At 38.1% G+C, this 144,179-nt stretch overlaps 4 protein-coding genes across 8 annotated transcripts in view; 3 read left to right on the top strand and 1 right to left on the bottom strand.

The window, feature by feature from the left end:
- Window positions 1-6,789, top strand: part of hmgn3 (high mobility group nucleosomal binding domain 3) — an 18,578-nt gene extending 11,789 nt beyond the window's left edge. Inside the window, exons 4-7 of one of the 2 annotated variants that reach the window (XM_015348733.2) lie at window positions 1,864-1,914; window positions 4,306-4,422; window positions 4,550-4,649; window positions 6,210-6,789. In XM_015348733.2, the coding sequence (XP_015204219.1) occupies window positions 1,864-1,914; window positions 4,306-4,422; window positions 4,550-4,649; window positions 6,210-6,223 (282 nt within the window). In that variant the 3' untranslated portion in view covers window positions 6,224-6,789. The remainder of the gene's footprint in view (window positions 1-1,863; window positions 1,915-4,305; window positions 4,423-4,549; window positions 4,650-6,209) is intronic. The other variant, XM_015348741.2, reaches the window with a different exon arrangement.
- A 19,391-nt stretch (window positions 6,790-26,180) lies between these two features.
- Window positions 26,181-102,262, top strand: phip (pleckstrin homology domain interacting protein). 2 transcript variants are annotated; one of them, XM_015348186.2, is made up of 40 exons: window positions 26,181-26,538; window positions 26,660-26,718; window positions 26,804-26,833; window positions 26,984-27,043; window positions 29,873-30,023; window positions 30,730-30,828; window positions 32,660-32,820; window positions 43,366-43,587; window positions 44,236-44,336; window positions 46,157-46,227; window positions 46,908-47,008; window positions 47,108-47,148; window positions 50,948-51,046; window positions 55,612-55,765; window positions 56,530-56,664; window positions 57,216-57,344; window positions 59,004-59,229; window positions 60,212-60,349; window positions 60,945-61,128; window positions 62,462-62,567; window positions 64,029-64,169; window positions 67,415-67,497; window positions 67,666-67,885; window positions 68,586-68,705; window positions 69,452-69,559; window positions 70,118-70,242; window positions 70,870-70,952; window positions 72,599-72,710; window positions 77,772-77,833; window positions 80,883-81,038; window positions 81,825-81,945; window positions 82,105-82,230; window positions 82,474-82,546; window positions 85,178-85,228; window positions 86,747-86,899; window positions 88,248-88,400; window positions 88,797-88,960; window positions 91,453-91,709; window positions 92,166-92,324; window positions 93,469-102,262. In XM_015348186.2, the coding sequence occupies exons 1-40, from the start codon at window positions 26,499-26,501 to the stop codon at window positions 94,188-94,190; spliced, it is 5,496 nt and encodes a 1,831-aa protein (XP_015203672.1). In that variant the 5' UTR covers window positions 26,181-26,498; the 3' UTR covers window positions 94,191-102,262. The 2 variants fall into 2 exon arrangements, with proteins under 2 accessions (XP_015203672.1, XP_015203678.1); XM_015348192.2 differs by lacking the exons at window positions 26,181-26,538; window positions 26,660-26,718; window positions 26,804-26,833; ... (2 more) ...; window positions 30,730-30,828; window positions 32,660-32,820 and adding an exon at window positions 35,145-35,193.
- A 2,409-nt stretch (window positions 102,263-104,671) lies between these two features.
- On the top strand, window positions 104,672-111,515 carry LOC107077341 (uncharacterized). 2 transcript variants are annotated; one of them, XM_015346804.2, is made up of 8 exons: window positions 104,672-104,967; window positions 105,312-105,472; window positions 105,782-105,871; window positions 106,095-106,186; window positions 107,518-107,678; window positions 108,860-108,976; window positions 109,193-109,261; window positions 110,578-111,515. In XM_015346804.2, the coding sequence occupies exons 2-8, from the start codon at window positions 105,348-105,350 to the stop codon at window positions 110,671-110,673; spliced, it is 750 nt and encodes a 249-aa protein (XP_015202290.2). In that variant the 5' UTR covers window positions 104,672-104,967; window positions 105,312-105,347; the 3' UTR covers window positions 110,674-111,515. The 2 variants fall into 2 exon arrangements, with proteins under 2 accessions (XP_015202290.2, XP_015202298.1); XM_015346812.2 differs by lacking the exon at window positions 109,193-109,261 and having other exon boundaries at window positions 104,675-104,967.
- On the bottom strand, window positions 110,973-115,653 carry irak1bp1 (interleukin-1 receptor-associated kinase 1 binding protein 1). Of its 2 annotated transcripts, XM_006625898.3 has the most exons (4): window positions 114,654-115,100; window positions 114,051-114,116; window positions 112,417-112,547; window positions 110,973-111,778 (listed from the first exon to the last, which is right to left on the bottom strand). In XM_006625898.3, the coding sequence occupies exons 1-4, from the start codon at window positions 114,960-114,962 to the stop codon at window positions 111,517-111,519; spliced, it is 768 nt and encodes a 255-aa protein (XP_006625961.2). In that variant the 5' UTR covers window positions 114,963-115,100; the 3' UTR covers window positions 110,973-111,516. The 2 variants fall into 2 exon arrangements, with proteins under 2 accessions (XP_006625961.2, XP_069034803.1); XM_069178702.1 differs by lacking the exons at window positions 110,973-111,778; window positions 112,417-112,547 and adding an exon at window positions 112,563-113,927 and having other exon boundaries at window positions 114,654-115,653.
- Between the last annotated feature and the right edge of the window lie 28,526 nt (window positions 115,654-144,179).

Genomic DNA, 144,179 nt, shown 5'->3' with positions numbered 1-144,179 from the left:
CCGTTATGTCAGTGTTAATTGAGTGCAATATAAATGGCAGAATCATTTTTAATACCCTGTGAATTTAAGGATTTCTGCAGAACCTAGGTTCAAGAGCTGCAAAAACCAAACTTTGAACTTTGTCATTTCTGAATAACCCAAACCAAGCTCTAATCTTTCTTACCCCACTAAGTAACGCAGTTGGACAGTATCAAGTAACACGTCTGGAAGGGCCTCAGCTGAGGAAATATATATATTCTTTTTAAAGCAGGGAAGGAGGGTTTGAAAAATTAAGTTATGCTTTTATAGTTACAAAAAACAGAGTAAGTTGTCTTCTATATTAGGAAACAATCAGAATTCATTATTCTCTGAAAATATATATATACTGGTGACTCACAATTTATGTAAGAATTAGGGATTTTAAGTTGCACGCGAAGCCAAATTCACGTATAGTCGATTTTCACCCAAATAACCCTTATAACCCCCCGACTAACTGCTTACAGTAGTACAAGATATTAAATAGAAGTATAAAAACAGAAAATAAAAGTGAATAAGATGACTGTATAGGCTCACTAACAAGCTCTTATGGGAGTGCTTGACGAATTTTTCAGAGAATTGAAAAAAATGTTTTTTTTCCGGAGCCGACACTTAAGTTTGGGAGCACATACGTTGGGGAGTCTGCTGTATGAAACTATACAGCTGTAGTAATATACCTGAAACTTTATTTGATAAGTGCATTTCTCTTTTCTGAAGAAGTCGTCTGAAACTTCTGAACACTTCTGAATTCACTCACACAGGTTTGCTGAGGTGAAGCTTTAATAAATACAGTAGCAGGGCCCTACACGCCATTAGATTTAAATAATGTATTTTTATTTAAAAAAAGATTTTTCAGGATTGTCTCTGAAGATGTTCTTTATAACATGGATGCTTTACTTGTAACCTGAATAAACAAGGGAGTTTGTTCCACTATCTGTAATTTGCCAGTTCTTCCAAGATCCTAACAATACACTTTGCACAGAAATAGTTTGGCATGCTGCTTGATGTTTTTAAAGATAACTGTTTTCAATTAACAAAAGAGTTAACTTGAATTACAATGTTTTTCTTGTACCTTAGAATATTGATTATGGCACTAAAGCTTTAGTTTTAAGACTTCATTTTTTATTTGGTCAGTAATGACTTATCCAGCAATTATAATTCAAATTCAACACTGATTGCTACTGAAAGTATGTTGATGGTTGTCTAAAGGCAAGCAGCTCACCTAGAAATAATACATTTTCAAAAGATTTATTTCTGTGGAGCTATTTTATACAGACTTTTAACGTAAATTTAACTTATCACGGTCCACAAAATTGTCATTTTAGCCATTTACATTTATCTTTAATTAGTAATAAAGGCAATCTTAGGTCCTGCTGTTCTTAAGTGTATTTCTCTTTAGATGATATTATTTACATGGTCAACTCCTAATGTCTCCTAATGTATCAATATCAACTGTCTGTTCTTGCTGCTCTTAGGTTAAGGAAACATGCTCACAGTGATTAATTCAGAACAGATTAAACTATTAAATATTGCAAATGAAAATAATAATTTTCCTTCCTGAACCAGCTATTTGATATTGTGAGAGCTTTTACAATTTAATAATAAAGGAATAAACGATAAGCATTTCTTTAAATATGATGCAAAAGGAATATTTTATTTATGCTCTTGAAGTACAGCAAAAGGCTAGTCTTAAAACTGTACTGATGGCAGTGTTTTGAAACAGCTTATCATGACAGGAACAAACCTTTAAGGCAACTCCTTGATGAGTGTGCATCCCACCTGGTGCCATTACCCTTTCAGTTAAGGTACTGTAACGTGTGCCCACAAATCTGTGCCGTTTTGTTACAGAAACCCACTCCACCCAAGCCTGAGCCCAAGCCGCGGAAGCCTGTTGTGAAGGTAAGATGACTGAGCTGGCCTGGGCCAGCACCCGTATACCTGTCGAATGTCAATAATGCCTTCACCTGTGCGCCACAGAAAACGCAATCATTTCACAAGGCCTGTAAGAGCAAAACCCTTTGTCCTTTCCTTACCCAGGAAATTAACTGTAGGAAATTAACGGTTTTGAGCCTGCTTCACCAATATGTACTGTAGTCTTCTGGAAGGTGTTATCTACTAATAATGAATGCTTACAAGAGAAAGTTTTTAAACTGGGAATTCATTTGGATACTTTCTTATTTTTAACATGTTTAACGGTTGCACCATTCATTGAACCTTAATCTCATTTCTCATTTCATCATCAATCATTTCTCTGTATGTTATTGTTGATGTGCCCTTATGTGCTTTGAATTGATTAAGTAGTCACATGTTGACCACTTAAAATGAATTTGCGGCTCTGTTTTCTAGGTTAAAATAAATTTTGCTTGTCTGATCTGTTGAGCCTCTGCTGTTAATCCCAATCAAGTTAAATTAATTTCATAAAAATCTAATTTTCCCCATTAACAGTCCCATTCTGGGCAATAGGCATCTAAGGCAGGACTGCACAACTCCATTCCTAGAGGGCCAGAAGGTTTCATGTTTTTTTTTACACCTTGGACTTTAATTACTCAGTTGGACTCATTATTTGCCTAATTGGACAAGATAAAGCTTTTCCTTGTTCTTGAGAAGCTGTAAATCCTAGCCTAGTGAAGATCAAAGTTGAGCACCCCTATTTTAAGGAGATGCATGAATTTGGATTAACAACTGAATAACAGATTTGAGTACAGATAAGGGGTGAATGTTACTCTTGAAGCTTTTTTTTTTAGCTTTGTAATTAACATGGGTCTGAAGTTTGACCACAGTTGTTCTTAATTGAAGCGATAATGTAGACCAGGGCTCTCGTCAGGACATTGTCTTTAAGGGCCTGGTGTCTTCATTTTGTCCTAATCTAAATATTCAGTTAACCTAAGTCTAATTTAGAAAATAATAAGAAGTGTTTTTTACTATCCAACTAAGTACGTGGTTGGAACAAAAAACAAAAGACATCCAGGCGCCACAGTAATTGAATTTGAGACCCCCCCCCCAAACTAGACTGTGGCATCGATTTTAAATTTGCAGATTATGCCAAATTATGAGGATTAGCGAACACGGTAGGAGCTGTAATAGAGGTTTGAAAAGATTTAAATGCAATTGAAGATTAGGCAAACACCTGGCAGGTTACTGTATATGTAATGTAACACTGCACCTGTCAACATGCACACAGCCAAAACAATAAGTATACAGTGAATATAAAATGGTAAACTGCGTTTCTTGCCTATAAAAAAGATTAAGGTGTTAGTTAAAACACATGATTTTCATCTTCTAGATAATGTGGAGAAGTAATTAAAAGACAATTTAGGCATAAATAATAACAAGCATATAATATAATTTAAGTCAAGTACTGACTTCTTAAAATCCCCGATTGACTTAATTCCCATACACTAAGAATTTATTTAGAGTAATGTCTAATCTTGGGTATTGCCATACTAATTTAATATTGCTGCTCTGGAATCGGTAAAGAGAAGAGTGACTAGGTAACATCTCAGACTCAAAGGAATGTCCCATATTGACAGACTAAAAACAACTGAATCTTTTTAGTCTTGAATGAAAAGACTGAGTCAAATATGCGAAATCTTCAAAGGTATTGATGAAGCCAAGCATATAAGCTTCTTCCAAATCAACAGTAAAACTTAAACCAGAGGGTGCAAGTTGAAACTACAGGGCAGCACATTTAAAAACAAGAAAAGTACACAGTTCTTTACACAAAGGGTTGTGGGAGTGTGGAACAAGCTATTCATCAATGTTGTCAAAAATGATACCATGTTTTTTTCTGGAAATGGCTGGATAATTTATTGGTGAAAAACCAAATGAGCTGAAATGAAATGAATATTCATTCATATATCTTTAAAGTTACATTTGAATTTAGCCTTTTTTCCTAAAAATGATCCATTTGTTTTTCACTAAAACATTGTTGGTCACAGGATCTTATTAAAGCTGAAAAAAGGTGTAGCATGATCCATCTTGATTTCAACCTTTACGACAACAAAAACTGAAATTTCACTAAGGGTGTGTAGACTTTTGAGACCTACTGTACTTGTTTTACTATATTTACTTTTAATTGAAGCCTGTTTCGCAGGCAGGGTGTGTGTTGGGGTATTTTCTCCATTTCAGAAACTTGGAGTCCGTGTGTCCCAAGTACAGCTCCTGCTCTGCCTGGGTGGTGTCGTGTGTCTGGATCAACTAACTCCTGGTGGACTGCAAAATGTACCTGAGGACTAGTTGGCAAGGGAGCCACGAGCTGCCTTTGCTTCTTGCTGTGCTCTGTCTTCGCAGAAGCAGGCCGGAGAAAAGGCCGCTGTGAAAGGCAAGAAAGGAGGGAAAGGGAAAAAAGACGAAAAGCTGGAGGAGGGCACCGCGCCTGCCGAGAACGGGGAGACCAAGATCGATGAGGTATGGTCTGCCTCTCCGGCCCGGACTTTCTCCCATTCCTGTTGCGCCTTTTTTTTTTACGGTTTTGATGCATGTGTTTTTAATGTTGTTGTTTTTTTGTTTTTTTTACTCCCTCCCACTACTACAGATCCGTATTTCTCGCTCGTCTGTTAGTGTGTCTGCCAATAGAAGTACTTCTCCCAGCTTGCTGTCCGTAAAAGGGCAAACTGGAACAGTCAAAGTAAAGGGTACGCAAGTGTATTCTGTGTGCGGTGGTTTGTTTTCCAGGCAGGAAAGTTGGGTAGTGTGCTGAGTAGTGAAGAGGAGCAGGTTAAATCAGTGGCTGAGGGGTTTTTGGTTTTCCTGAATTGTGTGCTGTGGTTGAGCTTAAGGTCTCACTCTGTGATTGCGTCTGTATTAGGTCTGGGAGTTTGACATTGTATTCCTTTTTCTGTATGTGTGGGTTGTAAAGGTGGGGTGGGAGAAATAACTTGCTCATATAACTCATTTTGGTCAATCTGTTTGATTTATTTTCAAAACAAAATGTTAAGATTCAAAATGTAAAGACTAATGGGCTCTTATCCAACTGCAACATGTTAAAATGTGTGCAGTCTCCAATGCACGGCTTATTAATATTTTGATTTTTAAAAAAGACTTGATAAGAAAATTAAATGAATACCTAGAACGATGCTAATGATGACAGATTTAATGAAAATGACATTTTCCGGTAGCTGATACATTCCTAATGAAATGTCACAAGGGGTGCTTTTGTTTGAGCCATTGGTTAAGGAAAATAGAATGACCTGTTGAGAGAAATAAGGATCTACTAACAAGGGATAGGGAGATATTTGTGCTCAAGCTTAGACAGCCCAATGTAAACCTTTGTATTGGAAAAACAACAAGTATATAATAACAAAAATGATAAATAGGAGCCATTAATCCTACCACAGCTTGACACTAAGAGACACTATGTTGATTATCGTAGCTATTATTGTATTTGGCACCTTTATCCAAAGCTGTTAAAACCCTGTTCTACTAATAATCTATAAAAACAAATGATTGCAAAATACAATGTATAATATGGTCTAAAAAGAAATCAGTATAATAATGTAAAACATATATTAAGCTGCCACGTGCGATTTCCAACATCGGCTCTTCTCAAAACTTGTGTTGCTGTTAGTACTAAAACTGCCAGGTCTAATTGTGAAACTTGCTGTAAACCAGAAGACCAGAGTTGTACATACAGCAACTGTTCAACGTGATGTTGCTTTATTCATCATTGGCAGCAATTCTGAAATGTGAAAACACATCATTTTTATGGGGATGGTTTCGCTGGTTACTTATATTAAAAGTCATTTCCATGTGAGAGGATGACAGAGTTGCTACAGTAGGTGCAGCACCAAAACGTTTCTGGGAGAATTTCAAAATGATCCAAGTGACCAAAAATGGACAATTCTGCTCATCAACACATGTGGCAGGAAAAGTGACCCTTTCCTCTTGTATGTTTCGATGATATTTATTCCAATTCAAATACAATCAATTGCAAAGGCGATTGATGAATTTCCTTTAAGGGCACGGCTAAAAAAGCTTCTAATTAGTTATGTGTTTTAATAAGGGAAAAGCTTAACACTGCTCATTGGAAAAGGCCCTTTTTTCACTTTTTTCTGCTAACTGAATTGCTCTTCTTTTCTTAGCTGCTGCTCAGTTAACATGGTGTGGAAGTTGCTGTGGTACAGTAGTTTAGTTCCATTCTGGTTTGGGCTACGCAGTAACCTGCCTGTTCTCTTTCCTCTTTTCTTTTCCTTTAGGAACAGAAAACTGACCCAGCAGCTGACAAGAAAGAATGAGTGAAGCATCTCACATGAACTTTTAGTTAATTTTATGCACCTCTTGTACTATTGGAAAGAAGAATATTTTTTATCAAGTATTTTGTAAATGCTAATTTTTTTAGACCTGTGGTAGTGGAATTAACCAAGATACACTGTTCATACTTCTTTTACCAAGAGCCCCACCCCCCACCACACAATTCAATAGAATCCCTTTTTAACTTCATTTCACTGGCCACACCGTCGTTTTTTATCACCTGAATTGCAATTATGAGACAAGTGTGATTGGATTAGCATTCAAATTGGATTAGCAGTCTATCGCTGTGTTTTTAGAACACTGTAGGGCTTGTAGTGACTTGTGTATGTTTCTGACAGGTTTTTTTATTCTTATTTTGTTTCTGCCAGTTTTGCATAGCAATAATCAGTGGTGCTTTGTACTAAGCGTTAATGTGGTTGGAAAAAAAAAAACGCGCTGATCTCCGTGATCAGCCCCCACCTGTTTGGGATGAATTCCATGGAACTATTTTAAAATAAAAAAGCCATGTCCTTTGTGGCGTGTGAATTTGTAGCGTCATGACTTTTTCATTTGAAAACCTCGGTGAAGAATTTTCACCATTTTATTTTATAATGGGTGATTATTAATATGATAAAATTCCCAAGGCCTGTGGGAGTATGGAGCAAGCTGTCCAGCGGTGTAGTTCAAGGCGATACTGTGGCTTCTTTCCAACTAAGACTGGACAAGATCCTTGTATCAATAAGCTACTGACTACCAACATGGGCTACATGGACTGGTTTGCCTCCTCTTTTGTATGACATGTTATCTTAAAATAAGTATGAAATATTTTGACCTCTTTAGACATCAGGAACTATATAGTATTCCAAAATAATCCCTAATGTTTGGGGGTAGTTACAACATCCATTTACACTTGTGGTTTTCATGTTGTTTTTTTGGGTTGCTTTTAATACATGCACACAAAAAAACGAAATGGACACTGGAGCTGAGGAGGATATGGGAAGCACAGTACTAATTGATATTTGGGATATACTATAGGATATATCCTGTGTTATATAGCATTCTTTCCTTTGACCCAGTTGTTCAGAAAGGAGTGTAATCCAGGGGTTTAACAGGTAGGAGTCATTTGGGTTACTGTACATGTACTGTACTTGTAATAATACTGCAGTATTGTTAATTTATATATTCTTTGCATGTTCAGTGTTTTTAAATTGTGTGTGTTGTACGTACTTTTGCATGTGTAAGCCATATATTTGTTTTGTAGCATAGGAGATTTGATACTGTTATCTACATAGTACAAAGTTACAGATACTCCTGAAGTGTTCTTTAAGAAGGGTGATGTGCTCTATTCTCTTACCTATTTCAATTTCATATGGAAGTAGGAAAAATTGCATTTCTGAGAATTTTTATGACTTAGAGCTACAAATGTCCATAAGTATTAACTGAATTCAACTAATATCAGGTATTTTCTCAATCGGTATAAGCACAACTGTTTTTCCCAAATGATACAGAAACTGCTTCCTTTCAAGATGCAATTTTCTAGCTAATAGTCACTGCATTGACTGCTTATTCACATGTTGTTCATTGCATTTGTCAGTCAAACAGTGGTTAACAAGGTGTCTCCTTAGTTTTAGTGTCTTGAGTCTTGTGTATTTGTTCTTGCTTTCAGGAACAAGTCTGCAGAATATTGTCAGAGTCATGACTTTTTTTTTCTTTCAGTGTCTTTGAAAGCTGTTATTCCTCCAGCCTGCATGATTAGTGAGAGTGTTTGATCTCTAAAGACATTGCAAAATAGAGGAATAGGTGGAAGTCAGATTATGATCCTCATGAAAGCGGAAGTGGGTTAAGGGAGTATATATTTCAAGTGAGCACAACTGTCTATTTTGCAGAGATAAGTTTTAGCATGTTTTTTTTCAACACATGTTTTTAAAAACTATTATCTGAGATTATCCAAATCTATGTACATTACTTCATAATTTTATTGGCAGACAAAAAGCACAAAATGACAAAGGCCAATGCTCAAACTCAAATGTACAGTACGCAGTGTTGGAATGCAATATCACCTGTCTCTAAAGAAGAATACTTTTGCTTCGTGTAGTTAGAAGCTGGTAGCTTCAGTCCGCGGAACCATCATGGGAAATGTTTTCAAGAAACTGAAGTCATGGGTGCATTAGACTTGCTAAAAAAACCTAGTCTTTTTCTACATTAATTGTCAGACCCAGTGGGAAAACTTCATGAGTTGCTCTGGCTCTTTTGTTTTGGAAAGAGACCCTTCAGAATTAAACAAAGTTGCTTTGATTCAGTGATAAGGAAAAAAAAATATTGAAAATAATACAGTTTTTAATACCCAGATCACATAATATAATCTGATTTCCCTTCTCTCATACAGCTGCAGAAAATTGCTTGTGGTATTGGTTTTAGAAGGAAAAATTAAAACGCATGTAGAAGTCAGTGCATGAATTTGAAATACATGGAATGCAAGTCCTCTGTATTCGCTTGGCCTTGGATTTCAAAGATAAGCAGATTAGCAGATGCTGCTTGACTGTAGCATAGATGAGCCTCACATTGACTGGAAAATTAATGCAGCAGTGTCAGAAGGGACATAATAGCTGAAGAAGCCATTTTATTTCTGCTCACACGCTTACATGAGCTCAGTAGAATATTAATAATGCATTATTAAAAGAATGATTCAATTAATGATATGTGTATGGGTGAAATGTGAAAAGAGAAACTTATCATTTTTGCCTGTGTTTTATGTTCCATAAAGAACAAACCTTGAATCATCTTGTATAGAATATACTGCAACACCAAAATATTAAAATTGAATTTCAGAGGTGTGTTTGTTTAGTGTCATCGGTGATCTCCAAAAGAACTGTGGTGTATCCACCAAGATTATTAACATCAACCAAATGAGCCAGGGTGGTCAAATTAGCTGTGGTGCTCCTCTGGAAGATGTGTGACTTCCAGTGTGTTGAATTTGAAATATTTTTCTGCGATCACTCTGCAGTAACAGAACATGCCAAACGCATAAGTGCTGTCTTGGCCCAGTAGCATAAAGTTGAGGACATTTTAAATTCATACATGCTGACTTGATCTGCTCCCGGTGAAATATACTACTTGGTGTCTTCTTGGAGTTTCCTATATAATTATCTCATTGCTGTAGAACTGCAGAAATAATGCAATAAGGATGGAAATGTTTTTTCCAGCTCGGGTTGTTCTGTGTTTTCTTCTTGCCTCTCGTATCACACCATCTTATTGGCTTTAACCATTGATTACCAATCTGTGGCAAAATCACAATTGGTCTTCAGGATGAACCGGAAATTTTCACAATGCTTTTTCCATCTGCCCCCCACGGACATGTGTCTCTCGATGCACTGGCATGAAATATTAATGTGGGGAAATATTAACATCCCTGAGGGCAACTTCCACCACCTTGAGAGACTGCTGTATTGTGTCAAGGCTCTGGTGACTTATCTCTGTTGCACTGTACTGAGTCACAGCTTTAATAAACCTTAGCAGTGTAGTGCAATAGCTTGTGGTTATATGATGAGAGTAAGCAGGTGTAAAGTGGTCGTGAGTGGGAAACATGTTGACTTAAATTAGGCTTAGGGTTTAATAAGGAAGCGGAAGTGGTCAATTCTGCAATTAATGGAATACATTCTATGAATAACTTGCTTATAGGGAGATTGGTTAGTTTAAAAAATCTAAAACTATTGCAGAATTAAATTTTTGGGGATGAAAGCAATGTAAAAAATCAAACAGTGCTGCACATATTTGTATATACCGAGCATATAGCAAACCTTTATCACCCTATTTACATATGCATCTTTTTAGAAATTAAGCATACAGATTTTGGATATTGCTTAAATGTTTTTGGAGTCATTTTAACTAACTTATCTTGAGCAATTGTGCTGCATTGACAGACAACAGCTGCATACACCCTGAATCGGCTCATTAGTGAGATTTAATGGGAATCAGATGATGTAACCTGTTAAATGTTGAGCCTGCTGAAATTCAGAGAAGGAAAACCCAGGAACCAATTTGCCCCTCTTATCACCAGAACATTCCCGTAATGCTATCCATATGCCAGGGGCCTGAAGCACAAAGCCAAAGCCACACTAGAGTAACTTAACAAGAAAACAATGAATGTCCTTGAGTGGCCCAGCCCAAGTCCTGACTTCACATTCTGTCATCAAATTTGTATTCAACTGAAGAGCCAAGTCCATCAACAGTCTGCAACATATACAACATTTTGCCAAAAACAGGTTAAATTACACCATCGTGCAAAGCTAAAACATGTATAAACAATGTTTATATAACATAACATTTTGATCATCATAGCTTTGAATAAAAAGGTTAATATGAAAGAAATCATGTACGTTTTAAGATATCTAAATGTGACTTGTTTGGAGTTCAAAACTTTTGCAAAGTGCTGTTATTCATAAGTTTCTTTTCATGCTCTGTGTTTAAAATATTTGGGTACTGTATGCAATTCAAGTTTTTTCTTTATAGTACGACATACGAGACCCTGTCCACACTGATCAAAACTATGGCAAAAATAATCTAAAACAAATGTTGCATGTAATGTGCCGTAGTTACGTGCTGCTTGGTTATCCAAAATTAGGGCTACAGGAAGACTATGTACGTTTACAGAGTTATAATTAGGACAGTGCATTTGCAATTGTATTTTAAACTTGAGCTGTCTCTCTGAACTTGGGTGATCACTGTACACTGTTATATAGTGTACACTTGAACAAAGTATTACTTCCTGCTAGTATGCCGGTTACTTGGGAACATAGACAAAGTAAAATAGTTCCTCAGCAATGTAATGTCCTTTGTATTGCTTTGAGTTTTGTAAGTACATTACATATGTGGCATCCAAATGATCTGCTCTACCCTGCCATGGACCTAATGCTGGTATATCCATGGCTTTTGCATTTAGTCCGTGCATAGTTTATATATTGATACAGAGACAAAGAGAGCAACCATTCCTAATTGGTCATCCACATGTGTCTTTAGCAGCTATACTACCAGTGACTTCAAGAATCAAGACAGGTTGATAAGCTGATTTTTTTCCTCCATTACATAATGTGGATAAGCAATGAAAAGGCATGAAATACTATATGATATATTGTGTAAGTGTAAATTCTAAGTGTTGAATTTCAGTCAAGGGCTGTGTTGTTCATATTACACAATGCTGTTGTAATATTTAGATTACTTTGTAAAACTTTGGGCACTATGTTAAAAAAATACATATTATTACTGGAATATTGATAATGGAATCTGTTCAAATAAGAGTGTCTGTTCAAGACAGTGCCCACCTAAAATATTGGAGTAGAAAAGTGAAAACCGTTTTTTTCTTTATAGTCTTAACCACTTGTATTTGTGATCATGAACCATGAATGGCTATTATATCCAGTAATGTACATGTTATTTTGGGGTAATTGAAAGCATACATTGAATATATGAGACCCAAAACAATTTGTGTTTAACTCGGTTATTTCAAGCGACCGTACATTTTACTTTACGTAACTTTCAGAGTGCAAAAGTCAGTTTTTTGGTTGCACATTGCTTTGAAGCTATGATTGCATGAAGTCTGTGATAATTTGACTTAAACAAACCCTTTCTCTGTGAGATAACTTTCTGCAGCCAATTTTTGAGTTCTTGTCTAATCTTGAATTGTTTTTGCTTTAAATCTTTTTTCCTCATGTAAAATGCATACTCAGTTGGATTCAATCTGGAGATTGACTTGGCCAGTTTAAGATTTTACACTTTTTGTTTTTCTGCTGAATTTATTAGTTGCATGTTTTGGGTCATTGTCATGATACATGGTGAAGCACTGCTCAGTAGGCATATTCTCCTACATAAGTAAACAAAACGTTTTGGTAAACATACTCTGCTGTGAATTACAGTACAGTATATCATCGATAAACACAAGTGAGCCATTACCAGACACAGTTATGACACAAACACCACCAAATTCACTATGCTTTAGAATTGGCATAGTAGCACAAAGGTGAACTGGGAGAGTTTTAGAACAATGGACACCTATAATTTAAGTGATGGGATGGTTACAGTCCACAGAAAAGAACTGCAGACACTCCAAACAATCTTATCTTCTGTGAAGCATTGCCTGGCCTGGGCACACATGGCTGTCTCTGGACTTACATGAAGTTCTGTACCCTATAGTCATGTCTTTATTTGCCAGTTAGTGCTATTCTATCATTAAAATGCCTGGATACACACTTAGTGATACACAGCACTGTTCCTGGCAAAAACAGCCACTGATTAATTCTCTTGAACATCTGTGGAAAGTAACTGTGAGTGAACCACACTGCCACAATATCGCTGTACGGCTACAATGGTAAGTACAGACCTGAGGAACAACTTTCTTTCCTCAGGTCAACACTGTGGAGCCATTACATCAAGTAATGGTTGACAAAGTCATGACTGAATTCTTTGTTGTAGGTTTCTTGTTGCTGTTGCTTTTTTCCATTCTTTACACTTCGATGACTAAACATAAACCATAACTATTCATTATTGTAAAAATGGATATTGGTCTTAAAAAAGCCCAAATCACAAATGCTTTCTAGAATGGGCATGTTTTCTTATATACGTTTTTCAAATTCAAGACGTTTGTAATGTTCATATTTAGTGTTTGATGGCTACAATTTCCAAACATAAGGCCATGAAGAACCAAAGGGGGTAAGGAAATATCTTCATTTTTATTAAAGAAGCATTATAATGACCAATTAAAAAGACTGTCAGTAAGACAAAGTAAACTTGCGCTTTTTAATGCAATAGGTTAAAATGAAGCTGGTGCCTGTTTTTCCATGGAGCACCAACTCTTGTGTTCCTGATGCCTAATCTCCCATCCCTTTTTGTCAGTCTTGTCATATGGAAAGCTCAGGATGGCAAGAGGCTTTGCATTAACCTACAAAGACCATTCACAGGGATTGTATGCGGCTATACAGAGAGCACATGCTTTGACAAAATACAAGTGCTGATGTCAGAAAGTGAGAGTTCAGCACTAGGATAGTGGTGTCACGAGGGCAGTGAAAGGCTGAATGAGTGACACAGCATGTCTAAGCCTTTATTCAGTCTCGCTGGTGCTGCTCAGGCTACAGTAGCTTGCCACTGCACAATTCACCCTTTTTAAAGCAACAACTGTGTACCACTTCCAGTTCAGGCAAAACCAAACCTACAACATCTGGTCTCTCACTTTGAATTGCCATTAACTAATTAATCATATACTATCTGCTGCCATTTACTGGTGTGGGACATCCTGTGTTGATTACCTGATCAATGTTTTGTCATCTGTGAGACACTAGAAGCAAACTTCTGAGACATCCAAACAGTCATGGGTTTTCCCGTCTTCAACAGTAAAATAATGATACAGCTCTGTATGTCTGAAACCAAATTAAAATTCCATTTCCATTTTCAGATTGCTCAAGCAATCCACAACAATTTTCTGGAAGGACCTCTTCCACTGTTTGTGCTACATTAGCATAGATCTAGCTCTTGTTTGACAAAGTCATGGAAAAAACTTCAAACTTGTTTAATGTTCAAATTCAATAAATACACGTTCAGATAATATGCTGGGCTATTGTTTTCTTTTGGAGAATTACAGAGGCAAAAAGGCTGGTGAATCTTAAATGTCCATTGTGCTGTGCAAGACTTTTCACATTCAATCTAATAGTGCCCTTTCTAAGGAATATGGCTATCTTTAGCTACAGCAACACCTTTAAATAAGATGTTTCATACTGTTTCCACCTTTGCTAAATTCAGTTTCTTACAGAGTATATTATGCATTTTAATGACTCTCACTGTTAGAATTTTACAGGGACAACATAACCAACACTTGCTATAATGAAGACGTTTTTAATAAACGTAGGTAAAGCATCTTTTAAAATTAGATTTTCTTTGTTCAATTATTGAATGGTTCATTGTTGTTTTTTTTCACCCATGACCTCCAGTTACAAACGCCTGCCCCCCCCCATTACAAGATGCCAAAGGCTTTAAAACAGTTTACCACTATAACCCTTTTGTGGTGGGTCAAAGGCCAAGCATACATGTATCTTCATCATGCAGCTCTCCGTGCTGTCACAGTTCTGCAACTAGACAAGGCTAATGTAGCCAAGATGAGGATGATCTGTCCCACTCAGACTCCCTGAACCCAGCGGGATGGAGACATTTCCAGTTACAGCTGGAGAATATCAAGCTATGTCTATACTATACAGTGGTGGTTCCCCGCCCTGGTCCTGGAGGAACACTGTGTTTGCTAGTTTTCATTAGAACCGAGCTCTAAATTTCCAGTTAATGACTTCATCGAGTTGCTTGCTTGTTTTGACTTTTATTTCACTTGTTTATTCAGTCACCCTGAGTATCAAAAATACCCCATGTCAAGGTTACTGTTTTTGTCATCTTTTACAAATTCATTTTTATCTTTTAAAGCTGAAAGCAAATTTTCATGTATTTTCCAAATGGACAACTGAAATTGGTTGGCCTCTGATTAAGAACTCAGTCCAAAACTGTAATCCACACTCTAAATCATCACCTTCACTCTAACGTCCTGTTACAGGTTAACAACATGTATTGGGATAAAATAGTAACTAACATTGTTGGCTCTTAGAGCTGCAACTCTATCCAAACACCTTTTAATCGCTGCGAAGGAGCTGGAAACATTCTCAAAATGAGCAGCATGAATCATCGACAAGTAATTCTACAAAACAGCGACTAACAAATGGCAGGATTGTTTTCTGCAGCGTGCAACAGTCGGGTTTAGATACAGTAAATTATTATTCCAGCAAGCAAATTACCTCATGTAACAGTTTCTTCACTGAGGCTGCTGTAAACTGAGATGTGTCTGTGCAAAGCAAAAAAAAATCAAGTGTGTTCAAAAATTAGGTCAGGTGCATAGTGCAGATATTTTTGTTAGTTGGAAAGTGTTAGGTTGCAAAGTTACTGTACTGTTTTAAAAATAGATTAAGTCTCCGATGATCACAAACATAGTAAAAAACAAAAGGGGCATTAGAAGTGACTAAATTAGTCGTGCAAGATTTGTGCTGACGTAGCAAGTGGTGTGTGAATGTATTGGTATTTCTTCCGAAAATTAAATAAAAAAACATTAACACAAATATCCAACATCTTTAGAAAACAGTTGTAGTATTGACAGTTTAATATTAAAATCTCAGTATGAAGATTTTAAATTACCTTACATTTAGTAGCTGTTTTATATGTATTTTATCTTATACCTGTTCAAATCTCCAAAATAACCCTTGGTTATTGAATTTTATACACTATATAGCACTCACTTGAATTGCCTACGGATACTGGGTCTTATACTGTATATATCTGTAAATCGAAAGCTTATGGATATTACATCTTAAATGTACCTGTATATTTAATATTCTACAAAACTGCAAAGCTCAATTTATCACGTCCAGGCCAAAGGGAAATAAGTAACAGCATGCCATGAGAACACGCAAGACATTTTTTGACTGAAATCGACACCAGCAATGCAAAATATCCATTCAGTAGAGACACAGCAAGAATACATACAACTATTATCCAAACTTCACCCCAATGTATATTTATAGTTTCTAGAAGTGCTTAAAGATTGGCAGCATTTTGGGGGAATTGGTGAAAAAAAGACGACTTTCTAATCGATATATTTATATCTTGCCTTTTTTGGTAAAATTCCAAAACTATAAACTTAAAAATATTCCTTCCCTTTGAAGCTATGATAATGTTGTAGAAATTTCAAAAATGACACTGAAAATTCTAATGCTAAACCTCATTCTAGAAAACTCTCAAAACGTCCGGATTAATTCAGAATTTTAGATGGACAGTTGCAGGCATTATAAATATTTGATAGGATGATTTTTGCTATAGCTAACACATACACACAAGAGCTGTACTTGGAGTTTGAATGATTGTGAATTTGGGATGATTTGAATAAAATGTTCTATCACTAGCGCATTGGCAAATATCTTGTTTGAAAGAAATTGCCTCCACCAACTTTTTATTTCATTTTCCTGTTTGAATATAATGTATATCATTTATATGTTCTTGTGGGCTACATGACACTTTATATTAACCCCTGCAGAGTCACTTCCAGGCCACCGACAGTGAGGGACCTTGTTTGCACCCAGTCCCCACTCCTGCTACCCCACAGCTGGCTGAACCTCAGTGGAGCTCCCTGGTCTGTCTTCCAGAACCTCTGCAGAGTCCTCCAGTCCACCTGCCCATAACTTTTCTGGATGGATGGGTGGATATGACCTTCCTGTGCTTCACAGGATTATCTAGAACAGATTACACATGGTCTGGGGCTCCATCTTGCCTGTTTGAAAATGTCAACAAGAGTCCACAGGAGCTCAAACTCAGGCTACAGTCTCTTCGCTGCTGCAAGGAATTTCTTAGTTTTGCCTCATCCACAAAGAACAATTTTCCTATTATTATTTGTTTTCTGGACATTTCTAGAAGCTATGAATTTATATTGGCATATGTAAGCATTAGGAGACTATACAACTGTATAGATAGTACAAGTAGATCACTTTACATGCGAAAGGCTGCAAAGGAACAAGTAATAGGTTTATTCCATGCTGAAAAGAAAAGAAAGAAAACATGTTTCGGCTGTGGAGCCTTCTTCAGGTGTCAGGCAAAGACAAAGGCAAGATATAAATTGACACCCAAAGAAGGCTCCACAGCCGAAACATTGTATTTCCATTCTTCTCTTTTCAGCATGGAATAAACCTATTACTTTTTCCTATACAACTGTATGTAGAGTAAGAAAATTCATTTTTGTTGAAATGCAGCTACTGAAGCAACACCAAAATTCTCAATCAAATTCCTTTTTCTTTTGGGAAAATATGGTAGGTCTCCTGGATTAAAGTAAACACCTTTCCTTTGAGAACACTCTTTGTTTCAAGTAGAGCCTGTAGGATTTTGAGATTATAAGAGAGCTGGATCAAGGCTAAAGTTTTTATTGTTGGCAATTATCAACTATGACTGTTAACATAAAAAACTAACACTGCCCTGCCATTTACACAAGGCAGGCACACCTGTTCCAGCCTTTTAGCATTGAGGATGATTCAGGTCAGCCTGTGTGGTCTATTATCCAAATACACCAAAGCCAGCCCAGAAGAAGAAGTCATTAGCCTGAAGTCATAGGGACAGGAGCTGAAACGGCCACATACCTTGATGTAGGGTTGTCTAGTCCTGCTTTTGGAGATGTGTCTGAAGTATATCAAGATCTCTTTCATGCAGCAGCACCTGAAGAGCTGATTTAGCTCATTCAGGCGGACTTGGAATGAAAACCTCCAGAAAAAGGAAGAACTAAGGTTCTCACTTAGTGTAGCGATTGCATGGCCTAAAGGTAAGAAGGTGATGACATGGTCTCTGTAATTACTGTCCTGTTAAATAAAAATCCTTACAATTATACAGTATTTATACAAAGTGTTTTATGTTTTAATGGAAGCTTTGCATTATTTGATTACTAATACTATAATTCCTCAAATCCAAATTTTCATTATACTGTTTCTTGAAGGATTCCAGAACAGACTGTTGAAGCCGGTGGGGCCCAAGACAAAGAGGAGCTGCTCATCAACAAGCATGAAACAAGTGAAACATTTATCCTAATTGTGACAAAGAGCTACGCCTTCAAAGATTTGGCTCTATGTTTTTCTTCTGCCTTTTTGAGGTATCCTATCTGAAGCCTGACATCTCTTTTTAACCTTTTAACATTCTCATTACATTTACTGTGAAAATAATGTAACACTACAATGTAGCATTATTAAACACTCCTTATTCCTGACAGTGACAAAACTGGAACTGTGAGCAGCAGACAATAAAATTCTATTTTTTACTGCTCAGTGGTCAAAATTGAAATAAATGAGAAACAACATGGTCAGTCTGCATTCAGCCTCCCTCACAGTGTAGCCATTTGTCTGTGATCTTGAATTAGAGAGAAATGAGTCCATCGCATGTACAGTATGTTGTTTCCAAAGGTAAATGTCTCATGAGTACTGTACTGTAAATCACACACCAGCTCATCGTTGCTCCTGATATGGGGCAGCCCTTATTCTGCAAGTACAGCTCTTATCAGGCACTCCTTGTTTTTTCCTTATGTACAGTATATTAGTGAAAATTTTTTCTGATAAAATGAATGAACTACAGTGTAAACTGAGCAGGTGGATATTGTATCCAATTACCAATTGCCTGATGAAGAGGTTCAGACACATCTAGAGAGATGTATCAGAAACAAGAATACCTAAAGGACACTATTCAATACAGTTTTCATGAAAAAAAACACTTTTTTGTGGGTTGCTTCTGTCACTGATTTTCCTTTGATTATTTGAGAGGCTTTAAGTATACTGAGCGTGAAGAGAACTTAGCACTCTATTTCTGCGTGTGACACTAGAGAAACAATTTCATTCTATAAATTTTGGAATTATTATGATTAGTTGACAGATTGCGATACACTCCAGTGATTTTGAATTTGCATATCATCAGCTTGTAACAGAAAGTTCCCCGAGTGCTGGCGGTATGGTGATTTAACCTGCCGAATGTCAGACCAGGTGAAAATCAAGACAAAATTTAGAAAGCAACCAATATGCTCGCTATCCAGAAAGCAACTGCTTCAAGACCTCTATTTGTTAGAGGTTAGATTAAGTCAGCATACTTTTGCTTACTAACTGGGGTAACAACACTTCAATCCTGGTGAAGCTTCATAGCGGAATGTTTGTCAATGTTAGGCCACAATCGGGGAGACAGCTTGTCAACATTGAGCTCCAAGTGTGATGGACTGGACAGGATTGCTGAGCCCTTTCCTTTGGCCAGCATTCAGTGTAGAAAGAGAAAGAAGTGCAGCATCTAATATCAGCAATATATTTGGGAAATGTGCACGTTTCATTTTTGGTGAACTACACTCACACTGAAGATGTAAACAAACTATTGCAGAAAAATGTATAACTCTCTTAAAGATGCAGGGATTTTTGGTAGAAAATTAAGTATACAGATTAACGTATACAGTACTTTGTACTGAGATTAAATGTTTTGGCGTCATTTCGATTAAATTATCATTTGAATTTTACACTCGAGTGTCTGAGTGTTGCTTAAGCTCTAAATCACCTCATTAGTGAGAATGCTGACTAGGCATAGCTGATGATGTTAAAATGATGAACATCAAAGCTGGAGACAATCGAGAAGGAAAACACACAAAAGAAAAAATATGCCCTCACTTTAAGAACCCAATGTCTTTGGTTGCAAGAACCTTTAATATGTTGGAGGCTGAGCTATGTTGGTGGACAATTGTATGACATCTTGGATGATAACAGCTAGAAACTATTGATTTGGCATCATCTTATAGCTTAACAATGTCTCTCAATGAAAGAGCATGATCTGGGAGACTATGAATCCCTACACTTTGCCACGATAGAAAATTTATCGTATGAGTTGATACAGTATGTGGTGTCTGTTGCTCAGACACCAGTGAGCATGCACATGTCTGTCCATATTCTGAGAGAGAAATCAGACAGAATGCCACTAGACAACATCTGCAAACAGGTACAAGGTTTAGTATGTCATGCAGCAGGACTACTTGTATTGCTTCCAACAGTGGATAGCAGCCTCTGACTAATACTGTTTACTCCTTCTTGATAAACTGTTGTTGATAAATGCTAATCAGCATAATGATTGTACCTAAAGTAAGTCATGTTTGTTCAATTTGATTTCAGTACACCTGTTTAAAAGAAATCTTCAAAAAAGATTCATTTCTGACATTTTTCACTTTCTGAATTTGTTGCCTTCATGTGAAATTGTTGCAGTTTCAAGTCCTTAGTTTTTTTTTTAAAGTTGATGTTGTCCACATTGACTTTGTGTTTGCCACATGTAGAATCCAGGTAAGAGAAAAACAGAACTTTTGAAGACTTTCAATTTTCAAAAAATGGTAGTGGTAATGAAACACATAAACATGGATTTTACTTTTTGAGGTTCATAAAGTACCGTTGTGCTATATAGTCACTGTGCCTCCTGTTTGCATATACTGTAGCACTACTATTATCCATTTATCCATCCATTTTCTTACCGCTTTCTCCAGTACAGGTTTGCAGGGGACCTGTAGCCTGGAGCGAGGAAGGAACTAGTAACATTAACATTACAAAATATTTTTATGGTGAACTTATACGTTCATTGATTTCAGGTCAGGGGAGCAGTAGTAAGTGTTCTGGACTTATAAGTGGAAAGTTGGGGGTTTCATATTTCATCAGACTTCATTAATGCTGTTGTACCCTTGAGCAAGTAAATCACCCAAACTGTTCCAGTATAATACCCAGCTGTATAAATAGGCGCTATTGTGAGTCCGCTTGGATAAAAACGTGTCAGTCATATCTAAAAATGTGATGCAGTTTTCCCCAGCATGGGTCTTTCTCAAATCACCATCTTCTGGATTCTATTCCAACTGACCTCCCAGTTGCTGGACAAAAGATTTTATTCAGACCTTTTTCTTTTTGCGGCTTTAAAAAATTGTGTTGAGTTCAATTTGGCCATTATGGAGGTAAACAGTAATAGTTACCTAACAAATTATCAGCTCAAATTTAGTAGTGAGAACAGAAACTTGAAGACATGATTGAAGAACCCTGGTTTAGGTGCAATTTTAAGAGCCTGGGCTGTCTAATGATCTGCACCTGTATGTTCGGTTGTAACCCTATCCAACAAGAAAACTTACATTTATTAGCTTGCACCTGATAAAATGGGATATTTGGTATTCATTCAATCATCTAGCATTTTTAACATATAAAACAACAGCTTGACCGTTCTAGCCTGTATCCTTCATTACTAGCAGCCTTGTGTAAGAGTAGTAAACAAGTTATTTGTAGAGGTAATGCTCTGACATTTTAGTTTGTTCTACAGAAGAAAGGTTTGTGAATTTAAGCAAATCTGTTGTAATAGATTAATGCTCCTCCTTTTAATATTATGAGGATTATGCAGTATAAGCTTCACACGTTGTACATCATACAGTTATGAGTGCATAAGAGAGAAAAAATAGTAGCTTGCAAAGTTCACAGTTTGGGCTCTACTGAACAAATGTATAAAAAGAGACAGACTTTGCTAACGTCAAGAAGAGTTTTTTACAATGTTGTCTCCATGTCAATGTGTTAACATGTTGCAAGACCTTAAGCCCAGGGAATGATTGTACTGCGATTAATCCTACTCAGCCTGCAATCGCTCCAGTCTGCTTCAATAGAAGATTTTGCTTCAACCAGCTCCTTAATTATTTCATTGGAATGTAATTGGTAATTAGCAGGACCAGTATATCAATTAAAGAACTGGTTGCATGAAAGTACTGCAGTTCAGCAGATCATAAGGGCTGCAAGTCGAGTAGCTCTGGCACAGGTGATTCCACTACCCAGGCTGTGATAGAAAATGGTAGCAACAGCTCTTTAACCAGTTTACCTGGAGTAAGGCTCTGTGCAATGGAGTCAAGGAGGCAAGGAGCAATCCTGCCCCCTAGTGAATGTAACATTGTAGTACAGGGGGCTTTTCCAAATCTTACAGCATCACCTACCAACAATTTTAAAATGCCATTGTGATGGCATGTTACATTTTTGGGTTATTGCTGTGCAGGTTTGAAACATAAATGGCCAAAAAGAGAATTTGCATATTTTAATAGATCAGATGAATTCAGTAAGAAGTAGTCAGTCGTGCAAACTAGTAATGTTTCATCTTATATTCCACTGTCAATGTACAGAATACATGATATTATATCAAAACAGCAGCAGGATGAGTGTGCTAAATGTCCGTCCTTTCAAAAGTGATACATTTGCAAAAACGTTGAACTGTCCTTTTTCTTACAAGTGAGATTTCCTTGTTGATGTCTGTTTTATGTGAGCAGAAATACAAAGATGATAGAAATCCAGAAAGTGAGAAAAGTAATGAATTACATTGCACATTTGAAATAAAGCAACTTGGGCTTGATTCAAAATAATACATTATTTCCCGATAAATAAATTCAGCACAGCATGAGTGAGTTGCTTTCAATGCAGAGGGTGCAAACAATGATGTTTTTTTTTTATTTTCTGACCAAATATAACAACAAATGACGATTCTGGGGGAAGCACTGCATAAAATATCAAAGAAATTGCATTACAATTCTAAATAAATTAATAAACAAAACCACTGCTGAATAAACTAGAATTTGCTAAAGAAAAGAGCTGTATAACCTGGACCAGATGCACTTACATCTTATTATAGAGGCCTGCAACCAAGCGTGTTTTAAAATTTTCAATAAATCAATTCTTTAGACGCAAGAGAAAGTTTACTATGGTTCAGTCATGTAATTAAGAGCTAAGGCAGAAAGCAAAATATACTGTCATATTCCAAGCTTGGAGTTGTTCAGCCCATTCAATAATATAAATTATTATTATGTAAATGCTCTTTTTCTAAATATTTTTATCCAAAGCAACTTACATTTGTACTTGTTCAATGGTATAATGATAATGTACCTACGCAATATTTAAGCCCCGTCCTTCCAGCTACAAGGCCAAAACATTACTATGGCTCCTCCATTACTGTCTACTTTAATACAGGAAGCCAGGACCATGTATACAAGAAAGTGACTCTTTTTCTACAGTACCTACTGTATACTGGTATTCATTTACTGTTACCCTCACCCTTTTAAGGCAAAAGGTTATCTGAATAAACCTCTTCTCATGCACACATACAGCAAAACTGGAAATAATGATACAATATTACTCGAAAAGGCAGTTAATAAGAACAGGTCACTCTTTAAAAGATTTAACAATGCTTAGCAAAAAACAAGGCACAGACTGCATTAACTTTGCCAGTTCCTTATTAATGGCTTTAAGCTGCCATGTAATGTCAAATCTTTTTTTTCTGATTTGCCCTTTTAATGTCAAAGTAACATATTTATTCTAATCATTCTGGATTCTAACTTCAGTTTTTGTACATAATGAAAGAGGTTTGACTGAGGTTTACCATCACCAAAAACAATTTGTCAAATTAAAAATTGCATAGGTAAAATTTTTTGTACACATATTAAAAAATGTTTTAGATTGGTTGTTTTTTCACTTACTTTCCAGGGTGTATATTTTGTGAAAATAGTGCACATGTACAAAAATATATACAACCAATGTGTTTAAAATCTGTTGAATTATACAGAATTTGATTTTAGCGGCTTCTGACTTAGCATTCTTGCGTATTATTCTCCTTGCACCTGTTCATTGCCAGTATAGACTGCGGCTCCCTTGCGGCCCTGAATTGGAAGAAACCGTTAGAAAATGGATGGCGGTTGTATCAATCTGGTGTACGTGCAATGTGAATAGTCCTTTGAAACTGTTTCAAGCTTAGATTCAAAATCAAACGGTTGTGAATAGAAGTCAAAATAGAACAATAATGCCTGGGTCCTCAATCCTAGTCTTAGAGTCCCACACACCTGCTGGTTTCTGTTCCAGCCAAACTCTCCGATACACAACCTCCAGTTGTTCCTATTAAGCACCTTGCTAGTTCAATTAAGGCTTCTGTTAAGTACTGTAGGTTAATTAAGATCAGCTGGAATGAAACCCAGCAGTTAAATAGGCCTACAGTACCTGGATTAGGAAACCCTGAAGTAATCCACTCATTCCATGAGTTAATATACTGTAAGTATACTGCTTTAGTTCTGAGCACCTTTCATAGGTGCATATTATTATTATTATTATTATTATTATTAGGTGGCACAGTAATTATTATATGTACTAATGAACTGATGTTTGAAATTCCCTGCACATTCACCTGCAGATTGAGGCTCAGAAGCATACATTTCTGACATCAACCAAAGTAAGAAAAAAAAGGTCTGGGTCCGTAACAACTTGTGAAGTGAGCGAAAATTCCACAGCTGTTGTGGCATACTATTTCATTGTCCATTGCAATTGTTTCGGTTTGCTGTCCAATCCTCATCCATAAGGGACAGTCTATCTGCAGGTTTTAATTCCAATTCACTCCTGCAATACCTTAATTATCTTGTAATTTTGACCAATGTAACTGTAATCCCAGTTTTTCAGGTGCTGCTGCATCATCTGAACTACTGTATAAATAAATATTCCTATAAGATGCCTTAAAACTCTAAATTTAACCTTAAAATGTCATGTACCATTATAAATGGAGAGAAGCATTCACATTAATTTTGTTAATACAACTACCATTGTACACTATGTACTTTCTTGAAAAATATTTTTCAAAACAATTAGATGAGTTTGAGTAGACATTTCAATTTGTGTCAAGGTTTGCAATTCAGTTTGATATTCACATTACAAATACAAATAAATATCTCGGATTTCATAAACACGCTGTTTATTGTCATTTTAAATCACACTTTTTGCTGTTTAAACACATTACATTTATGAATTACAGAAACAAGTAAAACAATGAAAGGTTGTTCTTGTAAACGTGTGGCAATGGAATTTTCAAACAAACAAAATAACAGCAGATGTTTTTTCTATACATATCTGAAAGGTAAATTTAGTGAACACAAGTGATGTGTTCATGGTTTACAGATCCTCTTTAGACGCAAATTCCAAATTTTCTAAAATTATTTTGCTTTGGGTTACACATACAAAATAGTAAATGGCTGGGAAACAAACTCACTTTGTTTGAAGGGTCTAGTCTGGCATTACAGAAGTTATGCCCACGTTTTGATAAGATTATTTAAATTTTAATAAAATTTTAAAATTACACACTATGCAAGAGAAAATGATAATTATCTAGAAAAGAGTTATAATACCTTCACTGACTGCACCTAATAAATGGGAAAAGCATGTGCGTTAATTACAGTAACTATGGTCACAAATTTAGCTTTCTGTGTACACTATACATACTTTGTTGGATAAATGTTTTAGAAATCATGAAATATAAACAATTAGTTAACTCAAAAGTGGAGTAAATGTTAAAATGAATAATGTAGTATTTATGTAGACAAACGCAATTTTTTGTTTATTAGTGTTTTGCTACAAATCTTTTTTCATCTTATCGATTAAATCCTATCCATTTCTGGAACATCCAAATCGTTCTGCCTCGTAGAAATATTTTAATTACAGAAAGCAAAACCTCGTATGCTAATCTTAGTATTATCCTTACATAAGTAGCCTGGAGGAAAAGATGTTTTTAATAAGGCCTTTCTATTGCTGTCTATTTCAGTGATAATGTTATTTTTCTTTTAAACAACATGTACAGTAAGAAAACCCGTCCGCTGACCAACGACCAATATACTGTGAAAACGGAAGTATTTTAATATATTCGTATAATTTATTTTCGAGTAAATATGATAATATCGCCTCTTCCTCTATTCCTGCTTTTAAGTGTGGTATTCTTGTTACTCACGAGGTTTAATTCATTACATTCCCCTGTTTTACAACCCTCCCCCATTTTATTACCAGATTACATTTCGGAAAGAAATGGAGGATTTCTGGAGTGAAGAAATGCCCAACGTTTCTATTGTTAATAGCTATTATTACTACTGCTTAATTACAAATGAAGTTAAAATCTTGAAACAAACCTCACATGAATAAGCTGTAACCTACTTAATGGGTTCTGCGATATATTAAAATATATCTTTCGCTTGTGTAAAACATGGCAGCTGTAAGTTACGAAGTGTAAGCATACGTATGACACTATTGTGTGGGTACGGGTGCCATTTGATTAAAGCAAATCAAAGGAGGACTTCAAGTGTACGCTTCGGAAAGCCACGGAAGACGAATATAAATTTGTTACTTTACGGAAAAGCAGTTCATTAATTGCTCAAACGTTTTGTTTTCAGCTCGCTTCCTATTTTTGCTCCAATGTTACAGTTTTCAGCCACCCTCGACGTCCCCGTGTGCGTGCGTAAAAGCCGACTGCGTGGTGTTCCTACGCAGGAGAAGGAGGGGGGGAGAGAGAACAACATAAAAACAACAAAAAATAAATGCAGTCAGCCTCACCTCGACCTTACAATTCACATTATCCAGACTATATATTTTTAAAGAACACCCAGTTGCGGCGCGGGTGCCCGGTTTGCCCAGGGCGGAGAGCCTGGCGCCCCTCTCGGGGGGACTACATGCCGGAGCGCGGACGGCTCCTTGGCGGCCGGGCCCGCTGGCTGCGCTGGCTGAATGGAGGAGGAGAGACTCTTCCTGGCGAGCGAGCGGTGACAGCTACAGGGCAGACACTGGTGCCCGCTGCACAGCACGGCCGCACGCCGTCTTCTGTATACTCAAACAGCCCCAAAAATGGCTTCTGACAGTAAACACGTCGCGCAGCTCAAATCTGGTGAGTAGAAGGGGATGGCAATGCACCGGCGAAGGTTTTTTTTATTTCTAAAATCTACCCCCCCCCCCCCACTCCGACGTCCTCTCTCCTCCTATCTAATGTAATGTTTTTCCCCTCACAGAGCTGTACTTCCTAATAGCCCGATTTTTGGAAGCAGGACCTTGTCAAAATGCAGCTGAGGTGGGTAAATCGGGGTTTTATTAATATATTGTACATTCCCGAGAAAGGATTGGCGTCTGATTTCGTGTTTTTATTTGCCTTCCAGACCCTGATAAAAGAAGTGGAGGAGAAGGAGGTAGGCAGCCCAGAGCTCGCACTGCATCTCGCTGCACTGTACTTTCTGATGTTAATTTCGGACAGATTCCCGATTTAATATTTAAAATATCTCAATGAGCGCATTCTGGGGTGAGATTGACACTGAGATAATGGTGTAATTTCATTTTAGCTTCTGCCGAAAAGAACAGACTGGACGGGAAAAGAACACCCCGGGACTTACGAAAATTTGGTAAGAGATCCCTATAACCGAGAAAAACTTTTTTTAGTGAGCAAAATAAAAATTGAATTTCCCGCAATTTTTAAATCGGGGGAAAAAAAACTTTACATTAAAAAAAACGGGGGGAAACGCAAGGGCATCGGGACTAAAGATCCGCGGGGGTGATTTCACAACTTCCAAGGGTCCTGGTGTGCGATTTTGGTGACAGGCGTGCCAAAAAGATTTAAATAGTTTGGAAAAATGTACTAGAAATAAAGATACGTCATGAATGTTGTGTTGTAGGAGCAGAGAGGGACCGGAGGAGGGACTAGAGCGCCAGAGCAGCAGAGCAGTGACTAGAGATGGAGGCGCTCTACTCAACGCGCTCCAGTCGCAGTGTAAAAATACACAACATGATGACTTGACTAGTTAAAATAAAGCATTAGGATCTGACAAACGTGCATTTAGAGTGCGCAGCGAAAAACGTTTTTTTTAAAGGAGAATGACACTTTATAAACGCTCACGAGGAAGTTATTTAGGATTGAAGAAGAAGAAGATGTTTTCCCCCTTTCTCAGGATGGGATTTGCGAGAGGACTTTTAAAAAATTACTGTGCAAGGAAAAGGTAATATGTCATTTAAGATATGATTTCATATGCGGGGTTACATCATCAGAAATCGTGGACTCACCATCTAGTCAGTAGTTATTAAAAATAAAATAAATAAAATCGCATTTGGGCGTTTAAGACACGAAATGGCTGTGTGAAATCTGTTCGGGCAGATCGAAACTTTTGATTTATACAGTGGGAAGCGTTTTTGATGTTTAAAAAAAATCTAAATAGACGAGTTTTCAAACGTTTATTTTATGTTTTGGTAAGTCAGGAGGGTGCATCGATATGACAGTTACTTGAACTGGAAAACGTAAAGGTCTGTTTTTTTCCGTTTTTATTTTGGCTTGGTAGCTAAATTAAAAATTTATTGCCTGATCCCAAATAGAGTAATTAGGCTACCTTGGGAGAAGAAAAGATTAACATAAATTATAATTTTCATTGAACGTTTTTGAATCTCATTTTTGAATTTTCGATGAGCAATCATTGCTTGCAACTGATACTGGCCATCGGAACAGACGAGACTAACCAAATGGGGCAGAGTGAGGTTCAATTACACAGCTTTATCTCAAAACTGCGAAGTTAAGCATACAAAGACATAATTATTTATCATCGTCTGTAGTCGTATTATTGAGAGCAGCATGTTTCAGTTGTATTTGTTTTATTTTCCGCCTTAAGAATCTCCATGTTCAAATTCATCTGAAGCTAGGGAAAAAAGGCATTTCGGATTTTATTGAAAAACGTAGAACACGATTAACCCCATTTTTGCAGTACTCTCTACTTAATCGATTATTGTAAATATGGTTTGTTATTAAGTATTCTTCGCCTTGAGAAGTCAGCTGTGTGTATGACTAATCGCTTCTTTGGAGTGAATGGCTTGTAAATAAATGTAACCTTGCTGTCGTCGACAGCGTTATGAACTGTGTGGAAATCCTTGCATTTATAAAATTCGTGTATAGAGCGTATGAATTAATAGCAGGTAACAAACACACTAGCGCCTGTTCAGAACATAAACACTAGCTGCCTTGTTGTTCTGCAGCCATAAGGTGAAGAAGCCCTTTACAGCGATCAGCGTCACAACGAAGCTTCGCAACCAATTCCTGCGCAGGAGATAGTATTTCGAAAGCTTGATTTTCTGAAAAGCTAGCTTAGAGACGTACTGTAGCTGAATTTGTATCTTATTACCAAAGGATGTAACCATATGGATCCCCAATACAAATGGCTCGAAACAGCTCACTAACTGTCAAAATATGCGGACTGCAGTAGCGCCTGGAAGTCCGGTTTTGACTGTATTTGCCTACGCCTTCAGTATACTCAATACTGGCCACATATACAAAACAAGGTAATTTTTGGAAACAAATCTAGAGAAATCCACTTATTTCAAAAGCCCTAACGTGGATTTTTCTAAGTAAAGAAACACCTAGATTTCTGATGTCGGTTTCATAAATTATTTTTTGGGGTTTAAAAAGTTCTTTAAAAAAAAGTTCCTCGGGGATGTATACGGGGGGGGGGGGGGGTTGACTGTCGATAGCGCAATCGCATTTTATTAACTATTTTGCAAGATATTTTTCAGTGTGCCTTGCAATTGAAATAAGATGTGTAGATGTTTGAATATTGTAGTTGGTTGAATAGCCACAGAGCTGCGTGCTACTTAGCTTAAGCATGTTTTCTTGTAGCAGATTCCATCCTAATAATTAGATTTAAAGTTTGATTTTTAAATCTTTTAAATCTTTTAAGACTTGAATCTAGGATTCTCGAATCTTGCACTCATCAGAATGTGTGCTTTCTGCAGGATCTTAAAATTGCAGGAAATTAAAATTTTGTCAGAGCGTTTTTAGAAGCCTTTTCAAAAAGGACATTGCAAGGCTTTATTCACTGCTTTTAGCCTTTTGTGTAATCAAAAGAAATTGTTTAAAACCGAAACAGTGCTCTCTGTTTGTTGTGATCGCCTCTCTCTGAGCCTCCTTGTAAAGATTTCTGGGTTTTTTTTAGATGAACGTTTGAGTAAATGCATTCATGATAATACTGTTGCAAGTGTTCTTCCTGGGTGTTAAATAAGAGAGGCTCTGGGCTCTGAGGCAAGTCATGGCACCAACAGCAGTTTGTCACTGTGGACTATAAGGACAGTAAAAGCAGTTTGAAATTATGGAGTGGAATGAAATGTTTGTCACCTTTTCTCCTCTCCTGACGGAAATACAACAGTCATCCCAATGCTGCCGGTACCCAGCCTGACCTTGTCCTTTCCCTTGCCCGCAGGTGAAGATTTACAGGCACGTTGCTCCGGATCACCTGCTGCAGATATGCCGGTGTATCGGCCCCCTCCTGGAGAAGGAGGTCCCGGCGAGCGTGCCGGGAGTGCAGTCCCTACTGGGAGCCGGCCGCCAGTCTTTGCTGCGCACAAACAAGAGTAAGACACGTCGATACATGGGGCTCTTTCTTGAATGAGGCTGAAAGGGGAACCGCAGCGCTGTGTTTATGTTTCGGGGTTAAAAGAATCATCATTGACGAGTGCATTTCAAACCACAGTTAAAGTCAAATATACACTGTGCCGTGTAAAACCTCCATTTTACATCACAAAATAGGTTAAATTTCCAGGTATGCGCAGTGCCATGTTCTGAGATTCAGAACGAGGCAACAAAACTGTGACGTGAAGCGGCCCTATTACACTGTAAACAAGCAGGTTTGTAAACTTACTCTTCACTTAGAAACGGTTTGGTCAATACATGGAACTCACTTGTTAATTCTGCATGCAGATCACGTTGCAACATTTCTGCAGTGAAATATCCGTTGCACAACCTGTTCTCATTTGCTCTTATATTGCATTACATTAGTCATTACAGTGACTAGTGAGCAGGAAGGGCCACATCGCGTCACAATTCGTGGGATCTCTCGGTTCTTGACCGCAGCGGGACCAGAGGTCCGCGACAACCCAGCAACTTTCACAGAGTTCCGAGATTTTGTGCTTTAATTCAATATTTGTTATTTCTTTCTACCATCAATTAATTTATGTTGTGACCGAGATTTAATAACCGGTCTGAGAAATCGGGACTGCAGTTCCCCTTGAAAGGCTGGGTGTCTTACTGTGGGGAATCTGTGTTTCTTGTTGGGAACAGGTTGCAAGCACGTTGTGTGGAAGGGATCCGCTCTGGCGGCTCTGCACTGTGGAAGGCCCCCCGAGCCGCCAGTAAACTACGGGAGCCCTCCGAATATCGGTAGGTTGTGAAACATTTTTCAAATGGGAATTCTCTCCTTTTTCTCACCGTAACAGCCAGCTTAGCCTAAACATGAGCATATGACAACATGCCCTCCTTCCCTGGGGTCTTCCGGTTTCTGTTTCAGTGTGAGAAGTCAGTTTAAATAAGCTATCTAATTGTTTCCCTAGTCTTACACAGGACGGCTCTTACAATTCCATCCTGAAACGTTCACTTTGTTTAAAGCTAGTTACATATAAAACATCCTGGTGCCTGTGTAGAAGCATTACAGTCATGAGGCTAAATAACTTGGCCAACTATGGAAGTGAACAAAGTATAGACGACACTAGAACCTGAAGTTTGGGATTCCTGTGTTAAGATTTTTTATGTATTTTTCATCTAAATAAATGCTGTCAGTTTCCAAGAATAGGGCTTAGTAACTGTTTATACAACATTATCTCATTTTGTTGATAACGCCGGTATGATATTTGTATTCACACCATAAGGACAGTCAAAATTTTAACATTGTCTTTACCTGCATATTGAATCTGTCGTGTAGGCTAGGATCTGAATTGGTGTCTCCTGGTTTCCGTGTTTTAATTAAATGAAGTACCCAGAGAGAATGCTTATCAGGTCTGGAAGGTTTGTTTTGGGGAATGACCTAGTTAATAGTGGTGATAAGCTTTCATAATCCTTACAAATAAGAGACTAAACCGAAGAAATTTAATTTCTTTTTTTTTTCTTGTAGTGCAAAATCCCTGTGTCAGTGTCAGCTTGATCCATATTGCTCAGAGAAATTGTCTGTTTAATCTAAGAAAGGATTGTGGTGGTCTTCTCATTTAAAAATTTCTATATTTTCAATATTTGGTGTAACTTCCCCTGTTTTTTATCTTATTGTGAGAATTTCTGTTCAAAATCTAAAAATACCAATAGCAATGAGCCTTCTAGTAGTAATGCTGTTAAATAAGCCAGAGCACCTTTTTTTAATGAATAATGATTTTGCTCATGTTCATTTTGCTCTTGAACAGATTGCTGGTATGTCCTTAATCAATGTTTTAAATTAATTTAAGCACATTAAATGTTTAATTACATTTTAATAAGAAAGAAGGGCCACAGTGGGGTGAAAAAGTGTTGTATATGCAGTACTTGAAATTGTTGGTGTTAGACACTTAAAATATAGTCATTGAATTATTGTGCATTATAATTATGTGATCCCCCACTGCAATTAATAATTATACTTGTATTGTAACAGTTATAATTATTACCATACAATGCCAGTGATCATTATCAGTTCTGTGACTGTTGTCTTGTAGATTATGATCTTTGCGTTTCATGAGGTATTTTATTGGTGTTGGTGGACCAGTAGGTGGCCTTCTTCTCTGTGAAACACCAGTTCAGAGCCAGTGTCTCAGTGTGATGACTGGTGATGTGCTGTCTTTCAGAAGACAGGTTAAACGGATGTCTTAGCGTGGTCACTTAAGATCCTGTGACAAAGTAAGAGCAGTAGCATTTATCCCAGTGCCCTGGCTAAATCTCACTCTAGGCTTGTGCAGTCTGGGCTTCTTCAAGTTCCCAAGCACTGGTTTTGAGATTCTGTCACAGAGGGAAGAGTAGCAAATACTGGCCTCCCAAGCACTGGTTTCTCTTCTCTTCCACTGATCCACTGGAGTGGGACTGCTGGTGCATAGTGGGTGCTGTGTTCATTGCTGGGTGGTGGTTCCTCTCCCATATACACAGGATATTTTGGGATGAAAAGCAATACATGAATGCAGTTGATTATCATTGTATTTATAAATGGGTTGCATGGAGAAAGCTTTCTCCTAAACCGACTTTTCTGATATTTCTTTTACAGTGGAAACAGCATATGGACGTAGACTAAATGGAACTTACAGGCTTGGACAACTTGTCCCTACAGCGGTCTATCAGCATATGAAAATGCACAAAAGGATTCTAGGGCATCTGTCTTCAGTTTACTGTGTAACGTTTGATCGCACTGGCAGGAGGATATTCACAGTAAGTAGCTGTGCTTTCAATTCTTAACTGTGGCTATTAAACTTGCTTAACAGTCTTTTAGAGCCAGTATTATTATTATATTATTATGTATTATTATGTGATTTACTGACAGATTTAAAAATAATGTTCGTTTACTGGCAAAGAAATGCTGTGTCTGCAAATCCCATTGAAGGTAATGTTTCCTGAATTCAGAAGAAGTACATATCAGATCCAGTGGTATTGTAATCATTACTTTGGGAAGAAGGCAGCTGCGATATTTTTATTTTAAAAGCATTGACCTGAAGTGCAATTAATACTGTATACTCAGCAGAGGAAACTTGCTTTAAAACTCTTTTTGAATATTTTGAGCTTGGAAACAGTAAGAGCCCTATATCCAATGACAGTGGCCACCTTGAAATGAAATATGAAATACCACCTCTTACAGCTCAGGCTTCCTGTTTTTTAATATTCCTTGTTACATCTGCAAAATGTAGTTTTCTGTGCTACATTTCTGAATGATTTATAAATATGCAAATGATATCCGTCTCTGCCTCTGTACCTCACATTTGCATTGTAGCTCTGTTGTGCTGACATCACCTATCTTGGAAAAAGCACAAATAATTCGTAATAATCAGTAATGCCAGAGGAGGGTAGTGCATACAAAACTAAGAGAACTTTTTTTCCGTCTCTTGCTTTTACTTTGTCCTGAATGAAATGTGACGAACCGGAGGGATGTGTTTTTTTATATATATACAAAGGCTGTGGGAGTTTGGGACAAGCCACACACCCAGTCATGTTCTTGCGGCCGGTACACTGGCCTCTTTCAAGAAACAGCTGGCTGAGATCCTCAGATCAATCATACACTAACAAACAACCGAGCTAGATGGGCCAAATTGTATCCATTCTTATGGTCTTGGTCAGTATAGATGGAGGTGTTACCCAGCCCATGACATTGAAGACCAGTCTAGTGGCCTTAATATTAAGCCTTCATTGTTCACAGCCTACCTGAAAAGTGAACTGCTTGCAAGCTTTGGGTATTGAGGCATGTGGTATCAACAGAACATTTCTCTAGTGCCGCTTCGTGCTGCAGTGGTTAAGACTAAGGCATGTTTATGAATAGTTAAGAACAGTGCTGCACAATGTAAATGTTTGCAAAAAGTGATGTTATTTAAAGAAATAGTAACTACTACTTGGTGTACTGGTACTCAATGCATTGTTTTTCTCGGTCATTCATGTTCTGTAGCATGGTTAAAAATGATTCCTGAGTATCAACATATTTATAATTGTGTTGTGCTTCAGACACCTTTTTTAAAATATGTGGTTCTGCGATGATTCAAGTAAGAAGTATCCTGTATTTGAAAAAACCTTTTCTAAAGACAACTTCTCATTTTGAAACGTAAAAAAAAAACCATCTGGTTTTGGCTATTGGGTTTCCGACTTATGACTTTTACTCTTTAGATAAGAAAGTCAAGTGTGAGGCTTGTGCAAAGTGAAGAAGTGTGAAACCATACGTTTTTGATCTTTTCTCTTTTTGGAAAAGGTTTGAAGTTGCAAATTGTTCAGAGTTTAACTTCAGAAACTGTGATGTAAAAGGCTTATGCAAATTTAACACTTGGGTAATACTTCTAAAAGGTTTCTTGGCAAAATCTTCTTTTTTATTTTCTGTTTTACAGCTGAATGTGAAAAAAGTGCAGAACGGAAACACATGCCATTTTATAGTGCAGAATTGACAAATTAATGCATTTTATTTTTCCCTCTGTGTAGCTACTAACAAAAACAACATTTCATTTGGTTAGGTTGTGCATGCCTTCAGCACACAGACCAACTCTTAATGTGCGGGGCAAGTGTTCATTCATACCTTGCAATGTGTAACTAGTGAAGAGTTACAGATTATGTTGCGAAAGAAACGGGAGAGGTGTCCTGAGCGCGGGTAGAAGAGTTCAGAGCACAGGTGTGCGAGGGTCTCGCTGTTTTTGTTAGTTGTATCCAACTTAAAGGAAAGGAAACAGAGCTGCGAGTGATCAAAGATTTTCAGATCGTCGTATTCAAGTCATCGTGCGCCGTAGTTGTAGTGATAGTTTGATGATTTACGAGGGGTACATTTCCCGAAAAAATAAATCATTCCTACGAAGAGTCCCCCCCGTAGATTTCTAGCACATAAACGCCGCGAACAAGCGAAAGTGGAATATCTGCTGGGAGCGCTGTCTGCGTCGCCCGCCCAGCGTTCAGACATCGTCCACAAGACTTGGCTTTTGGGTTCGTGCGCCGAGCGATCGCGACACAAATAGCACAACTGATCCAAGAGCATACGTAACAAATAAGACATAAAGTCACAGGAAGATCCAGATGGTATAAATCAGGAATGGAATCCTACGCATCTCAACTCGATACCCAGTATGTTTAAATTGAGTTGGGAATTCATTTGCGCTTTATGGACATTAATGTGAAATAATAAAGTTATTTTCTTTAAGCATTGATCTTTAGGCAAGGATACACGGAGCCCTCTTTCACATTTCAGGGAATGTGGTGTATTCTGCAGCTCTACTGCTTAGCTGCTTGCTTTCACTGAGACGGGAAGAACAGCAGTATATGGAGCAAAAATTGTATTTAAAATAAATTGGGATGTAGGCCCTGTGTAGGATTATCTGGGGGAATCTGAAGTGTAATTAGGCTTTGATTTTAACACCTTTACTGACGCCGCATTGCCCGCGAGGTTTTCTCCGTGTGCGCAACATCAGATGTAGGCAAAACCGGAAAAAATATTTAACAATGACTTTTGTTTTATTTGGATCAACACTCTCTAACTCCAGCCCATAATTTAGTGTAAGTAAAGTGCCTATTCATAAACGTCTTCACTGTGAACACAAACAAGTTCATGTTTTCAATTACTGGTAGCCATTGTCTTTGTATTACAACTCATTGGTTGAACCATATAACATATTCTGTTAAGCCTAGTGTGTTCTAGTGTTCCAACTTCATTTCTTTTTTTGACAGCGTTTTTAACTTAACGTTGGTTTTTAAAAATCAAACTCGTTTCAATAATGCCATCATTAGCTTGCCAGGGTATTTATTTCTTCATATGGGATTTACACCTTGAACATGCGTGCATACAAGCGATCTAAATGTGTTTTTTTTAAATGCAAACGTTAGAAAATGCAGTTGTAAAACAGCACAATTTAGTTTAAAGTAATCGCTTAATGTTGTTCAGTTAATGAAAACTGGCATTATCTTTAACAGCTCAGTGATACGAATGAAATTCATACTCTTAACAGAAGAGTGGGTCTCGTTATAATAATTAGGAACACTATTTTTGCCTTGTTTTTATTTGTGCATTGTCTTGATATATTCCAATATGCCTGCAATACAAATGACTGTAATAACCATGAAAAAGGCATAAAAAAGAGAATTTACTTTACAACATCCAAATGGTGCTCTTTACTGTAGTCTGGAATTTGTATTGCAGCGGCTGCTAGGCTTTTGGTTATTGTTAGTCAAGTGTTTTTTTTTCCATCCCTGTAAACTTGCTCTCTATGTGCTGTGAGAGCTCTTAATAGAGTAATGGGTCAGAAATGCCAGGCATGTACAGGGTTGCAAAGGACTCGAGTTCTATTGACATTTTCAGAATTTCCCAGGTAGTTTAGCGGTATAATTTGCAAGAGTGATTTTGCTGAATTTTTAAAATTCTGCACCAAAGATCGACTAAAGATAGTCTACAGGAATGTAAGGCAATTATTTGCGTTACATGTGCAAAATCCTAAACTGTTAATTACTGAAGCTTTTTTTTTAAAGGGGGTTTTTCATGACAATGAAGGCCCTTAAAATTCACCAGGAGAGTGGTTTTGAATTGACTTCTCACTTATACGGCGACATGCCTTTTGAGCATTTGGCTAAGGTTACTGTGTTGCGTACATTTGGCCTGTGGAATAAATCTTGGCTGGTTTGCTGCAGGGCTGTAACTATATTGCTTTCATACCATGTTCAAAGCATGTCACACTTTCTAAAGTGAAAAAAGTAAAAAAAAATGGGTAACTTAAGAGTTCAAAAAGTTTTAAATGCTTAAAAAACGCTTAAAGAAATTTGACGTTTTATTAGTTGAGTTTGTGTTTTGGAATTGTATCCGCTTGTCAGATATAAAAGTTTTCAGAGGTAAAGAGATTAGACTAGTTCGGTAATGTTCAAACTGATTAAAAAGATGAAAAAATCATAAATATATAGTTCTTAAAAGTAGTTTCAGTACCTTGCTCAGAACATAAATATAAACTGATTGTGAAATTTACATGTAAAATATTTTTGTCTTTCCTTGTTGTTTTTTGTCTTGACGATTGAATCTTTTTTTTGGGGTTTTTCTGGAAGAGAAAGGGTTAAGTAAGCACAGTGATAGGAAGCTGTAGTAAGAAATCTGAGTGTCCTGTGTTGTTCATGTATTTCCTGAACTACTGTCTGCCTTTAGAGATGCTCGTTTTGGAAAAGGAAGCACACGAGACTGAACTGTTAGGAGAGACCTTCTGTGCGGCATTTTCCTTCTGTTGCTACTGTATAGTGCAAGGTTGAAATGGTTTGGTTTCTCACCCTTCATTTTAAAAATAAATTTGAATTTGTATTTTAGTCCAATATAAAATCCAAAAGTTCACCTGTTGTTCTTGCACGTTGTTCTTTCAATGTCTGTGACTTTTTGCTGATAGGCAGTGGCCTCTGAAGCATTTACTACATGCATTTGTCCTAAAGTTATGTTGAGCTGTCATTGTGTTTAAGTAGGAAGGAACAGGTATTTATGAAGTTTTAAATGTGTTACACCCATCTTCCTGTGGTAGAATCTCTGGTAGAGGCGTTCAAGATAGCAACTCATTATCTGTATATTATAAATCAAAGTCTACTTAATATGCTTGAATCAAAAATCACCATTTTTATCAATGCAGAGAATACCTCTGTCAAAGCAAAATTTAAATGTTGCAATTGGGGACTTTTACATTATATACAATTTATATTTTAAGAAATGCAAGCTTTTTTTAAACCATCTGCTTTTAATTATTTGGTATTGTTCCTGCCCTGATAAGATTTCCATCTTGTTTAATGGAGTATTAGGGAGGACAGGCAGTCTTCATCTAGGTTATTTATAGTTCTCCCATTAAATTTGTTGGATATTACTCAATATAAAGGCGCTGCTGCAAATTGTTTGAGTTGTACACCTTGATGACATATGTTCTCTGCTTTGGTACTGATGATATTAATGTCCACTGCAGAATTTGTTGCTTGGTCTGCTCTTCCTTTCTTTTTGAAAGCAATTTAAAAAAAATTATGTGTGGTGAGCGTTCTGGCAGACTATGGCTGCCGTCGCATCATCCAGGTGGTGCTACACATTGGTGGTGGTGGAGGGGAGTCCCCATTGCCTGTAAAGCGCTTTGAGTGGAGTGTCCAGAAAAGCGCTATATAAGTGTAATCAATTATTATTATTAAAATATTATTCACGTGTTTGCATTTGCTTTTTTAATTGCACATAAGGATCTACTCGCAGTATTTCTGAACTTGGGAGAAGTGAGCATTACACGTTTGTATAAAGAGTACTGAGTCTCATTTTAGAAGTATATCAGCTTGATGTAAATATTAATACCTTATTGGAGAATTTCAGATTGTTTTACCAGAGGTTACAGCTTAATAGATCATAAACTTGCCATGACCTTCAGTGGCAATTTTTTCTGACTACAGAGGTATTATAATTTTTGGATGTAGGAAATGTTGGTTTATTGCCTGTGTAGTAAGGATTTTTTAGTTGTTCAGCATTTTGTGGCAAAGAGCTAATTAAATGCTGGCATGATTGTGGGGTGGGTCTTCTAAATCAGTGGAATTAAAATAAAATGTATATATTAGAATTTATGTACAGTATATATAGCTTATATATGTTTCATTTTTCCTTTCGGAACATGTCATTGCAGTTATTTGTCTGGCTATAAAATCTGAAAATGGTGAGGGTTTTTTGTTTTCTTTGGGAGTTTCTCTGGGGACTTTTTTTGAAATACCTTTGAGTACTTTAAAAGCTGTTACTAAGGTGATTACAGAAGGTTCTCCTTTAGAAACCAGAGTATAGTGTCAGTGTTTTGCTCAATGATTAACTACGTAATGAAGAAACAACATCCTGTACAGCTTGTCTAATAGGGCATGCGTTTTCACTGGTTAGCGCTTAATACCTGGTCATCTTAAGAAGACTGATAATATATACCTTTTGACATAGTAAATTACTATGTTTCTTTAAACTCTAAAAGGCTTTGGTTCTGGTAATTAGATGCGTTTATCTGTAAGTATTCATTGGAAGACCTGCTTCATTACTTCATACACTCATTGACTTCTTAACCTGATCGACAAACATTAACTACTTTGTGTCTCATTTTGCTCCAGTTAATTTTTTTAAGTTTTGACTTAATTATTAAGTTTTACTTTATTCCTGCTGACTTCCTCACAATTTAAAGTAGTTGGTGTTATGTAGTGTATTTGCCTGTACTTGCATATGCATGTATATGAAAATTGTACATGTTATGCCAAGTTTTCAAGAAGTAGATGTTTCAGTTAAGTTTCTTTTGCCTTTAAGAAGGGTGGGTTTAAAGTGTCAGCATGTCACATGGCTGACTTATTTTTATCTCACCTCTCCTTTTTTCATTGCAAACAAATGCCTAAAGTTCCAAAAAAGATTAACAGATTAACAATGTTCTGATGTAACTGCAAACAGAATTACTCGGCCAGTAATTTCTCTTATTTCAGAGAGCCCACGGTGTCTTCGGATTTTACTTACAGCCTTGTACATCTGGAATCGTGTTGCTGGTACTGACTCATTCTCTTCCTTTGTTGTACATTTTGTTGGCTTGGTGATATATAATTGACGACTGAGTTGTGTAACGGTACTGACCTTTAATAGTAAATGTGGTAACACACACATGATCGCCATATTATTGAATTATGTTACCAAACAATTTAACTTCCTTGTTGCTCCTATATGTGGATTAATTTCCACTTTATTAACTATTTCATCCCTGTTTGACCACGTGCCACCTAAAATGAAGGGGGAAAACGTTTTTTTTTTCCATCACCACATGAGAACGTCTTGCTTGGGATTAAAGCCAAATTAATTGTGTTTACTTGGTTCTTGCACGTGAACTCTGCCTTGCAAGCTTTTAAATCTCAGGGAATATCACCAGTGCTGCATGGTGAATAAAGTGACAGTGCTCTCCTTCAGTCCAGCCCGTGGCACCGTGCCAGTCCCGATGTGCTTGAAAAACAAAAAGACCACATCATTTTTCTCGAGGAGACCATGCAGGCCTGTGATGGCCTAGCCTTGCAGTATGCCACGTTCTCAGAAAATCTGGAAGAGCCCACCTCTCTTACAGCACTCCATTGTGATCTCGAGTGTCAGATACAGGAGGCTGGTTTTTCATTGCACATACCGATTTTTAATGAATCTTTTTCAGTCTTTAACTTAACCTTTTAATGAAATAGCTGTGTATGATAACGCTCCATTATCATCATCATTCCATTTTTGGAAGATCTATACATGTAAACAAGTAATGTAACGCTGAATAATTTTTACAGCAAATCTATTTTGGTTTACTTTTCTGAAATTGTCTGAGCTCTACAAGAAATTAATTTTCAGCGTTTTTTATTTGCATTTCTAAAAGCTGAAAATATTGTAATATTAAGCCCTAAATATTTTATTTTGGAAATAATATTTTACCTGTCTACGCTGATAGATCTCTTACAATCCTACTGTTAAATGCTTAGGCCATTATATTTGCTGAGGTTGAGTGTTGAATTTCTAACCATGAATTCTGTTGTTCGAACGAGTCACCTCATGTACCCTATGAATAACTATCCTCATATGAACTGTCACAAGAATATTACATTTGCGTTTGACCCCACGTTCAGAAGCATGTGCCTGGTAGCTACAGTAGCTATGTAATGATTTTGATCGCAAAACTCATGTGGTTGTGTGAAAATAAATTTTCATGAATAAATCATAATCTATTCGCAATCTCAAACTTTTCTGAGGCATCTATTTCCATCTGCTCTTGATGTTTGTAGTCACCGCTTGTGTGGAGAGAACTAGGTTTGTAATACCAGTCTGCAAGAAACAATTTGGTCTTTAGCTGATGTTCGGAAGAAGTTTCAAAGAGGTTATTTAAGAAAAAATAATTATTTTACCGTTTGGAAAATTGAAGCTTAGCTCAGTGTTGATCGTCTGTTTTTTTCCATATTTCATTTAAGCCCTTTGCTGACTATTAGGCCAGAGTATACTGATATTTTCTTTTCTAGAGCGAAAGTATTCTGAACACACAACAAAGTCCAGCCACAACCTGGAGTTTTGCATAATGTAATTCCTGTTCTGTTGGGTGTAGAGTGATGCCATAAAAATACTTCTAATAGATTTATTGCAAATGTTTGTCCCTCTTTTTAAATGTTTTATGATTTTTTTAAATGTCTTGGATGATTTTGTAGGAAAACATTTACTATAAGATCTGATCTGGAATGATGCACGTAGTGATGAATAAATACATTTCTTTTTTTTTTTACTTCGATAAATGCAGTTGTAGCATATGTGCCAAGTAGGCGTGACCCACATGGCAAATTCAGATTTTCCACATGACTGGATATTCTGCCATCAGACAGTTGTGATAAAATAATCAGAACACATTTCAAAGAAATAAAAGTACGAATAATTTAAATATTCCAACCCATGCTAGTGGTGTTACCAGAGGTATTTTCAAAATTTTAACTGTAGACAAGAGGTGTTCACTTGCTTTGTCTTCCTGTTATAAAGTACTTATTAAGTACACATTATGGATCTAGTTTTAAAAGGCAAAGTTGAGTTGATATACATTTAAAATTAAATTTAGTTTATTTTAAATTGCTGGTGCCTTTGTTTGATACAGTGTACAGTATGTATGATACAGTGCATTTCTCTTTTGCAAATGGCCTAGTTTAAATAGGTTTCTTTTGTTTTCTTATCATGAAATATTTAAAAAGATGCGCATCACTCCTGGTGATGGTGTCTTCAGCTGTGTCATGTAGATATTTGGGGAATTTATGGTTATATTAGATTGATGGATTATTTCTAAGTTAGCCCTATCACTTATCTGTAACATGTTTTTTTGCGACTTACGGTAATGACTGAAACCTGCTTTGAGTTTCAGATGCATTTGAGCCCAGTTTCATATTTTTAACAAATGAAGATGCAATCATTAAAACCGTTAGAAAGCTGCAATTCTAAGTAAAATTAAAAGTAATTTGTAATTCAGCGAGCTAAAGGCAAGTTGCTGAACGTCTGAAGGAGTATAGTCACTGTTGTAAATGCTCACATTATTATTAATACTCTAATAGCTACATTTTGTGTGTTGTTCACAGTGTAATGCTGTTTAGGGAAATAGATTTGTGTGTTTAAATGAAAGTGATATTATAAGGATTAAATTAATTGGGATTCAGTGTCTGGCTGATTCATATCTGATGTGGTGTAACAAAGAGCATTATAATAATAGTACATTTATGTGGCATGAAATTAAACTTCGATCACATGGTCTCAGATTAATTTTTGCAGCTGTAGCAGTGAACCAGCTACTGTACGTGGTTTACAAATGTCTATTTGAATGTCATAGTTGGAATGCTCTCTTTTTAATTATTTGTTTTGTTGTGTGGTAGATAAGTAGTTATTTACAAGGTAAGAAAAAATAGCTGGGTTGTTTTTTATGCTTTTTTATTATTCAGTAGCTTGTAAATTTCTACAAATGTGCCATTTAAGAATGACTTTAAATTCCTAGTATTCATGTAGTTAATTTAATAAGGTTTTAACAGTTTGTATGAAAAGGCTAGTTCATGTAATGAACTGCATTTGACTACAATAGGTGTGCTTGGTGTAACAGAAGTTCCATAAAAGCATATGAATAGAGTTAATAACCTGTTTTTTTTATAGCTGCCACTGGAAATAATATTAGCATACATACAGGAAAAAAAAAGTAAAAGACGCCACTGGAATATTTCAGCAAGTATAGTGGGTGTGTAGGGGTTTATGTGTAACATGACAGACATAATTTAGAAAACACTGTGAATTTTTGTAAAAGAAAAAGTGTTTCTTTGGAATTAAAACTGCCAAAAGGTGACTTGCTGAAGTGGTATGCCAATAAAAGAGCCCGGTCTTGAGAAACAGTTTCTATATTAAAACTATTTGTAACTAATTGGACCACAGTGGAGACGATTCTTGCTCAGAATGCTACAGTGGTGAAATCACTGCCATTAGGAATTTATCCTATTTGACTGCAATTCAAAAAATGCGCATGGAGCCACAGCTTCAAACAATGAAGATTTGTGTTAAAAAAAGCTCAAAATGTTTCCCATGGTCCAGGATCATGTATTTTATATTAGCGCTATTGAAGAAAAGCCATCAGCTGGAGTACATATCTAATACTTACCAAACAGACGTAAACTGAAGGGCGTCTGCTGTTTGGCTGTGTCCAGTGTTGGAACATCACTGGTAACAGTACACGGTACACTAGGGTGTGTCGGTGACGAACCGTCTTCCTGCACTCTTGCCAGGGCTCGGATGATTGCTTGGTGAAGATCTGGGCGACAGACGATGGGCGTCTGCTGGCCACCCTGCGAGGACACGCGGCGGAGATCTCGGACATGGCTGTGAACTACGAGAACACCATGATCGCGGCGGGCAGCTGCGACAAAACCATCCGAGTGTGGTGCCTGCAGACCTGCGCCCCCCTCGCGGTTCTGGAAGGCCACGGCGCGCTCATCACTTCACTGCAGGTGAAGGGTCATTTCGTGCCAGCCTGCGTCTGGTGCGAGAATGCATGCTGCTGTCAGGTTCACTGCGATTTCTCTTAGAGCGACTGAAATCCCATTGTGCGCCTACATCCTGGACAAGAGAATGTAATGTGGTACCTTTTTATACAAATCCGTATAACTAGGTCAGCTCCTACAAAATACAGATGTCTTTTTGTTATTGGGCTCCTGATCAATCCTATAAAAACATATTTGTTTAATTTTTCATTAGTAACATTAATTTATTAATGGAATAGTGCATATATTTGTGTAGTTTGTGTACATTGCTGTTATTTATATAATTATGCTATATATGTAATTTTGTTCTGTGTGATTCACAGCTTATTTTTTAAATGATATATCAGGTGTTTCTTTAATGCCAATTCAGTATCATACTTAAAATTACAGCGGAGTCAAATACAGGTACATCGTTTTCATGTGTTTTAGATGCATTTTGTATTGTGTAATTTGTTGTAAGCTGTTTTGTTAATTCCGTTCTCCCACATTTTACAGTAAGCAGCACAGTAACACTGAAAATGTACAAATTTAAGGATTACACGTATACCCTTTTACTAAGCCGGTGGGGCAGCTGTGATTGTCGGTTTCCTTGACTGTGGTCTGTGATTGTTTCAGTTCTCTCCGCTGTGCAGTGGCTCCAAGAGGTACCTCTCCTCCACGGGGGCAGACGGCTCTATTTGTTTCTGGCAGTGGGACGCCAGGACTTTGAAATTCAGGTCAGTGCCTCATGTTTATGAGAAACGAATGAGTCCTTAGCAGGAGGGCAGGCCTAGAGGGGTCTCAGAGATGTGTTCTTCTCTTTAACATTAGTTTTTGAAAAGGATCCAGTTGTATCGTTTTCTATGTTTTGGCTGAAAATTAGCAGGTCTTGGTGTATTTTTAAATCTTCGGTACTTTCATCTTTGCAAGACTAACCAACACCTACGATGGGATTCTTCCCTACAGTCCTGGTAGATCACAGCTCCTGAGGCATCTTTAAATCTTCGACAGGGTAACACACGGTGAGAATGGTTAGATTGGTCTGATTTAGGCTTAAGTGGAACTTCTCAGCAGGTGTTCACCTGTCGATGATTTAAACTCCACTTAATGTGGCCTTCCAATATCCTTTCATTCTGGACTTCTTACATGTGAATTCTTACATGTGCTTTGCAATTTAGCCTCCCTCGTAATTTTGTTTTCTAAAATCCTTTTAAAAAAATAACACTATCCGTTTTTAGCAACGACGCCCCAGTGTAGCTTTGCTGCCCCGTGTTTTTACTGTTCCTTCTCATCAAGCCTGAAATGCTCTCTTCACGGTTTAAGAGTCAGCTGGCTTTCACAAATGGGGGAGGGGGGGAGGAGCTTTTTCTGGGGATAAATAGAAACCGAGTTTATCATCTTATTCTCACTAGCCCATAAAAGGGCAATTCTACACATTTTTCTTGTGGTCTTTGTCAAAAGGTCTGACACCCAAGGGGTTGTTTGAACCTTCTATAGCTTCTTATTTTTAGAAAATGTTTTCCTCTTTTCTGCTTTTTTGATGGTTGCCGTTTGTAACTGCTGACATGCAGCATTTATTTATCATGGTTCATTGGTTATATTGCTCTGCCGTTAGTTCTGTAATTAATTGCTTCCTTTCTTTGTTAAAAGGAAGTTGGCGAGCCTTAAAGGTGGCATGAGTCAATTAAGTAACCTTTCTTGACTCGCAAATTCTACAGTCATGCTATGTGTAAGACTCAAAAAAAGGCAACGCTAAGTAACTCTATTAGATGCCAAGGATTGTTTTCTTTCTAACAACCAGAATGTTTCATCTTTGGTATCTGTTGCTCATACAGTATGTACTGAGCAGTTCACATTTTCTGTTTTTTTAGCCTTTTTTTGTTACATAGTCATAGGCACTTCTGCACAGGCAAGGTTGAAGTATGTTTGCAGTTTGTGTGTGTGGATGTACAGCTACAGATAAATGTTGCTGAATCAACGTCACAGTTGCCGACACAAATACCGGCACTCCATGTCTGAGCTTGTGGAATGCACCTAGAATTTTTATCACTACTCAGTAATGTGAATCATTATTTGGTAAATGCAGAAAATATGAAGTTACTGAGTCGAAATTGTGAAATTATTTAAGAATTAAATTTACCCCATATAATTTTTATATAATTTATTTGTGTGTGATTGATAAGGGAAAATGTTGGATACTGATATTTTTGCTTTTTTAACCATTTATAGACCTGTGTTTGTACACTTGCCTGCTTTCAATTAAGACAGCTTAGACAAAAAGATTTTTGAGCGCTTTCTTTAGTTTCTTGCTTTTTTGTAAGAACAAACCAGGGCCCTTATGTAGATGAGGCTTTGTACTGCGATTGGCTCAGTATTTGTCCAGCTAAAACAATAAAACAACCATTGTTTTGAATTGGCTGCATTCTAGCCATTGGGCCAGCTTGGCTTTGTTGGACAAACACTGTGCTTTATTAAAAAAATACATCCTCCAGATTTTAGCAGGCATTTGCAAAAGCAAGCTTGCAGTAGTCATATGACTGTTCCTTTGTGTTCCCAGCCAGCGACCCAGTAAGTTCACTGAGCGTCCCCGACCAGGAGTGCAAATGATCTGCTCTTCCTTCAGCGCTGGTAATGCTCCTTTAGTTTTGTACTAGGCTGCAGTGTAGGTCACTGCTTACTGTCTTTGCATTATTCAATTTGTGCTTGAAAGCTAAAAGGTCTCAGACTGTTTTTGTACTAGAGTGAAAGGAAAGTATTGACGAGTGGACCTTTCAAGCATTCAAAAATTGAAGTAACTCCTAAATGATTATGGCACATGCATAGCTTTAGTTAAGAAAAATATGCACAATGAACCAGAGGTTGAAAATACCAAAGTACTGACCTTATTATGAATACAAAATGCTCCTCACCTCAACATTAATGACCTTTTATTTGACTTTGTCTATTGTGCACTCTTTCTTTGTTTATTACTCCTTCAGGTGAGAAATGGGAATTAGCAGTTGCATTTGAAGTATTGTGAATGTATGTTTTATTTTGATCTCGCGTGTACTACAGAGAGACTAAACGGAATGAATGTCAGCATGCTTAACTTCCTTTTGAAGGAAAAATAGAAATGAAAATAGTTTGCGAATGGTCTGTTAATTTGGGATAATTATTTTGGTATGTGATTACTTTAGCAGAGTAAATAATTGATAAACTGCATACTGTAGTGCGAGCCCTGTGAGGTCTAAACACGCATGCTGAAAAGACTGTTGTGTGTGATAATTTGGCACCATGTCTGAATGTGTTCTTATATTTTCGTGGTGCAGGTGGAATGTTCTTGGCAACAGGAAGCACAGATCACATCATTAGAGTATATTTTTTTGGATCTGGTCAGCCCGAGAAAATATCAGAGTTGGAGTCTCACACGGTAAGTACTTTCCAAGTCTTTATTACAGTACACTTTTGATATGTGTGAATGTACATATGTCTGAAAGGCTCAATCTGATTTCTTTTTTTCTTTTTTTAGGATAAAGTTGACAGCATACAGTTCTCTAACACTGGTGACAGGTAAATTATTTATATATATATAAAGCCTTGCTTTCAAGAGTTGGTTTAATTCACAAGTTATCAGTTCAATTCACTGTTTTGATTCAGTCAGCAAAAATTACCTTTGTGGGACTGAGACTCAATTTTGCACCTGCTCAGCAAATGCAAGAAAAAACACAATTACAGGTAAATCTGGAGTTTGAGCAATTCTCCATCCCCCTTAAATCACTCACACAATTGCCTGTTTAGAAATGGGAATTTCATTGGCTTTCCAGATGAATTTAATCTTAATAATGTCAACTGAAAATCAACTATTTTGGGAATATCATTTTCTTTGATGTAGTATTGCAGTAACTGAAGTCTTTGGCGGCAATGTAAGATCCCAAGGGATTTTTGAAAATGGAAAGAGAAACTATAATCCAAAACTGGCTCTAATGGGATACATGAAATGCTGAAAAACTAAAGGAGATGGCCCAAGCAAAGCAGAATAGTAAAATTAACACTGATGCTGCCTGTTCTGCCTTTTCAGTCAGAAACATTTTTGAACTGTTTACATTTCTTGGTCACATTTTCTGTGCCATATAAGAACAGGTACAGAATATAAAGTACATTAGGATTTGTTTTTTGTTGAAAAACCTCTATGGCTATTGTTCATGAGAGAACCTCTTCAAAAATCAATTTTTGACACTGCTTTTTGTTCAGAATGCCCTGGACTGGATGTCCTTCCTTATTTCTGTGATCCACCCCCTGAATTAGAACTTCTCTGTTAGCAAAGGAAATTCATTTTGAGGATCTGAATTAATCTGATTTTACAGTTTGATGGTTAATTAACATTTTAAATGTCATCCTACTAAACTGTCCTGATTTCTCGATTAAGCCCTGTAAATTATTAAGTACACCGTTGATTCCATATTTTCAGTAGTCTTACATCAGAATAAAGAAATGCCCTTTTACATTTGTAGGTTTTTCTGTAGAACTATTGAGCAGAGCAGGAGTTTCTGTTCAGTTAAAAACTGAAGAGGGAAAATAAACTAACTTTGGAGCCCTACAGTGAGGATGATGCAGCAGAGTTTTAAAAACAAATAAACCAAGAACTATGTGACCTTGTGAGACTTTGCAATTTCTCACATTGCCTTAGGTTTTTGATGGAGAGTCCTACTTGCAGAGCCTTGTAGAAGTATCCACGCCCTACCTTTGTTGTTTCCATTTTTGTGAAATTTGAAAAAATAAAGCTTTGCATTTTTTTAAACTGAGTATTTTCTTCAAAATCCAATTGAAGATTTCTATGGGTAAAATTAATTTCTGAATATGTCAACTCAATTTAAAGAGAAAAGAATGCCGGCTACAGCTATTTCACCAAATATTCATTATAGCCATACGGCTCTGCCAACCTTACTGTTGGCTTGTCCAATTATGGAGAGCAGTTTTCATGACTTTTCAAGTTAGGGCTGTGACTGGGCCACTCAAGGACACTCAGTTTTTTTATTCTTTAATAGGTACATTTTTTATTATTCAGTGTAGCATTGACCTTGTACCTTGGATCATTGTTCTACTAAGAGGTGGATTCTTGTCCCAGTTTTAAATTTGAGGTAGTTTTTTTTACAAAGATTAGCCAAGATTTTGCTCCATCTATGTTCCTGTCAGTCTGGATTGATACTACTAATAATAGTGGCAGTGGTAATACAGTAACCTACTCTGGAATTCATAAATGTTACTCCCATTTTAATTATACACTTTTACTTACAAAGAGAAAGGCAAATAGCAAACTGTAACGTTTTTGTAAATTTAGAGTATCTTATAAAGCATCCTGGTATGTCCTAAATACCGGTATTGAAAAATATCATGTTGTAAAGTAAAAGCAGGTGCTGCTAAATGCAGGGTTATGCTTGAGCAAATTGAATGAGTTGAACTGAGCTGAGGATTGTTTTGCCCTGCTGTCCTTTTTCATTTCATAATAAACCAGAATTCTCTGATTGTTATTACATTCTTTCCTTCTGGTGAAATAGAATGGAAAGAAGGCTTTGAATTGCTTACATTCCTGCTTGTTTATTTTTCCAAGTTCTCTTCATGTTCTTCTTGCCCATCAGCCACAGATTCCACCTTTTACTCATGTCCTACTGTTGCATTATGACTGTGTTGTACAGCTTAAAATTAGATTGATAAATGAGATTGAGAAATTAATGTCTGCCCATTTTATTGCTACAGGGATTTCATTAAACATTTCATATAAATGAATTCCTCTTATTAAATAAATGAAGGGTCAAGTCTTGTTTGTGCTCAGCCTTGAGGTCTAATGATTCGAGAACGTCCTTGATAAATTTGCCTTCCCTGTTAGCTGTTATTTATCATGATAGATCCTCGGTATGTTTGCCACTTAATTCCATATACCCATTAGAGACTTCATTGCTGAATCTCTGGCAAAACAGTAAGTTTTCATTTTCGTTTAGAAGACTTTTATCTTGAATTTTTCCTCATTTGGAAAACTGTGTTATATATCACTATTTTCCTCATACTGCCTTCACTACACAGATAAGCTTTTCATTGCCCATTTTCCAACTTATTTTTATTTCTGTAGTAATTTTACTTATGTATGCAGTATTATGTTATGTTTTACATGATAGCCAGGGAGGGACATGATATTCCAGATGTGATGGCACTTAAGGATTAGTCCATTTTAGCAATAAGGCCTAGATTAACTGAAAACCTCAGCCTATCTGCCAAATATAAATTGCAAACCCAGTACTTCCTGGCAGGATTCCATTGGATTTAAGGAAGAAGTCTTTGCCAGACAAAAATCAGCAATTATGGCCTCCTGAGTGGCTTAGCTGTTAAAGGCCATCGTTTCGAGTATGTGAAGATTTTTGATCCGACTGGTTATCTGTTTTATCAGCCGACTATGACCAGGATTCCCCAAGTCGTGATTCACAATTCGAATGTGGCCCAAAGTCAGTCATGGCAAAAGTTGTTTTTGTGATTTGTTTATGGGTTGAAGTTAAGATTTAATAATCCATTAATTTTAATTTTGTGTTTTACAATATGTTGTATACTAGTATTCTAATGGCTAAAGGAACAGGTAGAGGCTGTGGAGCCTGGACACCTGAAGAAGGCTTCACTGCCGAAATGTTGTTTCACTTTGCTTTTCCTTTCAGTGTGGAGTAAACCTTTAGCTGTTCCTTTGTAGCCTACACATCCCGACAGTACCTACTTGAACTTCTTATATTAGTTACAATTAAGGGTAAAGGTGGTTAAAAGTCCATCATTGTGAAAACGTAGTTCAGTTTTAGCTCAACCTTTTGAAAATATTTTTCCCAGAATCTCTGCTTTCATTCGTTCTTTCATTAATGTTCCTGTTGTGTTAAGGTGCACTCTGTGTTGTTGACTTATATAGAAATATTGCATTTTTTCCAAGCAATACATTTCAGATTTTGCAGAAGGAAAATAAAATACTTCAAAAAGAAATCCATGTCATTTAACTACTGGAACTCACAGTCATGTATTATGGAATATTTTCTAAAGGACTGATCTCCTCCTGTTGCCTTGACTTTGCGCTGACTGACCCAGTACTTTAATGACTTTATTTCCAGGGCTCTCAGTGTTTAACCGCTGTTATTTCATCATCAGCCAAGTCGAAGAGCATAGCAGAAATTTGACTTGGCATACATGATGCTGTCATTCTTTCCTTCTGACGTGTGGAACTCCTCAGAGCATCAGGGGCGAGGTTTTTTCTGTTGCTGCTCCCTTTCCTCACTTTGCTCAGATCTGCCGAAGTGTAATTGTTCAGCCGGGGCAGCTGTGACGTTGTGTCCATCCGTCTCCACAGGTTTGTGAGCGGGAGCCGGGACGGGACGGCGCGGATATGGCAGCTCCACCAGCAGGAGTGGAAAAGCATCCTGTTGGACATGGCCACCAAGTTGTCTGGGTGAGTACCCAGCAATGCCACCAGAGCTCTGAAGGGCTTTTTGTTGCCATCTTTCATCTAGCCTAAGCTGCTTCAACTTTCACTCTAAATTATAGAGCGAGATAAGAATGTAGGAGTTGGCATTGGAGAAGTGTAAGACCTCGTTATTTGTATGTTTTTGTGGCCACCGTGTTGTCTGGGTGCGTATCCTGCGACGTACAAAAACCTTAAACCAACACAGCCACCACTACTTTTAAGTGGTTTTTTTTGTTGTTGCTCGTCTGCACTAAGCTGCTTCATTAACCAACTTTCATTATAAATTATGCAGCGCTGCCCGCTTGTAATGTGGGGGTTGGCGTTTGTGAAGCAGAAGGCCACATTATTTGTGTGTTGTGTTACAATGAGTGCTGGCATTTTTGTTTCCGAAATGATTTCCAGAGCCCGCAAGCCGCACTAACAGATTTATATGTAACAGATACCAAGCCAGCACCACTCTTTCTTGTTCATTTTATTTTTTTTAATGTTCTAAAGTATAAATAATATAGAATCCAAGGATGGTTCATGATGATGACATTTGAAAACAAATAGGAAATAAGTTTTTACTCTTGGAAAGAAAATGTAAAGCAAATATATGGGCAGCATAAGTGCTGCATGTTCTATAGTATCGCAATTCAGTGTTTTAGGTTTTAGTTCATTTTTCTTGAGTTTCTTTTCAACATCTAATCTGCTCTGTTTAGTTTAAAACTGATTTTGACATTGCCTATTTCTTGCTTTGTCTGACTGGAGGTTGAAGTGCATATGTTGTGATTTTATTAATCCTAATAATTAAGGTTATTCTAAGCAATTTTGATTCACATAATGTAGTCACAGTGGTATAAATGTATCTATGGAAAAAGAGAAGGGCGTGACATGACTGAGGGCTCACATTATCTGAAAATATGAAAGCACCTCAGCAGTGATCTGAGTTTTAAAGGATCAAGAACACATTTTAAATCGGTAACTACTCTTGTTGTGGCTTGTTAACAGGTCAAAAATAATTTTAAGTTAAAAAGCTACCTATTTTAGTTAATAGGCCATTTTTTTTGCAAATGTATCCACTGTTTTTCTTTACAAGACATATACACCATACTTTATCAAATATACAAACCATTCTGAAGCTGTTTGACCTGAAGTTCTATTTCCCCATGTAGAAAAAAAACATTTTAAAACTTCACAGCCACCTCAAGTGTGCTTTAAAAATCAGGCTTATTATCAAAGTGCTTTTCAAGTTTCCCTACCTATGCTCACAGTGTTGTACCAAACCCAGATTCCTTGTTAATGGTCCTGCAGATATCAAGAAAATAAAAGTATAATAATTACTGGTACGAAATACAGCACTTGATTCCCCTTGAACAGCCATTCTTGAAGTCGTACCGTGAAATGTCTTATCTTTGGGTCAGTCACACAATATTCTCTCTGGTGTTGTGTGTATCTTTTGAAAATGCTGCTAGGGTCTCAATTTTTCTCACTCTGTCCACCAGACCAGTTTTCACTTTCTGCTCAGTTATGCTTCGTACTGTTTTTCTGGAGTGTTTGAGTCAACTTTCATTCACTGAGAAATTGGGGAGCAGTGGTCTGACCGTGTTTGAACTGATACCACACTGTAACTGGTCACATGATAAAGGGGCATCGCATTGCATCTAAAATTATTTTCTTTTTTACATGGGATTTAATGTAATTTAGATTCACCACATGAATTTCAGTGAAACCTAAACTGAATGAATATATAATCTGTAATAGTAATAAGAAAGAACATTTTCTGTATTACTTGATTTTTTTTAAAAAGTGTTCTCCTGATCTCTGAAATACCTTAGTTGTATGAATCTTTTAGTGTGTGGTGTATAGTTAATTTAGTGAAAAAATGATAGCTAAAGGAACATTCCCCTCCCTTTTAGTTGAGCGCTATAGTTTGTCTTTGTGAGAAAGAAGAAACAGATGCCCCCTTTACTACTGTTTCCACAGTTTTGAAGGGTTGAGGTCTATAATTCAGAACTGTGTGCACACCTTATTTCAGTTCAGGGCTTTTAAGGATATAATGCAACAAGTGGATGATGCTTTTTCAGCAGTGAAGTAAAGAGTAACAGTGCATTCTGAGAGAAAAGCAAAAATAAACTTTGACATGTAATTGGTCATCTTGCAAGGCTGCAATTTGACTTTGCGCCTGTAATGATCTGCAAGAGAGAGTTTACCACCTGGTCCCTGATAGCTTTTATATATGTCTATATGTTGTCCTCTTTTCCGTAAGAGGCGACTCCCTTTATCCCCCACTGAAGTGCAGCTCTCCTCCTGGGAAATGTGCAGGAGCCATTGTGCTCCCGCGGCCCCACTACACAGTGAATCAGGTGGAGAGCTGAGAAATGACTGCGCCCTGATGAAATAAGGAGGATTTTAATTGTACCCAGGTTGTGTAACCCCAAAGTCCACTTAAGTCATGTTTCATTTGGTTTGAACATCCCTAGGCTTCGGGAGCACCAACTTTAAGATCTTGTTCTAAAGTATCGCCTGAAAGTTGTCACCTGCAATAGCGTAATTTCCTTTGTAAATGTATTTTGGCACTGAATTGGAGGATTTGTCCTGACAGGAGAGTGCCTCCTGCTGGCTCGTTAACACCACTTTCAGCAGTGATCCTTGTTATCCTTGGAGTCTCCTTCCCAGGTACCGACCTAACATAGGCTTGATTAGCTACTGATGTGATCAGGTTACGGGGTGGAAAATTAACTCTCTCTTGAGAGTGTTTCCCCCCCACACACACACACCATTTCTTCAAGGAGGTGATGTACAGTCTGTACACACACGTCGTGTACCTGAATCATCTTGAAATTCTTAGATAAATTGTATAGCTGATTTAATAATAAAGGCAAGATGCAAGTTCAATTATGTGACCAAGTTGAGAAGCTTCGTTTAATTTGGATGAATTTGCCTGACTGAGAACATATGAATAATTCAATTTTCCTGGAAATGTATTTGCCTGGGATTTTTTTTTTTACTGAGCTTAACAAAAGGCAAGGTGTAAGGAGTAGTTTGTATTAGCCTGTACAAGGATAAGAAATAAAGAAACTCAGATGGTTTGGATGGATAAAGGAACTCATTGCAGGGAGACAAAAAGTAAAAGATAAATTCTATTTTTTTTTTAACTTGCAGTTGGAACTATTTTTTTAAAAATTGTTTTCTTGATTTTCTGTGTGTTAGAAACAATAGGTAATGTTCAAAAGCATATGCTGGACATCATTGAGAGGTCTTAATTTCTGTAAAAGGTACGTGAATATTATCAGAATAGATCATACAAACAGATAAGCATCTAAATATTTTTTAGGCCTTAGCAAAAAAACATGGCTACATGTCTTATCTGTGTGTATCACATTATCTAGTTTTGTGATGTCCCTTATAGTTATCAGATTATAATTGTCACTTATCATGTTTAGGATAGAAGATATAAGTAAACATGCACAAGTCATTTTTGATGGCTTCTGATTGAATGAAGATTTACACTTAAACAGAAAAAATATATTTAATATTTATCATAAAATGCTATGTTTGGTGAATCTGCCATTTCCATTTTATTGCATGTTCATGTGGTGTACAAATTGGATTCAGCTGTGGAACTGCTGAATTACAGACACATCTAGCGCTTTGTTTCATGTCGGGAACTCTTTTGTGAAACAACTCTCCCCAGTGTGGCTGTAATGTTTCTCCACTGCACACCCTGCGTGTGGCACATGATGGCACACATCATCTACTGTTTGTGGCGAGGAACTACAGAATAAATATTCTGAGACAAATAGTGTGCATATTCTGAGAAACATGTCAAATATACCCATTGTATACATTTGTATTTTTACTGTTTTATTTTCTGTGGCACTGCTTTGGATTACACATTTTAATTGATTTTGGTTCCAAGTTACATCAAGCACTTAGTCTATTTAAGGCCTGAAGGTTCCAGCTCTTCTTGAACCCAAGACTGTACCCAGATTGTAACAGATATACTTGGCAGGCAAGGGCTGAATTGTCCTTTGTTCCTCTCTACAGTATCATACATCACTTTTTTCTGTCTTTTGCACTGACTGGAGCAGAGTAATAACACACAAGTTGTTTGCCCTGACCCTTAGTCCACTTACAGCTGAGCCATTACTGTGCTGTGATGGAGGTACATGGGCTAGTTCCCAGAGAAATAACTAGCAGAGCCCTAATGGCTTAGGTACACCAGTGGAAAAGTGGTATACTGTAAGTCAGTTTAACATAGACTGCTAAAGATGTGCCCCTGATAAAGCACATGTGACAGTGAATTACTTGATGGTCTTTAAAAAAAATAAGTTAATAGATCTGGTTGGATAAGCCGGTGTGTTTTCACTATTCATACACTGTACCTTGGTAACGTGACTTCACATTCTCTTTATACTTTCTTTTTGATGGTACCTTATCTGATACAGAACGGCCATGCTTTCTTTCTTGGTAGACCTCGTCTTTCCTCCTCTTTTAACAGTTTACTGTGAGTGCACTGTGAGCAGGTGTACTATTGTAAAACAAAATACTTCTCAACTTTTTTCTAGGAACAATCCACCGCCCGTAGAAGACAAAGTCAATAAACTGAAAGTCACAATGGTGGCCTGGGATCGACATGACAACACGGTTATAACAGCTGTGAATAACCTTACGTTGAAGGTTTGGAACTCCTATACTGGACAGCTCATACATGTCCTAATGGTAAGTAATGATGCAGTTTACCTTTGCTCTGTTATATAAAAAAAGTGAAATGTTTGTAGGACGAGGTGGTTGGCATTGCTGCCTGGGAACGAAAAGGGCCCTGGGTTAAGTCTTGGATATGTGGTGCTATCTGTGTGGAGTTCGCATGTTCTCCCTATGTTTGCATGGGTTTCCTCTGGTTGCTCTGGTCTCTCCTGCAGTCCATACTGGTAGGTTGATTGGCTTCTGGGAAAATTGGCCCTGTTGTGAGTTTGTGTCTGTGTGTGCCCCACAATGGACTGGCATGCCGTCTACTCCTCAATCTTGTGTCCATTACTTGCTGGGATAGGCTCTGGCTCCCCCATCACCCTAAATTAGAACAGTGGCTAGGAAAGGGATGGATAGATGGGAATGTCTGTGTTTGTTGTTTTTTCATATGTTAAGGAGAGGTTAAAGTGTAACTGGTGAAACATGAAGTTCTAACACTTTTCTTCTACATCATATCTGGGATAAAATCCATTTAAGCTCATTTGCCAGAATTGAAAATGACTTGAGACCAAGACATTCTCTTTTTTTTTAACACATCCCTTATTCTACCAACACAACTGGTTACAAAATTTCTGCTCCTAGGCAAAACACTAACTCAATATTATTTATATAAATTGTGCATTCAAAATATTCTGCACCATAACTAGTATAATACCCTTACAATGTCTAATTTCTGTTAAGATAAACGTGGGAACACTCTTCAGTGTTTATTCAATGGACTGTATGTTGTTTTACAGGGACATGAAGATGAAGTTTTTGTACTCGAACCTCATCCGTTTGATCCCAGAGTGCTCTTTTCCGCAGGACATGATGGGAATGCCATAGTATGGGACCTTGTAAGAGGAGTCAAAATTCGCTCCTACTTCAATATGGTAACTGGAAAACTTTTTCACTGCTTTTCAGTTTCTTGTATAAGTTTTCGGGATTATATCCTGACAAATAAAACCCCTTTTTTGATTATTTCAGGCTGAGACCTACAGTACAGTATGCTCTTTTTCTTCTGTTTCTATCTGTCATAAATCTCTGTGGTAACTGTTTTCTTGAGTCATTCTTTAGTGCAGTTGTAACTCAAACTTACTGTATATTCGACTATTTTGAATTTTAGAAGTATTTCGGAACTGATAGTTGGCAAAATCATTCTCTTAGAATGATCATTTGTATGCTTGTAACAGTGATGATAATTAAATTGTTGATAACATGGTTCCACATGATAACAAGGCTTCAACAATTTTAAGGAAATATATTTCAAACTGTTTTGTTTTAAATCCCAACATTCAAAACTTCTTGCTTCTTTCTTTAATTACGTGTGTTATAAGAGTAAATATTGAAAGTTTAACTTCTTTCTGAAGCCGATTCTGTGGAAGATGCATTCTGTATAGCCTGCCTTGTCTGAGGAAACCCTGTGCTTGTTGCTGCTTGTCAGATCGAGGGCCAGGGTCACGGCGCAGTGTTCGACTGTAAGTGCTCTCCAGATGGACAACATTTTGCCTGCACCGACTCTCATGGGCACCTCCTCATTTTTGGCTTTGGCTCCAGCAGCAAGTATGACAAGGTAGCAAATCTTTTTGTCTACTCCTGTTCTGAATGACTCATTCAAGTGCCGGAACCTGTGCCTCCTGTGGGGTCAGACTTTGCTAACTAACAGGTATCTTATGGGTGTCCAAGAAATTATGCTGCCGATAGATGTGAATTCCTTAGTAAAACCAAGTTTATGCCTGAAGGTTATGGAAATTTTCAGATAAGATAACAGAAAAGGCTAGTTCAGAGTTGTGAAATTTCCAGAACACAAGGCTCTAACAGAATGCATGCTTGTATACAAAATGCTTTTCTCTCACACCTCCGCAGAGAGTTTGTGAGTTGCTGGGTTTTTTTGAAATCTTCCTCACCTCTGCTTCGCTGAGACAGAATGGTTTAAACTGAATGCCAAAGAACATGAAGTGAGAATTGTTCATAGTGGTGCTCTCAGAGATGGAAGGAAGTTCCAGCACATTTGTCTTATAAACAGAAAGCTGTAGATGGGAAGATGGTCAAAGACGACTGAAAGAGGTTCTGGTCAGAACTTCAGGACAGATGTAGAATTGTAGAAGATGTGTCAGAAGTTCAAAGATGTGGAATCGCATTGGGAGTGGCATGTGAATATCTTGATTTTTTTATTTCTGTGGAAATAAATTAAAAGTTAGTCCACAGTCAGTTGTTTGAATTCGATATTGATAATAATGTTGGCTTCTTGGGTAAGTTTGACTGAGTTAGTACTTTTTTTTCTTTCTGTTGACTATTAAAGAATAGGTATGCTCATTTTCTCACTTGTTTGCACCCAGATGATTTCATGTAGTAAAAATACAATAAATATTTTGTTTCCCATGTAACATTTCTGCTGTTAATTTTCATCTAAAAAACAGTTGGGGGGGGGGGAAAGGTTTTGTTAGAGAAAAGCCTTGATACAGTAATATGTCTCTGGAATGGTTATACAGAAAGCAAAATATTAATATTTGAGTATTAAGATTTTATTTCACTTCTCCTTTCTATGATTGTTCCTTACTCTCATATGCATTTGCGAAGTGTGTGGTGCTGGAAGCTGATTGGGATGATGGTGAAGCAGAAAGCAAAGAGAACATAATTACAGCTTTCTCCTGCCATGTTATTCTTGGAGGTTTCTGAGCAAAGCACCCTGGTCTTACAGGGAGGAAAACCACAGATGTGGGTTAATTACTGTCATGCTCCACTGTACTCTGAAACTGCTAACTGCTAAAATTAATAATTTGACCTGTCACCAGTGGTCTAGGAATGTAAGGTGTCACCAACATATAGGAGTACCGAAACTAGAATGAGTGTGAAAGAGACAAACATAAAAAAGAAAATCAGTCCTATTGGATAAAGAGAAAATGTGCTACTGTACATTTCGTGATGCATATTCGTTTTTGTAATAGTACAGTGTACCCCACTTCGGTGTGCAAACGTACAGAGCCTAAGGTTAAAATGCAATATTGGAACTTTTTTAAAATATGCAGATAGGAAAACCTTTCTGAATTTGTTTCATTGTTAACCGAGCATGTTTATGAATTATTCCATGTGTTTTTTATCTCCGGGTCACAGCAATGACATCCACCCTGTCATTCACTCAAGACAGTTTTTTCTCTCGGCTTTCTGAGTTCGGCGTGTTGAGGGGGTTTTGCACTCTTGGCCGTAAGTTCGCTCCCTTTCCGTGTTCCAGATCGCAGATCAAATGTTCTTCCACACGGACTACCGGCCCCTGATCCGTGACGCTAACAACTACGTCCTGGATGAGCAGACCCAGCAGGCCCCGCATTTAATGCCTCCCCCGTTCCTGGTGGACGTGGATGGCAACCCACACCCTGCGAGATTCCAGAGGCTGGTCCCCGGGCGGGAGAACTGCCGAGACGAGCAGCTCATTCCGCAGATGGGCATGACCTCCTCAGGTGGGAGACTGCACTCGTCTTGGTCCTGGGCACAGGCCGTGGTGCGAGGAAAGAGGGAGGGGGGCCTTAATACAGCAATGCCGCTCTTGTTCAGGAAATTGTTATAAAGAAAGCAAAATCGCTGGTGGAAATAATAATCACTCATACGTTTTCTCTTAGTAGTGTTTTTTGGCGTGTTATTTTAAAACAACCTTTTTTCATCCTAATAGTTATATGTAAACCTGCTGTTGTTAGTTACCTGTATATACAATGGTATATACAATAGGCTTTGAGGGTCTGAACTGCTCTTTTGGAAGAGCTATCAGTTTAGGTTGAGCTTGTTTCATACAATTCATTATTTCTTTTTGAGCTTTGAATTAAAGTTTTCTGCAGCTTTTATCTCTTGATGATATGCATTTTATGGTTTACAAAGGAACAAGTAATAGGTTTATTCCATGCTGAAAAGAGAAGAGCGAAAACACAACGTTTCGGCTGTGAAGCCTTCTTCAGGTGTGTGTTGACACACCTGACACACCCGAAGAAGGCTGCACAGCCGAAACGTCTTTCGGAATAAACCTTTTACTTCTTCCTTTGCAAACTACACATGCTGACACAGCTACCCACCTGAACTATTTTGTGGTTTAGTCATCATTGCAAATAAGTTCAAGAATGAGAACAAGAATTTGTTTTCAGCTAACCTGTCTGATTAAATTAACTTCAGGGGATTCAGGAAGAATTTAGGTGCTAGTATTTAACATGATGTATAGTTTTTTCCAGAATAATTAGCTTTGTAGGTTTTCTGTTGACACAAATGACTTTCAGGGAATGTTTAAAGGGTTGGTTTCTCCATGTTCTGCTTTCAGGTCTTTTTTTCGTCCTTACCCTAAGAGTTTCATACTTACTCTATTTAATCTAATTTGAACCAGAGCTGTCCTGCTGCTAGGGTAAACACAGTTTCACAGTTCTGAAATCTGTCTCAAGAAGACAATTATTTGCCTTGCAGGTTTAAATCAAGTTCTCAGTCAGCAGGTTAATGACGGATCTAGTCCCCTGGACACTATGATTCAACGGCTGCAGCAGGAGCAGGATCAAAGGCTGTCTGGGGACGCAGGAAGCAGCAGCTTGAACAGAGGAAACAGAGGTGCAGAATCTGTTTGTTTCTTTAATCTACCTACTGTGTTACATGGTAGTTCCAGAGGATTAGAAAGTACAGTGATGATGTGTAGGAAACCAGAAGAAAATGGAGCAGTTTGAGGTGGTGCTTAATCATATATGTAAATAATGAAAAAGCCAACAATAATCTTAACCTCCGAGACGATCTTTGGGGCGCTCTAGCGATAAGCTTGTGAGCTTATTTTCTTTAAATAGCAGGGATATTCCTTGGAGACTGTTATCCCCTTTTTCCTGGAGGTGGTTTCTTTCTTGAGAACCACCAGCAGAGACTATTTACACGGAGTAAATCATCCCAGTGCTGGGTTTTGAAGGGAACCAAGTCAGTCATTGTTCCAATTTAAAAAAAATAGACTATAAAGTTGCAGATGCTGTTTATTTTTTTCTTTAAGAATTATTTAAAGTGTTCTAAAAAGAAATGAGTAAACCCAGCCTAAACCTGGCGTAAACAGTCTAAAACAATTGCTGAAGAGTTAGCCTATCAAACAATAAATGCAGGCATTGTCTTTGTTTCCAAGCATCCCTCATACTAGCGCTGAGGATTCTGCGCTTTTGTGTCCCATCAGGCTCTGTGGGCTCTACCTCAGAGGTACACTCCCCTCCCAACGTGGGGCTGCGGCGCAGTGGGCAGATTGAGGGGGTACGGCAGATGCACAGCAACGCGCCCAGGAGTGAGATCGCCACCGAAAGGGACCTCGTGGCCTGGAGCCGCCGAGTGCTGGTGCCGGAGTTACCTCCCGCAATAGCCAGGTACCGTAGCGCCCGGCAGGGGATCTATTCAGAAAGACCGTTCCGGAAAATGCCTGCCACTGAATATTGCTTAGGACTTTTCTGTGTGTGTACGTCATAGTGGAGCAAATCAAGTCATGGACCACTGGATTTGGACCGTTGCAGCTGTATTCTGGAGGGACATAAATGATTGTTTGTGTATCTATGTAGTGCGAGTAAAAATATGTGAAAGGCGTGGATCGCCCATAAGATCGCTTAAGAGATGGATGAAATAACAGAAGTAATAAAACTGTGGTGGCTAGTATGAAGCTAGTGGAAAATTGCAATTATTTCATGTAATGTTAGTTTCTACTCCTTCACGAATGTTGGAGTTCAGAAGTTTTTGCAGCATCACGCTTGTGGCCAGAAGAATCCATTGCACAATTTTAAAAAAAGCTGCTATTGCAATTCCTCAGCAAACTTGGCGTGGGTTTTAGCCTGTTGGAGCAACTTTATACCATCTATTTATACAATATTCATTTTTCCAGTAAATGTCAATATTCTATTACTTGATTATTTAGCCAAGAGACATAACATTTCTAAAATCTGATTTTCAACCAGCCCATTTCTGTTTAGAATTTGTTCAGAAGCTAAACAAAGTGAACCTTAATTATATTTATGTGAAATAATTTAGTTCTGTGGGTATATTGTTATTCAGCATTGCGATTTTAATTGAATTCATTTCTTGCATTTGCATTGTAATAGTTTTCATCCCAAAGGACCCCAAAGCACTTTACATATACTGTAAAAGGGGACCCACATCATCCACCGCTGGGTGACACACAGCAGCCACTGTTTGCCAATAGCCCCACTGTCCAACAGTGCAGGAGGAGAAGTGAGAAACTGCTTCACCAGTTGAATCGAGGAGGAAACTTTAAGGAGGCTTTGTTATACTATAATGACTTAGTAGTAAAGGCCTCGAACATCTTGTCCAGAGGACATGACCTGGTACAGCTCAGGGTCCCTGGTCGCTCTGCTGTAGCACAGGTCTTGAAAATTCAGGTCCAGTGTGAGAAGTGGCGCCTGCTAGTCTGCCAGCACAGCTTGTAGCAGGAGGCTGAGTCTCCAGTACTGACCGGTCACGCCCTACAGATGAAACTGCAAGGTGGTAACACTGCTCACTGCTCTTGCCTCCATTTCAAAGCCACGTTTTTGCCTTGTATTTTTTTATGGTTATTTTGATTGTGACCGGGGGCTATCTTCAACGTTACGTGTGATTTCTTCTTCTCTTATATATTTTTTTTGCCCTCAAAATGTAACGGTGCAAAATAAAAAAAGTGAGAGTTGAAGCTGTTTTTAATATTTTTATTTACAGTAAGCAGGAAAAATGGAGGACAGCCAAAGGGGAAGAGGAGATCCGCATTTACAAATCGGAGAAGAAGAAGAGAGCACTGCCAAGTCAGATTCAGAGGGAGGCCAAGGTAAATCCTTCTCATACCGTGTCTCTTTCCTCCCTAATGATGCACCATGGGGCTTTGGCTTTGGCTGCATCATAGGCCTTTCTCTTCTGGGCTTCCTTTGACCAAATTCACATTGTGAATCCAGGCACCAGCAGCCTTTAACCAATTTGCAGTTTCTGTATTCTGTGTTGAGCTTAAATACGGTACCTGTCAGAAATGCAGAGGGAATGATGACCTAGTTCTTCAAGTAGAATTCAGCTACAGCAACATTTCCTTGTTAAGACCAGCAGCCCAGCTTTGTTTTTAATAAAGCAGAAATGAATTTCTCAGCATGACGTCCGTCAGAATGAAAATTGTCCTGATGTTTTCTGGTTCTTAACGTGGGAGAACATTTCCCTCTTTAGGAATCAAAATTTCATTTAGGCGGACAGGGAGAACTGGTTATCTTTTTAACATTGATCTGTTAGATTTTCGAAAAAATATGGCTAAAAATGACGAGCAAGCCACAGTGTAGTGTGCTTAGCTAGTTGTAAGGGCCAAGCAGAGGACACCCCGATTACCTCAACACCCTGCCAGGGGTACCCCAATCACGGTCGGCTGATTACTAAGCACAGACCGAACTGTCTGATGATATCAAGGCGGACGAGTTTAACAAGCACTTTGGAAGATTTACCTGCCTGAGTCACTCTGAAGTCCCCTCACGTTATTTGCCTAGCAGGTATAATGTGCATTCAAAGAATTAAACACTTGCGGTTGTGTAAACACTCTGTTGATTGTACAGTATTCTAGATTAGCACTAAATAAGAGTTATTATTGTAAGAGATATAAGAGCACTTGTGCAATACAGCATGTATTTTGCTGCCTATACATGGCTGAAACATGATGGGACACTGAGCAGTGCTGTATTCTGTAGATGGTTCATTGTGTAACGGAGGAGTGAGTGGAGAATGAGTTGGCTCAGGAAGTGGCAGAAGAGAGAGGGGAGTTAAGGAAAGATGAGATCACTTTATTGGCCATATAAATTTTCTTATATAAGGAATTTGTCTTTTCGCATACCCCAACTTGCTCTCCATGAGACACACAGATACACAGACAGGGAGAGAAGCTTGGGGTCAGAGCGCAGGGTCAGCCATTTATACGGTGCCCCCTGGAGCAGTTGGGGTTATGGGCCTTGTTCAGGGGCCCAGCGGAGTAGGAGTCCTCTGCTGGCTGTAGGATACAAACCAGCAACCTTCCAGCCAGAGGTGCAGATCCTTAGTCACAGAGCCAACGCCCCGCCCCTGACAGCGAGGAGAGAGGGGGTATAGGGGGAACTAGGAGACATTGAGATCGGCAGAAATTGAGTGGTGGAGTTTTTTTTTTTTACCCGGCCGCTCTAGTTTGTGCATGTGATGGTCTCTTGAGTTGAGTAACCCATGGTTATCCTCGCTGCTGAAAGAGGTCATGTTGCAGTTTCAGTAAGCTGCTCCTCCTCCTTTCTAGCACCATGTCCAGGAGCCGGCCGGCGAGGGAGGGGAAGGAAGGAGACCGCAGCCGAACCAGCACAACTACCATACCAGAGCAACCGTGGAAGAGACTGGAAGGCAGGCGGACACGGCCGAGGAGGAGAACAGCTCTTCAGAGGTACCGGACTTGGTGCCTTTGGTTCTTCCATCCATTTTTAACTGTTTTATGAAATTCAGGGCCGTGGGGGGGAGACAGGGCCTATTCTGGGAAGAAGCAGGGTAAAGACACCGGCCCATTGCAGAGGAAACACAGACACGTACACACTCACACCAGGACTAACCTTCACAGAAGCCAGTAAACCTACCAGTGTATCATGGGCCTGTGGGAGGAAACCAGAGCACCAGGGGGAAATTCACGCAAGCACAGGGAAGACGTATAGACTCCACACAGATAGCACCCTGGATCTGGAATTGACCTCTTTGTGATGCTAATCACTGTGCCACCATGCCACCCTCAGTTACAATCTATATAAGCAGTTTATTAATAGAAGCTTTTGTTCAGCTTATTGTGTCCTACCTAATTGAAGTTTCATTTGGTACATCTTTAAGACAAAAAATCCTGATTTTTCTGTCAGGGTAAAATTCCAGAGCATGGCTTTGTTTCTCGCTGCAGTGACAAAACCAAGTTGAATATTAACAGGCAAGAACAGGATTGGCAGATTGGCTGGATCTGAGTAGTCAGTGGCACCAGAGAAGGACTTATCTGCAATAAGATGGGACAATCTGCGAATCGGCATTTGGCAGATATAGAGAACAGCATTTAAGTCGCCCTGTTAGTGCTGTTGTAAATGAAGCCTCAGATATTGCAAAGCCACACAGACCTGTCTGTCTCATCTACAAGAAACTCTACCAGTCCCAAAACTAGAAAGATGGAAGTTGTTGGGGTCTGTACCCTGAGAACTGCCGCAGATAAGCCAATGAGCTCTAGAATCTACAACTGTAGGATGCCTTCCAAGAGCCAAGGTAGTGTGAATCATTACCAGACTGTCTGAGAGCCCTGTGGTGTTGGTTCACATAGATATGAATGGCAGTTATAAAGGAAGCCCAAAATCCTTGCAGAGCAATTTCAGAGGCTGTGCAAACTATTTAAAGACCACACCCAAATCTGTGATCCTCTTGGGCATTTGGGCTGTATCCTGCAAAGGACCACATGTATGGAAAAAACAACTGCATTAGCAGATAACGATGATTATTATAGGGGTTTCTGAAACCTAGCTAATGGAGAGTGACAGGTGCGAATATAATATTAGTGGGTATAGTGTTTTCTGTAAAGATGGATAAGGTTAAGCGAGAGTAAATTCAAATTTAAGGAGATTTCTATACATTGTCGGTTCCCAGCTGATCACATTTTCCATCTGACAACTGGCTAATATTCAACATATAACACTGAATCTTAAGATCACTTTATTAGCCATATACAATTTCTTGCATTAGGAATTTGTCTTTTTGCATACCCCAGCTTGCTCTCCATGAGACACACAGACAAGGGAGGTTTTTCTTTCAAAATATATCATGAGTTTATAGTATTCAGTCCAAAGTGCTGCAAATAGCTGTTAACCTTAATAATTTTTCTTTTTCTTTCAAGAATATAGGCTTGGATTCCAATTCCATGTTTTCATGTGCCAAATTTGTTTGGATAGCAACATTACTTAATTACTGAGTATTGCAGGTTGCCACAATCATGATATCTCAATTATTGCCTTGTTATAAGCAAACTATTTTAATCCAAAATTAAATATACTGGCTTGTGTTTACCCATATTCTTCAAACTCATAAACACTGCTACATCAACATCTACTGCACTTTCATTAGTGCATCCCATTTTATTTCCTTGTTTTTTCTTTTTGTTCTTAATTTCTTAAGAACCGTTACTGAGCTATCTAGTTGCTTGATTGGAATGTAAGGTTATTTTTCTTTTCTGTGTTTTGGGATTTTATTTGACTGATGGAATAGTTCAATTGTGCAACACACGAATTTGGCAGAAATAAAAATTCAGCAGGTTTGTGGGCCACCAGGATGAGAGTTAGGGTTCAGTAACAGGCCAGAGATGTGACTTTTATTGTTTAGTGCTGTTAATACAAGTTTTCTAATATTACTGTCTACTGTAGGAATTCATTCCAAATGATTCATTACAAACAAAAACATTGAATTCAGTTCAGAATACCCATTTGTGATGAAGCACTGATTTAGTTTGGGGGATGTATTTTTCAGTTTACTATGGCTGTGGTACAAAAAAAGTGCAGCCCATTAGGTGATAGCAGTTGTAATTAGCACTTGACCACAGACCTCCTGAGAGCAGACACCAACAGTCAGACAGGATTTATCTTTCCGAGCTGGTGGCAAGCATACCCAACACACTCACCTGGCTATAAGACCCAAATATTAAAATGTCCCCTCATATTAGTTAGACATAAGTATTTTTTTCAGCCATCTTGCAGATCAGCTGAAGGTGTGCCACTAATAGGAATTACTGAATTACCAGACATGGCCACAGATAATAAGTGCTCCATTGTAGAATTAATAACACAGGAAATGTTGCTAACTTCAGCCCATGTTTGGTTGCTAGTAGCTATTTGATCTGAGCATCCCATCTTGTTGTTTGTAGAACAGAGCAAGAGCTGGGTAACTTGCTTCGTACTTCCAGAGCTCTTTGTGAGAAGATGTGCTCGTGTTCTCAGTTTTAAATTCATGTTTCCTTAGTTTCTATTTGTATCTCCTGGGTCATGTTTCATTGTTGATTTTTAAGAACTCCGTTGGGTTGACGTGCCCTTCGGTACAGAATGAATATAGGGTGTTCTTGGGGGTATTGGATTTTCCTCACATACCGTAGCTTGGGAAGGCATGACTGGGAGGACAGCAGTCTAAATTGAAACGATAGGAACCATTTTCTTACCCAGCTAAAGATCTGATAATGAGAAGTGCCTGTCATGAACTCATCTTTGCAAGCAATTAGGACAGTTGTTTGTGAAGCACTTCTGTTTGGAGCTTGATTCTCAAACAGGAGGAAATTTAATGATAAAATCGCTAACACAACAAGTCTTAAATCTAAATTTAATTTAATTTAAATCTTAAATCTTCAATTTCCATTTGTAGATGAGCACTGAAGGTCCTGGAGTCTCTGGCAGGCAGGCCTGGGCCTGACTCACAGAGCTCTTTCATCCACTTGTCCTGCCTTCCCGTGGGAATTCATATCATGGCTAAGAAATTAAAAACACAGAATGTAGCTTGTTTTCTGTATTGAAATAAAAGTTCAAAGCGGTTCGGGGATCCAGTGGCTGTCCCTTAATCCCACGTTTTGTGTTACTAGTATTTACGTTTAGATCATGTTGAGTGAGCTCCACGTACATCATGCCTCTGTTTCAGGGGGAAGGAGATGCTCGTCCTGTGAACGGGGACACTTCAGACGAAGAAGGAAAGGCCTGGCCTGATGACAGCAGCAGCTCAAGGTTGGTGCGTTTAAGCATCCACCAGTTTGAATTAAACAGACTTAGAACTTAAACCGCGGCTCAACAGCCTGTTATTTGTCACAGGGGCTCAATGATACAGCAAAGGCCGTATGTAAATTGTGCGTCGCGGTCCGTGCCGGTTAAGGCATGTTGACTCTTGTGTTCCAGCGACTACTCCAGTGATTACTCCGACTGGACAGCCGACGCTGGCATCAACCTGCAGCCACCAAAGAAAACCGTGCGCCACAAAAAGAAGAACACAAGCAGTTCAGAGGAGGATGGGGACAAGAAGAAGGAGAAAGAGAACAAAAAAGAGAGGAAGAATGAAAAGCGCGACAAGGACGGAGCACTACCAAAGAAAAAGAAGCCAAAAGAAAGAAGGATGAAAGTGAGGAATTTTGTGTTAATGTACTGCTGTTTTTAAAACGAGACATTATTATTCACACTGACGGGGCCAGAATTATGATGAGATTAGATTATAGAAACATATGTACATGTCCAAGGTACGTATTCTCAAAGGATTTAACACAAGTTCACTTTTACTGACACTTTCTTTCTAACAAGACTGAAATAAATTACAGATAAAAAGCAGTAAGTCACAGGGCATGCAGTTTACTTTATGGATGCTATGCATGAGGAAATAATTTTTCTTCCGTTTTACAACTTGCCGACATTTATGGCCTTCAGAAAAGAATAATGCTAACGCCGAATTTGTGGAAAACATCAAATGAATTATAGACCGTAGTTCATCCTTCAATAGAACTAAGTTTAGTATGTCTCCTTGAAACTGAAATTGATGCAGATACTTAGGTTTTCCTGGCAAATACATCTGTTTTCCATACAATTAATTACTTACGAGAACATAAAACAGTGTCTAAACTTTATCCTTTTCCCAAGATATCACTTACATTTACAGCTCTGATCATTCTGAACTGTTTGGCTCTTGGACAGTCCAGCTGGCTGAAGTTTTAGGACAAAACATCTAAAGAGAGCTTTTCCTTCAGTCCTTCAGCCAGATGCTTGCTGTCTTTTTCACAATGTGATTCATCCTGATGATGTCTCGGCTCTCTCGCTGTGTTTCGACACAGAGGGTGCCTGTGGAGGACTTCCAGGAGCAGGGCCTGACATTGGAGGAATGGCTGCCTTCTGCCTGGATCACAGACACTGTGCCCCGGAGGTGCCCTTTCATTCCACAGATGGGCGATGAGGTAGCGTCATCACTGTGTAATTTCTATTCAAGTTTTCCAGGTAGACTTTTTTTTTTCTTCTCAATTTTGGAAAGGCCAATTCAGATTCCTCCTTAGTTTTGCGGCTGGAAGGTGAGCAGGTGTGAACATGGAACATCCTCCTGAAAGGGACAGGGAAGGTATTACTTATTAAAGTGGTTTACACTAAGAGAGCATCCCCATTATAGGTCTATGCTCTCTAGGTTACTGTAATACAAATGGCTGGACAGTAAGAAGAATCCTTACTTCTTACGGAGTGGTGGCACTGTGGCTAAGGATTTCCGCCTGTGGCTGGAAGGTTGCCGGTTCAAATCCCACGAATCCTACTCCGTTGGGCCCCTGAGCAAGGCCCTTAACCCCAACTGCTCCAGGGGTGATGTACAATGGCTGACCTGTGCTCTGACCCCAAGCTTCTCTCCCTGTCTGTGTGTCTGTGTCTCACGGAGAGCAAGTTGGGGTATGCGAAAAAGACGAATTCCTAATGCAAGAAATTGTACATGGCCAATAAAGTGATCCATCTTATTGAGGGAACTCCCTTAATTATCGTTGTCAGGGGGTAAATCGCTTTGGCTAGAGTCTTTCCCACATGTTGTTAAATATTTAATAATCCCAAATTATTTTAATGATTCACTACACTTTTTCCTAAAGGAGATGACAGCTCATCTGTTTTGCATTGAAATCTTTTTATTCTCTTCCTGCTGACTGCAGTAGTTTATTTTTTTGTCTAGGTGTACTACTTCCGCCAGGGCCATGAAGCCTATGTGGAAATGGCCAAGAAAAACAAGATTTTCAGTATAAACCCTAAAAAGCAGCCCTGGCACAAGATGGAGCTGAGGGTAATTTTATTTTCCAAAAAATACTTTTCAGTTTTGTACATAGACACACCTCTCATTGGAAAATATAAACTGTACTTATTTTTCATTTTACATGAAGAATATGTTAATTAGGGAAACGAAAAAGAATGGCATTAGTAGTGAAAACCTTTTATTGTTTAAAATTTTCCAAATTATTTTGTAGACTTGGTTTTCCTCTCAAGATTAACAGATTTTTTTATACTGGCAAAAAATACATTCTTTGCCTAATAAAGTTTTTTTGTAATATGTTAGTAAATTTTCCAAGTGCAATTAATAAAGTTAGATAGAGTGAGTATGAGAGAAAGTGAAAAGAGTTAAATAAATCAGCAAAAACCACCTGCTAGAGTGTAATGTTTAAGACTGAAGAACAGGAAATCAGACAGAGAAGTAATTGAGCTGTAGTTGCAGATGTGATTAAATATGTTTTCATCTTATTGTGAATAATATCCCACAATAGAAATGCATGGCATTGAAGCACACTGCAGATCCTCATTTAAAAAAGCCGCTGAATATTAAACTAAGAGGTCTGTTTCCTAACAGGAGCAGGAGCTGATGAAGATAGTTGGGATTAAATACGATGTAGGGCTACCCACCCTCTGCTGTCTCAAACTGGCTTTCCTTGACCCAGATACTGGCAAACTAACTGGAGGATCTTTCTCGATGAAGTAAGTCCATTCTGTTACAAAAATGCAGAAATGGAGTCTTGTCTTAACAGGATTATTCTTGAGCCTTACAATCTTAACTGATATAGAAGCACTGCTTTTGAAAACCAGCAGTAAAACAAATTCTCATTTCCTGGAATGTGTCAAGTTAAACAATTGGTACTCTTTGCTGTATTGTGGGATGCAGCTTTAGCAGAAAAAGATTATTGTATGAGGTCCAGAGGTCTGCAATGTCTCCTTACTTTTATTCCGGTGTAGCTTGTAATGATTGACTACTTTCGAGCACGAAATGAGAAAGAGAAAGAAACTTAATAGTAGTGTTTCCCTGCATGTGTAGATTTGTGAAGGCTTTCCATCACTTAGATTAATTAAAAAAATAAAAGAATGAGTCAAAGATATTTTCAGCCTTGTGGGGAATGAGTAATTAGAATTTGAACAAGTTACTTTTCTTTAGATCCTTACCATGTGAAGTGAGTTCAGATGTTAACTTGACAGCTGTGCTGTGTTTGGTTTGCCAAAGGTTTTGGTGCTTAGGGTTTTAAAAATTAAATGTACTGACTGAAGAATAGTTCAAGTGCATTTTTTTTTTTGTTTTTACACACATTTTATAATCAGGTTTTATATTTGTAGGTACCATGACATGCCTGATGTGATAGATTTCCTAGTTCTCAGACAGCAGTTTGATGATGCACGGAACAGGCAGTGGAGTATAGGTAAGTCCTTACTCAGTTCTTCTAAATCTTTTCTCTCTAGGCTATCAGAGTGATGAATTGTGAGTGATGGTGTTTTATAGCTGTTTTTGCTACATTAGGAATGTAGAGAAAAGGGGGTGTTATTAGTTAATCCTGACACCAGGTTGAGTACTGTATTAGCAACTTGTGAATGTTAAATAATAAAACACTAAACAAGGAATACTGATCTAGGTTCACCAGTATGGTGTTTTTGTTTCGAAAAAATGAGGCCTAAGAAGATTAAAAGATTAACGCATTAAAACTCACACACGAGATACGAAACATCAATACTCATATTCACAAATGTTCTTCTGCACACTTTTATTTCGAGTTGCAATGAGCTCCAGCTCCAAAAAAAGTACATCTGCACCATTGGTGACCGGTCTGCCTTGGAGAGTGTCAGGCTCAAAAGTTGCCCAATGAGCTGTTCTCTCATTTATTTTTATCCCAAGACCAGAGACTCATCACCTACACATAATATATACCCAACACATAATGCACCATAAATTTTGAAATTAAATTTTAAGTGTTATTCAGATAGATGGTGGTATGCGAAAACTCTGTCAAAACAAGGCACCTGCTTAAAGGGACAAGTTTTATGAAAATTAGACAAAGGTGTGGGGGGAAAAGGGTATTTTCACTAAACACATTTTTTAAAAATGTTTAATTTGAAATAGTATGTGCAGTATTTTATTTTTTAAATGCTGTGTGGAAAATGCAGGGACAATTAGTAATAGTATTACACTTGTGCTTAACTCAGCATTATAGCAAACCTTAAAACAAGGTTAATGTGTTTTTTTTCCTCATTGCCAGCAGGACTCTTCTACTTCTCTGTATCTTACAGACACTCTTTTCTAATTTACCCAAACCAATGTGAAGGTGCTCTGATACTTAACTGATACCAGAGTAATAAAGTAGTGTACAGACTGAAATTAGAATAGTGGGAAATGTTAAAATACTACATTTTTTAAACAGTATATAAAGATTTCTTCTAGTAATATGTGAGGGTGAAAAACACTGACACAAACATTGCATAAGTAAAACAAAGGCAAGTGTCCTTCACTGCAGCAGACTAGCTCATTGTTTCTTTAAATGATACATTTATTATCACTTTGTCAATTTTCTTTCTGCTTCAATTGCAGCTGTCTCCGTTTAATCTCAGTATAAGATTAATTATAAAAAGAAACGTTAAAGAATGGTAGGTCTTTCAGATATTAAAACTGATTTAAATCCTCTATTTCCATAAAATACAATTAGTGTTCTCTCTCAGCAAATGCAAGCACAGTTACCAATGACAGATCCCTTGAGTTTAATTTTCTTCCAAGGAACTTGTTTTTATTGGAGCTACTGGCTGCCAGATGGTGTATTTTTGGAGTGGTCTTAAGAAAAACAATTGTGTACAGTTCAGAGGCTTTGCTAGAATTAGTTGTCTTTGCTTTTTCTAGCAGCCGATGATAAAGATATGAGGACATATTAAGTGAGATTTTTCATTCTTCAGATCAGATTCAAGGGATAGCCTAGATATTGAGCTTGTTGGTTTTATGTGTGTATGTGGTGCAGGTTTTAGGCAGCTGCTTCGAAGTGAATTTTTGTCTGTTTGACTTTAAGTGTTTTATATCAACACATAGGTGATCGTTTCCGCTCTGTTATTGATGACGCCTGGTGGTTTGGAACAATTGAAAGCCAGGAGCCGTTTCAGACCCAGTATCCTGACAGCCTATTTCAGTGTTACAATGTCTGGTGAGTAGTTGCTTTACTCCCTTTCCTAGCCTTTAACATTGTGTGCATCCAATTTTAAAAGGAAGACTTCAGAAACTCTTAAGATGTTTTTTTTTAACTAAAAGTAGTTGTTAATGGTTTGTATTTTAAGTGGTGACAGAAAAATACTGTATGAAAACATTGTCCTTTTTTATGCTGTGCAGCACTTTATAAAACGGTAGACTTCATTCAATTGTTTTGCACAAAATTTACTTTTTATGAAAAAGACTACCTGTTACTTTCACTTTTTACTTTTTACAGCACTAGTTTGTAATTTTATGTTTTGGTGTTTTATAGACCTCTGTTGCTTAGCCTTACTGTTGACTGTTTTCTTTTTTCGATAATATGCTTACATATTTATTTTGGATCATTTTTGACATTTCATGTAATTAACACTCCTCCATGTATGGACTGTTTGTTTTATCAAATTCAGTTATGCTGATGAGTGCAAATCTGACAGATGCCATGATGATTATTGAATTATGTTTAGATTTGATGAAGGTATTGGATCGTGTCAGAGACATGTGTGTAATTTAAATATCAGATTCTCTAGTGATTGGTTTATTGTTTGTTTAATGAGTAGTTACTGTAGTATTAAAACAAAAATGCCTGTTTTCTTTCATCATAAGATTTTTCTAATGACTTGGCAAGCTTCACTGGCACAGCATGCATTCTAAAGTACACGCAGTACCCTAAAACTCAACACATGCACTGGACAGACATTAAATGTATTTTTTGTGCTATCGTTTTTGCACAATGTTGTTGATTTTCCCATCATGAAGCCCTTGATTCAAATCACTCTACACAGAAATCTGAAGTTGAGCCTTTTCCCTTTAGGATCAGCGTCTCCAGAAAAGCCAGTCGGCTGTGGTTGTTAGTCAGACCTGAAGTCTTGTATTTAATTAACTCAGTGCCCCTGGTATAAGCAACAAAGTCAGTGGTGTGTATGAGTGTGCATTCTTAGTTTGATTTGCTGGGGCAAGGACCAGTTTCAATTGTATGAAGACTTTTCAAACTATAAGACTTACAGTGTCGTAAAAAAAGAACACAGACTTGTTTTTCTGTAATCACATTTAGGTTTAAGTATGTAAGTGAGAACAGATGCTGCTACTTTTTTAGCTAATCATAATTCTCCATTTAGCACAAGAACATACAGTACAAAGTATACATTATTTTAGTCTTGAAAATTAATGAATTAATGGCTTCCTACAATTTTTACTGTGCATGTACCATTATCTGGTCATTTATTTTCTGGTACCTCATTACACAGATAGGTACAGTATGGCTGTCCTGTTCTGGTCTGAAATGGAACCAAATTTGTGTAACAGTGTAAAGATTTCAATATATTTACACTTTTCTATATAGGTGAGAAGCCTATAAGCTCCTTACTGCAGCTTATACTCTTAACAGATGACTTGCATTGTGAAGTGACATACTGTAACGTAGTGTAATGGGCCAGATGGCCTCCTCTAGTTCCCCATCTTTCTGATGTTCTTAAGAAAGTATATATGCTGTGGTACTTGATGTAACTAATAATGTACATATTATTGCTGGCACCACTGTGTGAAAGTGTTCAAGTATAAAAAAATAGAGGGCTTCTTACCTGGGGTGTAAATGCCAGTAAGTTGTCTGTAAATAAAGACAAAGACATGCATTTTTTCAGTGCATCTTTATTTTGACTGAAAACTGCACTGGTAGGTTTTAGACCCATTTTCAGATACTGCGTTGTTGATGAACCACACTTAGTCTGGTAATTTGGGAACTGCGGTTTGAATGAAAGGGTCATTTTAAAAGTAATCCAAGTTCCTGTTCTGAACAGGCAAACAAAGCACTTACCTGGAAGTGAGCTCATCTTGGGGAGGGAGAAACCAGGCCAGAAGGCAGCTGGAGAAATAGATATACCCTGCAATTGAGCTGTAAAGCTTGTAATAGCAGGCACCGACATGCTATTTATACTGTACAACCGTACACACTGTTTAACCCGGTCAGATCAAAAAGTAGGTGATGGGGGGGTGCTTAGTTTTATATTCCTGTGAAAATGACTGAAATCAGTCCTTCCTTTTAATTGTGCGTATGACTGTATTTTATTTGTGCTTTTCTGCTGTTAAACTTGAGTTGAGCCATATTAATACGTGTTTCAGTTTGTGTTGTGGGTTACACTCGTCGTGGGAGGGATCGACCCAGCACAGGAGGGGACTTGCAGGGGTCTAATTAGGACTCATCTGAATCTGAGCCAAATCAGTCCTGCTGCACATAAGAGGTCACAAACCAGAGGTGGTCACTTGGCTTGTTTGGTGTTTAGTCGCTAATTAATCTGAGGATCTCCTCCAGCCTTTTCTTGAAAGAAGCCAAGGTATCGGCTTCAACAACATGGCTTTGTATCCCGTTCCATATTCCAACTTCCCTCTCAGTACTGAAATCCCGCTCTTGGTTTTAAATATGCTTCTACATAGTTTCCTTTTGTGTTCCCTGGTTTGTGTTTCACTGTTTTTCTGAAGTCGTCCACTGGGGTGGTTTTGTCACTACCTTGGAGGACTTGGACTGTTTGGATCTGGTCCATCGTTGTCTGTTCAGAAGGTCAAGTTCGGCTCCTTTATCTTGTCTGTGTGGGAGGTTCCTTTAAGCCACGGAATGTATCTGTTTCCATAGCATCCGTATCTCTTTTGTCATTTCTTTTTTATACATGATAGTACAATTTAAGTGTAACATTCCATAATTTACATTGTATGCTTTTAACTGTAGTGTATATCCTAACTTTTTATTTGCTTTTTTATTGCTTACCCACATTGTCTTAATGCATACGGTGACCTAAGTCTTTTTCATGAGTAGCCTTTCAAGCTCAGTGTTTGCCATTTTGTATCTCTAGTTTTATTTGCTACCTGCATGCACGGTAATATTCTGCACTTAATATACAATCAAGGTCATCTGCAATGCGTTTCCCCTAAATCTTTTGAATGCTATTTGCTGCTTCTTTTGTGTTTGCTAAGTTTCCTATTTTGGTATAATTTGCAAACTTTAGTCGTTTGCGAATTATACCAAAATGTATACGATTAGCTGTTCTCCATGTTTTCTCTCCACTAACCAATTCCAAACACGTACATTTCCCAGAATTACTACCGCCAGTAATTTGAGTGTAAATCTTTTATGAGGTACATTATCAAAAGCCTTGTGAAAATATAAATACAAAGAATTGTATGCTCTGTATGTGTCCATTACAGTTTCTTTATTTGGTTTTATCACCGTTTTTATGGATGGGCACTGCATTAGCCATTCTCTGGCCCCTGAGTATTCCTACCCCTATCTTGAGCGAATCTTGAAAGAGGTTTGTCAATGGTTTATGAGTAACATCTCCTTTTCTTAAGTATAGTAATAGGATATCATTGTCCCCTGGAGAATTATTAATCTTGACTGCTTGTATTACCTGAGAAAGCTTTAGCTTACTCTGCGTTAAAAAGTGTTTAGTACAGAACTTTGTCCTTCCACTGCCTGCGGCATCTTGTTAACTTTATATTTAGTGAACACCTGAGTGAAATACTCATTTAGTACATCAGCATTTCCCTTTTATCGTCTAGAGGTTTCCCCTTTTTGTCTCAGATGCATTTTACTTCATCCTTTAATGTTCATTTGATGTTTCAATACTGAAAGAATCTTTTATTATTTTACTCCCCACTGCTGTGTTCCGTTTCCTCTCGTCTTTCTAAAATCCTTACCTGTGCTTGCAGTTCACCTTTTCTTTAACTGGAATCTGATTTTTTATTAATATTAATATATTTAAATTATAAAGTGTTTTTTTGTCTTTGTTTTTCCTCATTTATTTGTTAAACCATCTGGCATGCTGTGTTTGTGTTCACTATTCACTACACCATTCTCCTCTGATTCCACGTCTGTCCTGTACCATTTTACTTCTCTTGATCTCTAGCTCCTTCCAAATCGGCTTTCTGGAAGGTGCGTGCGCCTGTGATCTGGTCTCAAACTGTACCGTTTCAAAGCACACCTTTTTATGTGCATGGTAAAGGGCTTATTTTCTATATAACTGCTTTTTTAAAAAAGTTTTTGCTTTTTTTTTTGCACTTAAATTGTCATCCTTTGTTCATTGTTTGTCTCTCCTGTTTCATCTCCATTTACCTCAACGCCTCGTTGTTGTGGTTCCTGCTGAGAATGAATGTGCCGACCATGCAGACATTCTTTTTTTATTTTAGGCTGTGTCATAAGCACATTGTGACTTGGATACGCCGAGTAAAGTTGGCTGAGAGCTGCAGAAGTTGAACGGGTTCAGAGTGGCCTTTGAAATGGCAAACTGGGTGGCATGTTAGAGTCACCGATGCCTCACTCTGCTGTTTGTGCTGGGGCCAGTATTGTTATAGGAGAGGGGGAGCTTGATATCGCACAATCCAGTGGCTACAAACATCACCTACTGTATATTTCTTGATTTTCTGCTCTTGTAGCCGATTAACTGTCAACAGACCCTGAATAGGTATCATGAAAATATTAGCTCTGTTAAAACATGCAGGCGTTTTCACTTCTTGTACTTTGTGGTGTGTAGTACCCCTGCAAATTCTCTTGGGGGGCTTCACCCCAGCTTGGAGAAGGAGGAAAAATAAGTATGATAATAGTAATAGTCATGGCGTTGGTAACTCTTTTGTGATCACACCATAAATAAACAGAAGCAATCTTTATACCAAAAAGTGAAAATTGTGTTCCTGAAGTGTAACCCGGCACCTGGGAAGTGTGAAACACTATTAAAAGTATACTTACTGAAGAGAGCCTCCCAAAAAATGAAGTACAGAAAGGCATTAATAAAACGTGAAGACGCTAATATATTCCTTTAGAGGGCTTTGGTGTTTCTTCACTGTCACCTGCTTTTATTCTTAGAAGAGGTTTCTCCGTTTCTCTGTCCTCCCCCATCTGTGGCAAATACATACATAGATTACCTAGTGCAGCAATTAGGGAGAAACATGGTACTGAATCTTTGCAGCTGTTCCTTTGGCAGTGAAACTCAACGACTTCTTCATGATCCATTAACAATTTTAATCTTCCTTCTAGTTGGGATAATGGTGACACAGAGAAGATGAGCCCCTGGGACATGGAGATCATTCCTAATGATGGTAAGTGGAGTGGCCCCTCTGAATTGTAAACCTAAATAGAACTGCTGTTTTGGTGGCTCGCAGGAGCTGGTTCAAGATTAGAGTCTTTCAGTGAAATTCATTTTCTCGTTTTTGATGCAAGTATCTCTAAAGATTCATAATTGAAATGGTTTTTAAAAGTTAATGCCATGTTAAGCTTAAGAACTACTGAAAGAAGCTGATATGCATTTAATGTTCTAACAAAAACTCTTCTTTTAGCACAGACATAATACTTAAAAACTGAGCTTACTGATCAGAAAATAAATAGAACTAAGAAAAGCAGATATAGATAATATAATAAGCAGAAAGATGCAAACAAGACAAATACCTGTATTCCAGATAAATGCATTTCTTTTTGCCATTTATTATTGAAGGCTCACTGCCGGGGATAAGATTCTTGTTGGGTTTTAGGATATAATAATGTAGTGAACTTCAGAAAACCTCTAAATACAGTATGTAATCATATATTTTTGTTAACATGGCAAAACGTATTGCATATTATATGCTGGTTTCCTTTTAGGGAAAAGCTACTGTTACTGTTTGAACTGAAAATGAAAAAAAATGTTAACTTTTACCACAGTATTTCAAAAGTGCCTGTCCTAATGAAAGTAGTGATGTAGTATTGATTATACCGATGGTACGGTGTGGTTGATGTACCTCAGGAATCAAACAAACGTGCCTTCAAATTGTCAAATAGACACACAATTTATCTTAAATATGGTGAACAATTCCTCTTGGAATGCTCTGTTTTGGTCCATATCCAACCTGATTTTTTCTCCATTTTTTTTCAGTGCTAAAAAGGCTAAAATGTGTTTAATAATGTATTCCAATAGTGAATACATATTCACTAACCCAATTCTTAGGAACACAATGCCCAAATGAATAAGAAATCAATTATATCCACAGGACGTTTGCATTCGGATACAAATTTAGTGCAAAAGGATGATATGATTGTAGGGGCTCATTATTCTTTTGGGGGACATGGTGTGAGAGGGAACAGCGCATTGTCATCTACAGGTTTTCTGTCAGGACTAGACACAGTCATATGTTTACCTATAGATGTTCAGACAAAAGATACATATTTATGAATCTGCACTAACTAAATCATGCAGTTGTTTTTCGAAAAGTCACTCTATCTGTCTCCAGTGAAACCTCTGAAATAAATAAAGTAACAACACAGGTTCCATGTAAATGAGGGAGAAATGTCAAGACTGTGCAGTGCCTCGCTTAAGATCTGTCACATTAAACATGCAGTGCTTATAAACAAGGATGCTTGCACTGAGAGGAGTACCTTAAATAGACACAAATAAATGAACTAGCAGTTCCTTTAACAAGCATTTGAGAAGTCTTTGCTTACAACTATAGGAGACCAGCAGGATGGAAAATTGCAGGCCGTGTTTGTGAAGTAAACGTTATTTTTGCAACAGCTTTTTCTTGTACAGCAGTGGTGATGATCATACAGCAAGTAAGAGAGTATAGTAGGCAAACTAACCAATTTTATAATTGAGTGGTTTTTAAAGGATGTCAGTTTATCAGTGTATTCTGAGTTAACTTTAGATAAATTAAAAGTCATTACAGTACTATGGATTCCTGCGAATATATACAGTGAATTGCTTTAGATTTCTAAAGCAATTCACTGTATGTATTCGTAGGAATCCATAGTACTGTAATAGTATCCATAGTACTGTGAGTACATAGTAACTCCAGATTGAGCATATATAATTAAACAGGGTAAGCTTAGGGTTAAAGTTGGAGTATTTAGAATGGGGAAAGCTAGTTATTGTTCATGCTTTTGTATCATGCAATTTGCCTCAGGCAATACTTTGTCATTCGATGTGTTTTGTTAAGATGAAGTTGCACACACACTTGGCATGGAGTTTATTCCAAGTACCTGGGAATAAAAAAGTACAACAGTTCTCTAGTTGCTGCTGTTTTGTTTATTTCTAGGCATTTAAGTTTTTGCATTGGGCCTAAAAAGTTGGAACCAAGTGTCTTATTCCCAGATACGGCCCAGATTTAAACTAGCAGTGTCTGGAGTGTTTGACTCACTCTGTGCTCTTGGTGAACACCGGTTTAAGCTGGACCAATCAGGAGACCTTTTTTAAATGTGCTTTTTAAAAAGCCGCCAATTCGCAAGAAGGTATTGATCATCTTCACGTGTGACATCTTGTTCTCGGTTCTTTAAACTATGAAAATGATGGAAAATATCTCTCACCTAAACCACAAGTAATTAAAATTGTTGCTTTTGCAGCTGTCTTGTTTTATTGTCTGACTATGGTTATGACCGCTTAAGTACTTAATGCATATAGAGGTGCAAAATCTGTTTGGCAGCTATGACAGTAAGTCTGCACATATCATCCTGCTGTAATAGTACCTGTGTGTTTGACTCCCACAGCCCTTATGTGACCTCCTATTGAATGTTTAATAGTAGTAATGTATACTGCTTACCAGAGGGTTTTTTTTCAATTTTTTTCAGTCTTTATTGTTGAATCATATTTGTTGATGCTAGATTGTTTTAATTGGAATTTGCGAGGCTCTGGTTTCCTACTACAGTCTAAAGCATACTTGTAGGTTAATTTGGCTTCCGGACAAATTGGCCCCGGCGTGAGTATGTGTGTCTGTCTTACAACGGATGGTGTGTCTGCCTTACAACGGATGGTGTCCCATCCAGGGTGTATCCTGCCTTGCGCCTGTTGCTTGCCAGGATAGCCTCCGGCTCCCCCACTGCCCTTGGTTGGAAGAACCGGCGGGAGGGAGGTTTGGATGGATGAGTTTTGCACAACTGTAAAAAGGTTTAAATCTCAACATTGCGTGTTACTGGTGGAAGTTTGTGGTCAACTCTTAGGCTTTCAAAATAGAGAAAGAAAAGAAATCATTCTGTTTTAAAAGAATAAAAAGCTCTTCCTGCTAGGTAATATTCAGCTCAAGTAGGTTTTTTCAAAGTAAAAAAAACCCGCCACAAGCTTAATTTTTCCTTGTGAGGCCTGGAGCCTGTTGAGCACAGAGTAACGGCACGCATGGTTTTCCCCAGCTGTGTTCCCGGAGGAGCTGGGCCTCAGCGTGCCTCTCACCGAGGAGGAGCACCGCCAGCTGCTGTATGTCCCCCTGGAGGGCGAGTGGGGCTCCCGCACCAGGGACGAGGAGTGCGAGCGGATCATCGCCGGCATCAACCAACTCATGACTCTAGGTACGCCTCCGCGACTGCTCCCAGCCTTCATCGGGGCTGTCTGCCTCTCACTTCCACACTTCAGCACCCCCAGGAACTCCTGCTTCTTAAAAGCAGCTGTTCACCTGTAATTTTGTGAACTGTCGTTTTGGTAAATGTGCTGAGTGTAGAGGCCCTTGTATCTTTATCACATGGAGGCCCTCAAAGTTGTTGAGTGTTTAACAATGGGGAGATTTTGTATTTAACAGATAGGTACTTTATTGTCCACTGCTGTGGAAATTTGTCTCTGGCTTCTTCCACAGAAGTACAAAACACACCAGCAAAACATAAGAGTCACATACAATCACATGACATCACAGCAGTATGTGATGCATAAATAAATCGATAAATAAATTGGTGATGGGGGTACTACATTTGCTTACATTCATTGAGTAGTTCTGTTGCAGAGGGGACAAAAGACTTCTTATGTTTTTTATTTGAATTTGGCACCCTATACCGTCTTCCTGATGGGAGCGTTATGAATTGAGAAGGGAGTGGGTGTGTGGAATCAGCTGTGAGGTTCCTGGCCATTCTGAGAACTGTATTCTGATATAAATCGCTGAGCTGGGACTGCTGTTTCCCAATTAGTTTTCCTCCAATTTTCATAATCCTGTACAGTTAGGCTTTTGTATACCACCTCTAGGACATTTTAACTAACATTAAAATTCATGAATATATTATTGAAGTTATTCATACAAGATGTGCATTTTGTTTATTTCAGCTGTGCTCTTAAAATAGTATAATTGTTTCATTTTTTTCTTGTTTTAGATATTGCTGCTCCCTTTGTATTCCCTGTGGATCTTCATGCTTATCCGACATATTGCACTGTTGTTGCCTATCTAACTGACCTCAGTACGATTAAACAGAGATTAGAGAACAGGTTTTACAGGTAAACTCAGTTTCATTTTGTTTTACAGAAGCACTTGTGTCTTATCTAGCATTTTTGTTTGGAATTTTAGTGCATATGATTGAAGTTGGTTTTTAGTTGATTTTTGTAGGGCTTTGCTCAGTTAATCTTTGGCCTGTTGTGTTTCATTACTTTGCCCAGGCGGATGTCCTCTTTAATGTGGGAAGTTCGGTACATAGAGCACAACGCACAGACCTTCAATGAACCAGGAACTCCTATTGTAAAAACAGCCAAATTTGTAACGGACTTACTGCTGCAGTTTATCAAGTAAGTGTGATGCCTGTATCTCACAGCCTGTATCTCCCTGAACTGCTTTAAACTTTTTAAAGAAATTGCAGTAAATATTCAATGAATTAACATTTATTTGTATTGTGTCTTTAATAAGAAGTAAAGATCATAGGGACTTTTATAGCAATGTTCTTTCATTTTGTTACAAAGACTTTTTACAAAGTAAAACTGTATTCATTTTTGTATGACATTACATAGTTTAAATTGTTCTGTTTTTTTTAGGGACCAAAGTTGCACTGATATAATCCCTCTGTACAACAGCATGAAAAAGAAAACCTTCTCTGACACAGAAGAGGTATAACTTGAAAATTATCACTCTTTTCTTGTAGCTGTGACGGTGTAGTCTGATGTCACTCCCTTAGTGATTAGTAATTGTTTCTAGGTAAATGTAAACAATATAACAAGTGTATAGAAATGTCTGTTTAATTTGAAGCTATTCCAAACCCCAGTTGTATGCAGCATGTTTTCCGTAAACTATAACCTCTTTTGCACCAGCACAGCTGAGCTGTATCGAGGTTGCTCTAAGTCAGCTCTCTGGGGGTTGCTTTCCTTGAATTTTTTTTACACTGGAGAGGTGAGCTGAGTCACTGTCACACACAGTGATGAGCATGTGAGGGCAGCTGTGTGCAACTACTAACTCAATCTAAAGAGATACCACCTTCTAAATAAGAAACCTTGCCAACACATGGAGAGCCCATCTCCGGGTTTCTCCAATATCGTTTTTGTGCATTGGTAAAAATTCAAAAGTAACTCACTTAGAACAAATGAACTATTAGACATTTTTTTCATTTTCCCTCATATGCTCACAATCTTAATCCAAATTATTATTTTTTATTATTTACTATTTTTTATTTTGTTCTTTCTGTGCTTGAATCAGCACTTTCATAACGTTTCTCAAAACTAGAATGCACACCAATACTAATATGATCTCATTGTTAAATATTTCAATCACAACACATCACATCACATCACAACACATCCTCTACTAGCCAGCAGCCATATCACCCTGCAGCTCTCAACTGGCTACCCACTGAAACTAAACAGTATTTGGATGGGAGACCTCCTGGAAAGCTCAGATTGCTGCTGGAATTGATGTTAGTGAGACCAGCAGGGGGTGCCCACACTGCGGTCTGTGTGGGTCCTAATGCCCTGGTATAGTGACAGGGACTCTGGACTGTAATGGGCGCCATCTTTTGGGTGAGACGTTAAACTGAGGTCCTGACTCTCAGTGGTCATTAAAGATCCCCGGGCATTTCTTGATAAGAGTAGGGAGTTATCCCGGTGTCCGGGCCAAATTTCCCCCCCTCGGCCTTTACCGTGGCCTCCAAATTGTTTCCATGTATGATTGGCTTGCACTTGCCCTGCGATTGACTGGCGTCCCGTCCAGGGTGTACCCTGCCTTGCGCTCGTTGCTTGCCGGGTAGGCTCCGGCTTCCCCCCGACACAATATAAAGCGGTTTGGCAAATGACATGACATCCTGTACTTATTTCTCATGTTTCCAGGTTATTTTTAACCACACAGACTATATATAATAATTAGCAGAGATCTGGAGGCAGCACAGGGCTCCCATATCTTGGATCCTGAGTTCAGTTCTGGGGTGGGACTGTACTTCTGTGTGGAGTATACACGTTTCTTCTGGTCACATGGGTTTTCTCTCACCTCCCAATGACGTGCTGGATAGGTTAGCGGGTGTTGCTACACACCAGTTGGTGTGTGTGCTTGTGTGCACACTGGGTTAGACTGCAACCCTCCTTAGGGTGTAACAGCTATGGATGGTGAATTGGAACGATAGCTTTTATGATACAATATTTTTGTGTAAACTATATGCTATTCATATAATACACTTGTGTATTAATCATTTTTTTGGGGGGGGTTACGAGCTCTAGAAATCGCTTTCTTTTTTATATTTATTTTTTTAGCCGTGACAAGAGTGCTAAACCTTTTTTCTCCTCGATGACGTGCTACATTCTTGCTCCCTTTCTTTCATGGCCTGCCTCCGCCCAGAACCAGACTCCAGTATGTCATGAGGGCAAATGTCAGCTTGGTCTTCACTCATCTCAGTGGTGTGCTTGTATAAACGCTCCAGTACCTCAAAGCCTGGCTCTGCTGGTGTGTGAGGGCTAATAGAGGGAGAGCTGGAGCGTACGATTTCCTATTCCTAATCCTTTTCTTCGGGGTGGAAAAACTTGTGCATTTGTTGTGATATTCTGAGTGACCCCGGTTGATCCTTCATATTAATCTGTTTGAATAAGTGGGATAAATGGGTATATCTACAAAGCCCAAATCATTTGTGTTTGAACGCCTCGTATGTCTTGTTTATTAGTACACTAAGAGCCAGAGTTTACTGAGCAGTGAGTAAAATGATGTGATACATATTAATCTAAATGTTAATGTGATTTTCAGTAGTTGTATTAATATTAATTGTACTGCTTGTAATGTTTATAAGAGGACAGACATTTATTTCATGACCAAGAGGTTTATGGTCAAAGCATATTAATAAATTAAGACATTTATATCTGTTTTCTAAAAGGAGAAACATGTTGGTAAATTGAAATTCCTGTTTTATCTATAAAGTTTAAGGTCTATCAAGAATATGTTTCTGTCCTTTGTTGCTCATTTCATATAAATAGGATTTTTTCTGACGTCAAAATCAGTAGGCATATTATGTAGCAACAGTGTCTGTGAAGGGAGATGCTGGTGACATATTCTATAAAAGCAAGTCACATTACTGACAAGCACTTCAGATGTTTTCTCATCTAGTAATTAAAGCATTACATTTAATTCAAGCACTAAACTGTGAAACATAAAATACTTGCATATATTAACTTTACAAGCTAGATGTAAACTGTACAATGACTGTTTATTTTCACATACAGCTGCATGATTAAATTGTTAATCAGACACCTGCCGGTCGCTGTTTTGCAGGATGAAGATGAGGATACTGATGCTCCTGGTACTTCTACAAGAAAAAAGAAGGTAACTGATAGTCTTTACCCAAACTTCTTTGTGGTAATCAGCATTCCAGTAATGCCATTTTTTGTTTTTATGAATTTTCTAGCACTGTGTGTGACACAGGGACACAAGACTTATCATTGTGCTTTCACAGTTCAATTCTAGATCAGTAGGCATCTCTGCCTCCCTACAGGGTACATCCTGGTTGCAGAGTTAGACTTAATCTCACCAACACCTTGTACAGGACTAATCATTTATTATAGTAGTTGGGGATTGTTTGTAATAGTCTACCAAAAAGAGTAGTTACAAAAAACAAAGTTCAACCTAGATAGCCTTTGCCGTGAGTAAATCTCCTCAGGCTTGACCTTGTGATAGTTTAACAGTTAAATAAGTTACGTATAATGGTGAACCCTTCACCTTTAGTCAACATCTGTCCTAGAACAGAGAAAAAAAGATTTTCGGGGCACGCCCGAATATTAGCAACTGGGTTTATAACAAAGGTTCAAATTGACACAGAAAATTAACAGAAAAATAACTTAGAATAAATCAGAAACTTTAAATTATACAAAAACTAATTTAACCCAGCTTTGATTGGGGAAGTGCAGGAAGTAGATTTCTTTTTAATGTCGCAGCATTTTTCACTTTGTAACAATCATAGAAAAAAACGTTACTTATCACTCCAGTCCATAGTTTTCAAGTCCAAACTCCTGCTTGGTTTAAGATGAAGTCGGATATCAGCAGTCCCCAGCAATAACACGAAACAAAATGCTGATTGAAGAGATATATTTTGTAATGTGATGAGTTATAAAGAACCCAAAATGATTTCTTTATGTGCAATTCCCCCGCTTGACATCAAGCATCCCAGGATCAAAAACCTTTAGCAATTGTTGACTCCCTTCTCTGCAGCAAGACAAACAGTTGTGATACCACTCTTACTTCAGAGAGGGCTAGTGAACAAAGCACAAGCCTGTCCACCAGGGACACACCACACCTGGGACACACCATTGACCTCCTGGGCACATTACAGTATAACTACCTCCCATTAGTGACAGAGGACTCAGCTCACGATCTCTAGAGATTTGTAATCACTGTCTTGTGACACTGTTAAAAAAACAAGGGGGTGCAAGTTTCAGTGTCCTGGCTAAACATGTATTTCAGGCTGTTAACACTTCCCCCTTCTTCAGTTTCCTTTTGAGCTGTAGCTGACCGATACATTACCTCAGGTTCCTTCAGGGTGCAAAGTTAGTGCTTTGCAGTTACAGTAGGAGCGTATTGTGAAGTTGCATTTTCAAAGCAAGAACCAGTGACCAAATTGGCTCCCCCCTGTCTGTTTTTCATGCAACACATCAGCTTTCTTTGGTCAATCAAGCAAGTTACATGACTGATCTAGAACAAAGCCTGAGGACTGAATTCAGTGAGTTGGAATATGACAACTCGGATTGAAAATTGCAACCGTTTTTCCTCCCAGCTAACAAAGATGTGTGATCAATATGCACGTCTAAAACCTTGCTTGCTTGCTCACTGCACTTTGTTCTATTACAGGAGCACAAGCCCATGATAAGAAAACTGCGTAACAAAGCCCAGTCGTACGATATTAAAGCCTGGAAGACTCGCTGTAAAGAGTTGCTAGACCTCATCTTTCAATGTGAAGATTCTGAGCCATTTCGGCAGCCTGTTGACCTGCAAGAGTATCCGGTAAGAACACAGAGCACGGCTTTAAAATTAGTAACATTATCAATGTAGTGGTAACCAAGCATTGCTAAAACTCACGATTCTTTTCCTCATTTGTGTTTGATTTGATGCTGAAAATGGATGGTATCAGGTCTTCCTTATCCTTAGCTCCCAATCAGAGCAGCTGTAACCAGTCAGTCTGTTGATTCCTATTTGAGGACATCACTACAGAAATTCCTAGTTTCACATTTACTAGATTTCGCTCTTTTATGGATGCAGCACTCTCATAAAAGTAGAAACCGCAATTGTTTGTCTTTTTACTCCCCTCATATTTGGAGTTGGGCCTATTGGCTGTAATCCTCCTTCAGAAAGATGAGAACCGAGCATGCCTCCCTGTGGAAGATGAACTTATCCATCATTGTTCACTCTTCCAGTCTCACAGTGTGCATGAAGAGTTCTGAGAAAGAGCATTTACTGGCGCAGTTACCAGAAAACCTTTCATAAGGTTTCAGAAACTACATCTCTAAATGTATTATATGCTTTCTTATGTATATCCCACATTTCATTAGAGAATAACAGTTCCTGTTTTTCCCCCATTTAAGCATACTGCTATGTCCCTGCCTTACTGTGTTATTGTTCGTGATAGTTGACGGGAATAAGAACATTTGCAAAGCATTGACGTGTTTGTGTAAGAGGAGGTTTTTCTCTGAAGATAGTGGGAAGACGTTTTTAATGAAATATTTAATTAGCATGCTTTATTCACTACAGACATCCATTGAAAACAAATCCTATTTTGCAATGACGACCTGGAGTACCCATTTATACTGCCATGCATTTAGAGAAGAACCTCCGAATGCAGTACCTGGTTCAAGGATGCAGGGCAGACTTGTCTGGGATTTGAAACCTTTACCCTCTGATCAGGAGTCTAGTTGTCTAAGTTCTTTCTTGATCAAAGAAAGTGAAAGAGGCTGTACTAAAAGACTCTTATAATGAGCACAGTCTTTGTTTAACATATGACAAAAATACGTTGAGTTTCCTGTAGGCTGATTTTACATGTGTTTATCCAGGTATATGAATTCAGCTTTCATAACATCTGTGGAGCACATGAATCTATGATGTAATTATTTCCATTTTATATGTGAATAGCATTTTGTGAATTGCAGTGCCAATGAAATGGCATTGTTCTGCTTTTTCAGTAGAACCCATTCTAAATTAACCGCTCTGTGCCTATGTAAAAATGTTGGTGGCTGTTCTGGATTAATGTGAAACGGTATAATGGAATAATACAAAATTAGGTTGTAATCTTTAGGTTGCACTGTATTACATGCTTTCATGGATTAATCAAACACTAAACAGCCTTGTACACTTTCAGGATTACAGAGACATCATCGATACTCCAATGGATTTCGGCACAGTGCTGAACACTCTTCAGGCTGGAGACTATGAGTCACCAACAGAGCTGTGCAAGGATGTCAGGCTAATATTCAGCAACTCCAAGGCTTACACGCCTAGCAAGAAGTCAAGGGTATTAAAAATTACTGTAGTGGAAAGTTTATTACTGCCTGATTTTTTCATTTAACCGATAATGTCTTTTTGTCCTGTGTAATATAGTGATGCAGAGGCATGACCACCTCTATTGTATGCAGGAGTATATAATTAATTTAAAAGAAAAAATGTTAACAATGAAGAACAGAAATGTTAAACATCTTTAACTATAGGGGTTTAGTTCTGTAAGGGATTATTTTGGGTACACAAGGATGTCATCCAGAGTAATTACTATCTGAGAAAATCTTTAAAAGGAAGTTAATTAAAATATGAGCCACTAACAGTAAATACACAGTGTATAGAGTACAGATCTCCTTCAAATATTGATAGTGGCAGATCAAGACTGACAGTTATGTTAACGGTGCTTTCCTTGTAGATTTACAGTATGAGTCTGCGGCTGTCAGCTCTGTTTGAGGAACACGTCAGCGCTATCCTGTCCGACTACAAGTCAGCCCATCGCTTTCATTCAGCCAACAAACTGAGCAGCCAAAGGAAGAGGAGGCGGAGAAGTACATCGCCATCTAGCAGCGCTGCATCAAGGTTAGTCCGCCAGCCACGGGCTTGTCCAGCACAGCCGCAAGAACATTTCCTAGTTCAGGAACATAACGTCCAGGGGCAAAGCAAGTGGCCATGCCTGTCCTTTGGCTTCATATAACACTGGGACTTGTGAATTAAAGGCAGATAAATCATAGGAACAGCGAGCTGACAGGAGTGCAACATAATTCCGGCCCGTATCAATGTGCTCCTTAACTGTGTTTAAGGTGAGACATCTTCATAATTTATATTTTGAAGTTAATTCATAATTAACATACTTTATTTTTGACATATCTACATCTTCATAGTTTATATTTACTATGACTTTACAGAATAGTTTTAGGGATAATGAGGAGCACGGTGTTCAAACAGCCCTCTATTATTAATCTATATATACATAGGATCATATCATTGCTTACTTTCTAGCAATCTGTATGATTAAGGTTAGAAATTTGAATATTACCCTTAAAACATGATTAAAAATCATTATAATAATTAGAACAACATCAGACCAAATCAGCTGCAGCACAACATTCACGTAAGATACCTCTGTTGAATATACTTTACATATTACTAATTTTTACGAAGACAAGTGGGTTGGAGAAATGCAGCTGACAGCATTTTTTTTTTCCTCAGAGTTTCTCCAAGCTCTCTAGGGCTGTAAGAAATGCCAAAGGTGTATTACTGGAAGAATCTCTTCATAATGACTTCCTAGAGATAGTAGTAATTTGTTAAGCAAATAGCAACTTGTAGCTTGTAATTAAATCCCCAGGGGGCACTTATTTCTCTTGGAAAGACAAACTATTGCACCCTGGTTTGTGAGTGCTAAAATTCCTATTTTTGACCATGATAGATTAGAATTCCAAACATTTCAGCCGTTGGGTCTGACTGTTTTTTTTTAATTTGGGATTGGCAAGATGAGGATGCCCTGGCTGACTAACAGCAATGGCACTTGACAGCTCGGATACCATCGTCCTGGGGAGTCTTGACTAGATCAAGCAGTAAGAGCTCCTTCAAGGCCCTTTTTTAGTTGGTCCCCCTGGGGGAGTGTTATATTTGTACCCAGTCTTTTATTAAGATGTTTGATTATGGGCACATGACTGCCACACACTTGATTCTTGACATAGTGTAGGCTCCCCATAGCCGAAACAGAGGGTTGATGAAAACTTGTGATCTGGTCTGTCTTTCTGAAAAGCTCTGGTTAACTGAACTTCGTCTTTAACAATGATTGATTAAAGAAACGATGGTCAATCATCTGGTTTAATCTTGAACAGCCATCCATTTTCTAAGTGCTTTATAATATCACTTTATTAGCCGTATACAATTTCTTGCATTAGGAATTTGTCTTTCCGCATACCCCAGGTTGCTCTCCGTGAGACACACAGACACACAGACAGGGAGAGAGAAGCTTGGGGTCAGAGCGCTGTGTCAGACATTTATAACCTGTCCCTGGAGCAGCTGGTGTTAAGGGCCTTGCTCAGGGGCCCAACGGAGTAGGATTCCTCTGTCAGCTGCGGGATTTGAACTGGCAACCTTATTCTTATCCAGTACAGGGTTGTGGAGGGGGGGCCGGGCCTATCCTGCAGTGCGATGGGCACAAGACAGGACACACCCTGGATGAGTGCGTGTCCATTACAGGGCACACACAGACACAAACAAGCACACATGCACACAAGGGCCAATTTTCCCAGAAGCCGATTAAACTACCAGTATGTCTTTAAACTGTGGGAGGAAAGCAGAGCACCCGAAGAAAACCCATGCTAACATAGGGAAAACAAACAAACTCCACCCAGAAATTGAACCCACAGTTCTGGTGCTGTGGGGCAACAGTGCTCACCACTGTGCCACAGTGCCGCCCAATCTTGAACATATCTTGCATACAATTATAACTTAACATCACTTTATTAGCCCTATACAGTTTCTTGCATTAGGAATTCATCTTTTCGCATACTCCAGCTTGCTCTCCATGAGACACAGACACACAGACAGGGATAGAAGCTTGGGGTCAGAGTGCAGGGTCAGCCATTCTACAGTGGTTAAGGGGTTAAGGGCCTTGCTCAGCGGCCCAATAGAGTAGGATTCCTCTGCCGGCTGCAGGATTTGAACCGGCAGCTTTCCAGCCACAGGTACAGATCCTTAGCCGCAGAGCCACCGCTCATGGGTGGGTATATTTGAATAGAAAACAATAATAACAATAATACAAAAATAGACTAAATGGTCAGTCAAAAAAAGGTGAAAGCCTTTAAATCTTTAAAGGTCGATATGTTTGTGCATTTCATTGATTAAAATTTGACTCTAAAGAACACAGTGTTAGGAAACCAATCTCTTGAATGGGTTGGTGTCTTATTTCTCAATGAAACGAATCGCCTTTTCTCTTAAAACTCCCTGCTAGTCTGAGGCAAATTGCTCCGTAAAGCTGCTGGTATTGTTTGTAATGATTAATGAGATCCGCCTCGAGAGTGGACTGCAGTGAAGTGCTGGGTTCTGTCTCCCTCTAGCCCCGAGCGGAAACGCCGGTCAGTCAAAGCTCCGTTGAAACCAGAGCCCTGTGCCGTGTCTCCCTCCCCGGGCCCCTCCCGGCCTGCCACCCTCAGACAGACGGTTCCTCATGTCAATGGGAGGGCTGTGGATTCCCCGGCTGTGGTCCGGACCAGGAGCACCACGCGGTTTGGAAACCATTCTGGCGTAGAGCCTCCGTCAACTTCAAGCGGGGCCAAATCGGCCAGTCCATCCCTCCCTGCCAACAGGAAACCAGGTGGGGAGATCAAAGAAATCCTGTTTATTTCTCGAAGCTCTGAATGACACGGGGAAAAAAAACACAATTTTCATTTGTTTTTTAAAAACCCAGATCTGGTGGGCCTTGTGGTCCTGTAAGAATCTTAGTAGGAATCTTGGCTGCTTGAATGTCCATTTCTTAGCAAACTGTGCAGTATATTTGGTACCCAGAGTGCAGTCCTCTCTGAACAGTACAGCATGTGAAGTCTTAAGGTAAGCCACGCGTCTGGGCTGCAAATGTGTCCAGTTCTTGCAGGCTTGGCCTTTCAGTCTTTGAAGGAGCCTGACATAAAGAACCAGACCATCAATTTCCTTTGGACTCGGAGGGGAACATAATACTTTGGTTGCGGTGATTTCTTGTAGACCACTGTGAGTTTGCTTTTTGTTTTTGTCATCTTGAGTATTCAAAAGGCGTTCCGGTTTTCTTTCTTTCAAGTGACTGAAAGTCCCAGCAGGCACCTTAAAGTCCATAACTCTGCATCCACTCCAAGTTTCTCCAGTGACACAGACAATGGCAGGAGCTCCTCTGTGGCAGAGACTTCTGGGAAGAAAAAGGTGAAACGGAAACAGAAGTCATCTGTGGAACACCAGCCGGGTAAGGCGGAGATCGGTTGAGCTTTTCACACAACTATGATTACTCAGGGTAATGAGTAAGACTGGAATATTACAACTATGTTAGCAGACCTGTTCATGAGAATTAAGTTTTTATTTATTATTATTATTATTATTATTTTTATGCCACTACTTCAAAGTGGTAGGGGATGGTATAGGTTTTATAACTTAGACATTGTTAAGCAAGAAAATGTAGGCTAACATAACACTGAAAGTAAGCAGTATTATGAATCTGGATTACAAATTTGAGGAGTTTTGGGATAGTCCAAGATAGGAAAGATTTTTTGGAATTACTTGTTGCATTGAGGACATCTTCAATGGGAATGAAAAGTACTGTACCAAGTACCAAATAAAAAGAGTTGGACTGAATGATTTGTTTTCCTCTAACCATTCTCATACACTATGTACTTTGTTGCTTTCAAGGATAAAGACTTGAAACGTGTGATAAAAGCATTTTTTTTCTTTTATAGGCATTGATCATTGCCAAACCTTTATTCACGAGACTAAAGTGAGACTCACTTTCCCCACTGTTTTTTTTACACATTGGCATCTCAAAACAAAACCAGTAGGGGGCGTAATTAATACAAATTTAACTGTTCACTAGTGCCTGTTAACATAGGCAGTACAGGTTCTATGTTAATTCACATACAAATAAGCCATTCTTGTGGTTTTATATACATATTTACTTGATATGGTGTCTGTCTTCTTTGTGTTGGTGCTGTACCTAGCAGGTGAGAATGACATGCCTCCTTGCAATTTTCCAGTATTATTATTGCCTAGTCCAATAAATGGTCGGTTTTCTTAAACTTCCCAGTGTAGAAGTACAACAGTTCCACATTACAGGTTTTATGTCCTTTAACTCTTGTATTTCAGAGTTATTTTATTGTCCTATGAACATTGTAAGAACAGCACTTGGCGCAGGCAATGATATTGTCTATACATATTATCTATCAAGCTTTTGTAAATTAAAGATTAGTGCCTCTGAATCTTCTCATCTTATATACTGAAGTGTTGTTTTTTGATTTAGGTGGTTTTTGCGTTTAAGACTGTGCTAATTACAGCAGGTAATTTTGCCAGCAGTCTTGGTGCTTCTCAGCTGAAACGCTTGGTTCCTTTCTTCCTTGCAGTGAATTCCGAGCTCAGCTCTGAGCCCCAGAACAGCATGCAGCTGAATGGACACGGTGGGCATATACCAAACTACGTGGCAAAGAGGGGTCGAAAACCCAAGTCGGAGGCCATGGCGAGGGTCGAAAACACTGCGAAGGAAGAGCCTTTTGTAAAGCCAGAGAGCCTTGCAAAGCCGCCAGGCAAGAAGCGAGGACGGAAAAGTAAAAAGGAGCTGGAGGCCATGCGGGAGAGCGAGCTGTGGGACACGGCAGAGGAGGCCGAGGAGGAGAGGGACCAGTGCGCCAGTGATGAGGCCGGCACCTCTTCCTCTGTCGCCGCGGTTACAGACACTGCCGCAGACTCGGACCTGGCCCAGCCAATCAAGTCTCGCAGGGGCAGGAAACCCAAAGGACAGAAAAAGATGGAGGACCTCCCGCCTGAACCCTCTACTGTGAGTCCAAAGATGCAGACAAGAAGTAGCAGGAGACAGAGCGAGAGTCTCCATGAGCCTCCACCGCAGCTTGACGGGGAATTTGAAGAGGAAGAGGAGGACAGAGGCTCCAAGTCTCCCATGAAGACTAGGAACCAGGGCCGCAGGACAGCTTTCTACAACGAGGACGACTCTGAAGAAGAGCAGAGGCAGCTGCTCTTTGAAGACGCCTCCCTGACTTTTGGGACGTCCAGTAAAGGGAGAGTTCGAAAACTGACTGAAAAGGCAAAAGCAAATCTGATAGGCTGGTAAAAAGAAGAAAAAACACAGCTTTTGCTTTGTGATATCCAGGTAAAGATAAAGCTACAGCACTTGAGGACACTGCAAATCTTGCTGCTAATTTTGTACGTTCATTTGTGAACCTACCTACGTTGGGACCAAAACTGGGTGCTTTTTGCCCACACTTTGATAGTGAACATATTCCTCTTTATGGTAATTATATTAACTATTATTGTTTAGCCTTTGAACACAATAATACTGAAAACCCAGATTTTATAACGTACACAAAGCTTTTTGGTAGTGGGATGATTGTGGATTTCTGTGGCCTGACTTCAGTTGTGAGACCATTTATTATAATGTAAATTGCACATGCAAAATCCTACATTTCTGCTGCCTGAATGAAATACACATGTGGGTCTTTTACAGGTAACACTATTAGCATGTCATAATCAAAAGGACCAAAAAAACAAAAACAATAAAGAGACCCATTCCAAGCTTGTTCCTAGAATTCTTTATGTAAAAGCTTAGATCCTCTTTTAACCTTGTTTGAAATGGATGAAAAGGTATTGCATTACTCCAGAGAGTTTAAAGGAATCATGTTGTGGGAATATGATTTTTGTTTCTACAACAATTACCTGTGAACTCTGTTCAATATCACGCCATTCAATGTGTTTCTTTGCCTGGATAACAGGCCTAAATGTGTTTTATCATCATTTTAATGCCAATGTGGTCTAAATTCTGTACTTGATAAAGAGGATCTAGTGCTTCTGCATAAAGACAGACATTGCTTTCCTCGGATCTTTGGCTACAAGAAGAAAGATGCAGGCTGCAAGACAATAATAGAACATTAGGTTTGGTTTTAGTTGACTGAATAAAAATGTCATTGTTTGCAGCCAATAGCTTTCTGACAGTCTTGGTAAGATTTAGACCTGCACATTTTTTTCATTGTACATATATTGCATGCTTCCACACTTCCATGTAGATAGTTTGAAAGAGCATTGTCTTTCTGTCAAGAGGTCAGCTGATCAGCACGATCAATGAGATTGTAGGGAAAGTAATTTTTACCATGAAAAGAGTGGAGAAAGGCAAGACTCGGGCAGATGTCCCAATCAGCTTTAGTCTGCTGTCTCTTAGAATTACAATAAAGAGAGCTGAAATACAGGGGTTGAAAATGGGAAAGATTTTAAACTATTTAAAAATATTCCTGCTTCCATTGTCACCTTCAATGGGTTGGGTTTGAGAATGAGGGCAGGGAGTGGTTAATTAACAAGTAGAGGTTAATTCTGCAGCAAAAAGCAGAAATAAAGAAGAAAACAAAATCCAGATTTTCAGCTGTGGAGCCTTCACACATTTGAAGAAGGCTCTAAAGCTGATATGTGTCATTTTCTTCTTTCTAGCCTTCAGCATGGAATTAACTTCTGCTTCATCAGAATGGGCTGCAAATGAAGTTTCTTTTTTAACTTAAACCAAAAAAAACTAAGACCCAACTATATCTACACTAGCCACTTCATAATCTAAAATTAATCGAAGGCTAAAAGATGTTACACCATTGTGTTAACTTCACAATCAGTCCTTGTGAGCAAATGAATAGTAAGAGCTCTTTTTCCGAGATGGAGATTGAATGCTGGATTATATCACACATTCATGGGGGCTGACTTGATGAGCACTTTCTCTGAAAACTGCACATCTTTAACGTTTTGGATTATCAGTCATATCTGCCTTTCCTCAGGCTCTCTTAGGACAACAATTGGCCTCAAGGTTCATCATTCAAGATGTTTTTTCCTCATCTATACAAACTCAATGGATAGACTCCAATAATGTGGAATTCATATTTTAAGTGTCTGTGCCAAATGTACGACTGTTAAAATGTATTATGTTTAATAATACTAATCTTAAATTACAAGAAGAAAATACCTCACTTGCAGTACTAAGAAACAGAAATATGAAGAGAAGACCATGTTTCAAACTACATGGATTATAGTTTTCAGTAGTAGTTTTATTAGATGACTTTATTCTGATGTTGAGGAAGAGTATTCTCATACTGAAAGATTTTCACCTTGGTGGGAGAATATCGTTGTGGTCATTCAACGTTCTGAAAGAGCTGATTACAGTAAGTAGGGAACAAATGGACTGTAGTCTAAAAACAAATTTCAGAACTACCTACAATCCGGTCATCAAAAATAGCAATAAGTCGTGCCTTTATACAGATTTAACATTTACTGTATCTAATTGGAATTACAACAATGATACTACATGTTTTCTTAATAACATTTTTGGGATTCAGAATCCAGTGACATAGATCTCCTTTGGTCTTAGGAACAAAGATATTACCAAACCACATATGTATCTCATGACTTTTTTCTCCAACAAAAATGTGAGTTTTATAAATGTGTGTGAGCTGCAATTATCCAATTACCCAATTCTGAAATCTGGTTCAAATTAATCACAGTACAGTTCATTACAAGAAACATCTAATGCTGAAGATGAAAGTTTTTTTTTTATTGTGCTACCAAACACTTATTTTTAGGATGCTTGGGTTTATGAAGCAGCGTTGGATATTTTGGGCTGTTTTTTTTACTAAATTTACCTAGAATTAAGTGTTTATGTCTTTTCAGTAGTATTTTTAAAAATACTGAGCAAGAAAAGAAACTCATCAATTAAAACAGAAACAATTTGGAAAAGGTTATTGGGGAAAATGACATTTTGTATGGAAGCAGTTGCAGAGAAATTTAATCAAACAGATGTGATAACAGCAAATTCATTATACTGATTTGTCATCAGGGTTGGTCAATGCAATCTACTGTGAAAGTCGCAGGTTATCACCATGTGTGGCCACTGTTGGAGACAAAACAAGGTGTGCATATGTGACATGCTTTGCAACAGGTGGCAGATTCTGTGTTAGGTGGTTCTGTCTCATTTCTCTTGTTCAGCCTGGACAAGCATGTGCCTGTGCGCTAGTCTTTTAGAAACCACATGTTGTCCCAGCACATACTCACATCCTCATCTCACAGGGCCGCCATTGTCACAGGAGCACCATGAGGACGTGGGTTGTCCTGTAGGAATGTTGTCACATTGAGATGAGCCAGGTTGCCTTCAGTTACTACAGGTTGAGTTCTGTAGCAACTACATACTTCTAAACAGACCATCACAAACCTTGAATGGTCCGTTACATTGCGTCCACTTTGAATGGTCCACCAATTTAAGTTAATGTGTCCTTCTTCATATCTGCACCACACCAGTGGAAATCCATCACAAACTCTTGATTATTTTTACTGATCACTTGGCTGCAATGCTGACAAGTCCAACTGATTTGATATAGTCTAGCTTTCACCATCTCAATGTTGGGTGTTGGTTCTGTTGATGAGCAGGACATGTGGGTTCCTTTCTGAGTTTTTCTTGCTTTCTCACCAGGCTGGACATTCAGCAAAGTCATCACCAGATCCCAGTCAGCTCTGTCACGAATGTGGCGATTTTAGTGCTAGAGCAGAAGTCGGTCACTTGCTCAAACAGCCATCTCGCTCAGCAGACTGCACTTGCAGACATCATGGTCAGTTATGAGTGAACTGTAAATTAACATTCAAGTCAGTATACAAAAAATCTGTATATTTTAAGTTTTCAGAACATGCGTAGTGTTAATAGAGCAGAAATTTATTTTGATTTTCTTTATAGCCACAATTACACATCGCTATCATTACAGCTACTAACAACTATGGCTTTGACAAAACCATAAAGGCTAAAGGCTTGCTTTAGAAAATATTTTTTAAAACATAAACAGTTTTTTTCTGACAGTGATATGTAATTCTTTTGTTTAGAAAATGTTGGAGAACAACAGTTTGACACTGCTACCTACTGTATAGAAACTGCCTTTGGAAAGTTATTTTTCATTCGTTATGTTACTTCTGACTTAAAAAATCAAGGCCAGCATTTGCACCTAAGCACCTTGTCATTTAACTGTGTGCCGTTGTAGTGTGACGATTGTTCTACAGGTATGTTTGTACTTCCATGTGTGATAGTGTAAAAACGTGCAAAACACATCACAGAACAAAAGTCTTGTGTCTACCTGTGCACAACAAAAACTACAGAAGACAATACTATTGGGCCATCTTAAGGAAAATAATGTATTAATCTGAATTCTGGGAACTAATGTTTTCAGCAAAGATGATTTTATTTCTGTGCTTTGTGTTTCTTGATTGTGTTAATGTTAATATAGTTTAACCTTTGGAAAAACAATAAATTGATAGTTGAGTCTAATAGCAAAAGAAAGGAACACCAACCTCCCAAACTACAATTTTGTGGAAGTTCAAATTTAGCTTTTTTGTAAAAAATGATTCTTGTCTGTTTTCACATGAGCTTCATTGTGTGCGTCTGTAATGTTCCCTGCCTAAATATTTCAGTGACTTCAGTTGATCTCATGGCTGTGTGAGCTGGGAACTTTCTGGGATTTTGGCATTTTGGATATTTTCTGGGTTTTTGATTTATATTAAGCAAGCAGGTTTGAAACTCTCATCCACACCTGTTTTTTTTAATAACTTGAGGTAGGAAGTGTTGTGGAAACTAAGACACCTTTAGTCGGTGTGTTTCTGATGCCAGCACACTATCAGTAATGTTTAAGATGGGCTTGACACCATTATGAGGTGAAACATCTGCGATTGGACACTTTTCTGCACTTATGAAACTACTTAATTGTGACAGCTGATAGGCCACTCAAGGTGTGGTGAGAAACTTTGCAACACTATATAGCAGAATACACCAAATCTAGAGGATGATTTGTCTTGTTCTGGGCTAGAATCTGTATATGGGAAAGAATGGACACCTGATGTAAATAAGATGCCAAGATGAGAATGAAACCACACATAGGAAATGAAAGTGCTTATCCTGAACATTGCTGACACAATGAACTCTGTGCTACAGAAGGGGCTCATACAGTAGCTGTCCTTCACGTGCAGCTGAGGACTCCTGGTGCTCCTCAAGACCTAATGCAAGAATGAGCTCACAGCAAAATAAAAGGTTGATTTTGATGTGGAGTGTGCAGGTGCTGCAATTGTAGTAGACAAAAAAGTGAGAATGCTTGAACTGACATCTTAAAAATGTATTCAGGAAGGATTTTCCCCTTAAACTTTGTTGAAGGGTTATGGAATCGGAACTTGTTTATTAGAATGCAATTAATTACAATACAAAAAATGTGTTATGCATCGCTTTGCATGAGGTTAAACCATATATTAATTACATTGAGACATTCAAGGAAAATCCTGTGTTGAAAAGTTAGATCCCTAGCAGCAGTGTAGCAGTATATTAGGCTTTACAGTAACTATGATAAATCCAGTATGTGGAGATGGTGGAATCTGTATTCTCAGCCAGATAAAAGAGGCCTGCTGGAAGTGGCTTTTCCTGGAAACCACTGGTTTGTCGATAATGTTTCCAGTACCCGCATAATCCCTTTCTTCCTTGAGCCGAGGCTTTCTTTGAAACCTGCGGAATCGGTAGAAAACATTTTCCAGCTTTGAAGTAGAGCCTCGACTGGGAATTCAAAACACTTTGTTGGACAACTTTAGACTTGCGAGCACTGGCATTTTGACTTCATTGACAGTGCTCCGCGTCCCGCCTTTACCGCTGAAACGTGACTTATGCATTGGAGCGCTGGTCACATGATGACAAGCGCGGCAATCGGCATGACATCATTATTCTCATACAAATCCATCTCTGCACCAGGCCTTACAGCCTTCACCTTCACAGATAATGAACCAGGAGATTATCCTCCTGCGCCATGTGATGGGACTTATTGTCTATGCAGAATGCGAGGAAGTGTCTCGAGACATTTTCCCACAAAGCAGAAAATCTTTTAGGGCTCTTGGTAAATTCAGAGTGATTTCACAAAGCATGAGATGTATATGGTGGGGGGGGGGTGCTTTTTGATCCAGTACATAAAGTGAGAATGAACCGTCACTCTCCAGAATCATGTTGAAATCCGGAGCTCAAATGTATATTTGATCAGTGGATTTCAAGAAGTGACAGCTGGTTTTGGGGAAGTGGATTAAAGAGAAAACAGTCCGAGGGCTGAGGGGGGAGAAACGGCTGATTACCTGCAAAGGTAACCAATCAGATGTACTATATTCTGTACACATTTTTAGCCCCTGTGCTTAAGTACTCTTAACGTAATGTGACTGGTTACATTGTGAAGCTGCCTTTGTTCTTGCTAAAGAACTCTGGACATAAAATCTCTGCAGTACATTCAAGAGCAACAGATGACCTATGCGTTTTTTTATCCTGTATCTGATAGATCCAGCTCATTTGCTAAAGATGAAAATAAACGAATCCGCCTTCCACAATGTTTGTTAACGGTGATATATCATTGATGTTTTTTTTTGCCAAAGACTAAGATTCAGAGCAGTTGACCTCAAGTACATCTGTGTGCCTGGAATTCAGTTGCCAGTGGTTTCGTGCAGTACCTTCTAATATCGGAGTCAGTTGAGTATCCTGAGCGACAAAGGCGAATAGATTGCACTGACATAAAGTGTGTACATCCTGTAGAAACAAACTTAAGACTTTTTTTTCTTTTGAGACAAAAAAAAATTCGACTGAATTGCTGGAATGGGGTTTGGATTTTATAAATGGTCATACATACAGTTGTGTTGTTGTATTCATATTTATATAGCAGATTTATTCAGTACTTGTGAAATCTTAAAGGTACAATGAAATGACCTGCAAATGTGTTTGTATGTGTATAGCCATATATGCACTTACAATGTCTGAAGTTCTTACAGCGTTTAAATCTTAGCAAAAGATGTATGTTAAATTATCTCCTGTATTTTGTTTTGTAAATTCTCACTGTTTTTAAGAATTATTTCCATTGTTGTCAAAAGTGGCCAAATCACTTTTATATGCAATCATGTTTCATTGAACATTGCATGTTCTTTATCTGCACTTTTCCTGGCACGTGTCTATTGCTGACACAGAACTATTCCCAGAAAAATTCTGTTTAATGATTGTGCCTTGTACACTTTTGTACTTTTTCCTTATGTCTACAAAATGTAGACAAGGTTATTCAAGGGATGATTAATTCTAAAGAGCCTTTAAAGAGTTCATTGCCACTGAAGGTTTGTTTCTTCAAAGCATTTCTCTAAGAAGGAGTGTGTGACTTTTTGCTTTACAGAATAGGCTGTCTCAGTGTAGAAGGGTATTTTTTTAATAAGATGGATGCAGCATGGACATTTTCTTTAACACTGTAATGTATACATGCTCAATTTAATACTGACTTCTTTTGAATGTCTTAAAAGTAACCATACATAATTTATTTAAAAACAAATTCTTGATACAGGTTCTGTTTACCCAAATCCTTTTTTTTCTTTCGTGGAACACTGGAAACCATTTTTATTAAAACACGGTACATCTTTTTAAATTAAGTGAAGTTATAGGAAAATATGAAATGTTCTGTAAAATAAGTGACAAACTTTATTATGCCTGTTACCTTTTATTAATTAATCCAATGTTTGACATATCTTGTCATTGTAAATTTAAATATAGATATATTGGTGTATTAAACTGGCCTGAAATAGTATTTTTATACTATCCTGTGCTTATACTTGTATGAGAAATTTTAATTTTTTTGATTTAAAGAAACAAGAGACGGACTGCTTGTTATCCCATTGCATTTAAGAGTTGTACTATACTGTGTATGTAACTTTTCTTTTGAAACACAGATTTGTGCTTGTGACCTGTAAAAATTGGAATGAAGGTTTGGGTGGAAAATCAGTGAAGCTACATCAACTTCAAGTTTCCAATGTCATACTGTACTAGAGTGAAAAGCAAATATGAATACGACCAGTACAGCCAGGATATTACAAAAGATGAGGACCTGCTAAATGCTTGCAGCATGAAGTTGTCCCTGAACTTAATAGTGTTCAGTGAACTCTTTCTTACTAGCTGTTCAGACGATTATTTGACCTACTGGTGGTAGTGGGGTGGGTGGGACTTTCTATGTTAGTTTGGATACTTTTATATAAAAGATAAAGGCAAAAAACACAAAAACTTAGAATGTATGTGTAGGGAGTACTGCTGTTATATTAGTACATACTGATATTTTTAAAATAAACAGTTGTGTTTTCTTACTTGCCTCTTGTTACACTTTCTTGTGCTTAGTTTCATTGGCTGTGACTTAGGTTTGAAATTTTGCATGAATGTTTCTTGCTGTCCAGTTAGATTTTAAGGGGTCCCAGGACAATAATTCAAATCCAGACTTTGCAATTAAAAAGACGGAAATGCAAAGTTGACATTACATTGGTCGCACTTGGTATAGTGCAATGCAAGGTTCGTTTGACCTTCAAGAACAAATGTGAAATATGTTTGTACTTTGTATGGCATTTGTATTTAAAACAGGTGGGTGGAAAACTTTTTTTAAACCAGGGAACAAGTAAAGGTTTATTCCATGCTGAAAAAAGAAGAAAACTTTACGGCTGTGGAGCCTTCTTCAGCTCCACTCCACACCCGAAGGAGGCTCCACAGCCGTAAAGTTTTCTTCTTTTTTCAGCATGGAATAAACCTTTACTTGTTCCTTTGCAGCCTATGCATGCTGTTGGCAGCTACCTTTTTAAAGCTAGATAACCTTGACCTTTTAATTTGTCCATTTTCTAACCTCTTCTTCCAATTCAATGTGAAGGGGGAGCTGGAGCCTATCCCAACAAGCAACGGGCACAAGCCAGCAGGGTCCACCCTGGACAGCACACCAGCCCAGTGCAGGACAGACACCAGGGCCAATTTTCCCAGAAGCCTGTTGACCTACCAGTATGTCTTTAGACTGTCCTGCCATGCAAACAAGGAGATAGAAGACAAACTCTAGGCAGATAGCACCCGAGGAACTGAACCCAGGGCAATGATAACCACTACACCACCATGCTGCTCCAATTTGTCCATTCCCAATATAAAAATCCAGCAATTCTTAACAGGCAAACGTATTGATGCAATATTATGGTATCAGTGATGTGTGCTGATCAGAGATCATGAATATGACAGATCGATGTACCAACAACTGATGTACCACTGTGTGCAGTACACCTCTCAGAGCAATAAAGATATTAGATATCAGCATTATACAACTTTACAATTCAATGCGAAAGGTATTTCAAATGGTAACTCGAGATGATCATGCTCTAACCCCAACCTGTGCAACATTTTGTGGAAAAACAAGTGTTACAGAATTTTTAATGCAACTTTTTTTTAGCATTTAACATTTTAAGTCCACCTTTGATTTCCAAGGTAGGTGTTAGACCTTTTATCATGTATTTTCGAGTGAGGAGCTCTATCAGTGTGTGAGCTAAGCAGACATTATTTCTACAGTGAGAGATTAAAACAAAATGTTTTGGCCGTGGCATCATTTGAATCATCTGAGTTCTGAAGAAGACTCCACACACCAGAGGAAGGTGGTGCTGGTCTTTTCAGCATGGTATTAATCTATTCTTATTTCTTCGTAATAGATGTTTGTGGCCTCTGCCTTCTGAATCTGGTCACAAAACAATCAGTAATTAGGGAATGTGAAAAATGGACAAGATGGTTTTCTGCATTTTGTGTTGTCTTTGGCATTGACGTTGAGTTTATCTAGTGTAGTTTCCATCTTTTTGGTTTTAACACACTCAAATATAGATTTAGACCCAAACCAATATCTAGTATATCCCACAGAAAATCAGTTTAAAAAACTATTTAAAAAAAAGGTTATTCATTAGCCATGCTTCTGATAATTAAAGCTGAAAATAAAAGACCTAGAATGCTTTCATGGTATTGAATGTACTTTTCTTGGAACATTTCTGAACTTACTGAGATCTCAAATGCTTTATTAAGAGTGATCTTTATTAGTAAATTTTTTGCATCCCAATTTTTAAACCCATTATTGTCTGACATTACTGGTTGATGTATATATATATTTACACTAAGATTAAAGATTAAAACATATTTTAAAAGCAGACTCTGAGTGTTAGAGTTAGAATGTTAGAATTTCTCCTTGTTCACTAGATGACAATACAATTCAATAAACCTTAAAACATACAGTACAGTACTGCCCAGAAATGAATTAAAATTTTAAAAGAAAATCCTGGTAATTTGAATATTAATTGCAAATTAATTATGGAAAATCGTTATTTTGTTACGTGTACTGATAACTTGTTCACCATACAGTCTGTGCAAAGGATCAGCCGCTGTGATAGTAATTATAGGGCCGTTAACAAGTCACATTGATCCACTTCTAGAGGCTAATCTGGCAGTTGGCACATCATTGGTCGTCTGCTTAATTCACCAGTATTTATCAAATATTCTTCTGCTTCGATTTTGAATTCTGAACATCAATGGCCATCTGAAAATAGCTGCGCCAAGTTAACCATGAAAACTACGAACGATGCAAGCAGATCGCACCTCTTTGGGGGGGAATCTTTACTCTCACGCTTCACGGGGAAAGTGAAGAAAATGCCGCCCCCCTGTGTCTGCACGGTGTAATTATGTAAGTTTTTATTTATTTTAGTCAATGAAAGCCATCGTTCCTGACGTGGCGAAGTCAGAGAGGTGCTGTTTCTTTTCGTGTGCATTAGCTATTGGACGCACTCAAATCTGATATTTCGTATTTTTAGTTGCGCAGGTGGCAGACCGAAACTCCGGTTTATGTAAATATAATCAACAGCCTAATGTCACTTGAAAGCTCCGAGCTCACATGACACAGCTGGAGTTAGCAAAGTGTCAACAAGCTGCTTGGAGAGGCTCAGTTAAACAGCACTTGTGGAAGTACCTAAGAGTCCTATCGGGTCCTGTGCTCAGGACGGTGGGATCTGAGGAGGTATGAAACTCTGATAAGATTAAATGCAGCATTTAAATAACTACGGTGTAGTTTAAAAAAAAATATATATCACAAATTAGTTTCAGTTCCCGTGTCCTAAGCTGGTATCTGAATAAGTTACTAGCAACGACACTAGCGTAATAAAAGTTTAAATAGTACTCGAGCTTGCTTCGGAACTACTGAGCACCTGTTAAAGCGAGTTCATTTGTTTTAATTATCCGTTTGTTTTATTGAGTTAAAACGCCTAGTGCCTGATATTTATTAAGCATTTGCCATGGCTTTTTCGCCAGTTATAAAGGAACATTTACCGTGCTCTTATAGTAAATCTTCCCTCCGGGCTGCAGGTGAAACACGGACTTTGATGTGCCGAAGGAAGTACAATGCCCCAAATCACAGCCGCGGCGGCTATTCAGATCTGTTTGCTGCTGTCTGCTTTACCGGCACAGTACTTAATTTCTCAGTGGACCGGGAATAGTGCTGCTCAGCGAAACCGAGCCACACAGCGGTAGGAGTTTTATAAATACTTGCTCGACAGGTTTAACACTTGATATGCTTTAAGAAAGCCCTTGAAATCGTGGGCTAAACTAATCCAGTGCACCCGCATCTTGTCGGTATAGATTGCAAGCAATTAAAGTTAAATCATAAAACTTTGGACAAATTGATATATTAAGCAAGTTATATCAATGCGCCTTAGCAATATTTTCTTCCTTGTGGGATAGTATAATCTTGTTTTCTGAAAGTACGCAGTTTCGGATAAAAGTGATCAACAAATTGTTTTGAGAAATAAGCAGGCTGCTATGTTCTCTTCATACAGTCTGCTTGGCACATGGAATAACTTCAGGAAGTCTTACTTAAACGTGGGTGAGTGGACGGACTGGTTGAACCGCTGGATTGCTAACCTCGTGTAAGTACCGCAAGAAAAAGTGTTTGATGGACATGCCCTGCACAGCAGTAAAGGAAAATAACCAAACCTGCTGTACCATTTTTCACAATTAGGATATTTGAAAACAGCCTATAAGATGAAATGACACCTTTTTCCATTGAGATGTATATGTTTGTATTATCTCACTTATACTTTTTTGAAACTCCCAGTACTGCTTCATCCCTTTTCTTCCTGTGACCTATAGGCCCATCTCAGACCTGGGGCAGCAGGACCAAGATGGAGAATCTCCAGCACTGGAAGTTCTGTTGTATAGTAACGACCAGGGCTATTTCGGAGGTAATGCTGTCTCTCCAGTGTACACAAGGCTACGAAGCTCTTTAGATTACTGCATACTAGCAATCTGGGAGAGAAAAATGTTCTTTCGATGATTTTCCTGCAATTGCTAAGAATTATCAATCTACAGGGACTACAGGAATGAGATGTTAACCCTTTTTAATAGCCTGATGATCCAGAAGCAGAGCTGTTCACAAATCACATGCACGGCGCTTGCTGCAGCAAAGCCTGAAACCCATCAGCGTCAATTGAGGAAATTGAACCAAGATGTGAATAAATGAAACAGAAATATTTAGTGAGGACTGACTACAGTATATTTGGCCAGAGTGGTTAGAATACCTGAACAGATTGTTTGACATACTCTGCTTGATAACCGCAATATCACCGAATTATAAAATGCTGCTATTGGGGATGACATGAGAGCGAGATGGGTTGTGATCCTCATAATCCCTATGGTATTGAAAGTTTGGCATATGGTATTGTAGCGTTTTCGAGTTCACACAGGACAAAGGACAAGTGGAGGCGAGATAGCGAAACATGCAACTTCTTTTATTCTCCCATCAAAACCAAAACCAACACAGGATTAACACACACACATAAGGGGACCGACGGAACACGTACACAGGTTTAGAGTGGTAACTCGTTAACAGAAGACTACACACTTACAAAGCTACGCAGGACACTTAAATTAATCTAACACTATTTACATAAGCAGGGTCAGCTGCTGGTCATCATGCTGACCCTCAGACTCCCCTCGGCTACAACTCTTCGCGGTACCCTGAGTGCCTAGGTGCGCTTCCTCCTCACCACCGGGCGAGGGCGCTACAGTATCTATATTCGTCTATGATGCCCATGATTACTCTTAGTGGGCAGGGAACAGGCTACTGAATGAGTGACCACCAAAATTCCAATACACGGCTCTTCCCAGCACTCTGTCCAGCTTAACATGTTTGTTTGTAGATCAGCGTTCATTGTGGGAGAAGGTAGGCCTGTCCGGTGTAACATCCTCAGCTGGAGGTATTGTCAGGGTAACGGGGCTGTTTCTGTGGGGAATCAGATCAATGCAGCAGACTACAGAGGAGCCCTTTGCTCACTCGAGAAAACATTCTGTCACCTGGAAACGAAAAAAATTAAATAAAGTACAACCCAGTCGTCTGTGCCACCATCATGTACTTTGTAAATCTACACGAAGAAAAACGCTCCAATTAACAGGGTGTGGTTCAAATAACCAGACCAAGCTCATCCAGTGACTTAAATTTAATATTTTTCCACTTTATACAGGGCGATAATCATTATTGAAGGGTTCATCTTTTTTCTCCCCCCCGCAATAAAAGCCTCCACAGAGGTGCGTAGTCCCAGACCTGCAGGTGTCCTCTTCCATGTGGGCGAGGTGGTAATGGACATGGACAACCACATGGTGGGTGTGATTGTGAGCTGGGATGAGCAGCTGAGGGCTCCTCCAGAGTGGGTTAAGAAGATGTACACGGGCACTGAGGTAGGTAGATATCTGCCAGCTTACCATTGTACACATTGTAGTTGTAGGCCTGAGACTGAGTTCCAAAGTTAGGGAAATATTTAGTCCAGGAAACACACAGAGTCCATCAGATTTCATGCAAAATTCATGGACAGCTTGTGTAAATATGTAACTACTTAAATAGGTAAAGGTTTCTGACTCGTCCTCAGGGTCTGGAATCCTGCAGGTTTTCAATGTTTCAGCTTTATACCTGAATAAGTATGAAAGGCATCTGGTTAAATTATAATTGGGCTATCATATTAATTTTATGCAGTTTTAAGTATACAAGAAAGGTTACAGAGGTCAGGTGGGTCAGGCTCCCCTCATACTTGATTGCTGGTAGCTGACTGATGCAAGGATCTCACCTAGTCATTTCTTGAAAAAAGCCACAGTATTGGCTTCAACAACATGGCTAAATAGGTTGTTTGAGACTCCAACATTACTTTTTTTTTAAATGTGCCAACTGATCTCAGGAGTGACGTGGTGACTAAAATTGCACACAATATTCTAAACAAAGTTTTACTAGAGCCTGATACAATCCCATTTATTTAAAATCTGTGCTTCTAACTGTATACCCTTATACGGTTTGCCATTTTATTTCTCCTAGACATTGCGTAGAAGGTAAGGATTGTCAATCTTAAATCTCGCTCATAGGTAGCTTCTTTAAGATTAGTGTTTCCCGTTTTAGTTTTATCATTTGTTTTTGTATGTAACATTGTGCACTTATGTACATTGTGAATTGCCAGATATTTTCCCACTCTTGAATTCTTGGTATTTTTCAGTTTCATTTGCTAGCTTCTACAGTGTTTGCCATCATCTGCAAACCTGACAAATTTACTAACTGTGCCAGAGATCTAGATCTCGAGCTCTTGTTTTAAATCGGAAGAGAAGTGATACTGCTTCAGATCCCTGTAGTAAACTGCTAATGATATCACCTGTTTCAGTATTCACCCTGGATTCCTAATCCGTTTTTAATCCAGATCCATGATTTTAAGCCTATAGCCTGTTTCTAATTTATGGGAAGCTTTATTAACACCTTTTGAAATTATGATCAAATATATTTAAATGTTTTGTGTTCATTAGTGCAGTTGCTTGGTCAGATAACTGTGACAAGCTGGTTATTGGCTTTAATGCTACAGAACTTTATTCTGTTATCTTTCTAGCTCCAAAAAGCTGAACAGATTCCACATTACAAAGTTCTCTTTAATGGACCAGGCCCATCATCGGTCTTCGTGGGCTACATTCCTCAGACGTCACTAGAGCGTTTTATAGGCATAAAGGTAAAGTATACGGAATCCATGTGCACTTAATACACTGTTGGGTTAAGGCATGATTAGGAGGTGTTAGACACCTGTTTTGAATGAAGTTTACAATAAAGGTTTGGGAAGGGTAACCAAGTTCCTGACATCATATTATCAAATTAAAAAAAAAATGTAAATACTAAACGTAAGCACATTTCTCTTTTGCCTCCCTCCTGCCCATCTCCACCTCTGCAGCTGCCCCTCACTCTACATTGGGGTCCCGGCCTCCCCGGGCCTGTGGCCAGGGGGTCAGCCCTCAGGCAGGCAGGTTAAGCCAAATTTACTATGACTAAAACACTCAAAACATTTTCAGTACACTTAATTCTTGGCTGTTGTTATTCCTAGTGAAATATTGGTTCTTTTAATTTGATTTCCTGTCACAGTTAGGAAAAAGTATGTAACTGGCAGTGAAGTACAGTACATGTCACTTTAGTAATGCAGGGATCTTGACAGTGATAGCACTGTATTGGTTCAAGTAAGTTTTCATGCCGGTTTTAAATCTCGGCTATAGTTCAGAAATGGAATGTAGTGATTTCCCTGAAACATTTGATTGGATTATAATGAGCTAATTAAAATGCCTCATAATGGAAAGGATATATCAGATGTGAACTAGAGCCTTAATGAAGTAGCACTTTCTAATCCATCAGGGCTTAAGTGCTGTAGTGGGCATTTTCTGGGGTATAGATAATCTATTTAATCAAACAACTTAGTACTGTTTTTTATTTGTGCTGCCTCACTTAAGTGTTGACACAATTAGTTTTTGTAGTTGAACATTGTGTCCCATGTGATTTAATAACGGTCAGAACTGTATCTAGCAAAATCGAATTGCTTTTGGGCAATTTGTACATTTTTGTTGTTGTTGGAAAGGCAGAAGAATACTTAAAAAGGTACTATAACGTAATTCATTTTTTTAAGAATCATCTATAGGGGTTATATTATAATGTGTATGTACAATATATGCACTGAAGGCTGAAGGTACCGAAGGCACACATACAAGTCGCAATACAAGGAAATGTCTTATATACAACCTTCTGTACAGAAAGGACAGTCCTCCACCGCACAGAAGCCCAGAACCTTGTGAAAGCACCAGGTTTGCTGGTTCACAACTAGTTTGTAAAAGACCCCAAAGGACTAAAAGTCTTCTGCTGGGGACTGAATTAACTTTTGTTACAAGAGTAAAACTATCATTTTTATTGCAGTGTGCAACTAAAAACTCCCTGCTTTCTACTTTTAAATCATCAACTAATGCTTGTGGTACTCATTACAGTTCACTAAATGTTCTATTTGCCACTTCTGGGCACTGCCAACAGATACTGACAGTTGCCTTAATTCCACTCTCATTTCGGAATGTTTCCCTGCAGCAAAGTTTCACAACCATGTTGGTGCTAAAATTTTCATCGCTGGGGTCAATAAAAATAAATGGCTTTGTTATTTAGTACTGCTGTCAAGGAATGTAAAATGCTATTTTTTAAGAGTATTCATGGTATGCAAGTTGAGTGTGAGCCTGGAAATGTTAGACTTCACTCTCTTTTTCCTTGCCTCATTTTGACCTGTTTCTCTTATTTATTTATTTTTGCTAGCCTGACATCCCTACACTGGATCATTATTTCAGTCACTTTGACGGGGAAAGGTTTATAATGAAATCCTGGCTCAGAGACATCTTCCCTCATGACTGAAGAAATGGCAATAACGATTCTGATGCGTTTCTCTCTTGTGTAGCCCATGTGGGTCAAGAATGTTAAAAGATAAATGTCTTTGAAACATATGAAAGACTGACTACTGCAGAGATATGAAATGGGAGTGTGGTGCACTGCTCTGCCATTATGACAATGGAAATGTATCCTTATGGTCTTTTTTGATGTTTTTTTTTTTACTTGGTTTGTATTAACTCATTTTGGTCATGCTTGTAGATTTGTACATTTTGCAATATTAAAAAATCATTAGTGTGTAAAGAAACATCTATTTAGAACTTGAGGTCTGTCAGTATCTTTTATTGATGCCATACAAAGTATTATTTGCAGAAGAGGTACTGTATACACAGCTTTTGCTATTCCTTTTTAGTTATATTCAGTGTTTTTAGGGAAAACTATGAAAAACCACTCCCAAACACCACAGCCTTGTCCAGTTTTCCTTTATCTCTGAGTTTTGTGCTAGGCATTTTGCCATATATTCAGAGATCTAGCAGGAACGTGATTAATAGCTGTTCCTATGAAGAATGTAATAAATCTTCAAAAACCTTTGTGATGAAACTGAGGGGGCTCATGTGGGGAAACAAACAGGCCACATGCAAGTTCAACAACTGAATGTCCTTGTGAAAAATAAACCTATTTAATTTCAGTGTATACAGACAAAAGATAAGAGGTAATGCAATTGCAGAATACTTTCACCTGCAAAAAATACAAATTTGAAGTCCTCTGGTACATTTCTAAGTTTAAAAAAAAGTTGCATATGTTTTTTTTTTATGATTCCTGGAATTTTATCAAGCAAAAGTCTAAAAAATAAAGCAATACAAAAATTGGTCACGTTTTTTTCCTTCCCTTTTCTTTTGGTTTGATCTCAAACGAGATGAAAACGCTGGAGGTGACGAAGACTGTGGCGCTGCCGATTCTCTGCTGCCCGGCGTGCTGCTCTGGCTCGGCGGTCTCCTCCGTCTGCCCCTGCCACTCCTTAGTGTCCTCTTCCTTTATCAGCAGGGGCCTGCCCACAGCCTGCCCCACCATGCGGCACACCTCCCTGGCTTTGTGACGGGCGTTCTCCACTGCCACGAGGCACACCTGGCGCCTTTCACGAAACAAGAAAAGGCAACCATAAGGCTTCCTCTTGTCAAAAAAAATTTGAATACCTAATTACACCTGTATGCCTCATATACTGTACGGGAAATAAAGGCAGATCAGAGTTTCCCCATATTGTTGCCTACCTAGATTATCCACTTATGCTACAACATTAATTAGAGGGTTTTTCAGACCAACTCGGCCATCACTGATTGGGTTTACTTTATGACCTCTAAGGAGAAGAGAATTAGCCATCTATAGGTTAGTGGGTTCAATTCTAAAAATTAGGGCGAATTTATATCAGTTGAACCTGGCACACCTGTTCAGAAGAAAAGAGGGTGACCTACACTTTGTCAAAGGCATCAACAATGGTGAGGGTCATACTGCAAATCCTAAAGCTGATCTCACCCGAGTTTGAAAGAGCGTCTTTCAAAACGAATGCTGCCCAGAGAAATACCACAATATGAGAAGTTCCAGAAAACCTAGAATTCCCTTGTTTTCTCATGATTCAGCACTCAATATATTTAAAAACACTCCAGAAATGAGTTCAGATGCTGAGCACCTGCCTTTTACGTGATGACCATGAAACAGCATTCTTCAATTTAGGAAAACAAAAATTCTGTCCAACACTATTAGTTTGTTTTTTACCTCAGTTTTTCAAGGCTCTCGGTTGTATGGTAGAAGACTGGCGTGCAAACAGTTACAGAGCTGTCAAGCTTTTCCACCAGCAAATTGCTAACATTTTGCATCTTCACAAAATCAGAAAATATAACACAGACCTGCGAATGGAAAAAATGCTTTAGTTACATTTAATGTAAGGGGAAATCATTTATTTTCTTATACGTAAGTATATGTAAGTATACAGCAGCTTTCAAACACTTTAATGTTCACTCCTCTCAAGTACAGTAGGATCCAGGATACAGCTTTCACCCTTGACAGACTGCACGGGCATGCTTTTCCAGGATTGGATTTTACTTCTCACAGTAATGTGCAAAAAGACGTTTCATAAAAGCACAATCCAAATTCTGTAATATAATGATTTGATTTTAAACTGATCTGAGGTGAGTCCTGTACTACTTGTTGCATCTGAGTACTGCGCTTACACCTGATGATTAGGTGACCTTCTATACATTTTTAAAGCAATTTAAAACACATTATAACATGACTATTACAAATGGCTTTGATTTGGAAACCCATTGAAAGGTGCTACACAAAAAAAAACTAAAATAATTTTCCAATATTAAAAAAAGCATAAAAACAAACATAGCACCAAAAATACACATCAGCTGTTTTCAAGTGAAAGTAGCATCAAAATCTAGAATTACCATGTTGAATGATATATTTCAAATACCGTAGATTCATTTTTAGAAATCTGTCACTTCGGAAGTATGTTAAATATACTGCTTCAGTTTGGCAAGCTCAAATCTTTTCTATCAAACAGTTTAATTATCTTTAGATGAATGTAATAAAAGCTTTAAATTATTTCAGTGTCTTGGGCTTAAAACTGATACAAGTAAAGGATTAAATAAGACTTCAATACTGAGAACAAAGGACAGCAACCTTGGTGACATATACCAGTCCCACCACACTACAGAGCAAGTGTCAATGGACTTTCTTTTCCCTGACATTACCATTTAATTAACTATTGAATACTGACGCTAGAACCAGAGTTCCACTAATGAAATCCAGAAGCACAGTTAAATACTCATCGTGAAAACTTTGTTATGGATGGATACATTCTCACTCATTTTCAATAAATGCTTATCCAATTCAGGGCCATGGTGGCCTGGAGCCTATCCCAGGAAGCACACTGGGTACAATGCAGGATACACCCTGGACAGGACACCAGTCCATGGACGGGCAGGCACAGAAACACACACACCCCCACACCAAGGCAAATTGTTTACAGAAGCCAATGAACGTCTCAGTAGGCCTTTGGACTGTAGGAGGACACGAGAGAAGGAAACCCATGCAAACCTGGGGAGAACATACAAACTCCACACAGACAGTACCCCAGGTCCTGAATTGAACCCAGGGCCCCAGTACTGAGAGGCAGCAATGCTGACCACTATGCCACCATACCATCCCGGGTACATTCTCATTTGCCTCAAATTATTTAGAGCTGTGATGTGTAATGTGATGGTTGCCGAAGTCCTCTTCTATTAAAAAAAATGAGATATCATCATTCCTAATAAAATGTCTATACATTTCCCAATAAAATAACCCCCTCACCATAGTTGACATACAATGTACCTAAAGCAAGGTTTTAAAAAAATAATTACCTCAACTTCCATATGGTAAGCATTTTCGACTCTTCTTATATCTTTGGTCACAGTGACATTCTCTTCCTGCAAAATAAAAGTATGAATTAGGGATACAATAATATCCATGTTAAAAGATTCAACCTCTAGCCACTTTTGGAAGAATCGTTATTTTCAAGACGAAACCAGAAAAACAACAACAAAACATTTCAAGTGGATAAGAAAAACAAAGAAACCTTCAGCTAAAGAGAGCTGGATATGAATAAGAAATATTTTAAGTATTTTTTTGTAGTTTAAGTATAATTGTTTTCGCATCACAGGGCTTTTCGAATTAAGACACCTATTAGATATGATACAGGCAAAGATTGGCAAACTCGACCATGAAAAGGAATAATATTTTAACTGTATCCGAAGGACTCATCGGACTTTCAATACATATTGACGTAGGTATGATTCCGCAGCCGATTTGCTCATAGTACTGTAACGGGCTGAAAGCATATTTACAGGTGGCAGGCAGCCACCGTTGACTTTGAAAACACTACAGGACTGCATCATCAATCAAGCTTAAAATGCTGCACGCAAGACAACCCCCCAAGCCAGAACCAAAAAATAACACTTTGCAACCTTCACTCCGTGCTGTCTGGTTACTTGCAGGATGTAGTCCAGTCGCCGGGAGACGCTGTTTTTGACGTCTGTGACGGACTCCTTCCTGCTGCTAACCCACAGGTTTAGTCGAGCACGGTCCGGAGGGGCGGAAAGCTCGGCGCTGCCCGTCACCTGAACCTCCCGCCCGGGAATCGGCTGCCGTGGCGTGGGTCGCCTGTCGCCTCGGCCCGATTCGTTTTCATCTCGGTAAATGAAATCGCTGGCCGGCGCGAGGGCTGCAAACACCCGAGACACGCTACCTGCCATTGCTCCAAACGAAGTACGCATCGCTATAGCAACAGCATTGACCTATCACCCCTGTTGGATCACGGGATTTGTCGTTGTAATGCTTGCTTTTACACATCAAATCGTTGCCTGCCCAAACAAAAAAAGACTACAGTTCCCAGAATTCAGAGCGAGGGAAGTTTCTTTCTTTTTTATTTTTTCAGAGCGAGGGAAGTAGCGAATTAACTTTTAAAATCTGCTTCGGTATATAACAGTTTATAATTTCACTTTACTGCACACATTTGAAACTTATGTAAAACAAGAATCTCTACCAGAAATATACGAACCTTTTACGTCCCAGTATTTCGTCGTTAGTTCATCGTTGATCTGTCAATTTTTTACTAGCATTTGAACTTATGAATTTGACATTTATACTTATAATACAGAATAATAACATTTATTTTGTAAATATGTTGTAAACTTTGTTGCGCAAATAATTTGGAAATGTTAGTCTTTAGCATAAGATTTTCGAATTCACTGCTTAAACCGAGTGTTATAAAGTAGACCGTCCAGTATGTGTCCAATACCTGTTGCATTTCTTAATTTCCCCATTAGAGGGAAGCAGATTTACACAAATAGTTACTCTTGAGGACCATTATTGCCTTTTAAAATATCAACTTCAAATACTGGCCGTCGTCCTCCTAAAACGTCCATACTTCAAAAACACATTTTAGTAGCAAGTGTAAAAAAATAATAATGATAAATAAAAATTAATGGGTGTTTAAATCTCATTTTTAAGACTTTTTAAAAACATTTAGTCAAATTCAATTTGTCCGTTTAGATCGATATTTGCAAAAACAAAAGGGACTCTCATGATGAAAAGCGAATTGATTTGCGATCCTTAAGATTAAGAAATACTGTAAGTGTAATCCTTAATAATAAAACACTAAAAGTGAACTAATTTGTTTTTATTCAGTTTTTAATACTGATACTCGGTATTACAAATAAGTTTGAGAAATCATTACAAAGCTAACGATGAAAAGATAAACAGGTTAAACACTTAAAAAATAAATTGTTGTAGTTAGCAATATATTTTTTATCTATTATATGATTATCACCATAAATTGTATTATAGATATACAGTAATAACGATAATTCTTGATGTTTTTAAAGATTTTTATTAACGAAGCTATTGATAAATGCACAATTACAATCGAATTAAGAAATAACACGAACGCAAAAAAGGCAAAAGAGTTTTTGATCGCTATAAATAAAAAAAAAACAATAAAAAAGAGAATCCTGCATGTTTATTACCGGTTTTGTATAGTATATTTTTACGTTACATAGTTAACTGTGAAACCACAAATGGTCTTTTCTTTATACTAATTACTTTTTGCGGTAAATTTTCAAGGAAGATGAATAATGAACACAGTCAACAAAACAAATTAAAAGGAAGGGTTTCATAATACATTAACAAATAATAAATGTTAGATGTGATTATAATGAGGAACTTTTGTGTCCAAGAGTTAGAATTCTTAAAAAAAAACACACACACACTAAAGTGTTACTGTGATTAAGAATTTTAAATGAAACTGAAACTGTGATTTTCTATTCAAATATCAACAGATAAAAGCTCAATATCACTTTTATTGTTGTGCTAAAATTACTGTTAAGATAAAACTTGTGTACTGTACATCAGGGTGAAGATAATTGCGCGCTTAATAATAATAACCTACCTATTCTTCTGTGCGTCTTATTCTAATAATAATGATTGTTAGGCTGCTTGATTCTATGGATAAACTGTAATGATAAAATCCACCAATCACCCAACGATGATTTTAAGATGAACTTAGATGAATTCAGGAAGTGTCTTAATTTATTAAAACAAACGTCGCAAAGACCAAACGATTAATAATTCCTGTAACAAGAACATTTTGAATCTACCATGTCTGAGCAAACTACGAAAACAATAAAACTTAAAAATACGTCTTAGAAAACAATGGTGTTCCTTTAATGAGACGACAGACAGAATTTCTGCAAAGGGACAGTAATAATAATTGACGTGGCAACTGACATTTCCGTAAAATGAAGAAGCTAGATTATATTTTTACATAGCAATATTATTGATTTTTCAATGACTGCTTCTCTGTTTATCTAAACAAAGTTATTAGAAGGAAAGCGAAAAATTATTGTTTTAGGATTAAAAAAACAATGAAGCAAGCAAGACAAGACAGCATACATACAGTAGTAGCCACTAAAAGCATTTTGCCCTGAATGAATTTATAATGCTTTGCGGAAAATATAAATAGCACGCTATGAACATCCCGTTGTAAAAGAAGCTACCGCTTTTTATCGTTAAAAAAAAAAGTATTACTTCATTTCAAATAAAGTAATAACACGTACACTTTTCCACATTCACATTACGGGTTTCTCTTTGGACTTCAAGCATTTTGAACATTCCAGCGTTTGAAACAATTCCTCTTTTTGACCACCCAGGACATTTTTCAATTTACTGTAAATCATGTAGGCTATCCGGATAGATCTTTTTCTCGGCTTCTTGTTTCATGTTTGCCAGGCATCACCTCTGGCAAACGCAGAGTTCTGCATTGTCCTCAGAAATGGGTCTGGGTGTGACACCCATTTTTTGGCATCACCTGAGGTCAACGTTCCTCTAAACCCAGCTCTAGAGCCAGCAGCAGCTTCAGTCCTAAGCATTGTTTGGTGTTTATGGCAGGACCTCGCAGTGCATTCTGACTCGGTGAATTTAGCATCTGATACTTAAAGTGTCAAAGAAGTGGAGGTTAAGCCACGAAGTACAAAATATTTGTTTACAAATAATGCCTTTGTTGGTCTTGTTGTTATTTTATAATGAAGACTAGATTAATGAAGCTATGTTTTGCTCATCAACATGATCTACTAAGTTATACCACAGAAGGGGATCTGGCCATACACTTACTGAACTTACTGAACATTTTCTAATTAAACTATTTAGTTTGCAAATAAAGTAATCCATATCAGTAGAGAGTAGAAGGAGTGAATAAACTGAGGTTCAGTATCTTTGTTTAGTTCCAGTTCCTAAGCGTGACTACATTGTTGTTTTTAATCATCTTGGAAATTAAATACAGTAGATGATGCAAGATGCCTTTTTATAGATGAGAAATGACCCAACTTTTATAAATAATCGTTGGCTAAAATGAAAATACCCCAAGTGGACATTAGATCGGGGAAAGGTCTGAACTTGACTGCTTATCCTAGTGAGCTGTTTCCAAAACAAGTGCTGCCTTTGTTTCTGGAAATTACTGAGGGAACATCAGCAGGTGACCAGTATACAGTAAGAACTTCTAAACTTTACGAGAATATCTGAATATGTGTTTCCTCTGTGGACTGTACACATCAGCTACATTTAAGGTTAAATGCAGACTTTCACTTGATTGTAGAGGTTAGCAGCAAGATTTGAGGTACTGTGTAGTGAGGCTGGGTTAAATTTAGGGTTAGGATTAGAGACATTTTTCAAGCAGACAAATCAAGAACATCGAGAATGTCAGATATAGTGTTGTGTTTTGTATAGAGGGAATTAAGAATCATTTCTGAATTTCCAATCTGAATAGAAAGATAACAATATCAGCAACCACTATACTATGTTAATTGCAACTAATGAGGATCTGTGTTTGTCTACCTGAATTATTTGTGAATGTTTAGAGTTGGGTGTAAAATGAGGCACAAGTGTAGTGTCTCAAGTACTCTTGTTCTGCCTGTCACATAGAAGAAAGGTATAAAAACTCAAAGTGACGGAATATCCACTTGATCATTAAAAAAGCTGTATCATACCACCTAGACACTAGTCTAGTATCAGGTTTCCTCTGCAAGCTGAGCAGGCAGCCCAGGAGGAAACTGGTTAGGAAGGTACAGTAACTGTGAGACTAACAGCAACATAAAAAAGTTAAAGAGATCAATGGCTATAATGGGAGAAAATGTCCATTAGTCAAAAATATGGAGCTCGTAATTAAGCAAATGAAACATCTTTGGAAGGAGGTGTATATTTTGAATATGAACAATCCTGAGGATTGAACATTTGTTGGAGTATTTGCTTTACTATTCACATATTCACTCTACTTACAATATGTGGAACTCTACAATGGATGCTGAAAAAAAGGTCTGAAAATTAATTTCTTTAAGAAGGGATGTTTGTTTAATGTTCCTCTATTATTAAACTGTGAACCTTTCTTTATAATCGCAGCTAAAAATATGACATACATATTTATTGTTATTGTCTCAGCTTTCACATATCTGTGCGTTTGGTTTTGAAACAGTATATCTGATGTCGTGTGCTTGCCAAAATATATGTGGTGAGCTTTTATTTTTATAGCAGTGTGGGTTATAAATTTGGACAAATGCCATCCTATTGAAGGAGCGGATCTTTAAGTTTTCCAACTGTGACAGAGGAACCAAGCAGAAAGAAGATGTGCCCTTTATTCTCTTCAAAGTTGCTGATATGAAACCCAGATAAGTACACTGGACTTGACTGTGTGAACACCCAGGGTGAAAGAAAATGCTATGTATTAAAAACAAGAAAAGGACTTGGCTTGCATTTAGAAAAAAAAGTCTTTGTATTACCAGTCTTTACACTGATGAGGTAATAAAATTCCCATAACACTGGAGACTTTCCATTTTTTTTTTCTCTCCATGATGGAAACTGTACCTCAATCAAGGGCAATTTAATGCTTTTTTTATTTTCTTATTGTCCACAGTTCACCCTTTATTCCATTACTTATAATAAATCTTTTTTATTATTTTTAATTTCTAAAAAGCTTTTATCTCAAAAGCACATTGCTATATGGCATTTATGGGCAACACATTGCACATTCTAAGAAAGTCTACTGGATTCTCTTACACTGGGTCTGTCAGAATTCCTAAATGATTATATTTCTGTTTTGAAGGTTTCTGGATCACAGACTTGTTTGGCTATTTTTTGCACTACATTTCTTTCTGTTGGAAAACAGATGACGCTGTTGGAGACAAAATAAAAAATGTGGGATGGATCACGGTGATAATTTAGGTTCCTTCTTTCACTGTGCTAATGAACTTTAAGCAAGTGCCGAAGAGAAAGTAATTTAGGAAAAATATACTGTGTGATTAAACAGATTGGGTTGGAATATGGTTTATCCAATAAACTTGCAATAATACAAAGTTGCTTTCAGAGTTTCTTGCTCCCACACTAAAAAGAAGAGGTAAGAAGGCTACAAAGTAAACTGTAAAGCTTATGACAAATAAGCAGTTTGTTCTATGCTAATTGTACAGAATAGTCAAAAAGATATTAGATTATATAGATTATATTTCTGTGTCTGTATTTAAGAAAACCCTAAAAATATACACTTACTGTTTTCAAAGCTAAATGAGCTTGTCAAATGTTTATATGATTAAAGAAACCATTATAATGTCTTAAACATTGAGTCAACTTAAACATATTTGGAAACAGCAAGAAATACTCAATTTGTACTTTTTGTATTTTAATGAACAAATGAAAAGACACTTTATGTGTTGTTCTGTTTGCAGTATTTTATGGTCAGTTATTTATGAATTAAGTTTCGTAAGTTAACAAGACAAATATTCTTGCAATAGTACTTCAGATAGGGTATTATAAATCCTTTAGTATAGATTCCAAGATTGGTATAGATACTTAATCCAAGACAAGGACCACATGTAGTTAGATGGGTAGGCACTGGGTTTGCTGTAAAATACAAAAATCCCTTCGGCAAAAAAAAAAAAATATTCTTGCAAAAATAATCTAGTGAAAAACTATTTTTAAAGACTAAATAATAGGGCAGTCTTGATTTAAAAATATATAAGGTGTAAGAGCATGTATGGTTATTACCTTAAGACGAAAAGCATAGATATTAAATTCCAGCTAGCATCATAATATTCAGCTGCTGTTCTCATTAATTTCAAAGCGATTCTGTCAATGAATGCTTTTAAAATATTCTCAAATGCTGTTTGATAATTGCAATTCAATCTGTCTTGTTTTACTGAGTTTCATAAAACCTAAAAAAGGGAAGCCATCTGTTTTACTAGTAGTTACACAACTGATTTGGTTAATGCATATACAGAAGCCATTTAACTGTCACATTATACATTACTTAATCTGCCTAAAGTGTTCAGCCTGTGTGTCCTCTGCGTCCTCACCTCCTGTTGTGGAATGGACACATACTCACGGCAAAGGATATCACCAAAATCTGAACAGTTCAACACAGGTACTGGTTACTACTACTACAAGAGTAAGCAGGTTGCAGAGCAGACCAAGGTCACAGACATCACAGGAAGAGTAAAGAAACTGGCTTGGCAATGGGCTGGTCACACATGGTGAAGAAAAATAAAAAATGGACAAAGGACATCTTCAGCAGGAGATGAGACCAAGATAGCAACCCCCCCCACACTGGGTCAATGAAAATCATAGGCGAGAGCAAGAGCTTGGTGAGAACCGGGAGAGCTGGAGAAGTCGAAGTTACGACACAAAAGTCAGCTCCTGAAGATAATGATGCTGATATTTGTGTAAGTTATGTTTTGAATGGTTTGTGGATTTCACCAGCTCTATTCATTGAAGTGTTGATCAAGTGATGTGCCCTTAATGCCGTGAAAAAAAGGTTTCCAATCCTCTCTCTTTGTAGTTTCTAACTAATGAAGAGAAGGAAGCTGCACGGCCTTGTGTGACTGCCGTGTGCAGTTCACTTCTCTGTGTTTTCTACAGTCTTCCACAACCAATTAATTACCTCATGTGGAATCATCACTTCTTAAATTTTGCATAAGCTTTCTACAGTGCCTCATTTGTCAGCATGAGCTGAACAAATCCTCTGTCTCCCGAAGTGATTGGAGGAGAGCTGAGAGCCTCGATCTGTAGCCCCACCAGAGATCTCTTTATACATGGAAGCTGACTACTCACTGGCGCGTAGGGCTGCCTCTTGAGCAAGCTGGCTGATTTATCAGGTCACAGAAACGGCCTTTTGTGGCTCGCCTTCCCTTGGCTATTTTTAGCCTGGGAAATAAAGGTTCTGACCCTCTTGGAATGGTCTGAAAGAGCCAGCTTGAGATTGGCCTCTGCATCTGATTAGATAAAACAACAAGAGGGGGCTTGGCTGGGTCCTGCAGCAGGAAGTGCTCGAGTGGGTGGCAGGATCTGTCAGAACTGGGGGGTGAAAGGGGGTCTAAAGTGAAAGTGAGGGGGACAAAAACAGCGTCGCGTCAGGGGATGCCGAGATATTGTTTTCCCACGTTTTTTGCTTCGCTCTCCAGTGGCTTTTAATTAACTTCCTGCTACTTCGCTTTTATTTCCCATGTTTATACAGTATCGTGTTCTTTACATTAAAGAAGGTCTCCTCTCAGAAGGAGGGGGCCGGAGGAAGTGGCACACGAGGAGCCACCGAGGTGCCGTTTTAACGCTGTAACAGATCAGAAGAGGAAACGGCTTCCTCAGAGTGTTGAGCCGCAAGTGAAGAACGCCACGGAGCCTCTTTGATTTGCTCCTGCTACTCAAGCTCAGGTTTCGCTTTTGATGAAATGGGGAGAGGAAAGCAATTTGAAAGGAACTTATTCTATGGCACCAGGGAACAATCGTACTCATTATAAGGGGTCGAGATCCTGGTAGGGCATGGGATTCCAGGTGACATACTTATACTTTTGTGAGCACTGCCTCACAACAAGGTCATCTTGTTCACATTGACTTTGACAAGGACTGAACCGAACCCTAGTTCAGCCAGCTTTGTCAGCTGTCAGCCATCATGTAAAATTGAATATTTATCTGGGCTAAGCCCTGTGCCTTGTACCGTACTCAAATTTCATGTGGAGTGAGTTTAACTTAATAAAACCTTATCTGGCCCCAAAATAATCTTAGTAAATGTACTCACCATCTTTTGTCTTGCAAAAAACCTATGTGATTATTATTTTAATTGTTTTGACACTTTTAAACATTATGAAGAGGATGCTTCTATCAGATGTGCGTTCTTTTAATTCCATCCTTCAATCATGTTATTTGAAAACAGATTTTTAATAGATCATCAAAATGCTGATATCCTCATAAACTGTGCATATTCTTGTTTTATGCTTAGTCAATTGCTTGCTTTTTAATTTAGTTGTATTAATGTTTTATTATTATAAAAAAATAAAAATAATAATAATTATTATTAAATAAAAATAATCCACATAGGCTGCCCAATATTCTGGGTGGGATGGCACTGTTACAGTAAGAGGTCTAAATAATTTGAAATTACTTAAAAATCTGAACTCAAAAGAGACAATCATCATTTTCTTAGTTCATATTTCTTTGGTTCCCTAAATTTTGAATAACAATAGAGGCAATATTTAAGATGATTTGTTATTGCACATAAGATACAAAACATGATTTAATTAACAAATAAATTACTGAGCTCGTAAAGTAGAAACGTGATCTTTAAAATGCTAGTCAATGTTTTTTCCTTTCATTGTGCTCTCTTTAGAAAGTGTATTTGGTTTGTTTCTTAATGACCATAACATGAATGCAGTACTTTCTTTAAGGAATTTGACATGAATCCAGTATTTTATACTGGCTAACAGTACCAGTTCCATAAAATAAACTAAAATGAAAAGGCAGATGCTTGAGAACAGTTTTATCTAGCAAGAAATAGTTCTAGACCTCTTTCAAAAAGATTAAAATAAATATATAAATGTTGCCTTATTGGATAAGTTGAAACACCATGGTCACTCACAACATTTTTAAGTTATTATTCAATGGATACACTTTTAAACAGTGCCTTCTAGGTCCTATTAATTTTAATATGCATGTCTATAAAATATGGAGCCTTTTTATACAGTGTTTAAAGTCATCCCATTTGAACAATAAACATAATTCATCTGGCCCATATCCATTAGATATGTGGCTAATGACCTCCAGAGGCTTAGGAGTGTAACTAGCATAGGGGATACTAATGTACCATTTAAAAAATGGCTCTTATTTACCACTTCATGGCACATAAGTCTATATACATGTACAACAGCTTCATTAGTGTTTAGACTTCTACTAAATGCTTAAACCTTTGTTTAAGATTATTGTCAATCACAACAACAGGAGGTGGGGAGTTCATTAAATATCTGAAGTGCTTTAGACTAATATTGCAGCTGTTGCCTATTTTAAAAGCAGTGTTATCTTGGAAAATATGTAGCTGGATTAAAAGTGAATAAATATACAGTAAGAATTAAAGACTATGAAAAATAGTGGTGATAATCAGTTGTGTACATATGCAATTCTATTCATATATACTAGGCATCACTATGCATTATTTTTAGAGAAGATACAGTACTGGATTTTGAATATCAATTAATTGTTTTGGGTACCATTCCAGTTAATTGATCTTTCATGACTGGCAGTGATAGACTGGATTGACTTTGACTGTTGCATAAACATTAAAAGCACGGTGACCATATTTCCTTAAGCTGAAAACAGGGCCTTTGTTTAATGCTTTCAAGTAAAAGAGGTGTGTGTTTGTGTGTGAGTTGGTAGGGGGGAGTGATTATGTCCATTGTGGGACTGTCCCATCAAAAACAGTTAATCAAATTAAATCACTTTATTAGTGAGAAAGTTCAATGGGCACAGGTGATTAGATGATGTTACCTGTTAAAATTCCAGCTTGGTGAAAACCAAGAAAGAAAATCATAGAAAGGAACTAACATATAAGCACCTAATGGATATTAGCAAATATGGTGGTAGAAATGCAGAAAGTTACAGTCATTGTACTATGCACAACAGATTGATCATTGATGAGGCAGATAAGAAGTGTTTTGATCAGATTTTTTAACCACAATAACCATGATGTCATCTCTACCTCTTTCTTCTCACAGACAAACACAGCCAAGTAGGTTCCCAGGCAGTTAGCTGGGGTTACAGACCATTATTGGATAATGGTCAACAGGAAAAACTAAATCTCTAGAGCTCTATAGAACCATGTTTCTTCTACTGGTCCTGCTGGTCCAACAGCCTTACGTACAGTATACACTGCTCCACTAGTGTTTACATCATCAATTAATCTGCATCCCTATAAAGTCATTATTCATTTTTGGTTTTCACAGTTCCTTGAAGTTGGTTCTTTCCAACTTCATCACAGTCGCTGAAGAGTTGTTTTTTGTTTTGTCTCCGAATTGGAAGGACAAGAGTTTCAAGACCTCAAACCCTCATCTTTTACCTAAAGTTAACTTCAGCATTTCTCTTAAAAGTGACGCCTTCTGTTGCTGGCAGTTAGAGTGTAGTTGTAGATGTAGTAAATAATAATGTTACTAATAATATTGATGCTGTTGTCATGATGTTTCTGCACTTGGCACTGGTGAAATAATACCAGTGACAATACTTTTACAGAACACCTTGCACATTATAGAGAGTCAACATTACACATGTAAAACAACACGATTACACAGATAAACATGGACAAAAAAAAGCCTGTACAGTTAATGGAGGTATGTTAAAAATCACAAAGTGCACGTTTAGAAATGTGTTTGTAAAATACTAGTAGACACTCGAATATCAAATGTATGAAGTCTCTAAGTAGTCTAAGGAGGAGAGCTGTCAGGATGTAATGTAATACAGTAATAAATCATGAAAAGTCTAGGGCATCTAGGAGATACAATAGATTATGTAGAGCTTTGTAAGTTAGGAGAAGGATTTTGAAATTGGGCCTTAGATCTGGTTCAAGCTTTAGCAGTTGATTTTGAACATACCGAATCTTGTTGGCAGTATACTTACTTAGCGATGACAGCAAACAATATATTACAGTAAGCATCCATCCATCTAGACATCTGGATGATCTAGACCAGTGGTTCTCAAACTGCGGTACGCGTACCGGCAGTGGTACGTGGCGTGCTGCCAAGTGGTATGCCAAATGACCCTGGAACTATGTCGTGTGCGCTGAAAAATCGGGACGGGTTTTCATATTTTGTATTTTAATACGTGTCGAATACGCAGCCTACGTACTACGATACAGTGCGCGCTAATACCTCAGTGGACACAAGAGATACTCTGTAATTCTATACCACTCTATAGGAATGGGTGCTACGGATGCAAATGACCAATTGTATTTAAAAAAAGCTACTGTATCTCCAGCAAATAGGGAGAAAGGAGAATGTGCGTGATTTTGGAACAATACTAACATTGTAAACACAGGAATGCATAGAAATACGTGCTACGAACGCAGGTAATCTTGTGAGCACACAAAAGCATGATAACAGAAAAATATTTAAGACCTGTTCTAATTTGAGAAAAATACACCGAACGTCTCTGTGTTTCGCTCCCATGCGCATGAAATAAAAACTTTAAATAAATACCGAAATAAAAACAGAAACGCGGAAAAATGCAAGCTTCCGGATTGCTAAAGCAGGTAAACTACACTATTTTTGAAGAACCTTATTTACCATTGGCAAAAGAGCTGACACGTATTACAGTATGTGTAGAGAAAAAGCTGCTAAACTGCTCGACCTGCTGCCCCCCTCCCTCTGAAAGACACAGTCATTCATAGAATTATTAAAATGAATGATTATATCAAAAGTACACTGATAGAGCTCATTAAGATGAGCAGATGTTTTTCACTGCAATTAGATGAGTCAGTAGTCGATTTGGCCAATTTGCTCATTTACGTTAGATACGAGTTTGAGGGCATGTCCCATGAAGACTTTCTGTTCTGTAAACCGCTACCAACAGGAACTACAGGAGTGCACATATTTCAGCTTCTGAATGAATTTATCGAAGAGAATGGCCTCGACTGGATAAAATGCGTTGGAGTTTGTACAGACGGTGCTAGAGCAATGACAAGCCGACATAACGGTGTAGTTGCACGAATTAGATAGGTTGCTCCAGAAATTAATGTACGCATTACAACATCCACCGCGAGATCTTTGCCGTCAAGAAAATGCCTGACGATTTAATATCTGTTAGACTCTGTTGTGAATTGTATCAAGGCTTGAAAAATTAATTCACATCTGCTTTGCTCAACTAAACAGGCTCACCCCTTTCACTGAAATGGTGCTTTTTTATTAGTTGTTGTTAATGTTTTTTTTCTGTAAAACACTTTGAGAAGCCACCTTTAAAGGCACTATATCAAATTAAGTTTATTATTATAATATTTATTATATGTATGTGTGAGTGTGTGCACGTGCGCTCATGTTGGTCATTGAGAATTTCTGAGGTTCCAATGAGAAGATGACTTGTAGGTGGTACTTGGATGCTTTGGTTGGATTAGGGGTGGTACTTGGTCCAAAAAGTTTGAGAACCACTGATCTAGACCAGTGGTTCTCAAACTTTTTGGACCAAGTACCACCCCAGCTGCTTATCTTAACACGCTCTATCAGTGTACTTTTGATATAATCCTTCATTTCAATAATTCTATGAATGACTGTCTTTCAGGAGGAGAGGGGCAGCAGGTCGAGCTGTTTAGCAGCTTTTTCTCTACACATAAGTGTCAGCTCTTTTGCCAATGGTAAGTAAGGTTCTTCAAAAATAGTGCAGCTTACCTGCTTTAGCAATCCGCAAGCTTGCATTTTTCCGCGTTTCTGTTTTTATATCCGTATTTATTGAAAGTTTATTTCATGCGCATGGGAGTGAAACACAGAGACGCTCGGTGTATTTTTCTCAAATTAGAACAGTTCTTAAATATTTTTCTGTTATCACGCTTTTGTGTGCTCACAAGATTACCTGCGTTCGTAGCACATATTTCTATGCATACCTGTGTTTACAATGTTAGTATTGTTCCAAAATCACGCACATTCTCCTTTCTCCCTATTTGCTGGAGATACAGTAGCTTTTTTTAAATACAATTGGTCATTTGCATCCGTAGCACCCATTCCTATAGAGTGGTATAGAATTACAGAGTATCTCTTGTGTCCACTGAGGTATTACCGCGCACTGTATCGTAGTACGTAGGCTGCGTATTCGACACGTATTAAAATACAAAATATGAAAACCTGTCCCGATTTTTCAGCGCACACGACACAGTTCCAGGGTCATTTGGCACACCACTTGGCGGCACTCCACGTACCACTGCCGGTACGCGTACCACAGTTTGAGAACCACTGATCTAGACAAACTGTACGACTATATGTATTGTGGATGCTAAATTAAAGAAGGCCCAATCCTGAGCTCTGTGGAACACTAGAAGTAACCAAAGAACTGTCAGAGGTTGTACATCATATAGTAACATTGCTTTTGATCCAAATATATGTACCAAACCAACTAAGTTTTATGACAGCAAAGTCAAAACTGTTACCTGTGCTTTATAGTCAAGCAATTTTCATTTGTGATCGTGAGATTAATATGACTTTACATCCACCATTCTTTACAAATAAAGTGGTAGTCTTTGGAACATACTACGGTTCCTTCCTTTCTTCACAAGTTAATTTTCAATCACTTTGTTAAAGATTTGTGTTGGTCCTACTCAACTAATCATTGTACTCCAAAGCAAATTCTAATCTGGCTTTTCTGTCTTGGTGCGCATGAGTGGTGCAGCACAGCCTGATTGCTTCTGCTGTCTCAGTCCTTTGTAAAGTTTAGATCTTGATACCTTCACCCTCTGCACTCCGGATGCTGTTGACAACTTCACTGACAGTTGGTTAAGGGTTTTCCTTCTGAGCTCTGAACATTTTTTCTGTCATCAACTGCAGATGTTTTTCTTGGCCAACCCAGTTGTGGCTAATTGGTAATTATAGCTCTAGTTTCATTCATCTTCAGTATGTACCAAATTGTTGATTTTAGTATACCCAGCATATATGATATGGTTCTGAGCTGCAATTGTTTTGTGTGTTTCTCAACAGTAAGTTCTTAAGTGTTGGACCAAAGTCAAGACTTTTGACTTCTGACTAAAAACTCCAAAAACTGAAGGCAAAGACAGGCAGGTTAATAGGACGTCCACAATTCTTTCATGAGTGCCTAACACTGAACACCGAACCAGTAAGTTGTTAAGGTTAGGGCTAGGATAAAAAAGAACATGTCAGCTAACTGTCTCAATACTTTTAATCCTTCAAAATAAAGAGGTTCAACACTATTCTTTTTTAAATTGCTCAAGAGAGTATAACTGACTTGACTTTATTAAAGATAAAATACTTAAGATTTATATTTCACGATCTCACCATCCGTATTTTCCACAAGAAATGAGTGAATATCTCAGTTAAAACTTCACTCTTCCAAAACTTTTTATAGAGCACTGTAGGTCACCTACTGGTTTAGGAAGGTTGTATGGTTAAGAGTGTCAAAGGCAGTACTAAAGTTTCATAAGACGAAGATAGAAAATGCACCTCAGTTTGGAACCATAGGAAGATCATTAGTCATCTTTACCAGCGTTGCTTCTTCCACTTATTTTTTATCCACTTGTATCCATTACAGGGTTGAAGGGGAGCCAGAGCAACGAGGTCAAGGCAGGATACACCCTGAATGACACGCCAGCCTGTCCCAGCAGGGTTGCTTCAGTTCTATAACAGTGAGGAAAAGATGATTGAAAGGGCTCAAAGAACTTACAACTGTTATGACAAATGGCCAGTGATTTACTGTAAAAGTCTGAAGCACAACAGAAAGTAGGAATGGGATCAAGAGAACAAGCAGTAAAACACATTTTATGTAGTAGTCAAAGTGAGTGGAGTTACCCTACACTAGTTCAACATTCACATAGTGATTCTAGTAAGTGTAAGAAGCAGATTTCTGATTGTGGATAAGAGCAAGGTAATGTAAGGAATACATTACCCTGCTCTTATAAGTAGAGTAGATTTGATATTTGGCTCAGACATATTATCAACAGTCCGAAGCGTTCTCTTAGATTGCCATTATTAAACTATTATACATAACGGAATTACAGCAATTTTGCAGATGTAAGGCCCATCTGGTATTCTGGTGTTACTTCCATTCCCATTGATAAACAGTGGCAAGTAAGGACTATAATCTAGAATTGCATGGTGTTAAGGCTAGGGGAAAATATTTTGTTTATATATTCTTAGTACATCTTATTTTGAATAAGGTTCTTGCTCTCAGTGAATGATGCAATTAATGTATCCTGTCTATTCCTCCATCCATTTTCTAGCTGTTTAATCCAAATCAGGACTGCAGGGGAGCCGGAGCCAGCAAGCAACAGGCACAAGGCAGGGGACACCCTGGATGGGATGTCAGTCCATTGCAAAGTACACACAGATAGAAACATATGGCATGCACACACTCATACCAGAGCTGATTTTCCCAGAAGCCACTTAACATACCAATATGTCTTTGGACTGTGGAAGGAAACTGGAGCACCTGGTGAAAAAAAACATGCAAAACCAGGAAGAGCATACAAAGTCCAAACAGACAGCACCACAGGACCAGAATTACACCCAGGGCCCCAGCACTGTAAGGTAGCAGTGCCAACCACTGCACCACTGTGTCGCCCAAGGAGACTCTGAACATTATTTTATTTTAGTATGATGTTGTACTATTTAGACGTGTAAAAAATGTCATGTTCATATTCTAAAACCATTGCAAAGTTTCTGTTTTACCAGAACGAAGTGCAATGAGGTTACAAACCTTCTTTCCAAAGGCATTTTTGCGTAAGCTGGAAGTTTGTACTGGCTGCCAACACTCAGGCAGATGGGCAAGGTGGCAAACCCACAGACATTTTGCTGGGGTTCTGGAATATTTTAAAATGCTCATCATGAATATAACCACAGTGGTTTTTCACCTCTTTAACTGCAAGCACAAACTGCATACCACCAACGTACCTGGATTAATTCACCTTGCTTTGATTTTACACTGCTGGATAAGCCACCTTTTCTTTCCTAGTGTCTTTTATGTAGGAATGTGAGTTTTTAAGGCCTGGTTAAGTTTCAGAGCTCTATTAAAACTTCAAAGCTCAAGTTTACAACTGTAACAAGAGCTACTCAAGACAGAAAAAAGCTAATGAATTGACTGAAGCAGATGGCTCCCTCATGGGCTTTCCTTTTGGAAAATGAGCATTTAACATATTATTGACAATTCAGGGTCATTAAGTTTGTAATGGGCCTACATTATGGCTAATAATATTTTATCACCAAAGTTTTGTCAAGGGCTTAACAATCCTTTCAGCACAGAGGTGGAAAATAACTTTTTTTTTGCCTCTACTAGTTATAGTCTATAGTCTACCTCTAATAGTACAGAAGTAAAGTAGTAATGGGGAAGAGATTGGATTTTGAAAAGAAATGGTTATCCACAACCAAAGAGACAGAGATAGCTGCAGATAGCATCAAGTAGCCACATGCTCTAGCGTGTAACTTTCAATAATAGGTTAGAAAATAAACTATTTCTGAGAATCACAGGAGGCATTTCTAAAGTTTCTAAAAGAACTGTGAATATAAAAAGAGTAAATTACATTACTCTTGCAAACATTCATCATCCTTTTTTTATCTTAATAAGCAAGGTCCCTTTTCACCGATCAAATAATATAATATGATAAATAATTGGTTATTTTTCATGTTCTAAAGAAATGCCTCCTGCCTTCAACATCAACTGTTTCCGCTTTATAACCCAATCTTGCCAGATCTCAGAAGCTAAGCAAATCTGGTTCCTGTGGATACTGTGGATACTGGGATTGGAGACTTCCTAGTATAAACCAGCTTGCTGCTGTACATGATGTTAACAGATCCTTAGCTGCTACAGCTATTTGCAATGCCCCTCTAGGGTGACTGGGGACCCTGTGCTGTAGGAGGAGCCATCCTTTGCACAAGATGTTAAACTGAGATCTTGACAACTTTTTCATTAAGAATTCAGTGTCTCTGTTCAAAAGAGTAGAGGTGTGAACCCTGGTAGTCTGGTTAAATTCTACAATGGACTTGTACAACATGGCCTCCCCACATTTCCCCCTTACTTTAGTTGCTAAATTAATTTCTCAGTTTTCCACCTGATTGGCTGTGTAGTGGGACTGATGTCCCATAATAACTGCCTCCTGTCTCCTGGGTGGGTACTGCACTTTAGAATTGGATGAAATGGGCCCGCTTCTATGTGAAAAGTCCTTTGGAATCCTTTTGTTTGAAATGTGCTACTGTAAATAAATGAAAGGATTTCAAGGTTGGAAGGTAACTCTAAGCTAAAAAAAGTACATGCAGAGGAAATAAATAATTATGGCACAATTTATTTCCAGCACATGGACTTTCCCATGGATTTCAGTTTTGTCACACTGTCAGATTGATTATGCGATGAGTATATGCAAGGACAGAGTCTGCTGACAAAGATGACTGGGGTATATTGAATAAAACCACTGCTGATGAAGTACAGTATTTTGCCAATATGTATCAAAAGCAAAGAACAATACCAATTGTTGTTCCAGTCAGTCCTGGCAAGTGTCAGGAAAACTCGAGCCATGTCTGAAGGCAACACAGAGTCCTCAGCTCGCTCTTCTTAATAAAAGGGCCCCTTCAGTTTCCTCAGCATAGCCAAACAACAACTGACCTAAAGACCATTCCTCCTGACTCAGAATCCCGAAGCCCTTTTTACTTCTGCATCACAAAGCTCACTTTAACATTTGTTTAATAGTAATATCATTTTGTTCAGCTTTTATTAATTCAACATTTGTTTTTATTTGATTTTTTTTTCATTTGTGGTAGTGCTTCGATTAATTTGTAAACAGGTATTTACCTTTAAAAAGGGAGAATTATTGATTGAACTGCTTACTCCGGGTCTTAATTGTTCCAATTCATTTTTGACCGAAGCTCAGCACAAAAATACATAGCTCGCTTGTATTTCTTTAGTACGTTTTCTAGTTTCCTGGATATTTTATTCAAATTAGAACTTGCTTGCCAAGTGCAGTGAACATAAGAAAATGGTTTGGCATGAGGTTAAAGTATCAAGGTCGTAACTTAAACTAACCTGTGAGAAGACCTATAAATTATTTCCCATTCCAATTAAGCCGTATTACACAACACATAAACGGTCCTTTTTATTTTTCTTTTGGCACTTTTAATTTTCAAAACCTTGAAAAACCAGATGAGCGGGATATTGTAGAGTAAACCTTCTCATACCCAAAAGGAGCCCGTTTATGGGAACATTTCCATGAAAAACACAGCCTTGAACCACTGGAACATAGCTTTTAGGATCCCATGCCAATGGAACAGAACAAATAAAAGTAAAAACCTTATTTTTTTGCTTAATATCCCTTTTGAACCTTCATCAACAATTTGCTGGATATGCATGCTGATAGATGTTGTCCCAGGAACCCATGTCTACAGATCTGAAGCTTGTGAAAAGAAAAATCACGTACAGTACAATGATTGGCACTCCATGAGGTAATCTGAATCCAGTTATGCCATTTTAAAGATGCACCAGCAGATTTTAAGACAATACACTTACAAGTCTAAAACTGAAACTAAATATGTTATATATAGAAAAACTGCAAATACCTAAGCATCTGAATGGATTCTGAGAGAATCGCTCTTTAGGTAATCCTGATGCACTAAAGTTATTGAGGTGAAGTGTGTTTGATAAATAGGCTGCTTTCTCTCCTTCCAGTGCTGATCCTTGAAAGGCTTTTAAGAGGACGGTTTAGTGAAGCCAACACAATGAAGGGAGGGCAGCTGCACAGGGCAAACTAGTCTGTGTTTACCAGGAGCCTACACCTGTGATATGAAGCTCCAATGACACCCTCCATCTGATCTGCCTTCAAACAAGAGAAAACCACAGAGCCTGTACCAGCTTAATGCCCAGGGATATAAAATTAGACAGCAGTGCTGCTTTCTGTGGAGTGGTTGCTTCTCCTTAGATTCAGGGGATTAAATTGAAAGGATTTGAGAGACTGAGATTAAGGAGAGGCCAATTTCCTTGCAAGGCCCATAAAGGAGCTAAACACCCTGGGACTTTCTAATTAGTCACTTCATCTGTATTGTGGCTTGCTCGGCTCAGCCCAGAAGTCATTTAAGCTCTTGCTGAGCCTAATGTTTTTCTTTGGACTCCATTGTCAGAGCCAGTCACAAAAACCACAGAAAGTGAGGGCACTTCCAGTCAGTCATGTTACGGATATGAAAAACATTCTTAAATCTTTTATTCTGGCAAGAGGGGGCAAACTGTTGATTTCAGTTTAGCAAATGACATGAAAAATAAAACATTATAAGCAAAGTGAATTATACTGTAGCTCATATAGTAGGTGTTTCTATCGGTAAATAAAGTGGAATGAAAGTGAAATATTTCCTTTTCACATAAGATACCGTACATTCTGCCTACTTCCCTTAAACCTGTTTTTAAAATATGTATGAAATGCAGACTGTAGTACTAAATTTCATCACATTTAGTAGAAATCAACATACAACATTTTAAAAGTATAATTTAATGTGATAATGATATTAGATGGGAAAATGGGAAAATGATATATCCTACAAAATAGATTTGATATGGACATCAAGGAATTTCATGATTGATTTAAAAGCTATTTTACTCATAGTTATATATTAAAAGCAATAAAAGTAACATTTACTGTCTGTTCAAATTGATATCATTTCTTGGCCTGCACATACTGTATACATTCCTGATATTCACTTAATTGTCTTTAACATTTATTTATAATGCATTATATTTTTTTTCTTTGTCATCTATACAGGTTGCCTTGGCTAGATGCATCAAATGAATGATTAATATATTGGTATACATCTGCATACATACTGATGGAAAAACGAAACACAACATTTTCTGGAATGAGAATACTTTAGTTATAGCTAATGTACTTTCCCAAAAAGTTGTCAATTTGTTTAAAGCCCTCCAACCAGCAATACAGCTTGTGCAGTGAGGTATTGCAACTTGCCAATCACACGAAAGCTCCTTTAGGTGCACTTTTACCCAATGAGGTCCAGGTGGAACAATGTCTGTTCAGGTCACCTTTAAAAAGGCCCTAATTCAAAGCTTAGGTCAATGCAAGAAAAAGGCCACATTTAGTCAATATTCTTTGCATTCCATAATGCCTTGAATGTCACCAGAAGCAAGGGAGAGGGCCACTGGCATGCTGCAGGCAGGCATGTCATGTGCTAGCTTTGCCAGACACTATGGGGTAAGCTACTCCACTGTGTCCCAACTGCAGAGAAGGTTTCAGCAGACCGGCAGAACAGATGACCGTCCAAGTTCCAGTTGCCCTCGAGTGACCACACTAGAGCTGGACCGACACATCAGATTGGACCATCTGAGAGATTGTTTCAGATCTGCCACCCATCCTGCTGCTGAAACTGCCGGTAGACACAAAGCCTGCATCAGTGACAGGACAGTGATGCTCCATGCTGCTGGCCTAAGAGCAAGGCGACCTGTCAGAGGCCCTCTGCTCACACCTACTAGGCATCTCACCCGACTGGCTTGGTCCAGACAGAGGCTGCGATGGATTCGTCAGCAGTGGCATCAGGTCCTCTTCACGGATGAATCACTCTTCAGCCTTGTCCACACAGACGGGAGGGGCAGTGTGGAGGAGGAGGTGTTGCATTTCTTTTTTCCATCAGTATAATGTATATTTAAATAAAACAGTATATTTTTTAGTTGTCTTAGGAATTACTTTTTATTAGTTTTGCATTATTCAAGACAGATATATTAAAATGAATGCCCAGGTGATGAACTGATGCTGCTACCTTGGAGATTGACATGTGGACAGAGAAGGTGTGTGACTACACCCCCTTTTACTGTATTTCAGTATTTATTTTTAACAGTGGGTGGATCCTGTCTGCACTTTGCTTTTACATTGAAACTCAAAAACAAATTAATCATAGAGTAAAACATTATTGTGATTGGCAATAAATATTTTGTGGATTTCACACACGAAGTAGGCTCCACAACCTAAACATTCTTTTCTTTTCTTTTCAGCATGGAATAAACCTTTACTTGACCTTTTGTGGATTTCTATTTAAAATTTACACCTATATGGTTAAGCATACAGTATAGAAGGTTACACAGAAATACTTAAGCATCAGACAAGTCTGAAGTTAAAAACAGAAGGGAAATAAAAGCTGGTGTCTCTAAACTTTCCAAACCAGTGCCTTGGTATGGTGTCCGGGGATACTGAGCTGTAGGAGGTGCCATCTTTCAGATGCGAAGTTAAACTAAGGTCCTGACTACTTGGCCATTAAATATCTCAAGGAATTTGTAAGAGGAAGTGTTTTAACCCCCAGTGTCCTGGTTAGGTTTCACTCTGGGGGTGAACCGTCTGGCCTTCCAGCAGTTCACACAACAGTTACTACAACAGTGGAGAAGTATTTTCTCATTTTTCCACCTGGTGTGATTCACACGTAATAACTGTTGTGTGTCACTGAAGTAGGTGTTGCAAGTAAGTGCTGGATGAAGTGGATTAACTTCCTTTTTTCAGAGAGAGCATGTATTAATATATTAACTCTTTAATAAAAAATACAGTATAGGAAGAACCATAAAGGTTGAAAGGAAGAGGGGCCCTTCACTGGAACATTATTGTAAAGAAAAATTAGAAGTATAGTATTCTAACAAAGGGAAAGTTGATTCTCCATCTTTAGGCAATACTATCAGGAAACACATTCTCAACATGAACATAATCTAAGGTGCACTGTCATTTAGTGTACAAAGAACAAATCGAACACGTAACATTTAGCATATCAACCTCAACAGCACCCAGAGCTCAGTCTAGATTAATGAAAAGAAAAAGATAGGAAACGGGAAGAATAATTTTCTTTAGACATTTTAAACAATAATATCATCTGTACAGAATATAAGAATATAAAATATTAAATATTAAAGATATAGAATATAGAATACAAAACCAGCATCTAATACACAGTTCAGGCTTTCGAAACATAATCAAATGGTAGACATACTGTAAAAACAAGTTTCGCATTATACTTAAATGCCTATAAATGTATAGGAGATAATTAATGATTTTAAAAAGGTTGTGCTGAACTTAATTCTTAGATTCGTTTTAAATTAATAGTGCAGACAAAGCATATGACACGATGTATTTGATTGATCGATTGAGCAATTAAGGGAAGTGCAAGTATTTGTATGTAGAATGGGTTAATAGTACCTGCATGATTCATTCTCTTGCTTGTTCGAGTCATTCTGCTCAGTATATCCACTGAATCATTATAAAAAAGATCACTAAATGAATCAGTAGATCATAATTGGATATGGAAAACAAACCGCATATTTTCAAAATCCTATTTCTGGTTATGAAGACGCCTTACATAGCTGATTCTTAAAGCTAAGGGCAAGGGATCTTCTTTTGCCTGTCTCACATATCTACACTTATCAATAATTGGAATTAGAAAGTATTTTTCCTCATAGCCTTGGTGACAGTTATACTTGTGTTTATTTCACAAGTGTGGTGACACTTTAGTGTTGATTTAAACAGATGGCAAAAGTTAGATCTTGTCATATTTCAGTTCAGACTTAAGTTAGATTCAGAATTTCCTCTAGTCTGTGTTCATCTGTGTGGTATTCAAGCCTAAGAAGTTAAACACATTTTGACGATTTCCTGAATATGTTAGAACTTGTTTGATTTTATAGACAATCAAAACAAAGCAAATATAAATCCTCTGGAACTGTGAGGAACACTGCTTTTTTTTTTGAGGACTGCTGCTTTATTCTCTGTATTTTCTGCAAGAGTGGAGGTTCCTGGAAAATAAATTAGTTTTTTTCTATTTCTAGTTCACAAAATGCTTTGCATTCTCAAGAACGTTAATTATATTTCCATACCATACCATAATAACCAATTAATACATCGAAAACATCCCGTGTGGTGAAGTCATGTGAGTAAAATAAGAAAGCCAAGTAAAACAAACTATGAGGAAAGCTAATTTAAAGCTACATGGTATCTGAGTTTCTAGTGAGCAGCTGAACATGCATTTGTTTTTGAAAGTGAGGTGTATCCAGTTCAAAAACATGACCTTTAGCTTTTGCTTTCTCATGCATTTTTGTCTTTCACCTTTATTTTTTGGCTATGTGGCCACAGGAATTAAAATATTGTCAATTACCTCAGCTCTATGAGCTTCTACAACTACATGAATATCAAATGCTAGAGCTCTTCACTTGCAGGTTTCTTCCCAAGAAGTGGGAACCCATTAAGATTTCACACCTGATGTAAAAAAAAAAGTTTTGTGTCTACATTCAGCTGTATGAGAAAATCACAAAATGAAGCCATACAACTAGAATGGGGTTCGGCAAAAATGTATTTCTCTGATGAACAGTACAAACATTTTTTTTTTTAAATGAAAGATTAATGAGAAGAGTTATTGTTTTAATGATATGGCATATAACCGAGCCATCCAAAACCCACTTGGCCCTAAAGCTTGGCTCAGAAATTTTGCTGCCAGATGAAATTAATTGTTGCAAAGTTTCAAATCCAGCAAACCCCTAAGAAACATATTGAAAGAATTGTGTTAAACGTACAGGAAATAGCAATGCTGAAGGGTTATTGCACCCATTTGCCTGTGGGTTTCTTGTTATTAGGATATTTGGAACAATGTAAATAAAACAGATATGGAATCAGTATGGAGCCCAAGGTGTCTGCCTGGGAGGTGATCACTCTCAGGCAGATTCGCCAAAGAAAATGAAACAGGTGTTGACAGGCCTTGACTCCCAAAGAGCATGCTCAAAAAATGCCAGGGGCTCTTACTGAGAAGCTGTTACTAGATTGACAGCTTCATGGTTGTCAGAAACGATTGGAAACAGTTGTGGAAGCGGGAAACCTTAGTGCAGCTTCACCAGGGGCAACTACGAAGGGAGGAGCTGCAGTCCATTTGGTTTATTGGTTGGTTTAAGGTGACCAGCATACTGGGAAGGGTTGTTTTGATTGCAGGCATTGCAAGCTCATTAAGGGGGCTGGCGAGGGAACGAGAATGTGGAGTGCGCCACGCATAATCTGCGGCTCCTTACAGGTGAGTGCACCAGAGGAAGCCAAATGCTCTGCAAGGCTCTGTGACCCTTGTCGTGTTTTTGTTTTGTGAAAAGAACTGGGGCACACACACAAACCAGGATCGAAGAGTAGACATTTTCCTTGCTTGCCTCCAAAAGACCTTTTTCTTATTTCTTAGTAACAATTAAAACAATATAAAAACAAGCAACCATTGGCGGGAAAGACTATGTGGTCAACCTTGTTTCAACGTCGGGTGTAAACAAAGTGACACGAACAAACTGGTTTGATTCCTCCAAAGATGCTTTCTGAGATTCCTGGATCCTTCTTTGTGCTCTGTTCTGAATTGTGAAGTATTGTTGTCTTGGGCTGCACTGTTTCACCTAAATAATTAAGTTTGTACACACTAAACTTAGTTGAGAGAATGAAGACATCTATTGGGTATTGGATAAAGATTGGATTTCAAAACAATTTGCAAGCATGAAGATCTTTTTGTGCCTAAATACATACTTTGATTTGATGTGCATCATAAATGTTTATAGCTTCGTCTTTCTGAAAAGCAACCTTAAACATTTATATGCCGATTAAGTTTCTGCCCAAGGTAACACCTCTACTCTACTCAAGATACACCCTGGGATTTTTAATGACCACATAGAGTCAGGACCTCAGTTTTATGTCTTGCCCAAAGGACGGCACCTTTTCACGGTATAGTGTCTCCGTCACTATTCTGGGCCATTAGGACCCACAGAATCCTCTTACAAAACAAGAAGATCAGGCAGATAAGACAACCCAGGAAAGAAAAGCATTGAAAAGAGATACTCTGTGACAATTACAGATTAAACCAATATAAATTTCAATGGGATTATATCTTTCACCACAGGACCTTTAAGCAGAGGTGTGTGACAACAGTAGAAAAAAGTAGAACACCGCTTACCCTTAACTCTGAAGTAGGTAAACATGTTCTGTAATTAGAGGGGCTGATGTTCTTTTCTTTTTGACAGGGCCATTATAGTCCTGAAGTGTTTCACAGAGAAGGCGGGGTAGAGGGAGGGGGATTAATATTGAAACAGTGACTGAAGAAAAAGGCTAATTTGCAACCTCACGCATGCACCGTTCAGTACTTTAAAGAGGTAGGGTAATCTCTGTGGCTTGAATAAACAGCTTTTGAGGGCGGTGCCAGTTTTGGTGGTATCCTAAAAAAATGCTATGGCAGCACACTATCAGTGTCTTGAAACCTGTTCTCTGTGTGACTCTTGTTTACTACAAATATAAGCATCAAAATCAAATGAAAATGAAATATATACACAAACCATAAATAAATGTTAATATTTGTGAAACTATACAAACATGTCTCAGGATACAGGTCTCAAACCCTGGTCCTGGAGAGCACTGGTCCCACAGGATTTATATGTTATTATGACATCAACAGTTTCTGGCTTAGAGCAATTTACACGAGCTCAGTTAGATGTGGGTATTCTTATGCAAGAGGTGATTTTTTAAATGAGGTAATTTAGCAATCATTTGGTATTAATGCCTTGCAATCCACAATAACTATAGTTCTCTTAAAAGAGGTATTAGAGGGACCAGTAGGGGGCACTTACCCATTGGTCTGTTTGGGTCCTAATGCCCCAGAATAGTGACACTAGGGACACTATACTGTGAAAAGGCGCCGTTCTTTGGGTGAGACGTAGAACTGAGGTCCTGTCTCTCTGTGGTCATTAAAAATCCCAGGGTGTATCATGAAAAGAGTAGAGGTGTTACCCTGGGGTCCTTGCCAAATTTTCCTTTGGTCTTTACCAATCACGGCCTCCTAAAATCACCATCTATGATCTGGCTTCATCATTCTGTTCTCCTCCCTACTAATAGTTGATCTGTGGTAAGTGTACTATGGCTGCACTATGGCTGCCAGCGCATCATTCAGGTGGGGCTGCACATTGGTGGTGGTGGAGGGGAGTCCCCATTACTTGTAAAGCACTTTGAGTGGAATGTTCAGAAAAACACTATATACAGTATGTGTAAGGAAAAAATATTATTATCTGTAGGTTTTCTAGGTCTCTTCAACAACCAAAACCTGTACAGTTGAGAAATGTTGATATACTGGTTCTATCAAACCAATAATGAGCTGATGTAATAATAATAATAATGTAGGTCATTAAGATTTGAATTAAAATGAGAACCTGCAGACACACCACTCCTGGGACACAGGGATTGACCATTGCTGGTCTTAAGTTTAAGCATAGTTGGTCTTAAGCTAAATATTTAAGCTGAACAGAAATTTTAACCAATGAAATTCTACAGAAATGCTAACAGTTTTTACATTACAAATTTGAGTAATGTTCTTTCCAAAATCAAATCAGATTCGCTACATTAACCTTTCTTCGGGGCAAAATCTCCATTATAAAAAAGAAAGTTCTGCCATGTTTTAACTTTCCAATCTCTGTGGTACTAATCCCCTTTGCCCCCCCAAGAAATATGTACATGACATGAATTCCATGACATTTAAGTTACAATAGTTTCAAAAAGAGGCTGTCCTTGGAAATGATTAACGTTTTTACAAACCTCATCCAATTTGGCAGCCTTGAGTTTCCAATTGTAAATTCTACAGATTAATGGGCCTTTCAGGTGAGAATCCACAAAACACGGGTTAATACAAAAGTGCCAAGACCTTTTATTTCCTGGACCTGGAAATAATTAAAGAATCTTTGACGGTAAGAAAGATGGTTGGTCTATTTTAAGACTTAATTTGAAGAAATTTAAGAAATGTCTTAACACCTTCTTAAATGTCATACTCTCCCATGATGTGATATAACTCTTTCTTGTTAATCCTAAGCAGTGAAAAAGGCCTCTGTAGGTTTTTAAGATTTTAAGCAGATTTATTCTTTTCCTGGATTCTCCTACAGTACTTCATGTACTTTATCTTTGACTTTTCTTCATTTTTTTTATCGGGATACCAACTCTTTGTACTGTACATACTATGTTGTTGACCTTTCATGCACTGAAAATATCTTTAGATGTTCTACTTCACTTTTCTTCACCACTGCTTTCTATCTCTTCCTGTTACTACATCATGCCTGATTGGCACGTGATAGTAACAGCAGTGTGAGTCTGTCAGTCCAGATGGAGATGTGATATGTCATATTTGTTCATGATGTGACCATTTGGAATATCAATTGATGAATTTAAATTAATCCATAGAGCATACCCAACCCCTCACTGATATCTTTGAATGACAGTTTCATGAGATCACCTTTGCCATGGCTGTTCCCTTGGACAGAGCTGGCACACACTGTATTTCCATATGTTTCGTGAAAGTCAGATTTCTGAGTGCTTCTGGATATGTGTAGTCGATGTTTTTTCTCATCTCACTGGCACTGATGTTTCTTTCAGCCCACGACAACTGCTCCCTTTTGACCGCTCCCTGCTTCATCCAACCTGATTACAAGGAGGGCTTTACTAGTTACTGTAAGTGAAAGGAACCACAACATCTAAAGGCAATATTACAGTTTTGAATATAAACTGACTTGCTGCTACAGTATATACAGTATGGTTACTTTCAGATCATTTGCGATGTTTTCTGGATATTATTCATAGGGAATGGAGTACAACCAGCTAAGGGGGTGCTATATAAGTGTAAGGAATTATTATTATTATTTCTTACTGCTTTACTCAACTCAGGGTCGTGGGAGAACCATAGCCTGTCCCAGCAAGCAACAGGCCCAAGGCAGGATACAACCTGGATGGGGCCCCAGTCCATTTCAGGGCACACACTGACACAAAAACACACACTCACACCAGGGCCAATTTTCCCAGAAGCCAATTAACACACCAGTATATCCTTGTACTGTGGGAGGAAACCAGAGCACTTGTAGGAAACCCCCATGAACACACTGAGAACATACAAACTTCACACATGTCTGGAAATGAACCCAGGGCCTCAGCACTTTCATGCAGTGATGCTAATCAGTGCATTACTGTGCAGTCTATAATCTATCTATGTCTTTTCAAGAACTTTATTGCATTACGGGGTTGGGTTTTGATTAGGGAGAGCCTAACCTGGGCACAAAACTGGAAACTGTAAAACTGTTATTTTAACACAATATCAGACAATTATATGCATTTTTCTTTATCAGTCTATGTACTGTATTATTTCATAAGGTAGCACTACTCAGTCTGCTATTAGAGATGTTTCTGACATTTAGACTTCTCTTTGACAGTAGATGGTTAGAAGACCTTTTTCCTCTTGTAGCCATTAAACACGTCTGATCGAAGCTCTCGGATTTGATAGATACATTCATTTCGCCAGTGCTGCTTCCACCTGGACGTGAGAGGAATCTACTCCCATGGCCTGTGGCAACTGCTTGACTGACAAATAAGTTGTCTTTTTCAAAGGTTGCTCTTCCCTTGTGTTTCTTATTTCTGTAAAACCATAACTCTTGGGCCCTGTCTTAAGGATTTTAGTGTTTTTGGGATCTCACTCCTTCTATCAACGGTGAGCCACCCGTGGTTCCTCAGTTCAGTGTGAAGTCAGATGTAACAGGGCGTACAAGTCCCAGTAAATTTACAGTGCAGTATCTGTACAGTATATGTGGTCTCTCCTGTGTCGTGAAACTGGACATTTGTTAAAGGCAGGCTCAACTCTAGGCACTGCCTGTGTGGTTCTCCTCTCGAGTGGCTCTTTACCCTCAGTTGAAATGGGCCCACCAGGAACCTGTTGGTCGTGACTGGAGACTGATCTCAAATCCAGCCTTGTCCATTAAAGAAAAAACCCAGGGTCTTAGACAAGTGCACCATCCTAGTCATGTCTCACGTCTCTTTCTTTTATTGATCCTAATCTGTTCATCATATTCACATGGAAAACGTATCTAAAAGGTTGCTTAGGCTGCGAAAGAAATCCAATACTTCTGGGCCAAATGAAAATGTTATGGCCCTGGCCAAGTAATGACACAAAGAATACTTTTTGAATGTAATATTCATTTCCTGATGTGGGCAGTATCACCACAGATATCATCTGGAACTCCAACTTAGAAGCCGTCTTTATTAGATTTTCTTCATTCTCGTAGGATGAAGTCATACAGGAAAACGGAGTAGGGAAGAGAAGGGAAAACCTTATGCTCATTGTATGTGCCTTCTGGCCATGATTGGCTGCTACTCACATGCAGAGCAAACTTCATTGTCTGATGAGGAATTGCCCCTGAACGACCAGTTAAAAGTCATCAAGCGGAAAAATAAACAGATTCCACAAGTCCCTTAAGGAAGACCAATCTCTTAGCTGAAGTGTGAGAGACAAACCATTTCTTAGAGTCGACAGGAGTTAAAAAGAGATTTGACCAATTAAATCTAAATTCCTTCTGCTGGATATTGAGACTGAGCCAGACCAACAGTATTACCCAGAGCTTCCTGGATAACCATTCTGAAATAAGCATAAGAAATATAAATTCAATCATTACGCATATTA

The sequence above is a fragment of the Lepisosteus oculatus genome, chromosome 2 (genome assembly GCF_040954835.1).
Source record: "Lepisosteus oculatus isolate fLepOcu1 chromosome 2, fLepOcu1.hap2, whole genome shotgun sequence".
NCBI lineage: Eukaryota > Metazoa > Chordata > Actinopteri > Semionotiformes > Lepisosteidae > Lepisosteus > Lepisosteus oculatus.
The sequence above is the reverse complement of the archived record's forward strand: the minus strand, read 5'-3'. Positions and strand labels throughout refer to the sequence as shown.

Coding starts and splice junctions, on each gene's coding strand:
- phip (XM_015348186.2), top strand. CDS start 26,499: ATGGCTTCTGACAGTAAACACGTCGCGCAGCTCAAATCTG. Junction 26,834..26,983: donor AAGAAGTGGAGGAGAAGGAG/GTAGGCAGCCCA, acceptor ATTTCATTTTAG/CTTCTGCCGAAAAGAACAGA. Junction 59,230..60,211: donor GATGGGCATGACCTCCTCAG/GTGGGAGACTGC, acceptor TTTGCCTTGCAG/GTTTAAATCAAGTTCTCAGT.
- LOC107077341 (XM_015346804.2), top strand. CDS start 105,348: ATGCCCCAAATCACAGCCGCGGCGGCTATTCAGATCTGTTTGCTGCTG. Junction 106,187..107,517: donor CGACCAGGGCTATTTCGGAG/GTAATGCTGTCT, acceptor CCGCAATAAAAG/CCTCCACAGAGGTGCGTAGT. Junction 109,262..110,577: donor GGGGGTCAGCCCTCAGGCAG/GCAGGTTAAGCC, acceptor TATTTTTGCTAG/CCTGACATCCCTACACTGGA.
- irak1bp1 (XM_006625898.3), bottom strand. CDS start 114,962: ATGCGTACTTCGTTTGGAGCAATGGCAGGTAGCGTGTCTCGGGTGTTT. Junction 114,117..114,653: donor CCAGACAGCACGGAGTGAAG/GTTGCAAAGTGT, acceptor TTTATTTTGCAG/GAAGAGAATGTCACTGTGAC. Junction 112,548..114,050: donor CTTACCATATGGAAGTTGAG/GTAATTATTTTT, acceptor TTCCATTCGCAG/GTCTGTGTTATATTTTCTGA.